Source organism: Thermobia domestica, chromosome 2, assembly GCF_964235325.1.
Source record: "Thermobia domestica chromosome 2, izTheDome1.hap1.1, whole genome shotgun sequence".
Classification (NCBI taxonomy): domain Eukaryota; kingdom Metazoa; phylum Arthropoda; class Insecta; order Zygentoma; family Lepismatidae; genus Thermobia; species Thermobia domestica.
The window spans coordinates 33,962,605-34,067,577 of NC_137455.1; the positions used below are offsets into that span (position 1 = coordinate 33,962,605).

The window sequence follows — 104,973 nt, forward strand, 5'->3', positions numbered from 1 at the left end:
AGAATACAACTTAAACAAAATGTCACGTTCTCTAAGAGGTACTTTAAGTTGAGCATAAATGTAAGTATCAGTGATTGTGCAGGATAATAATTTCACAGAGTAATACACATCAATATCAGAAGACGGTATCGCAAGTACCATTCGATGGGTAAACAAAGATTCTTCCAATAAACGTAACTGGGCTTCCAACACATCGTAGGGAACTAAAGTTGGGTCTAATTTTCCCAAGCGGCAACTTTGAACAGCTGTTTCATATTTTTGTAATTCTACCATCTTTAAAATATGCATAGCTAATTGATATATCTCGCCCAAAAGCGAAAAAAGTTGAAGTTGATTTCTATCAGAAAGGCTTTGCAATGATTTAGCTAAAATTTTGGATTGGTCAAGTAGCGTTTTCGAAAATACTTCCATCTTTTGAAAATTCTGGCCTAATTTTGATTGAAATTTTAAGAGTTCCGTAGAAGCATTATGAATATAAATAGAATTATGTAGTAATTGCTGACGAAGCTGTAAAACAGTTTCTTCCAATTTATCTTGTTTTTTCTGATAGGATGATAGTTGACCTTGCGTAGCTACACCACAACAATAGGAGAAAAGATTTCCTACAAACCCTAATAAAGCACGTTTAGAACGAGAACCTTCCTTATGCCTATACGGTTCGTTGATAGTCAACAAGTTATTTGCTAGGTGAGAATGTAGGGCATCCAAAGATGAGGCTAGACTACACGTCTGTATCGGGTAAGAGGAATTATCGGCACAATGTAAATCTTTAAACATAGATGAAGCAGGAATAGCCTGCGGAAATTCAAAACTTACATTAAAAAAAAGTGGGGCTGAGTGTTGATAAAGAACTTGCCCATGCAGTTCATTAAAATAGAATCCACTCGATATGGATACCTCTAAGTTTGATGAAACATATGCTACAAAGAAGCACAGGATCATCTGAAAGTATAATACAAAGAAACATACAAAATATAAAAACAAAAGAAAACTATTCCCTTAATATTACGATAATAATACAGTATAAATGCATAATTATTAAAAAAAATCTACAATGTTTTCTCTTAAATAAGCTAAATCCAAGTTCGTTAGTGAAATAAAATACACCTGTTTAAAAAAATACTTCGAAAAAATAAGTTTTTTTTTTCAATAAACTAACATATATATGTCTCAATTCTTTATTATTATTCCCTCTCTTCACATTAAATACGTAATTATTAAGTATCGAAGTCACACTAAATAGTATCAAACAACAAGCATCCAATATAAAATATAATAAAATATAAAATCATGTCATAATTCAGGTAAAATAAATAAATTAAGAATCCTAGGATTAGTCATGTCCATGAAAAATCAAAATTAGTAAAAGAAATCACAATAGGGATTTTTGAGCTCATAACTATGTAAATAATGTATTCTGAGTAAATAACAGTAGTTCAGGTAAATAAAGTATCAAAGATACAAAATCCATTTAATTGCAGATGGTGTTGGCAATTCACAAATTAGGCGTTAAGTCAAAATATGTCAAATTAGGGAATAAATAGTATCCAATGTAATACTATCAATATGTCAAATATTAGTTCATATGCGCATATGGAAAGGAAAAAAAAAATCCCAAATAATCAATTATGGATGGCCATTCCATAATTGAAGGGGAAACGTCTAACAGAGATTAGATGTAAATTATCTCAGCGAGAGAAAAAAAAACAGTCTAATCAAGGCTTTTTTTTTTTTAACGGAGATATTCCCGTTATATGTCTTATCTGGAATAAACTAAGCAGACTTATATTCAGTCATAGGAAAATAGATGGAAATATTGTCATAATAGAGATCTTTGTTGTCTTTGTCAAAAACGCAGAAAACAATTCGGTCAAAATCAGCTAAATTTTTCTCCAAAACATTTCGTACTGTTGACAAAGCAATCTTCATAGCTTCAGTTTTGTCAAAATGAAATGCGCCTGTTCCTAAACATGGGATACTCAAAGTTCTATAATTGTTTTCGATAGCTCGCTGACAACAGTTGACATAACATTGACGTAAAATACGCTTATTGTTATCTCTTGGCGCACATGTAAATAAAACAATATCTGCTGGCAAATTGAAACCAGGAGAAATTTTAACCTCACCAGGTTTCAAAGAACCCAGTTTTAAACAAACTTCTCGTAATTGTGGCCCGGCTGCAAAATGCAAAGCACCGTCCACTCCTGAAAGAGGTGTTAAAGTTTCATTTGCAGCATTAACGACTGCATCACACTTCAGTGTGGCAATATTTCCATGATAAATACTAATTTTATCGTTAATTTCCTCATTATAATTATACAACGGTTTTTTCACCGGAAATCTGTATTTCATTTGAGTAATAGTTGGTAACTTTAACACGTCGACCACAGCAAAACTTTCAGTAAATGGTTCAGATTCTATTGTTAATGCAGCATGATTAGATTCATTGGGTCGTTGATCTTCCGAGTCAGGAACACAATTACTAGCATGAAACACTTCTTCATCTTCTTCGTTCGGTGTGACATCTGGATAATAGGGCTTCAATCGTGTAATGGCTATCGATTCGATCTTTTCCCTGCCTTTCGAGGTTTTATATTTAACAAAATAAGAATTAGCGTTGTCCTTTCGAACAACTATTGCTGGACCAAAGAAAACTCCTGAAAATGCTCTGGCGTGGCCACGACGTCTAGTTGGATCATAAATCCACACACGTTGACCCTCATTATACGTCACTGTTGTATGATGTTTCTCATATGACTTTTGTGATGTCCGAAACCTGTCAAATAATTTATCCTGTGCTTTCTCTCTAATATCGTGAAGAGTTATTAAACGTTCCTCGTTGGAAATATGAAAACAAGGTCCATTTATAATCGCTTGATGTTCTAAGTATGGTTCAAATCCATGAAGAAGATAAAATGGACTGTAAGACGTGGATTGATTCACAGTCACATTTTGAGAAAAGGTCACAGCAGAAACATGCTCTACCCAACTTCCATGGTTCATGGGATCCACTTTCCTTTTTAACAACGCTTCCAAATTCCGGACCATAACTTCCGTAAGACCATTCGTTTGATGATAGTATGGATTTATAAAATTCATCCTTATGTCCAAAATATTGCATAATTCCTGAAATAGGGAACCAGTAAATGCCGTTGATCTGTCCAGTACAATTTCTTTACAAAGGCCAAATCGAAGTATTACGTGATTATAAAGAAAATCAGCTAAAGTTGCTGCTGTCTGGTCACCAATAGTAGCAGTAACAACATATCTTGTATTATGATCAACTGCAATTGCTAAATATTTGTGACGTAAAATATTAGCGTCTGAGTATGGCCCACTTACATCTAATCCCAGGCGATAGAAGGGGGCCACCGATGGCATCATCTGAAGAGTTCCTGGAGGCGATCCTGGGACTTTCTTGTGGCGTTGACATACTTCGCACTGGCGGCACCGGGCAGCAATAAATTTCTTCATATGAGGAAAATATACAGTTCTCAGTAACAACTGGTATGTCTTGGAAAAACCAGAATGTGACGATCCCAACGTTGAAGTGTGTGCGGAAAAAAATACTTTTTCACGAAGAGTAGCTGGAATAACAACAAGACACTGTGGGCCAGATGGGCCACGATGTTTACGATAAAGAATTCCATCTTTCATTTCATAACGCAACGCATGCCGTTCCGTGGTGTAATCCTGTAGATTTTGCCCTTCTAAAAACAAAATGATATCCTTGAAATATGGGTCCTTTCGCTGTTCTTCTTTCAATGTGTCATCAATTTCGATGTGGAAAACTCGCGGATCTTCAAGATTTTTCTGTTCGTCGTCGATGTCTCGAGGCGCTAACACATTTCTTGACAAACTGTCTACCAAAGTGTTCGACTTGCCAGGAATGTGTGAAATAGTATAGTTATACTGCTCTAATTCAGCGAGAATCCGTGCAAATTTAGCCACATTTTTCGTCTGACGAAGATACGTTAAGGCCTTACAGTCGGTTCGTAAATAAAAATGTCTACCTAATAAAAAGTAGCGAAAGCGTCGAAGAGTAAAGATCAATGCAGCTAATTCAAGTTCAAAAGGATGATATTTCTTTTCATGGGGACCCACAGCACGACTACAAAACGCAATAGGAACCAATGGAGCGTCTGTTTCGTCACTTTCAGGTTGTAGGATGCATCCAGAAAATCCATGGACACTGGCATCTGTATAAACAAATACGTCTCTATGCGGGTGAAATTGCATAAGAGTTGGAGCTGAACAAATGGCATCCTTAAGCCGCTCAAATGCCTGCTGCTGGACCGCAGTCCACTTAAATGGAACATCCTTTTTAAGCAGTTTTTGTAAATCTTCAGTTAAAGTTGAAAACTTGTCTATATAATTTCGCACAAAAGAACACAGTCCTAAAAAACTCTTCAGTTGTTTCTGAGTTCTCGGGCGCTTGTAATTTCGAATGGAATCCGTAATGCGATCAGAGATCGACACACCATGACAAGAAATAGTATGCCCAAGAAGTTCTAAAGAAAAGTGTCCTAACTTTGTTTTTTCTGGAGAAAGTTTTAGACCTCTACTTCTCAATCTCTCGAATAACTTTCGAGTGGTTTCAATAACTTCATCAATCGTATCCGATCCCCACACTATGTCATCAAGATAATAATACACGGAATATTTCTCCAAACCAGCAAGCGTTAACTTCATCAGATCGTTCAAAGCAGCTGGGGAAGTAATGCACCCTTGTGGTAACGAACAAAAACAATACTGCTGGTCACCAGGAATCGAAAATGCAGTATATAATTGACTCTTTTCAGTCAATTTCACTTGAAAAAAACCGCTCGAGAGGTCACTAATATTTATATACTTTTTTCCACTAGAACGTACCAAAATGTCTTGAATAGGTGGCACGGGAAAGACGGTGGGTACAATACAAGCGTTCAACTGCCTAAGATCAGCAATAAATCTATAAGATCCATTTTTCTTACGAACTAAAATGATTGGGCTGTTGTAAGGGCTACTACATTTTTTAATAACCTTTTGTTTAAGTAACTGCTGCACTTGTTCATTAACAGCTTCACGTAAATGATACGGAATAGTGTATTGACGGACGTTTATTGGCTGGTCAGTTTTTAGTTGAATTTCATGCTCATAGTCGCGGGCTTGAGAGAAATCGTCCGGGGACCAACTAAAAACATCTTTAAATTCCGTTATTAGATCATAAAAACGTTGTTTTTCACTATCTGACAGTTCAGGATTCACATTTACTCTAGTACAGTCAAACTGATCACTTTTAATTGGTTGAGGACCATTTTCAAGCGTAAGGTTAGTACACAAATGTTCTTCCCTATCTTCTACCGCATTACCTAAGATCTTATTGCGCCATAAAAGAAATCGCTTCTTGGTGGGGTTAGTTACCCAAATATGTGAATTAATACTATCCACATATGACTCTTGCACTAACAAATTGACAGTACTTGCTAAAAACTTGTTAGGTTGCAACCAATTTCTAGAACCCACTAAATCAAAACATTTGGTGACTGGAACACACGTTTTTGTACGGGGTGGCAACCAAACGGAAGACAAAACCTTAAAAACTGGTGTGATTAAAGTTGCAAATTCATGAGACACATAATTAACATGAGGAGAAGTTGGCAACGTTGATGGCGGAATTTTTCCGAACCTTGTAACTTCTAAAGTCAAATCATTCTGATCTAAATTAGCCTTGTGTGCAAGCAAAAAATCCTGTCCAAGAAGTGGAGGATGTGTATACGTAGGAACTACTCTAAATGGATGACAAAAAATATGCGATCCCAACCGGAATCGAACTAGAGCTATCTTATTAACTGACAAAGTGTTCCCCGTAACTCCTTTTAAAAATGAACGCGTGCCCATTAACTTAGCACCACGTGGAACCATGTGAGAGCCTATACACGAAATCTGAGAACCAGAATCAAGAAGAATAGGGCCCTCTTGTCCACTTATAATAGCGTTAATATGTGGTAGAGTTCGTTCTATGTATATAGGGACTTTAACACGCTTAAGAGTCAATGGCCCTTCATCATCAACCCTGTGTACTAGTTTAAATTGCTCCTACAATGCTGAGCAAAATGATTCTCTTTGCCACATTTGTGACAAATTACAGGACGTCTATTGGAATTCCGTGAATTGCCACTATTATTGTGATCACGAGACTCACTGTGTTGTGATCTCTGGCCATTCCCCCTACGAGAGGAAAAGTTACGTCTAAAGTTGTTATTATTATTATTACGTCTAAATGAGTTGCGCTGGTCAGTATTTTTTTTGACTCTCATCCACTTTTAGAGTAAGCTGATTTAGCTGTTTCTGAATTGCAGCTAACTGATCTTTGTACTCTTCTCTCGTCTGTGAAGCGGAAACAGGAGAGTTCAAAGTCCGAGTCGGAACTTGAGAAGGCTGAGTTTGCACTAAATGTGTTTGTTGCACAGCTGTAGTCTCCGGAGGATTTAACTGAATCGAAGAATTTGCTAGGAATGGATTTTTCTTCATGATTTTCTCTATTGCTTTACGTTCAAGCAACACACGAGCTTTTTCTTCCTCAAGTAAATCTTGAAGCAATGCTTCCACAGTATCGTATTTCTTCTTTATTGCTAACCGCATGTATTCAGGAATAAGTCCGTCTATAATGAGCTGAATTTGTTTCGAAACCGGAGCATCTTTGTCATTACGAAGTATAAGGTTTCTCTTAGCATATACGTACGAAACTACAGATTCAGTCTCATTCTGCTCACGTGCCCTCATTTCCTGTTCCGTTAACTGAGGTAACAAAGAATTCTTAAATGCATCAAGAAACCTTTGTTTAAATTGCGCGTATGTCATATCAGGGAAGTCTGACTGTTTCGAAAGTGTGTCAAACCAATAACCCGCAGGACCTTTCATCAAAGAACCTAAAATCCACTTCTTTTTCAAATCCGACCAGTTATTCACCTGGGCTAATATTTCAAAATGATCAACATATCTCTCTACATCATCGCCTATCCGCCCATAAAATGGTTCTGGCCTGAGAATATGTGACAAAACCCCTATGTTATCTGTCTGTCCACCTTCAGCCATGTCTGATTGAAAGAAACCGTCACTATTCTGAAAAACCGAAACAGAGGGATCTTCTATACTAGATAGCGAGTGGGAAAACCGTAAATTTTCTTTAAGCTTATCTAAACACTTTCTTGTAAAATGAACACGTCCAGGAGAAGAGGAAGCAATAGGTTCAAAAAATTCAGTTATATCTAATTCATCACTAATGTTATAGCCTTCTGCAAAATGACGCAACATAAAAATATACTAATTATAAGCACAAATTAAATATAGCATATTAAAATTACTTTACACCAAACCACCAGACCAATTTCTGCTAGAATTCAATTACGTAGAGCTGCAAGGTACTACAGAGAAAGAAAAAAAAAACACAGCATCAATTCCACCATGTTGCATCACCGTACATAGAGTAGGAATGCACTGAAGGCAACCTAATACAGTAAGAAAATTGTTGCCCAACAGATTGGGGATGTTGTCTCCACCACCAGCTTTTATGAAAAGCTGGAAACATGAATAATTAAATTGTATAATTCTTTTATGTAATGCAAAAGATACTAAATTTTGGATGTAGCTTTAACAGGGTTAATGTTGTAATAATAAATGAAATACACAAAATACATATTTCAAAAGATGCAGTAGAATTTGGGTAGGTAGACTAGAATGTTAGGTCTTGAAGAATTGCAGTGGTTTTAAATGTAAAGTTCCTTCAATATGTCAGCTAATTACAATACCTTCAAGTATCGAAGTGTCTCCATGACGTGTCGTTTAACGATGTTTACTCCGTCAAAATCTTACTCCCACTTCCTCGATAAACTCGGTGTTCGTGGTTTTATTCAAAGGCTGGTTTTACAAAACCCAACCCCTTTTTCTTCTTCTCTCCATAAAAGGCAACAAAACTTAAATGTTCGAGAACACCCACAGTCACGTTGTCTTGACGTAAAATAGAAAGTTCTAGAAGGTTTAGGACAAAAACCTCCAAAGTTCAGTACTACAAACATTACCCTCAATGAACCTCACAGGAGGTGACATCGTCCAACGTGAACTCACCAATATAGCTGATAACGTAGAAAATAAGTATTTCCACAATAAAATAATGTTTATGTTTGCGGATATAAATCACTTCACTCAGTAAAAAGAGCATTATCTGGCATGTTAGTCAATTTCAGAATATTGACTCAACAAAGTGACAAAACAAAATATAGCTGACATATGACTCGAAGTGAAATGTGAAAAGTAGCAAGTAAGGGGAAAAAAAGCAGGACAAGGAATAAGGTATAGACATGTGCAGGGTAAAGGACTTCTGCCATTGCATCTAGTTTAATGAACCAGAATAGTATTACAAATTGCTTCAAAGAAGCTTGAGGCTACATTTCAAATATTCTTGAAGAAAGAAAAAAAATAAATGTAAGTGACATCCACCAGAATCGAACGACGGACTTCCGGGACCATATCTCTCATCATGTAACACTATGCTAGTACCAGCAGGTCACTTCCCGCTCTCGGTTCAGAAAATTCTATGTATTACGGTTCCTTTCAACTAAAAATTGCTATAATTCTCAGAGGCGGGTCTAGAAGTTAAAAACCAAGGGGGAAGCCAGAACCCCTCCTATATCATCAGTTTACTATACATTTTCAAAAATATATAAATAAAGTTTAAATTATTTTTGTCATTCAAAAAACTCGGGGGGCCAAGGCTATATCCGCCATTGATAATTCTCTTTCCCTGCTTAGTTTTCCTGCCACAACACTTTCTATCACGTCCTTCAAAGTCTATTTTTCTTCAAACAACACTCAAACATCTTTTTCTACTGTAGTCGAAGTTGGTGAGTGTGGTTAAATTGTTGTTTAACTTTCCTTTTAGCATCAAGGCCATATGAGACGTTGACCTACAGCTTAACGTGGATTACGAGCCACATGAGCACTCACAGGTAGAGATGAAGTGGGTCAGTGGGTCGCGGGTGAAGTGGGTCATGATTTGTGAGTGGGTCGTTGGTCAACACGACGTGACTTACTGCAACCCACCACCAACCGTTACCCATTCTGACCCACCGACAAACTCTGCTCAGTACATCGTAGACAGCATTTGAACACTGGTGACTTTGCCTACGTTTTATTTTCAAGGCCTCTATTTTTCTTCTTTTTTCAATTGATTCTATAAACTTACCTGAGATGAATATATCTAAGAGAAAAAAGAATTTCAGGCACTTTTGGTTATTGATATTTGTAATTGTAATAATAGCATTAGGACTTATAATTGGCCTTCGAGATATGGCCTGTGCGTTTTTAGAGGAGCACTGTACTGGTAAAAAAAATATTTTTCAACAAGGAAATAATTATATTAGATAATTAAATTGAAATTCACCGTAAAATGTCCCATGACAAACACTTCACAATTTTATATCGTAAAGGTTAGATTCACCAGTATTGTAACAGAGCGGTGCTTAAGCGATTGACCGTAGAAATTCAAACTCCGGCTAGTGCTAATTTCACAGTCTTCTTTTATTGCAAGTGTAAACTCTCCAGTCAGTGCAGAGGAGAACGTGGATCATGGATCAGAGTTGATTAAGATAGATTTTGGTGGGTAGTGAATCTGAGTGGGTCAAGGTGGATGGTGGGTCGGAGTGGGTCACAATGGTTGGGAATGAGTCATTGTGGATGGTGTGTCAGAGTTTGTCATAGTGGGTCGTTGGTCAGAGTGTTTCACGTTGGATCGTAGGTCTCGGTGGACAGTGAGTCAGTTGGTCTTGGGTCAAGTTTCTCTTGACCCACATCATCTCTGCTCACAGGAGATGAAACCCGGATCTCACGCGACAAAAGAGTATAGTGAAATACAACAACTAAAAGAAATTAGAACATCTAGGAGTTTTCACTTTCCAAATAGGCAGACTAAGGATGTGCGGGAAAGGAAACCAATAGGTGGAAATTCAGAACCTGTGTATTCATAATCAGTGGCGTATTTACGATTTTCTTTCGGGGGGGGATTTGCTAACTTTCGGGGAGGGCTTTGCCTGAAAATGTGAAAATTCTGCAAGATATTTCATATACTTTACTATAGTAAGTAAGATTTCGGGGGGGGAGCTTAAGCCCGGAAGCCTAATACGCCACTGCCCATAATATAGGCTTTCCAAGGCGACAGCTTCTTTTTGACTTTACACTTGGTTAAGGTCATCTTCACTATCAACATGCTTTTTCACTTTTTCTTATAAACAGATATCTAACAGAGAGACAATCTGCCTTATGCAGAATCGTTTCGACGTATGATTAACGCCATTCTAAAGGCCTGACTACTGCAGGAAACATATGTTAGTCAAACTCTTTAGTATGATACTAATCACGCGTATGAACGACTCTGCATAAGGCCCAATATTTCTAGTCAAATTTTTGATCCAACATATCTTTCCTATTCTAGTGCTTTCTTGTTGAGTCCCTGATATCGATCCCCAGGCAAAGTAAGTTAGTGGTGTGCAACATCGTGTCCGTGGGTACTCTTGTCTCCTCCCACAATCCCATTCCACCAATTCTTCCATCATCATTCACTTGCTTTAATTATTGTCTCCCTGATCCTAAAGAGCATAATCGTGGGACGTTAAACTGAAAGATTTCATTCAATTTAATCTTACTTGTTGATTTCAATTCTACATAATTTCTATGGTGTCACTAATCACTCTATGTACTCCGATCTTTTTTGTTTTTAGCGTTACCACAAGAATTTATTTTTATTTTAAAGTAAATAATCAATAAAAATGTATTATGGAAATATATTATGTTAATAAAACTATACTTGTTTAACAGGGAAATTATTGATGTAGCATGAAAATTTGATCTTACACTTCATCCGTATTCTTTCTCCTATAAAAACAATCTAGTTCTATCATTTTGCTTCTGAAAATATAGATACTACATAGACATTCAATACTACATAGACGCAGTGGCTTGTAGTATTAGGTCCCCTCCTCCCTCAATGCTTGTACCCCTCCCAACAAAAATTTCTGTGTACAACACCTTTTTGGATCAAAAGATCCAATATTCATATTTCGATCAAAAATTTTATTGTACATCTTATATCTTTAGAACTACATGTATAATGTAGCCAAACCAAAACTCTCACTTAACTCAGTATGATGTTCTCATTCCGTAGAAAGTACGAAAACTCGATTTAGGGGCCATTCAATAATTTTGTTGTCCCTAATCCAAGATCCAATATATTTCATTCAATCAAACATTTTCTTGTACGCCTTATATCTGGAGAACTACATATAACGTTGCCAAACCAAAACTCTCACTTAACTCAGTATGATGTCCTTATCCCGTAGAAAATACAAAAACTCGATTTAGGGGCCGTTCAAAAGTTTTATGGCCCCTGAATCAAAAACTAATTATTGGCCAAGTTTGCAGTCTTTTGATCCATTTTTTGGATCATTCCAGAAATTTTTGTTTCTCTATATGACTGCACACACACATTTTCTTTTCTGTACCGACGTCATTTTGGTTTAAGCGATATATACTACCGCCACAAGGGCCTACTCACAAATGTACTATTGCTTTTGGAATATATTTTGTTAAGCAAAGACTAGATTTGTTGAAATGTAAATTTGTTGTTGTTGTTGTTGTTGAAGTGTAGAGTCTCCTTTTGCAGCATCGAAGCTATATGAGACGTGGAGCTACAGTTTTAATGTAGAATCCACATCACCGAAATGCGTTCAAATTTCAACACTGTCTTACCGAGAATCGAGCCCTGGACTCTGTGCAGCAAATGCGCACGATAGTCACTAGAACCAGTGGGAAGGGCTGTAAAAAAACTATTACAATCCGTGTACCTTATATTACAATATCTGTAAAAGAAATATTTTCTCAACAGCAGGGGCGGATCCAGGACGGATTTCTGGAGGAGCGGTGGGTTGTAATACTGCTACTTAGAGCTACTTTATTTATAGCCTGTGGGTTTTATTTATATATAAAATAAAAGTTTCCTCTTCTAGGGGGCGCTCGCCCCGATCGCTTCCCTGGATCCGCCACTGCACAGCAGAATCAGAATTCAGTTGGTATTGGTGAAATTCGAGATATTCCCTTCTATTATTCTGAACAGAGTTCCTAGAATGAGTTTTTAAAATCGTTTTTTTCGGTGACGCTTCTGATAAAAAAAATAAATAAAAAAACTACCACAATCTCTTTATGCTAACTTATTTGAATACCATGACGTGAAGGAGCAATAAATATTCAAAAGCAACACCAATTATATTTCTTCGTGTCGGATGGGGCGATCAATCAGAAGCTGTTTGAGTTACTAACAATCCACTAACACCTACACGTCGCACCGAAATGTGACCCCCTGTTTGGTTAGATTCTGGACTGTAACACCAGATGAGTCACACGTAACAACAACCGATGCTATTGTATTCTCCAGTCGGTTGTGTACATCTTCCTTCCTCCTTCTACAACAAGAAATCCCGGTTAGTGTATTTACCACGCAGTACTTGCATACGAATTATAATACTTCATCGTTAGAGAGCATTGAGTGAAGTGGGCATGTAGAAGATATTATCTTCCAGTTATCTCTTGATTCTTTTATAGGAGAAAAATTGAATCGTGAATCACGATAGCCCAAAATTCATTCTTAGCAGAGCACATGGCCTTTTTCGGAAAACGTGCTTTTTTTTATTTTGCTTTATTTTTTACACATAACTTATAATAGTATTGTCATATAATAATAAAAAAAAACTAAAAATCTCATTCTGTTATCCTATTGTGGATGCTACGTCTAGAGGTCTGCACGGGCTGGAATTTTTAGCCAGGGCCCGGCCCGGCCCGTGAATTTACAATGTGAGGCCCGACCCGAGTCCGAAATATGTTTTAGCATTTAAGCTCGAGCCCGGCCCGAGCTCGTGTGATAATCAAATGAGCCCGAAGTAAGCCCGAATTATGGAAACTTAATCATTAACGCAAAATTGTATTTTTATTTACAGCAATTAGAAGTTTCATTTTGCAGTTCTTGTACAGAAGAAAGAAATGGGAAAGGAAGGAAGTGGCCTGAAACCTGTGTGTTAGGTACCATCCCGACATTTCCTGATGGATGAGAATGAGGAAAATCTAGGAAAACGTCTCTCAGGAAGGTTGACGTGATAAAAGCTGTTTCACATTCTCTGCCGAGTGATGGGGTCCCGGGTTCAAACCCTGCGCCCGCCAAATGAACTTTGTGATGGACAAACACCGTGTGCGTGTGTTTAATCGGGGTTCTCCCGTTTCCTCCCACTTTCTTCATTCCATCATTTCATTCATTTCTCATCATCATCATCATCTCCTTTAGCCTAGCCGGCATAACCGTGGGACGTAAAAACTCAAAGATTTCGTTTCATTTCTTTGCCGAGTGTTAGGCCAAATGGAACCTGAATACAAGCATTTGAAAGTAACTTTATGAAGTATGTATTTTTTGTATATAAAAAAACGACCTCGTACCGACATTCTCATAAAATGGTCTTGGTACTCGAAAGGTTAAGAAAATATTTTTACAGTTAGAAATCAAGTCTCGAATCAAGTATATAGTGCGAAAATGAGCACCTACACATTTTCTGTTACGCATGGAGTTAAAAATAAAAAAGAAAAAAGAAACACCATATATTTTTCTCATTTCTATTAACCGGCCACTAGCGTCATTTCAGATTTTGCATCGGAAGGAAGTAAGGTTCCACAGATACAAGAATTTCACGTGTTTTTATTAGTAATTAGTATACAATAACCTAAAATGTATGTTATTACTTAAACTCAGGAGGGAGCAATTGCCCCTCCCTAAATGACCTGGATAAAGTATCCTCGCGGTCAAATGAAGCCCGGGCATTTAGCCATCACTGGCCGGGAAACTTATTCCTCCAAGATCCTTGACGGAAGCCTATTTTTTCTTTCTGACGTCTGTCCATCCAGAAAACCCTTTTCTCTAGTCTAAGAGACCTCTAGTCACCGAATTATGGCTCATCAAAAGTGGGATTAGAATTTAGTCAATTTATTGCAAAAAGAAAAAGAATTACTAATTATGCCATTTAGAACAAGAATTGAGAGAAATTGTGAAAGAAGCCCGCTAAACATTAAACGTTAACCTCTTAAATGATAACATTAGCAATTTCATGTTATATTAGGTAGCAGGTCGCTCCAAAGGAAGAAGGTTTTTCCAACTCAAATGTAATGAAATCTTTAAGTTTTACGTCCCACGATTATGCCGGTTAGGCTAAAGGAGACGGTGATGATGAGAAATGAATGAAATGGTGGAATGAAGAAAGTGGGAGGAAGCGGGAGTACCCCGAGAAAACCCACGAGCACGGTGTTTGTCCACCACAAAGTCCACACGATGCGAGCTGGGATCGAACCAAGGACCCCAAAGCACCGGATGTGAACGCTCTACCACTGAGCCACTGCGCCCCCCCTTTTCCAACTCATTTAGTTACATTTTTACATAATTAAAGGTAAAGATTTTTTTCTTTTTAATTTTCTTAGCTCATAAGCGTTCACGTACTTCGTACGTAAAACATATAAGATTAATTCCGTCTTCTCTACAGAAAGCTGCAGTATTCTTCATTAACCACTCAGGGGCGGATCCAGGGCGGACTTCTGGGGGGCAGTGGGTTGGAATACTGATACTTAGAGCTACTTTTAAGAGGTCCAAACTCTGGGATAGGTTTTATTTATATATATAAATAAGAAAGTTGCCTCTTCTGGGGGGGACAATTGCCCTTATCGCCTCCCCCGGATCCGCCACTATAACCACTATGACTCTTAATATCAGACACGGCTGCCACCAGTATTACAAAACTATTGCCTAGTTGGACAAATTGGACACATACATACTTCATTTAATTCAGAGACATGAAAGATAAAATTACCTCTGATATTCTGGCCAGATAATAGTCAGGTACTTAAAATTGCATTTTTTTTTTTTTATGATCTTCAACTGAAATAATTCCAGATAATCTCAAAGGAGGAGAGTCTTCGTACTCACTACCCAATTTTCTAAGCTACTTACTTACGAACTATTTTTTATATCACTATAGCAAATTGTGTAACAAAGAACTAAAAATAAAAAAAACTGGCTGATAATATATTAGATTTAAAAAAAATAGAATCTATCTTATGAATTCAAGGGCTCCCCCTTGGGCTTCCTAGAGTTAAGCAAATGCAGTGGCGTCTGACAATAAATACTTGCTAAAAGCAATGAAATATGTTTTGCTTTTTCTGCACTCGGATACATTTCTAATTTTGTGACGGTTCTGTGCGCTCAAGTTTAGAAATTGTGATTTTACTTGTACGAACAAGAATACATAAACATTTAATTAAACTTTATTTTTGTACAACTAAGCAGATAGATGCTGCTAGTTACTGCATAATTTCACCTTCCGTTGGATATCATAGTTAATGGGACGTCAATTTTCATACGCATTTCAAAAGCACATCTTAGGCCTAATCTAACTGACAGTACTTTCTAACTAGTAGAATGTTCTGAAGCCTAATTTTTTTATATTGTCCTCTGTTTCTAAAATCATTTTCAAAAGGTTTGATCTAAAATTTCCCATTTATTTTGCATTGTGTTTCTCTCTTTTATGTTCCAAAATTCTTTTCATGTACGCATGAAACTACAGTATTTCATGCTGTTAGTTCACAGAACACTCAAGAGATGACGTTTTTATCATTAGCCGCTACTTGTACGCCATCTATTGAGAAAAGTTGTAACGTTAATTAAAGTGGCAGAAATAATTCGATTTTCAATTCAATTCAATTCATTAAAGACAGAGTTACCTTATCTTTTGCCTTATCTTCCACTCGATCTACTACCTAGTTAGATAGTCAACAACAAATAAAAATTAAATAGAAAAGAAAAAGAAAAACAATACCAAGCATGGCAAGAACACTGAAAAGAGAATATATTTAAAATAAAATAAAACATTTGAAAATACAAAATAAATCACTTGAGAATGCTCAGGCACGTAGCCAGGATTTCGTGAAGGGGGGGGGGGTCCGTGGCATGAAATAGTGTGGTCATCACACCAGGGGCTAGATCATTCTAAACTATTTTACTGTAACATATATTGGTTTGTTTAGTCGGAAATTCTGAAGGTCCAAAAGCTCGATCAATCTAAACTACTTTACTAATAACAAGTATTGGTTAGTTAGGACAATAAAATGAGGATATGTTGTAAGTATTTTAATAACAAACAATGAAGAAATCTCGAGTAAAAAAATAAAAAAAAACGTATTGAAAAAGATTTTACAATATTTACGTCCTTCCTCTCTTTACTCAAATATAACAGGGGGCCGCGGTGGCTCAGTGGTAGAGCGTTCACCTCTGGTGCTTGGGGTCCCGGGTTCGATCCCAGCCCCCGCCAAGTGAACTTTGTGGTGGACAAACACCGTGTGCGTGGGTTTTCTCGGGGTTCTCCCGTTTCCTCCCACTTTCTTCATTCCACCATTTCATTCATTTCTCATAATCACCGTCTCCTTTAGCCTAACCGGCATAACCGTGGGACGTAAAACTCAAAGATTTCATTTCATTTTTCAAATATAACAATTTTCCTTTCATTATGACCTCCGCTATTATAAAGAGTACATACTCAATAATGTCTTGTAAAATATTTTACAATATCTGCGTTGAATCAACTGTTAACAACTTTTTTATTATTCCGTCAACTACTGTCGGTTCCAAATGACAGGTTAAAGGAGCAGTAGAAAATTGTTTTTTAAATAACATGTTTGATACTGCAAGGATGCGATGACGAAAAATTATGATTAAAAATGTCCACGCTGTTACTCAACGACACTATGCTTTCGGAAGCTAGAAATATCCGTGACTAGTAACAGGAATTCTGAGAATTCTGTAACTTTTCTAGAAATTTTAAATTCCCTGACTTTTCCAGGATATCCCGCTCACTAGCCACCATGTATTTCTAGCAATAGAAATATCTTCATAAGAAAGAGTAATCAAAAGCTTGCTGTAGCTTTTTATTTTTAACGCTGATTCTTCTTTTTCTCGTTTCTTTTTGTTTCATCCTTCCTTAATTTTTTCACTTCTATTTTCGAAGGAGGATCCGGACCCCCCCCCTTGGCTACGTGCCTGGAATGCTCCAAGAACATTACCAGAACGAACTTAAAAAGAATTGATTTTTCTTATTAACTTCTACAGGCTTTATACCAATTATTCTATGTACTTTATTATTATAGTCATTAAACAATGCTTGTAATATATCCAGGGGTGTAGCCAGCAGGTTTGTGTAGGAGGGGCCCGTCGTTTTTTAGGGGGGGCAGCTACAATGTACAAAGACAAAAAATGTGTCGCTGCCAGTGGCGTAGGGAAGGGGGGCCCGGAGGGGCCGCCCCCCCCCAAAGAGGTCCGACAATGTACTTTGGTACTTTGATGTTTGTAATTTTTTATATATTTTTATGTTTATATATTTTTTGTTTGTAATTTTTCTATATGTACCTATAACAGCACTTGGCCCCCCCCCAAACACACATCCTGGCTACGCTACTGGTCGCTGCCACTGTTTTTGAGGCATGAAAGAAAGGAAAATTTTGGTTTCTTTCTGAAAAACTAAAAACACTATTTTAGCTTCTTCTTCTTCTTCTTCTTCTTCTTCTTATTATTATTATTATTATTATTATTATTATTATTATTATTATAATTATTATTATTATTATCCATAAATTATATTCAAGATAGTTTTTATTACGCTTAGTCATGAACTTCTGCCCGGGACCAAACGCTCTACTTTTGTGTATAACTATAAAGGTAACCAAGAAAGTTCTGTCCCTTTTCGTGGAGGTCTGTGTTCAATTGGACCTCACACCGTGAGTTGAATGCGAGTGGAGATAGGCGAACGTCAGTTGTTGGTATGGCTATATCCAACATACTACCTGGTTGTGGCAATTCAGATACACCGTGAACTTGCGTAAAGACAGAGGGAATATGGGCCCCAACACATGTACAAAGAGGAACTGGGACTACAATTCAGTGTGTGGAGAAACCATTCGGCAGCACACTCATCAACTTGGGAAGCACTACAAGTTGGGTCGATGGGTCTCACATATTTTGACTCCGGGTCAGAAAGCAACGTGGCAGTCGCCTGTGTTTATTTACTGTTTCGGAGCCATTTCAGGACAGGGCGTTGACATGTGATAAAAAGTGTGACCTATACGAAGCTCCACGGCGCCGTCATCATTGGCTAGCATCCTATAAACCGATTTCAAAACAGCCGAAACCAGCACTGTACTAGAAGAAGGTCCTTCTGTGTGTTTGGTGCATCGTGCATCGGGAACTGCTACCAGCTGGTCAGAGTATCAATGCAACTGTGTAGTGTCAGCAGTTGAGCTGTACTCAACAAAAACTCAAAACTCAGGAGCCATCACTCCTGAATTACAAATGTGTCCTCGTTTACGGGACAACGTTAAGTCCCACGTGGCTAGGATGACTCAGGACACCATTCTCCGCCTTGGATGGGAAAAAATATTGCAACCACTATATTCCCCGGGAATTGCACCGTCCGATTATCACCTGTTCCATTCTTTGGACAATCACCTTAGAGGACGCCAGTTCAAATCCCTAGTAAAAGTCCAAAATGCACCTGATACCTTCTTCGTTTCACGGCCCACCAAGTTCTACCGCGATGGATTCCATGGCCTTCCAGAATGATTTCAGGAGATCGTCGATGCTGATGGGGACTATTTTTGATCTTCCAGGTTAGGCGACATATCGATGTTCGAAGGTGGTGGGTGAAAAAGCAACAAAACTTTTCTTGGTTACCTTTAGATTTAAATTTAAGACCTTGAATACAGAACGTATCTACACAAGATTGATTTCCTTTGAAATTCCACTTAATTTCTTTACGGTTTCCTGACAAAAATATTTATTTATTATTCGTGACTAAAAAAACATAATTATTTTATTACACTGAGTAGAAATAAAAGAGAGAGCAAATGAAATCCAAATTGAATAAAGACATTGTTTCTCAACAAATTTTCCATCCTCTATGTCTTTTAAAACACTTGTTAAAGCATATGAAAATAGTACCTTTGTTTTATGGCTGTATTTGTAGTACCTTGTTAAAACGTTTGTCTTCAAACAGTCAAATATAAATCGCAGTAAATTGTGTAACCTGCTGTCACAAAAATGTATTTTATTTTTCGATCGGTATAAGGAAGAGATACTATATTATTTTTCGATCGGTATGGAAAAACAATATTTCTCCATACTATTTTACCATAAATTATTAATTGTCAATAAACTTTGTTAGTTTTAAATAAATGAAGCGAGATAATTTTACTATGATGTTTTAAAAGCTGGTCATTTGGGGGGGCGAGGAATCCATTTGGGGGGCCTGGCCCCAATGGGCCCCCCCTTGGCTACACCCCTGAATGTATCTATTCATTTATAATTTCCTTGAGTTCTCAATTTTTTCCACATACTTTATTTAACGCTTTTAAATTATGATGGCACAGCACTTGTGCCATGGCGTCGACCTTCGAAATTTGCTTTATAAGTCTCTAGTAAAGCTTTTTAGACTTTTTTTTTTTTTTTTTTTTTGCATTCATTCAAATATGGAAGCATCATAAAACATATTTTATGGGCATTTTGCAGCCTCGCGTGCTCTGACTGGGGGCTGTGACGTCACAAACATGGACGATGGGTTCAAAAAGGGGTATATTTGAGAAGTTTTTTTTTTTTTTCAAAAAATCCCTGACACATTACTATTTACCCTAGAATCATGGTTTGTACCTCGTTGGTTTCGTTATGTGACACGCTTTCGAAATGTACCACTCAAATTTCCCTATCGTGTACCAGAAACGGGAAAATCTCGTCTAAAGTGGAAAAAGGGGATTTTTTAAAGAAAAATTTCCCTTTTCCCAATTTCTCTCTTCACGGGTACAAGATAGCAAAATTTGAGTGGTATTATTTGAAAGGCTGCCTTACGCTGAAGAAAATGAGGTACGACTCATGTTGCTAGAGTCAACAAATCGTGTGTCAAAAAATCTCGATTTCTTTGTTGTTTTTTTTTCATTTTTTACACATTTTTAGTCAATTACTTTAGCAAAGTATCTACAGTATTATCACTATTTCTTCTAAAGTCATGATACATACCTCGTTTTCTTGGGCATGAACCAGTCTTTCAAACGGAACCACTCGTATGTCTCTAGCATGTACCATAGTGGAGGGGCCAAAATCGGGGAAAAAGGGATTTTTGACAAAATTTCCCTTTTTCGCAAATTTTCTCCACTATGGTACATGCTAGGGACATGCGAGTGGTACCGTTTGAAAGACTGGTTTTGGCCAAATAAAACGGTGTATCAATCGTGTCTCTACGATAATTAGGGACGAGTCAGGAAATTTTTATATAAAAATGAGTTATCCATTGCTCACATAGGGGAAAGTTGATACTGTTTGCACATGGGGCAATATTTTTTCCTCTTATTTTTCAAGATATAACATTGAAAGTTCGTACAGTTGTTACACATAGTATGTAGTATGTTTGAGATTTTTTGGGGCTCTGTGGGTTGACATAGTGGCCGGCCAGATGGGCCCAAAATCGGGGAAAAAGGGATTTTTTGACAAAAATGTCCCTTTTTCGCGAATTTTCTCCATCATGGTACATGCTAGAGACATGCGAGTGGTACCGTTTGAAATACTGGTTCATGGCAAAGAAAACGAGGTACAATTCATGTTCCCACAATGAACAGTCTTGATGATGATGATGATAGTATAGAAATTTACTAAAAAGGTATTATCAAGCATCAAAACTATCGACTGTAAATCGGTTGTAGCATCAAAACTATTCATCCCATGGGAACTCTTTGCATCTCATTCTCTTCACCATAAAGCAAAATTTTTTAGTAGCATTCGCATGATCGTATCCTATACTAAAGGGGATATATTCGCGATAAAAAAAAGGGATTTTTAAAAAAGAAAATCCCTTTTTCCCACTTTGAGCGGAAATTTCCCGCATTTGGTACACTTTCTGGAAATTTTACGGACGCAGTTGGAAACGCTGCTTTACTAGAAACAAAACGGGGTATGAACCATGATCCAACCACAAATAGTCTTGACGCAATAGATGATTGAGTGAAAGTCTACAAAATACCTCGAAAAAGCCATAATTTAAAAGGGTTAAGAGTTCTGTTATAACGTTCTACGATATGTTTTACGAAGACACATGCTCAAAATGGTGGGCTTAAAATTGAAAAATTCGCTAAGTATCATCTCTCTATGACTTATAGCTCCCGAGATATGTCTTCTTAAATCTTCCAAAATCCAAACTTTTTTGGCCATGGAGTAATGATCATTTAGATAGAATATACACTGAAAAGCATTGATTTAGTTAGTTGTGCTGGTAAATCTGAAACAAAAAGTAATTTTTGAGTTGATTTTTGAACACGGCTATCGAGGATGACTTTTGAATATCTTCTGGAAGGTCATTTCATAATTCCACGGCTGTGACAGTGAACGAATCGTGACACAGTATCGTACTAATTTTATAACTGGGCAGAGAAAGTAAAGTAATGCAAAGAGAAAGTGTCTTTCTCCTTACTTTCGAGCGATGATATAAAAGAGAAGAAAGAATGGTAAAATCATCAAATTAAAGATTATGAAAGAATTTGCATGCTTCATGGTCCCTAAATGCTGAAAAAAATTATATTTTGTTGTTTGCTCGTATCCATTTAGTATATCATACACGTACACAAGTCTAGAGACAGTATCATTCAACGTAGACCGTCCGGGGTTATTACTTTGTTTTCGAAATCATATCCTACCCTAACAATAAAGACAGTTTACTGGATTACGATTTTTTTAAATGTGGTTTTTGTTTTCAAAAATGGTGGTAACGAATTCGTTTATATTTCACTAGCAGCGTTCACCCCGCTTCGCTGCGGTCACCCCGGAACGCAATAAACTTTGTTACTTAGATAATTTTTACTTTTTCGCTTTCAAGTGATATGATAAAAACCATAGAAGATTGCAGTAAATGTTAACATTATAGCGCCTGTCATTTATGTTAACCCGCCCCGCTTCGCTGCGGTCACCCCAACCCGCCCCGCTTCGCTGCGGTCATCCCGGAACGCAATAAACTTTGTTACTTAGATAATTTTTACTTTTTCGCTTTCAAGTGATTTATAGCGCCTGTCAGTTATGTTAACCCGCCGAGTCACAGGGTCATGCGGGTTGCATATAAATACGTTTATTTTTATACCTATGATGAACTAATAACAAAGGATTTGTACGTATGGACACCTGAATGGTCAATTATCTCAAGACACTGGTAATTGAAAATTAAAGTGATATGATAAAAACCATCTAGGGTCCACATCCTAACAACCCCCCAAAAATGAAAGAAATCGGTTCAGCCGTATTAGCGTGATGAGCGGACAAAGGATTTTTTTTACGTATTGACACCTGATTGGTCAATTATCTCAAGACACTGGTAATTGAAAATTAAAGTGATATGATAAAAACCATCTAGGGTCCAAATCCTAACAACCCCCCAAAAATGAAAGAAATCGGTTCAGCCGTATTAGCGTGATGAGCGGACAAAGGATTTTGTGCGTTCTCTTTTATATATATAGATAAATATTGATAATTCTAAGTATTAGTCAGTTTTCTAAAAATATTCAGAAGGTATACTACTTTCTTTCGGATGATATTTTTATAAACGACTCAGATGATTTTTCTCATATTTCATTAAGAACGTAATGTAGGTAATTTCTTCTGAAGAAAATTTATAGAAGTAATTTACCCTAGGACTGTGACGAATATAGGATGAAAATAAATGTTAGAAAGACAAAATCCATTGTGATTGGATCGAAGGGGTCGCTGTCAAATATAGAAGTAGGAAGGAAGAAAATAGGACAGGTGACTAGTTTTGGATACCTGGGTAGTATTATTAGTGATGACATGAAGTGTGAACATGAAATAAAAGCAAGAATAGGAATGGCGAAAGAAGCCTTCAGGAAGAAGGAATTAATACTTTATGGGACCTTGAATAAAGAGTTGAGAAAAAGACTCATAAAATACCTAATCACAAACATCGGTTTTACGCAAAAATGATGAAAAACGATTGAAAACTTTTGAAATGTGGGTGTGGAGAAGAATGGAGCGAATTGGCTAGGCCGAGCGGAAAACGAATGAGAGGGTGTTAGAAATGATAGGTAAGAAAATATTTTTTTTTTAGATATTATTAAGAAGAGGAAGAGAAGTTGCTTGGGACATTGGCTAAGAAAGAACTGTATCATGAGGACGTGGTAGAGGGTATGGTGGCGTGAAAAAGAGGGAGAAGGCGAAGGAGACTAGAATTAATGGACGGTATCAAAACAGACAAATTGGTCATGAAGACAAAAAGGTTATCGGAAGACTGTGGAGCATGAAGGCTTCTCAGTTGCAGCAAATGACCTTCCAATAATGGAAGAATACTTATGATTATCATTATGATTATATATATAATCATTTTTAAAACGATCCAGACAAAATTGGTTCATATTTTATTTAGCAATCCTATGGTATGGTATAAATCTTACTCATGTTAAAGGGAAAAAAACCAAAGAAAGTACTTTACCTTAGGGATAAGTTCTTTTGATTTTCGAAAACGATACATTCAATGTTCATCATATTTCATAAATAAATATTTCATTAACAACTATTGATGGTGATCAGAAAAATGGAAACACCTGAACGAAATTGCAACTTACCAGATTAATATGGTGTCGGGCCACCTTTCGCCTTCAGAACAGCCTTGATGCGACGTGGGATGGAGGCATAGAGGTCATGAATGGTAGCAAGTGGAATTTTACACCATTCCTCGTGCAGGACATCGGCTAGTTCTGTGAGAGAGGATGGAGGTGGAAATCGTCGCCGGAGTCGTGTTTCCAAGACGGACCACAGATGTTCAATTATGTTGAGATCTGGGGATTGGGCAGGGGAGGTGTTGAACTTCATCCCGCGTTGAACTGTTCCTCAAACCACGCTGCAACAACACCAGCTGTGTGAATAGGTGCATTATCATCCTGGAAGATGGCGTCATTGTCCGGGAACAACATCCGGACCATAGGATGCAAGTGGTCTCCTAAAATTGCGACATAATCGTTGGTAGTGATTCGTCCGTTAAGTGTGACCACAGGACCCAATGAAAACCATGATATGGCGGCCCACAGCATCACCGAGCCGCCACCATGTTTCACAGTTGAGCGGAGACACTGCAGATCATAAGCTTCTTTGGGCGTTCTCCACACATAAACACGGCCCGTGGTTGGGAATAGGGTGAAGGATGACTCATCCGACCATATCACACGTTTCCAGTCCTCAACGGTCCAAGTTGCATGGTCGCGGCACCACTTGCGACGTGCAAAAGCGTTATGGTACCTGATGAGCGATTTGGCCGGAGCAACACGACCCCGTAAGTTCATGTCATGTAATTCGCGGCGGACTGTGATTGTCGAAACAGGGTGGGGGAGGTGCTGATTGCATTTCTCCGTCATTTGCTCCGCAGTGGCACGAGGGTTCCGCGTGACAATGCGCTTTAATACCCGGCGTGACCTGTCACTCACGATTTTCTTTCGCCAACTGTTCCGCTTCCCCGATGTGGTTTTCCCGTGTGTTGTGTAGGCCGTCATCACCTTAGACACTGTCCACGCGACACACCTAACACAGTAGCCACTCCCGTCACACTCACTCCACATAACGGCGCACCAACAATTTGCCCTCTTTAAAAATCTGAGAGGTCTCCCATTTTACACTACCTCCGTCTGCTGCAGCCACTGGACACTGCTGTTCCACTGCGCCTGACGTAGTATGGAGACCGACCTAACACACCACCACCAGCGGTCCGGCGCTACGAGCGCCACGACGCCACTGCCAACCCATACATCTGACGTGTTGCCAACTACAGGTGTTTCCATTTTTCTGATCACCATCTGTATATACAATATGACAACTATACAGCAACTTTGAACTATAAATTCCTAAAGGAATAGTTTATTCTTGGGTCTGAATTTCTTCGGAGAACTTTTAAAAAATGATATAAGCGATTTTAGGTGTTTTCTTCGGGTAAGATGAAGTTTTTCGAAAACCTTGTTAGCAGTGGCGGGTCTAGAAGGTAAAAACTGGGGGTTGGGCATCCAGAACCCAGATTATGATAGCTATATCATGAGTTTACTAATAAACTTTCAAAAGTATATAAATAATAGCTGAAATTACTTTTGTCACTCAAAAAACTAGGGGGCCCAGTCTCCTCGGCTCCGGGCTACATCCGCCACTGCTTCTTAGAATTGTGTTCATATTAAATTTATAAATATTTTCGTAATATCTTCATCATGACGTGATTTAATATAAGGAATAGGGGCGAGAAAATTTAGAATGGTGCGAATCCGTACTTTTATTCATTTTAATTGTTACGGGCCGTGGTCGGTCAGTGGTAGAGCATTCACCTCAGGTAAATGGGATTCCTGGTTTGATCCCAGCTCGCGCCAAGTGGAATTTGTGGTGAACAAACAATGTGTGCATGGGTTTTTCGGAGTTCTCTCGTTTCCTTCCATTTTCTTTATTCCACTATTTCGTTCATTATCATAACTATTATCTCCCTTAGTTTCGGAGCATATTCGTGGAATTTCATTTTTTTTTTTTTTTTACCTCAGTTTGTTACCAATATTCGTATGATCTAATCACTCTGTGTTTATCGAGATAGAGCTAAAGATTCCAAAATAGATTTCTAGTGGAGCCAAAAAGAGACAAGTTGTAACATTGAAAACAATCGGGTAACTCGAAGCAGTAGTGTAGCCAGGATGTGTGTTTGGGGGGGGGGGAAGTGCTGTTATAGGTACATATAGAAACATTACAAACAAAAAATATATAAACATAAAAATATATAAAAAAAATTACAAACGTCAAAGTACCAAAGTACATTGTCGGACTTCTTTGGGGGGGGCCTCTGGGCCCCTCGTTCCCTACGCCACTGACTCGAAGGTACTGATTCCAAATCTAATGCCCATACATTGGCATTACTGGCATCGCAAGAACAGAAAAAGCGAATAACAAAGCTGCTTTCTGTTACGGAGAAGCTTAAATGAAACTCAAATATATTTAACAAGTCTTTTATTAAATCCCTATTAATAAGTGTTATAATAACTCAAAATAACATCATGTGCATGAAATAAGAGATATTGTGATCCCTTAAGTAGTAGAATTGAATTACTAATTTGTTCCCGCCTAATAATAGAGATATCAACTTTTGCACGACATTGCTGCCATCTAGCAGCATTATATGCAACTTTTACTACCTTTGTTCCAATAGCAGAAAATAGAATATACAGTAGATAGCTACAGGAAAAGTCGCCGAATTACCTATTAAGATGTTAACGGATTGATTCTATGAATTAAATGGACCGAGATAACCGTTCTAACTATCAATTGCAAAAAGCAGAATTCAAAAATTCGCTTTCGTTCAAGAGTTATTATATGGAGTTTGCTTTCGTTCAAGAGTTGTTATATGAAGCTCGCTTTCGTTCAAGAGGTATTATATGGAGTTCGCTTTCGTTCAAGAGTTACTATATGGAGATCGCTTTTGTTCAAGAGTTATCATATGGAGTTCGCTTTTGTTCCAAAGTTATTATATGGAGTTCGCTTTCGTTCAAAAGTTATTAGGTCTATATGGAGTTCGCTTTCGTTCAAGAGTTATTATATGAAGCTCGCTTTCGTTCAAGAGTTATTATATGGAGTTTGCTTTCGTTCAAAAATTATTATATGGATTTCGCTTTTCTTCAAGAGTTATTATATGGAGTTCGCTTTTGTTCAAGAGTTATTATACGTATGGAGTTCACTTTCGTTCAAGGATTATTATATGGAGTTCGCTTTCTTTAATACTCATTATATTAAACCCGCTTTGGTTCAAGAGTTATTATGGTGAGTTTGCTTTTCTTCAAGAGTTATTATATGGAGTTCGCTTTCGCTCAAGAGTTACTATATGGAGTTCGCTTTTGTTCAAGAGTTCGTTCAAAAGTTATTAGGTCTATATGGAGTTCGCTTTCGTTCAAGAGTTATTATATGAAGTTCGCTTTCGTTCAAGTGTTATTATATGGAGTTAGCTTTCATTCAAAAATTATTATATGGATTTCGCTTTTCTTCAAGAGTTATTATATGGAGTTCGCTTTTGTTCAAGAGTTGTTATACGTATGGAGTTCACTTTCGTTCAAGGATTATTATATGGAGTTCGCTTTCTTTAATACTCATTAGGGTAAGGGGGTACAATTTCGAACAGGTACAATTCTGAACACAGTAGACTTTTTCACCATTTTTCGAAATACAACAGTTTCCAACACTGAGTGAAGAATATGACGTTAACAGTGACTGCTGTGCTTGTTTGTTTCTGATAGAGTTGTGTGTTTAATTGTTTGTTGAGGCCGTACAGAAATTATTCTTCAAGCGAAGGTGTGTATATCAACCTTAGAAAATGTCGTACTATAAAATAGCTCATTGACGTTGCATTGTTGCTTTAAATTGCGAAATGTTGATTGTTAGTTTACTGTAGTATGTTGCACGGTCCATGATGGAAACAAGCATGGTACACAGGGGGGCGCCGCAAACTGAGATTACGAACTATGCCGAACACGTGTGACGTCATGTGGTAAGCACAGCCAAGCCAGTGATGCCAGTTTGCGGGAAATTTCCCGTAAAATGCGAAATTCTGAGCACTGGCGGGAATGCGGGAATTTTTCTTCAAAATAGGCTGGAAACGGGAAATGGAGACATTCTCAACTTTTTTAAATACTATAGACGAACAAATATTCCATCATATATTGTATCAAATATTTCATCAAAGTGGAATTTGAACATTTATGATACCAAGCTGTAATCAACTTTTGGTTGGTTACAAAATTTGACACAACTGCTCTAAATTAGAACTTGTTCTATTTCTATCCAACATTATATCAAATAAAACAAACGAAAATCGCTATGCGGTGGCACTAAAATTGAGTATGTGGACACGGAAAGCAATTGACATTATTTTGATGCATACTAGCAGTAATCTGTTTTGTATAACTATAAAATTAAAGAATATTAGTGCTAAGCACTACAGGCGACTTCCCAAAATTGGCGTAGATTGAGAATATTCCGTGACTTTTTTTTTTAAAAAAAAAGCAAACATTTTTTTTCCACTTTTCTTGATTTAAAAGATTTCTTAAGACGTTCTGGCATGTTATTACTTTGGCGCATGCTCAGATTATTGCGTACAGATTGACATGCCTGTATATGATGTGTATGGAACGATCATGTGCTATCTTGTTATATGTAGTTATTTCTTCACGAAATTAATTTAATGCCTTAAAAATTGTTTCTCAGGGTAGGAGTTGCATTCATGAGTGCAGATTCACTTTACGAGGACTTTCTTTAAGGGTCTTCACTTCAGCGAAATTAAACTACCGCTAATTTTAGTTTTTCTATAATATCTTCAAAACTAATAAAAATATTCGAAAAGCAGAAATGTTTATTGTTTTAAATCATTTATTTATGTTTAAATTATGATCTTTTTCATTGATTGATATCGTTTAGATAATTGGTGACAGTTTACAGGGACAGATATCTGCACCTTAAATTAAACTGCAATTCCTAAAAGAAGGAAGAAGACCCATAAAGAACGACATACTGTTCGTTACAAAAAAGTGTACACAGTATTTTTTAAAAAATTGTTTTTTACCTTATCATGCATAACTATAAATAATACCTTTTTATACTACGAGAATGAATTCCATTGTACATCATAGTCTGTCTAAAGCGGTATTTTTTAAAATTGTTTACTACTAGATGTAAACTATATCAATTTAGGTTAGCGGGAAATTTTGCATCACATCGGGAAATTTTGTGGCTTTGGACGGGAATTTTGCTGCAAGAAAATACTCGCGTCTGCTTACCCGGTGACGTCACACATCCAACGATTGGGCTGGCGCAACCTGTAGTGTATATACGAACCTTGATGGTACACCAGATGCCATCTACGAGCAGCATTTGTAACTGTTTAGTCGCAGATAAAGTATAGCGAAAGGTACAATTTCGAACACCAATAAGGTACAATTCTGAACACTAGGTTGAAGGTACATATCAGCCAGTTGTGCTACCATTCTCAGTGTGCCTTTCGTGTTTTGTCATTACAGATGCCACGACGGAAAACTGAAAAGAAGAAGCGTCTTTTGTGGGATCCTTCTAATATGGCAACAGCAGTGAAGAGCGTCTTATCGGGTGATATATCGTTAAGAGGGGCATCGGTATTGTATCACATTCCACTAGGCACCCTTCATGACCGTGTAGGCAAGGAAAAGGAAAGGCAGAATGGACTTACTCCACCGATAACAGGCAAAATTGGACATCCCACAGTACTATCGGAAGAAACAGAGAATAGGTGAATAGGTTAGTGTATTTCGAGAACAGAGGATTAGGACTTACACTCGTGCAAGTAAAACGTGCTGCTTTTGATGTGGATGTGGCCTGTGGAGTTCAGCACCCATGGAATCCAGATGGGAAGATAGCTGGCGATGACTGGTTCAAAGCCTTTATGAAAAGGCACCCAAACATAAGTTTGAGGAAACTAGAAGGACTATCGAGAGCTAGAGCTGCAGGTATGAATGAAAAAGTGAGGAACTACTTTAGAATTCTGAAAGGTGTAGTGAATGACTTTAATTTGTTTGATAAACCTCAATGCATATACAACATGGATGAGACAGGGATTCCCTTGAATAACAGACCCATGAAAATAGTAAGTCAAAAAGGAAAGCGTGAGATCGTGTCACTAACTAACGTTGAAAAAGGGAAAACGTGACAGTCGTTGCTTGTTGCAATGCTTCTGGCTCTTACATTCCACCGATGATCATTTTCAAAGGTGTCAGAATGCGCCCGGAATTCAATGATGGTTTGCCACCTTGCACAGTTGTGAATTTGAGCGAGTCTGGTTACATCAACGAAAGGCTTTTCCTTAGGTGGTTGGAACATTTTTGTACATACAAAACTGGTAAAGTTTTGCTTATACTGGACAACCATGGAAGCCACACCAATTTCAATGCTTTGAAATTCTGCCAGGAGAATGAGATCGAGCTCGTGGGTTTACCACCTCATAGTAGGCACGTTCTTCAACCTTTAGATAGAACTTTGTTCAAGTCTCTGAAGACACACTACCACAGGAAAGCAACAAACTGGCAACATCACCATCCCAACAAGGCTCTGTCGAAACTCAGATTTAATCCCCTCTTTTGCGAGGCTTGGAAAGAGGCAGCTTCTGTTGGGTCGGCCATAAAAGGTTTTGCGTGTACTGGAATCATGCCCTTTTCGGACGACACTGTTCCAAAGTCCAAATTTGCTCCTTCCCTCCTGTTCGTATCGTCTTCTGAAGAAAAAATCAGTCTAGGAATAACACTGAAACTAATGACATTTGTGCACCAGGAACATCGAAAATTAATGATTCAACTACATCACGAGATCAAGATAGACCCACTATTATCTCACCTACACCAATACCTCGGGTTCTCCTATGCCACAAGACGAACACAAACCTACAATTCTCTTACCTACACCAAAACCCTCCGATTCTAAAGGAAAATGCTTTGGTTCGTAGCATCCTCAAAACTCCTGAGAAGAAACCTACACGTAAAAGAAAACTCCTAACCTCGCTCCATCTTACAAGCAACGCTCACATTGTTGAAGTACAGGCTAAGAAATTCTGTGTTGTTAACCGGCCTACTCCAGGAAAGAAGCTTCAAGTTGCAAGACAGCCGCAAAGAAGCAGGGCATTAACTCCAACAAATGAGGACATATATGGCTTTTGCCAGTTGAGCTATTACAGTGAAGAGTCCGTCGTGAAAGGCGACTGGATACGATGCCAGTCTTGCCAAGTGTGGTATCATGAAGTGTATGTAGGTGTACAAGGTAAGAAACAATTTATTTGTGGAAAATGTGTGTGATCGAAATTGTACCTACCAGTGTTCGGAATTGTACCTGATGTGGTACAAATCTGAACGTTTCTGTGCTAACAATAAAATTATGTTTATGGACATTGTAACAGAGCTTTTTTCTTAATATTTCTGTAACGCAACACATAGATTACAAACTTTGTATTTACCAAAAATTGTCCCGTTATTACGTCTAGTTTGTCTGAAAATAAAAAAAGTTTCTAAAGTGTTCGAAATTGTACCCTCTTACCCTATATTAAACCCGCTTTGGTTCAAGAGTTATTATGGTGAGTTTGCTTTTCTTCAAGAGTTATTATATGGAGTTCGTTTTCGTTCAAGAGTTACTATATGGAGTTCGCTTTTGTTCAAGAGTTCGTTCAAAAGTTATTAGGTCTATATGGAGTTCGCTTTCGTTCAAGAGTTATTATATGAAGTTCGCTTTCGTTTAAGAGTGATATGAAACTTTGTTTCGTTCTAGAGTTACTATATGATGCTCGCTTTCGTTCAAGTGTTATTATATGGAGTTAGCTTTCATTCAAAAATTATTATATGGATTTCGCTTTTCTTCAAGAGTTATTATATGGAGTTCGCTTTTGTTCAAGAGTTATTATACGTATGGAGTTCACTTTCGTTCAAGGATTATTATATGGAGTTCGCTTTCTTTAATACTCATTATATTCAACCCGCTTTGGTTCCAGAGTTATTATGGTGAGTTTGCTTTTCTTCAAGAGTTATTATATGGAGTTCGCTTTCGTTCAAGAGTTACTATATGGAGTTCGCTTTTGTTCAAGAGTTCGTTCAAAAGTTATTAGGTCTATATGGAGCTCGCTTTCGTTCAAGAGTTATTATATGAAGTTCGCTTTCGTTTAAGAGTGATATAAAGCTTTGTTTCGTTCTAGAGTTACTATATGATGCTCGCTTTCGTTCAAGTGTTATTATATGGAGTTAGCTTTCATTCAAAAATTATTATATGGATTTCGCTTTTCTTCAAGAGTTATTATATGGAGTTCGCTTTTGTTCAAGAGTTATTATACGTATGGAGTTCACTTTCGTTCAAGGATTATTATATGGAGTTCGCTTTCTTTAATACTCATTATATTAAACCCGCTTTGGTTCAAGAGTTATTATGGTGAGTTTGCTTTTCTTCAAGAGTTATTATATGGAGTTCGCTTTCGTTCAAGAGTTACTATATGGAGTTCGCTTTTGTTCAAGAGTTCGTTCAAAAGTTATTAGGTCTATATGGAGTTCGTTTTCGTTCAAGAGTTATTATATGAAGCTCGCTTTCGTTCAAGTGTTATTATATGGAGTTAGCTTTCATTCAAAAATTATTACATGGATTTCGCTTTTCTTCAAGAGTTATTATATGGAGTTCGCTTTTGTTGAAGAGTTATTATACTTATGGAGTTCACTTTCGTTCAAGGATTATTATATGGAGTTCGCTTTCTTTAATACTCATTATATTAAACCCGCTTTGGTTCAAGAGTTATTATGGTGAGTTTGCTTTTCTTCAAGAGTTATTATATGGAGTTCGCTTTTGTTCAAGAGTTCGTTCAAAAGTTATTAGGTCTATATGGAGTTCGCTTTCGTTCAAGAGTTATTATATGAAGTTCGCTTTCGTTTAAGAGTGATATAAAGCTTTGTTTCGTTCTAGAGTTACTATATGATGCTCGCTTTCGTTCAAGTGTTATTATATGGAGTTAGCTTTCATTCAAAAATTATTATATGGATTTCGCTTTTCTTCAAGAGTTATTATATGGAGTTCGCTTTTCTTCAAGAGTTATTATACGTATGGAGTTCACTTTCGTTCAAGGATTATTATATGGAGTTCGCTTTCTTTAATACTCATTATATTAAACCCGCTTTGGTTCAAGAGTTATTATGGTGAGTTTCCTTTTCTTCAAGAGTTATTATATGGAGTTCGCTTTCGTTCAAGAGTTACTATATGGAGTTCGTTTTTGTTCAAGAGTTCGTTCAAAAGTTATTAGGTCTATATGGAGCTCGCTTTCGTTCAAGAGTTATTATATGAAGTTCGCTTTCGTTTAAGAGTGATATAAAGCTTTGTTTCGTTCTAGAGTTACTATATGATGCTCGCTTTCGTTCAAGTGTTATTATATGGAGTTAGCTTTCATTCAAAAATTATTATATGGATTTCGCTTTTCTTCAAGAGTTATTATATGGAGTTCGCTTTTGTTCAAGAGTTATTATACGTATGGAGTTCACTTTCGTTCAAGGATTATTATATGGAGTTCGCTTTCTTTAATACTCATTATATTAAACCCGCTTTGGTTCAAGAGTTATTATGGTGAGTTTGCTTTTCTTCAAGAGTTATTATATGGAGTTCGCTTTCGCTCAAGAGTTACTATATGGAGTTCGCTTTTGTTCAAGAGTTCGTTCAAAAGTTATTAGGTCTATATGGAGTTCGCTTTCGTTCAAGAGTTATTATATGAACCTCGCTTTCGTTCAAGTGTTATTATATGGAGTTACTTTCATTCAAAAATTATTATATGGATTTCGCTTTTCTTCAAGAGTTATTATATGGAGTTCGCTTTTGTTCAAGAGTTATTATACGTATGGAGTTCACTTTCGTTCAAGGATTATTATATGGAGTTCGCTTTCTTTAATACTCATTATATTAAACCCGCTTTGGTTCAAGAGTTATTATGGTGAGTTTGCTTTTCTTCAAGGGTTATTATATGGAGTTCGCTTTCGTTCAAGAGTTACTATATGGAGTTCGCTTTTGTTCAAGAGTTCGTTCAAAAGTTATTAGGTCTATATGGAGTTCGCTTTCGTTCAAGAGTTATTATATGAAGTTCGCTTTCGTTTAAGAGTGATATGAAGCTTTGTTTCGTTCTAGAGTAACTATATGATGCTCGCTTTCGTTCAAGTGTTATTATATGGAGTTAGCTTTCATTCAAAAATTATTATATGGATTTCGCTTTCATTCAAAAATTATTATATGGATTTCGCTTTTCTTCAAGAGTGATTATATGGAGTTTGCTTTTGTTCAAGAGTTATTATACGTATGGAGTTCACTTTCGTTCAAGAATTATTATATGGAGTTCGCTTTCTTTAATACTCATTATATTAAACCCGCTTTGGTTCAAGAGTTATTATGGTGAGTTTGCTTTTCTTCAAGAGTTATTATATGGAGTTCGCTTTCGTTCAAGAGTTACTATATGGAGTTCGCTTTTGTTCAAGAGTTCGTTCAAAAGTTATTAGGTCTATATGGAGTTCGCTTTCGTTCAAGAGTTATTATATGGAGTTAGCTTTCATTCAAAAATTATTATATGGATTTCGCTTTCATTCAAAAATTATTATATGGATTTCGCTTTTCTTCAAGAGTGATTATATGGAGTTTGCTTTTGTTCAAGAGTTATTATACGTATGGAGTTCACTTTCGTTCAAGGATTATTATATGGAGTTCGCTTTCTTTAATACTCATTATATTAAACCCGCTTTGGTTCAAGAGTTATTATGGTGAGTTTGCTTTTCTTCAAGAGTTATTATATGGAGTTCGCTTTCGTTCAAGAGTTACTATATGGAGTTCGCTTTTGTTCAAGAGTTCGTTCAAAAGTTATTAGGTCTATATGGAGTTCGCTTTCGTTCAAGAGTTATTATATGAAGTTCGCTTTCGTTTAAGAGTGATATGAAGCTTTGTTTCGTTCTAGAGTAACTATATGATGCTCGCTTTCGTTCAAGTGTTATTATATGGAGTTAGCTTTCATTCAAAAATTATTATATGGATTTCGCTTTCATTCAAAAATTATTATATGGATTTCGCTTTTCTTCAAGAGTGATTATATGGAGTTTGCTTTTGTTCAAGAGTTATTATACGTATGGAGTTCACTTTCGTTCAAGAATTATTATATGGAGTTCGCTTTCTTTAATACTCATTATATTAAACCCGCTTTGGTTCAAGAGTTATTATGGTGAGTTTGCTTTTCTTCAAGAGTTATTATATGGAGTTCGCTTTCGTTCAAGAGTTACTATATGGAGTTCGCTTTTGTTCAAGAGTTCGTTCAAAAGTTATTAGGTCTATATGGAGTTCGCTTTCGTTCAAGAGTTATTATATGGAGTTAGCTTTCATTCAAAAATTATTATATGGATTTCGCTTTCATTCAAAAATTATTATATGGATTTCGCTTTTCTTCAAGAGTGATTATATGGAGTTTGCTTTTGTTCAAGAGTTATTATACGTATGGAGTTCACTTTCGTTCAAGGATTATTATATGGAGTTCGCTTTCTTTAATACTCATTATATTAAACCCGCTTTGGTTCAAGAGTTATTATGGTGAGTTTGCTTTTCTTCAAGAGTTATTATATGGAGTTCGCTTTCGTTCAAGAGTTACTATATGGAGTTCGCTTTTGTTCAAGAGTTCGTTCAAAAGTTATTAGGTCTATATGGAGTTCGCTTTCGTTCAAGAGTTATTATATGAAGTTCGCTTTCGTTTAAGAGTGATATAAAGCTTTGTTTCGTTCTAGAGTAACTATATGATGCTCGCTTTCGTTCAAGTGTTATTATATGGAGTTAGCTTTCATTCAAAAATTATTATATGGATTTCGCTTTCATTCAAAAATTATTATATGGATTTCGCTTTTCTTCAAGAGTGATTATATGGAGTTTGCTTTTGTTCAAGAGTTATTATACGTATGGAGTTCACTTTCGTTCAAGGATTATTATATGGAGTTCGCTTTCTTTAATACTCATTATATTAAACCCGCTTTGGTTCAAGAGTTATTATGGTGAGTTTGCTTTTCTTCAAGAGTTATTACATGGAGTTCGCTTTCGTTCAAGAGTTACTATATGGAGTTCGCTTTCGTTCAAGAGTTACTATATGGAGTTCGCTTTTGTTCAAGAGTTCGTTCAAAAGTTATTTGGTCTATATGGAGTTCGCTTTCGTTCAAGAGTTATTATATGAAGCTCGCTTTCGTTCAAGAGTTATTATATGGAGTTTGCTTTCGTTCATAAATTATTATATGGAGTTCGCTTTTCTTCAAGAGTTATTATATGGAGTTCGCTTTTGTTCAAGGATTATTATATGGAGTTCGCTTTCTTTAATACTTATTATATTAAGCCCGCTTTGGTTCAAGAATTCGCTTTTCTTCAAGAGTTATTATATGGAGTTCGCTTTTGTTCAAGACTTTATAGAGTTCCTTTTCGTTCAAGAGTTACTATATGAAGTAACGGACGCACTAAAGTAACAATCTGATGCAGCTCTAGTAACGTATGCGAAGATTTTACAAAACGGTAAGTCTAGACGTGGAATTTACGTACATGGAAATAAAGAATCAATGTTGTTACAATATAGTTCATGTGTGTTCTTGTTTTGTTTTTATTTTGATTGCACGTGTAAGGAGTAAACAATGATGGGAAAGTTCTGAAGGATATATATTTTGTGTTATCTTTATCTTAATCCATTTATCACCTAATTTCCATTTTTCTTTCAAAAATAATCAGCAAGGTCGTGATATTAGTAAGTTATTTATTTATTTTTTATCATAGTTTCAATGCAACATTAGATTACTTTATTTTATATATAAATACGTATGTTTAAAACCAAGTTGGTCAAATTTGTAACAACCAGTTTTGTCAAGATGTTAACTCTGAGTGTCTTCTTATTGTTCTTTAGTTTGATCTGTTGCGAGAGAGTTTCCCCCAAAGAACCGATACGGAATGGTACGGACGCAGGACTATACAATAAGGAGCTGTTTGAAGGTGATATTTACCCACACCCACAGGTAAGTGGTATGCAGCTTAAATAGATAGTCGTGCTTTATAAGAATCTTGATTTATCTCTTTCTGTGCGTATCTGTGTGTGTCTGTCTGTCCGTCCGTCCATCCGATGGATAAAAAAATCTCCAATACACTGAGAAAAAAAATTGTAGGTGGCGTACTTAAAAAGATAGGTTGCATGCGTAATTCCTCTAGTTTTTGGACTTAACTTACAGCTGATGTATAACTGGAAACGCATGTATAATGCATGTAAGTGTTCCAAAAACGTCGCCAGAATCTTTTTAAGTACGCCACCTACATTTTTTTCTCAGTATATTGGAGATTTTTTTGAATAAGTGTTCCAAAACTGAATAAGTGTTCCATCTATACGTACTTTCCGTATGAAACAATGTAGGTGGTCAGGATCTCACATACAAATGGACGTATATAACACATAGCTGACGAAGATAACATAAGTATATACATGTGATATAGGAAAACTGTTAGATGTCAGACATCCTGCAACAGCATGATGTAACATCTAAGGGCAGTGCCTATGCAGCATACAAATAACGTATGCTAAGTACTGATTTCTATAGTAAGCAAGAGGATACCGTATATTTGTACAATATACCGCTGTCCGGAGAACGGATTTTTCTCTGTGTAACTTGTTAATGGATCATCATCAACTTTAACCAGGATGTTGAGAATCAAAACTTAGGAATCGAGTGGATTTATAGAAGTAATCCATCCAGCGGAAAAATGGTAGAGATCAACCGTTTCAGATTTTCATGTTAGATCACTATATATCAAAAACGGAGATAGATAGCGGGAAGCGGTTTCCTGCAATAGATTAAGTGACCCGAGAATATGTTCCATTCCCACCCTAATATCTCTACTAAAACCGGAAATGGAAGAAGCTGTATACAGGGTGTTTCAAAACAACACCGCCAACGTTTGGGAAGTGATTCCTGACACCAAGATAAGACAAAAAAGTATAGACCAACCTAGGTGCACAAATGCTTTCTTTCGGAGTTATAGGCTGAAAAAAACACGAAAAAATGACTTTTAAAGATCCATAGCTCCTACCGTAGTCAGATCAAGAATTCACTTAGGAACTAATATATGCCCTAGCCAAATATCCAAGTTTCAGAATCCTGAGGTACTTCCGCAACAATTTTTATAGAGTTAGTTGGCGAGTACTTCAAATTATATGTCCGTAGCCAAACTCCCTCTATAAAAATTGTTTCGTGAGTACTTTAGGGTTCTGAAACATGCATTTCTGGATAGTGCATATATTAGTTCCTAAGTGAAGTCTTGACCCAACTACGATACGTCCCATAGTATTGGAGCTACGTACACTCATGTCCAAAATTATTATCGCATGTCTATAAATATGTTGTTGTAGGAATATAATTTGATAACGAATTCACCCGGTATTTTTTACAATGTTAATATGTGTATAATGAGCAAAGACATGTATGTGATAAATTTCATGTCAAAAGAGCAATAAATAAGAACAATATAATGAAAATAAAACTTTCTTGTCCATTTAGCAGCATTTTGTTTTACTCATTCTAATTTTCGTATTTATAATTCTTTTCCAATGAAATTTACCCCAAATATACATTTCCTGATTATACACATAGTATCAGTATTAAAAATACCCTGCAAAATCATTATCAAATTATGTTATTACAAGAAGACAGTTATAGATATACGACAATCATTTTGGACATGAGTGTACCTTTTAAGTTCATTTTTTCATGATTTCGAAACTCCGAAACAACTCCGAACTCCGAAAGGAAGCATTTGTGCACCCACGTTGGTCTATAGTTTTTGTCTTATACCTGGTGTCAGGAAGATATCGTGAGAATGGTTTCTAGAAGCCACTTAGCGTTCTAAGAGTATGTACCACCTTCTCTCTTAAACCTCTACTCAAGCCGAAAGTGGCAGAAATCAACTACTTCCGATTTTAACGTTGATTACTATAGAGTGAAAATGGTAGCCGATAGCGAGTAGTGTTGCCACGAGACGAGACATTTCTCGTGTCTCGTCTCGTCTCGTAAACGAGACGAGACACGAGACGGGACAGAATCCTTTTAGACGAGACACGAGACGAGACAGACTACTTGTCCCGTCTCGAAAACGAGACGAGACACGAGACGAGACGGGACGTCTCGTGAAATGTCTCGTCTCGTCTCGTGTCTCGAAAATGAAAACGCTGGTTGGAATGGCCAAAATTGAAATTGCCAATGGTCATATAGATTGCAAAAGGAAAATCCCCTTTGTGAGAAAACATGTTGAAAAGCCTTCATAGAAAAGTGTTCTCTGTCTATTGAATGAAACAATCGTGGTACATGAGCTTCCAGGAATATCATCCTTAATGTCTTGTCCCCAATTCCCCTTGCTGTAAATTGAGGGATTCTCATTTTTTTTGTTTGTGGCTGGAATGATGATAAACAAAATCAAAGACAGGGAAGATTTTTACAAGGTCAAGAAACCGAACTACCACCACCATCTATTCAATTTGAAAACTGGGTAAGGTCTACACTCATTACATGCTGTAGTTGAAAGTTCTGGCTGAGATGGCGGAAGAGAACAGAACAGACTACACTTGTCTTAATTCTCTGGTGGCGGAATTCTTTTTGCTATATGAACCGAAAATGGCAATTGAAGTATGTCATCTTGCAACTAAAATTTTGTCTTCTCTCTCTCTCTCTCTCTCACACACACACACACACACATACACACACACACACACACACACATACACATAAAAACATACTTTTACCATTTTACCAATCGCTCGCTTATTATACAGCAGTCATGTTGAAAAATTCACCTCTTCGTTTGGAAGGCGGGCGAAGGACAAAGAAAGCAAAGATATTATCGACGAACCCTTCGAATTGTTTGCTTTCAGCAAATGTATGATACTAACAATAACACTTTAGGTGAAGAGGTTTTACAGGGGGATCTTCGTTTTGTTACGCGGAAATGTTTCATCTGACCAGAGTGTGAAATTGCCCTCTGCTTCAATGTTGAGAGGAGGGGAATACATCCCTTTCCTAGTGAATAATATTCATTAGGACCTGAAATATCTTCAGAAATTGTTTCTTACAGGCATATAAAACCTCTCGAACTTGATAAGTTTAAAGAACATTTGGTATAATATTCATGGAACTCCGTTGGAAGCAGGAAATATCATGAGAATGATCAAAATTCGAACATTGGAGAACATAATTAACAGAAAAAAATAGGATACTCAAACCATATTTTTAAACCTGCTATAAAATGTATATACTATATTTTTACTAATTCCTTACTCCCATGAAAGTTTCCTGGGGAGGATATTCTCTCCAATTTTTTCAGACTGAAATCCTTTTATCCCGTACGATTTCCCCCCTGACACAATACGAAAAAATAAATGTTAAAATCCATACACATGACCCTTCCAGGACTCAACCCGGGGCCTTCAAGCCACGGTCTATCGCCGCAGACCGCTCGGCTTGGTATGAAGATGTACGTTGTATGATTGCGAATAGATCACGACAATATAAGAAACTTTAATCCAAAATGGCCAACCAAAAATCTACTTTTTTTTAGCCACTAGTTAATCTGGGTGTACTGTTATGAGTTTGTTACACAAACGGGGCAACCACCATATAGTAGCACACACCCCGTGGTTATGGGAACAGATTTGAACCATGGAGGTGAAGACTGGCACCAAGCATTCTTTCGTACGATGTGTCGTTCAGCTCCCATTACTATGGCACTTTAAGTAGAGCTTACTGTGTAGTAACATATAAAATTTCCAATCAAATACCTTCCATTACTCAATAAAATTATTTGATTCCGAGCTTTTTTTAAAAAAAAAATAATAGCAACAAATCTAAACATGCTAAAATGGAAAGTAGTGTTTGGATTGGTGTAGGTTAACACTGTGAAACCTAAAGGCTGGAATATATGAAATCAAAATATACACACATATCTATATATCTTTCCATCTCTCTCTCTCTCTCTCATATATATACTATAAAGCAAGTGGGCTGATAGCATACGATAGTGTCGGGGGGGATGGTGACACCTTTACATCGAACTTTGCTTGTCGTGTAAACATTATTTGACATTAGTGTCTTCATCTTCGACGTACCTATGAGCAATTTGCTGTATATTCGTGTATTGAAACTGGTGAAACAAATTTCAATGTTAAAGAATGTAAAAAATAAATAAATAAATAAATAAAATAAAATAAAATAAAAAAATAAAAGCCAGGGTGGAGAAGCCTCAGACAACTAACAGCAGAGATATATTATCTTGTAAACTATTTGTCCTTGCCTTGTGAGCTTATTTGAATTTATTTTTAAAACCTTTAGGCAACTTTGGTCGAATGGATGATGATGGGAAAATTAGTGGAATGAAGAAAATGGTAGGATACTAGACAACTTCGAGAAAACACACACATTCGAAAAATGAAATGAAATGAAATCTTAGAGTTTTACGTCCCACGGATATGCCGGTTAGGCTAAAGGAGACAGTGATGATGAGTAATGAATGAAATGGTGGAACAAAGAAAGTGGGGGAAACGGGAGAACCCCGAGAAAACCCACGCACACGGTGTTTGTCCACCACAAAGTTCACTTGGCGGGGTCTGCGATCGAACCCGAGACCCCAAGCACCAGAGGTGAACGCTCTACCACTGAGCCACCGCGGTCCCTACACACATTCAAAGTTTGTCCACCACAAAGCTCATATGGCACTAACCGAGATCGAACCGAGTGCCACATACACCAGAGGTGAAGGCTTCACGGTGTAGCTACCGTGACATTTCTTGTCTTGTGTGTTCTGGGTAATACTTGTAACTTAGTTGTATCTTGATTAGCATGGTGCAGCCTGCTATATTTTACTTTCGTTCCCATGGTATGCTGCTATATTTTTTACGAGACAAGACGAGACAAAACGAGACGAGACGAGACGGGACGGGACAGAGCCTCTCGAGACGAGACACGAGACGGGACGAGCACATTTTTTCGAGACGAGACACGAGACGAGACATGCTTTGCACGAGACGAGACAGCCTGAAGTCTCGTCTCGTCTCGTCTCGTGGCAACACTAATAGCGAGAAACGGTTTTCTGCAATAATTAAGCGTCCCAAGAATATATTCCATCTTCACTCTAAAATGGTTTCTAAACCCATGCGGTTTCAATATTAATTGAGAAAAGACCACGCCATACAAACCAAATTTCTTCACGTTGTGTACACGTGTACTTGTTTAGTTAGTGTAAGACCATAATAAATGGTTCCAACTAGCGATCCGAAAGCCTCTTAGAGCCAGAGTGGCCAGGAATACTTGCTATCATGCGCACAGGAAAATGCTAGTCTATTAATATATTTCTAACAAGTATGAATGTGTCTTGTCAATAAATCTATAATTTATTTTCTCCCTCTCCGCCTCTCTCTCTTCTGCGAACATATGCGAGTAAATTTCAGTTGATTGTAAATCTTTATCTTTTGTGATCTATTGACATACGACGTGGTCCTATTCTGGCCTCCGCTATAGGAAATACGGATTGGATTCCTAAAAGTGCATGCCACGTTTCCACATTAGGATGAGATCGATTCTGCAAGGGATTATAAATCCCGAAGAAATAGATTAAGTATATTGTAATTGAGCGTTGATGCTTTTTTGGTGCCCGTGGTTTTGAGTTGGATTCTTGGTGGAAGTGCTGAAATGATTTATTTCAGCTGCTTCTGGGGCAGACCGAGCCTGAGAAGCGAGACCCACATCCGGGTTACCCGAACAAAAATACCTGTGACCCCTGTAACTAGTTACTTGTGACTCATCACATCACTAGCTTCAACCTGAGTTGAATTCAGGGATTATGTCAGGGCAGTGGCGTATTCACGATTTTGTTTCGGGAGGGGCTTTGTTAACTTTCTCTGTTTGAAAATGTGAAAATTCTGCAAGATATTTCATATACTTTACTATAGTAAGTAAGATTTCGGGGGGGCTTAAGCCCGGAAGCCCCCCTTTCAAAATACGCCACTGTGTCAGGGTAATTTCACGTAATGCCTTCCTGAGCAATCTGAAGAGTTAAACACCTGCAGTCGAGAGAACAAACCTCATATATTTCTCTTTCTGCCGTGTAACTATCAATCGACAGAGCAGATGGCATAGTTTGACAATTCCCACTTTTCTTATAGTATCTGCAATTGAGTGTAGTATGTGTGAATTGGGTTCAACCAAGATTTCATATCTTCAAAGGAAGTTGTAAGTCACACACACTCCTGTAAATAGAGTGTTTACGGTGTTTGTCGAGGTTGTTCCTTGTTAAATGGCCCAGTAGAAGCATGTAAAGGAGCATTCAAAAAACTGGTATGTAAGTACTTGCTGGTTATAAATAAAATCTTGAGCGTTTGCAAAAAACTGGTATGTAAGTACTTGCTGATAGAGTATAAGTAATATCGTGAGCGTTTCCATTCACATCCTGCATGAATACACGATTGTGTGCTTCTACATCTGTTGTATTATATGTGTAACAATTCGGACCCTTCACAATATGCTCAATGAGTCTCAGTGTTACCATACTTGGTACAATTGTACCAAATTCTGCCCTTTTTGTCATTCATCGACCCGTTGGTACTACGCTGGCATTTTCAGCCACTTTTGTGAAAAAGTTGGTACAATTCTACCCAATTCAGCATTATTTAACAAATACTTGCCACATTTTCATGTGTATGTGTATTATGTGTATGTGTACTGCACTAGTTAGAAATAATTAATAGCATTGTGATTTAAAACCATTAATAATATGTTGTGATGACTTTCAGGGAAGGTTCTAGGACTCTGGATCGGTTTTACATTTTTTACAAATGTCAGTTTACTTACCTTATATTCTCCGTACAGTCTATTATCCTCCTTCGGTCGTGAAATAAGCGAGAATAAGGTGCGATAATTTATATTTTAATTTAACGTACTGTTTACACACGAACTTGGAGATGATGGATTTGTTCCTCGTTTGTTTTAATTTTTTAAAAAAAAATATATAGTCATAATACCGTTTTGGTTTACTGGTCACTTTGAAAGAGAGGCGCGTTTGTTTTTCTTACAATATATACCTATGATGATAACTGTTTTGACTTTTAATTTGCGGCTTCTGTTTTACTTCCTACGTACGAGAAAAGTTTCATCTACTTCCACGGTTGTTCGGGGTCCCCCTATTTGGATGTTTTTTTTAAAAAAGTAACTTTTAAAGAGACCACTTTCTTGATTTGGACTCTTGGAAGAGGGAGGGGAGGCAGTGTTCTAGAACTTTGCCTATTTTAATTTTGTGTTATAGAGCCATGCATTACAATGGTACAAAATAATGAATTCAGCCCTTTTTGTTTCAATTTGGTACTATTTTTCAGCCCACTCCAGAGCTAGGACTGTGGCAGCACTGATGAGTCTGGAATCTTATTCTTCTCATCATTCAATGTTACAGGGTGTTGGTGTTAGCAGCGGCGCAAATCTGTCATCAACATTGAGGGGGACGGTTAAGACCGTTCCCATAAGCTTTTTTTTTTTTTTTTTTAAAGCGATACTCAAAATACTTTTGAAGTTGAAAAACAATGCTATGGAGGATCAAGGGAGCAGAGTTGTCTTCAACATTGGGAGGCGGGCAGATTTGAGGCTTATTCTTGGGGAACATCAATTTCACCTCACTTTCCTTTGTGGCAATCGGACACAAATCATCGCATTTCTCCCGAAAAAAAAAAAAAACATTTCAAATCGGATTATTGGGGAGGGACAGGCCCCTCACTTCCAAGATTGGAGCGGACATGTCTCCCTCATTCCCCCGGGATTTGCTCCAGTGGGTGTTACCTCTATCCTTCAGAGTCTCCTTCCAAGTTACACGTTGCTATGTCCACAGAACGTGGTGTCCACCAGCTATCAAACAAGTATTGAGCCCAAAATGCATAAAACTTTATTTTCCATGTACAAAAACACGTGAGGTTCTGAAAATTCATGTGTTCGATTAGATTGAATAAGGTCTCATCTGTCCTGAAGTAACGCAATGGTTTCATTAATCCTTCCGAATACCGAATCCTCTGTCATTTTTTTTCTTCAACTTACAGGCATACATTGCAATGCATGGCTTCAATTTAGATCCTAGTACACACACAAATTCACTCACTCTTGGCAACTTATAGTGATAAAAAGAGTCCGATTACGCTTCTGCAGGTGAAACAAGAAGTCATCAAGATTTATTAGCAACAGCAGCAACGTCACAGCTCGAGTTAGCAAAGTATCATTTGCAGCGAGTTATAGAGTTTAAGTGTTGGTTTTGGTTAGATAGGTGCATATCTCTCTCTCTTATTACCGTGTAGAGAAGTGGGAACCACTACCGCCGTCATTCCTTGGGAGCAAGTGTTGGCAACAGGTTTTGTGTTTGAAAAAGAAGGCTGAAGTAAGAAATCAGTGTAAAGAGCAGGTGGAATAGTTTGGAAACCTTTGTTCAACGTAGCTCTCAGAAATCGATTCTACAGGCGAGTAGTAATTCGATTCATTGGAGGTATTCCAATGCCTCGACCTACCCTGCACACATCACACACAAATGCTTGCAGCTTAGAGCTCACAATATACTGATATAAAAACGCGAAGCTAATGACGTTCCCTGTAAGAGTGCGTTTGCTACTGAAATGCTTCTCTTTTCGATGATAAAACTCTAAAGAAACAGTGATGTTTATAAAACTTCATGAGTTTACGAAACCGGAATTTTATCATTAATGGTTGCTGAGATACTTAATTTTCTTATTGGTAGGCCCTTATTCGATGCTCTTCATCATATCGAAAAGATATTTAAATGTTTCGCTCATTAAACCCTGCTCTTCAGATATCTTCGTGATCAGAAATAGCGCAAATTTTGTAGCGTATTTTCTGACATAGATTGCAAACGCAAATCAATTAATCCATAGGTTGCTACTCCTATAGATTAAAGATAAAAATCTTTCCTGCAGAACCACTTCCGAAAACTTCCGTATCGAAAGACTTTTTGTAGATAAGAAATACAGAATGAATTGGTCAATTCTTATTTAGTTTTCCCAGTTTAACTTAACGTTTAATTAAAACTCCTGCTGTTACATTTTCTTCGGTGTTTGGCGCCCCTTCCGTTTCTTTTCCCGGGCTTGTTGCATTTCAACTTCACTATCAGTACTAGACCTCGATAGTATAAAACAAAGCTAATAAATGTGTTTCTGCGTCATGAACAACTTTGCATAACTGAAAAAAGTATACATGTATACGCGTCAGAGACAAATTTATTGTAAAATGGTGTCCATGTTGCGATGATTATTTGATCAAATATTGTAGTCTTTTCTTCTACAATTTTGGAGTCAGAATCTTTTAAATGAGATAGAGTCTATCTGATATCATTTTTGCATTAAAAGCTGAATTCAACGTTAGCTACGATGGGATTGTTCCTTATAATATTGATAAGTTGGTACTTCTAGAGTATTCATAACCAATTGTATAGCTATACTATCAAATAGTTTTCTCCATTAGAATTTTCTATCAAAATAGTATTGCTTTGATTAATAAATTTATTGATACTTCATAAGTTTATTTTTGATAGTGGGACGCTGGTTCACTAATCGAAAGCTCAATTCTTGTGCGTGAGACATGTATAAGATTTGTGATGGCATTAACAGTAGTGTTCGTGAGTTTTCAGGAGATCCCTCAGTTTTTATTCTATTATTATCTTATTATGATGAACCTGCAGCTGCAGCTATGATACATCTCTTTTAGCATAACATAAACGATAATCGTAAACTAAAAGGCGTATTTTTATTTTCTTGTTATTAATATCTTAGTTACTGTAATATGCCAGTCATTTCACATTTTGAATTATTGTGAGTTAGTGTGTGTTATATAATGGGAGAAAACTTAGATTGATTGCAGGAATACAATAAGTTAACGGTTTTGATTCAAGAAAGGCAAGATAAATTCCGGAGTTAGTAACAGATAGAAAAACAGAAGGAATGGGGGATCCAGTGTGTTTGATGTCAGCTTTGGTCTCACGAAACAAATATAATATAGTCTATAAACAAGTAATATACAAATTAATTTCAGTAACTATTCCCCGAACTTAAACTTAACTCCCTGCCGTTCTTGACACGTTAACATGGACACCATTTTACAATAAATTTGTCTCTGACGCGTATACATGCATACTTTTTTTTAGTTATACAAAGTTGTTCATGGCGCAGAAACACGTTTATTAATTTTGTTTTATACTACCTAGATCTAGTATTGATTGCGAAGTTGAAATGCAACAAGCCCGGGAAAAGAAACGGAAGGGGTGCCAAACACCGAAGAAAATGTAACGGCAGGAGTTTTAATTAAAAGTTAGTTCAACCGGGAATACTAAATAAGAATTGACCAATTCATTCTGTATTTCTTATCTACAGAAAGTCTTTCGATGCGGAAGTTTTCGGAAGTGGTTCTGCAGGAAAAAGTTTTATCTTTAATCTGTAGGAGTAGCAACCTGTGGACTAATTCATTTGCGTTTGCAACCTATGTCAGAAAATACGCTACAAAATTTGCGCTATTTCTGCTCATGAAGATATCTGAAGAGCAGGGTTTCATGAGTGAAACATTCAAATATCTTTTCGATATGATGAAGAGCACATCAGAAGTATTCGTTTCTAGCAATAGAAAAGGTTTGTACAGCAATGCAGATCAAAATTTTTCAGACGTTTCCTGAATGCAGATGAGAGACACATTCGAGCACATTTTGTGAATTGAAGGATGTCCAGTAACACAAAAACCAAATTTCCAATACGTTTCCAGAGTGCAAATGAGACACATTCGAGCACATTTTGTGGATTGAAGGACGTCCAGTAACACAAAAACCAAATTTTCCACGCGTTTCCAGAACGCAGATGAGAGACACGTTTGAGCATATTTGAGAATTGGAAAACTTCCAGAATTGGAAATCTGTTATGCAGAGGACTACACACTCTTTAAGATTAGAAAATTAAAGGAACATTAGTGGGGTATGAATGGCTTAAGACACATTAGACACATTAAGATGTACATGAAGTGAAAAACAACCAGGAAATCAGATTGAACAAAAAGTGCATATTGGTTATACGTAAATGCTACTATGCTGTTTAGCAAGAATCCTGAATAACTCACTTTGAGAATTCAACTTATTGTAAATGTTTGCAGCGTAACTGAAGATCAGTAAAATGAGGTTGTCATTATGTTAGGTAGACCAATATTATTAATTTTAACTTCGTACTGTGCTTCAATGGTAATAGTTCGCATTGTGCTTCAATAAAATTTTCTGTCTCTAACGTTTTCAGGTATACTGCCATCTTCTTTCTTATATTAAAGCTGGTGAAGTACAATTATTACATAGTGATTGTGTTGTAATTAAGTTGGCAAAATTACTGTAAGCAAAGCATTAGATTAGTCTTCAGCTTTCCTTACAGACAAGAGCCCCGATTTCTCTGTAAATTTGGGGGAACCCATTCAGATGCAGAAGGTATATATATGAAGATTTTAAGACAAATTGCGCTCAAACTATGCCAAATATTGTATATTTACAAATACAATAAGGGGCCCACATGAGCTTTGGGGGCCCCGGGCCCCCTCGGCCTTCCAGGATCGGCGCCCTTGCTTACAGACTGACCCTTCATTTTGCTTTCTTCTGATTGAAGATTTCTACCACCTCTGGTTTAAGTAGAGAGATTAAAGTGAAGATGGAATCAGCGCCGTATCTTAGATTTTTTCTGCAAGGGGGGCAAGCATTAATATGCATATTTCGGCCCCCTAGAAAAAGTTTTTTTTTTAATTCTTGGGCCCCCTCTTTCTATATTTCTCTTACTCTTTATGGATCCCCGGAGTCTGTGGGCCCTCTCGCACCTGAAAGTCTGCGGGGCCGTCAGTCAAACCCCTGGGCCCGTTCCATACATGACAAATTAATTAAAAGGACAATATTGACAAATCTCGAAGCCATACAAATAAATATTATTTTTAGGGCCTCCAATAGTAGACATTTTTTACTGAAATGGGCCCACGACTCATTTTTGTTTTATTTACCTTTTGTTTATGTAATGTAGTGAACCTGTTTGATGCTTCATTTATACCACAAAAACCAAACATATTTTTTTGCTCTATGCAGATCAATATTGAAACCGGATTTCTATGAATTCTAGACTTAGTAGAGGGTTAAGGATGGAGAATAAACGTATCCTTAGGACGCGGAAACCGATTATCGCTATCTATTGCCGTTTTCACTGGATTGACTTTAACGTTAAAACCTCAATGATTGATTTCTACCACTTCTGCTGTATGGACCATCACCACTAACGAACTTGTTTCCTAACTGTAGATCTTCTGCATCCTGGCTAAAAATTTATCGTGATCGATCGAGTAGTTCTCTAGATTTTCTTATCTCCCGAACGGACGGATACATGGTTTTCTCCTGAAAGGACAGACGGATGGAGTAAATATCTAAAGGAGTTTTGGAATAACTTGACAGAATTAAGCATGGCTGAAAAATTTGGTTGTATTGATAACGCAACCAGTTGGACAAGTTCTTCACATACTTCCAGAATGACGAAATTTATTTCAAGAACTTGGCAAAACCAATATCGTAACTTATCTCGACTGAAGAATTTGGCTGTATTAATAACGTAACCAGTTGGACAAGATGTAAAATACTTTCAGAATGAGGAAATTTATTTCAAGAACTTGGCAGAATATATATCGTAACTTATCTTGACTGTAGAATTTGGCTGTATTGATAACGCAACCAGTTGGACAAGTTCTTCAAATATTTTCAGGATGAGGAAATTTATTTCGAGAACTTGGCAGAACCAATATCGTAACTTATCTTGACTGAAGTATTTGGCTGTATTGATAACGTAACCAGTTGAACAAGTTCTTCAAATACTTTCAGAATGAGGAAATTTATTTCAAGAACTGGCAGAATGGGTATCGTAACTTGACTGTAGAATTTGGCTGTATTGATAACGCAACCATTGAACAAGTTCTTCAAATACTGCCAGAATGAGGAAATTTATTATAAGAACTTGGCAGAATCGATATCATAACTTACCCTGGCTGAAGAATTTGGTTCTATTAATAACTTAACTTTTTTGTAATCGTTCGGAACTTGGCTTCTTTTACATACCAAGTATTTTGGATTGGGATATCAGAACTTTTTGTAGATTTAATTTGACTGGTTGCTGCGCACCATATAGCCTACTTCAGTATACTTTTGCACTTAAATAGTTTAAGTAAAGATTTTTTTTTAAAAAAAAGAATAAAACATCACATTTGAGTTAGCATTAAAACCTCTGTAATTTGATGCTATCACGTCTTTTTTTTTTTTTTTTTTGAAATTATTAAGCCATTTCTTCAAGATGAGGCAGGAAAATATATTTCACACGACTATATTTATGCATATTTTTAATATGCTAATTTTAAGAGTATTCACTTCACTTAAAAGTAAAAATCAGTTTTGTGGGTATTACTTTCACTCCTTTTTTTAAAAATTTAGGCTCTACTAAAAAGGTTCTGTGGAAGGTTGTTGGCTTTGTTTTTCCTCTAGCAGTGGTACTCGAAATGATTAAATTTTCTGGATATATATATAAAAAACTTTACCCCTTTAAACTAAATTTCAAATGTACGTGTGAGGAATTTTATACATTTATTGAGAATGAAAAAGGACTTCTTAAAGCTATTTCCTATAGTTGAAGTATTTAGTTTAAAGAATAAATTTCATTTTCCAAATCCAAAATTGTCACGTAAGGATTAATATACTTTTGTCAATCTGTTTCGATAATTTTAAAGAAGTGGCAGTTATTGGTAAATACAATAAAATGATTAATGCCGATTTCAGTTTCTCATTTATAGCACAATGTATCTATTAAGCTTATTAGTGAATGTACTAAGGATACGCAGGATACAGGTGCTAATGCACTTTCGTTCACGATAGTACATTTCCTTCCCATGGATAGGCCAGTACAAAGATACTTCACACTTAGACCTATATTTTGAGGGGTCGCCTGTTTTTTTATTTTTCAGAGTTCGCAACCCTAGTCGTAAACATACCAAACATTTATGTCAATCAGTCAGTGAGTTGATGAGAAATCATCCATAAAAAACTCAGTTTGTGGGGTTCATAATTCAACCTCCAATGGTCCCCCATACGTAAGTTTTGAACATGTTATTACTAGTATCTGTGTGTAATTTGGCATTGCTGGCATTAGTTACTCAGCAATGATATCTTGAAAGTGACCATTTTGATGTGTGTAGCCCTTCGTGTAAAGGTAGCTTTCAGCGTGGCTGGAACTTGGCTGAGTGAATAGTAACTGATATATTGTATTTTTGTATGACTAGAGGTAGTCTCGGACCCATGTAACTGGAGTTATCAACATTTTACAATATATTATTTTATAACAAAAAAAAACTGCGTCATCTTCGTTTCAACTTACTGTTGTGCTTTTAGGGAAAAAATGCCGTGCGAGACAAGAGTCTGCTTTGGACATACGGTGCTATCCCATATGCTGTTAGTCCTGAGATAGGTAAGTCTTTCAACAAATCCTATTTATAAAATACGCATATATCAATATTTAATAGTTAACAGTCATAATAGTCTAATAGTTGTCAGTAGCTCCAGTGCTTGACTGCTGCCTGACGCCAATAGATGTCAGTAGTATCCAAAGATTTTGCGGATTTTAAAACTATTATGATGATTTAGTTTCAACTTGAAAAGTGTGATCATTAATATTTGTGTAACGGGAAGTTAGGCTGTCTGCATGTTGTTAGAGAATAGGACAGCAAAGCCGAGGCTCAGAACGGGTAGGAAACAGTGAAAAATTTAACGAAACTTCGTACTATACACTCACCCTAACACGTACTAGACAAAAGGCTTCTGCAGGGAGACACGGTGGCTCAGTAGTAGAGTACTTCCCTCTCCTGCGTGAGGTCCTTGGTTTGATCCCCGTCCAAATAAGTTTGTGGTGGACAACATCTTGTCCGTGGGTTTTCTCGGAGTACACCCTTTCCACATTCTCATTCCACCAAGTATTCCTTCATCACTCATTTATCTTAATCATCCGTCTCCCTTAGCCTAACGGGAATAAACGTGGGACGATAAACTTAATGATTTCAAAGATTACAAAGGCCTCTGTAACACTGTGATTGAGACACATAGTCAATGCACTCAGGCCTCTCCGCACCCTGTGCCTCAGATTGGTTGTTAACCTCATCAGGATCCTGCCGTCTATAGTCGGACAATTTGTCCATGCCGACCAGATGCCGCGGTCAGATTGCTGGCGCCGGACACCGGCGTCTTTCCGCGCGATTTTCGACCGCGACGAGTAGTTGCCTTGCCGAGCAGTCGGCAAACAGCCGGAAATGAGCATTAAATGCGCCGGCGCCGCTGTCGAAAAGTGTCAAGCATAAGGAATCGGCAGAGGGTCGGAAAGAGGCCTTTCCGATTGTTTTGCCGACTCTGACGGTCGGCAACAGTCGGCAAAGAGTCGGCAATTGGCATTTTATTTTACGATTTTCGACCGCTTGCCGCCTCGGCAGAAGGTCGGCAACTTTGAACAAGTAGATCGTCGTGCCGCCGCGGACGGGTGCCGGCTGCCTCCAGCGGCCCGACGGCGGCAATCCCTCTTTCCGACCGCGACTTCCTGATGGGGTATGTCCCCTGCTCAACACATGGATAACTTTAATTGGTAGACAAAGGAAAAATAAAAGTATACGTAATAAGTTTAGCTCTTAATTTAGAACGATTTTAACCTATTATTCACAACGAGCCGAATTTAGATGGAACAATTAGGAATCCAGATACACCTTGCGAGGCCAATTTACACTGCAATTTGAGCGAGTGGCTCAGTGGTAGAGTGCTCACTTTTAGTATGAGAGGTCTCTGGTTCGATCCCAGTTTGCGCCAAGTAGGATTCGTGGTAGAATATCATGTGCATGGGTTTTCTCGGGGTTCTCACATTTCCTTCCACTTTCCTTATTCCACCATTTCATTCATTTCTCATCATCACTGTCTCCTTTAGCGTAACCGGCATAAAAGTAGGGACGTAACATTTAACTATTTCATTTTTCACTTACCCATTTGTTCCGAACTTACTGAAAACCGCATACGCAATGGCAGGTTTGTTACTAAATACCATCACAATGGCCTACGTTGTTACTAAAGACTGCACATGCAAATTCCATTTTTTACGAAGTTTCCTTAAACTTCACTCACAATAGCCTATTTGTTAAGAAGTTACTGGAAACTGCCCTCGCAATGATCTATTTCTTCCAAAGTTATTGAAAACTGTACTCTCAGTAGCCTATTGATTTGAGTCTTCGAAGCATCAATCAAAATGTCCCATTTGTCCGAGAAGTTAACAGGCTCGAAACCAGCCACAGAGGTTGGGGGAGCCATGAATATGTTAGGGGGGAGGCAAGTCATTAAAAATTATCTTACAAATATCTAAATTGTGTTTTTTGTATTAATAATAGCATTTTGTATTGAGGTCTGGGGCCACGAAAAGTTATGGGGGCCATGTACCTAGCCCCCTCTGGTTGCAGGCCTAGAAGTTAGTAATAACTGTACTTACAACGGGCCATTTGTCCTCAACCTATTATTAAAAGAACACATAGTAAAGGTAACTATATTGTTGGTAGCAGTGTGCGAATTAGATAATCTATATTGGGGGGGATAAAATTAGGCCCACAAGACATAACGTCTGAAGGTGCAAATTTCAAAATGAGACAATAATGCCTTACCCATATATATATATATATATATATATATATATATATATATATATATATATATATATATATATATATATATATATGTGGGGGGGGGTGACATCTGTAACAAATAAGAGATTTATTAATTTAATAAATTTACCAACAATAACTATGCACGTATATATTGTCTGACACACACACACACACCACCAAACCTTTCTGAACGTGTTTGAATGTTATACTCATTCTTGTCCCTGTAGCTCTCTAAGGTTTAAATAGTTAATAATTCGGCCCGAGCGATAGCCATGATCACAAGCATATGTTAATTTTTCCACTCATTTTGAAATCTTTCACTTTGCGTAATTACATACAGGTAGCAAGAAAAAAACAAAAACTTCATACTTATGAAAACCTCTAAAATTATCAGTTAAAGCGGACATACTTTTTTTTTAAAAAAAAAAAAAAAAAAAAAAGAAAGAAAATCTAGATAGCCTATCAAACAAGAAATGGATTGTTACTGGTCCCGATTTCTGACATCAAGGTCAAATCGAAAGCCAAATATTTAAAATCTCTCAATTCAAATTTCGAGCTTATGCTTCTACTCCCCGCTAAAGCTGCGCTTTTCACGACTTTTTTCCCTCCAAATATCGATTTCGTGATGAGGCTCAGGAAGTCAACACTTACAATTACTTTACTGTTAAGTTGCAGATGAGTTGATTCACTATGGACTACTTTATTCAAATAAAGTAAAACATTACATTGAAGTTTTTCAGACAACATTATTAGCGTGGACAGCAAACTGTACAGCGAAAAGTAAAATGGAAAAATGAAGGGTTAACTTTAAAAAAACCCGCTCCAGTTGAAATGCTTATACAGACACGGAGAACCAGTCTTATTATCAAATGCTGAAACAAATCTTCAATTATGCCCTTATTCACCTAGAAATCACCTCCACTAACATGTCTGCTCACTAGGAGCGTATCCCCAGCGTCTACGTTAACATATACTTGCGAGAGAATACCTATATCTTAAATTTTGAGTACAGTTTTAAAAGTTCATTTAGGTAAACTGTAAAAGGCAGTGATTACTATGCTAATAATCACAAATTAAATGCAACTTTTTAGTTGCATACACACAAACTACTAGGGAATGAAGACCATCTGCTAACAAAGAGTACATTGGAAAATGAAATAACATGTTATAACAAAAATTAAAATAAGATGATAATCGATACAAATGTAGGGGATGAATATGACATGTCCGAACTTCGTCAAGTATGGTGGAAGAAGCTATTTGTTTACTTCTTCTTGGCCAAGGGTAGGAAGGGTACGTACTGAAGGGTACGAAGATACAGTTGCAAGTAACAACCGTAGTCATAATAATATAGTTCAACTAAACAACGTTGAAAATAGTAGTTAAGTAGAAATGACCAAATCTGAATAGTTTACATCGATCATTCCGAAGAAATTTGGAGTTATGCTGAGCATAGTTTGGGGGGAAAACAAGCATCCCGGTGGGGATACTTCAGCTGACTTCTTTGGGAGGGAACAAAATTTGATTGAGGGGGAAAATCCCCCTCATCCCCCCCGGTAATTCGCACACTGGTTGGTAGTCGAACACACAATTCACATTTGCTTTGTATCAATTAACTCTTATTTTTACCTTTTATTTAGCTAATTTTCTCTAACTGTTCTACATCCTTGATAAAAAGAATATTTCTAGCAATGGAATTTTACTGTGTTATTTAACTGTTAATTTCTCAGGTTGCCCAAAGTCCTATTTGTGTAAATTATTGATGGAAGCTATGGATCATTATCATCAGAAAACTTGCATCAGATTCCAGGAAAGGACGCAGGAGACGAATTATGTGAATATTTTCCTCAACTCTGACAGGTAAATTGAATTTCTTTTCTGTTTAATTTATTTATTTATTTATTTATTTATTTATTTATTTATTTATTTATTTATTATTCGTTTGTCAACAATATTTTTGAAATAGGGGTCGAAATGTAAATACAGCTTCAAATATAAATAAGTAGATTCGACAAGAAATTAGAAGTAGATAAAACAATTTTTATACAGGGTGTAAATGAAAGAATGTTGTGTTTTTAACGCTGTGTAATATCTCTGAACTTTGTTTTACAATAATGAGTCAACATCAGTGGCGGCGGTTGGACGTTAAAAGTGAGGGGGCAAGACATGATCTGAATATGTGTATATAAATGTTAGTTTTCCTGGTTGTTTCTAACATTTTGTTTGACGAAAGGTTGTATAACTAATAGGATACTATATTTTCAGTTAAAATACCGTATATCGTATATAATAGTTTATTAAGTAAATTGAGAACAACAACGCAAGTAGATACTAGCCCTTTGTACTCTTAAACAATTAAAGTGTAAGAAGAGATTTGATTCCTTGCTCATGAACATCTTAAAATTCTGTCTGGAAAATTGTGTGATCAGATTATTTAATAAATTTGCAAAACAAATAAATAGAAAGGATAATATTAATCATAGTAATGAATAATGATGCTTGTTTTGCAAAAGTTATATTGAAACTGAGGATTAATGAAAAACTTAATATTTAATTCCACACATGATATTAAATGTATGTTATTACTCTTAGAAAATGAAAGACAGTAAATACTACAAGCATATGCTACGACATTTAAAGAAATATTTGCTTTTGCAACTTCTTGAAATATGTTCGTTGCCATTAGGTGCAGATTTCACTTTCTTGGAACACATCAAAACACAACAATACTTACAATCCACACTTCAGTTATACAAAATAAACTTAAAACCTAGAATTATGTTCAATTTACTAAATTTTATTGTATATACACTCGTACATCCTTAAACACAACACTTCACTCGTATATTACACTACAAAACAATGGAAAAGGTAGAAGTTGTTTCTTATCACGCTCTTTTTAATCGATATTCCTTACTTTAGAAAGAAGAAAAGACATTTTAGGAACTGTCAATTTTTGTGCAATTAAAGAATAACTTGTGAAATAGGCCCTACTTTTTTGCATAATGTTCTTTCGATTAGCTTCAAAGCGGCTCACTAACATATCGAGCCCTTGTAAGAAGAAATGAAAGTATGCTGAAATTGTGCTCCAATAGGTTATTTTTTGGGGTTATTTTCTGTGGCGATTAAAACGCAATTACTGTAGCTTTCTTTACTCCACGGGAAGACAACCAATACGTATTCACGCAACAGCAAATATTATATGGCAGCATTTTTTCCTATTAATCAGTAACACATACAAAATCGTTACATTCCCAAATGAAACTCTGGTTACTTAAAAAAAGTGCGGGGGCAACTGCCCCCTTTGCCCCCCTAATCGCCGCCCATGGTCAACACATTTACGTTTTTCCCCTTAAAATGTTAAATATGAGTAGCTTTTTTTTCAAGCTGTACATACCCAAACAATAGGCAAGTTCTCACACACTTTAATAACAGTGTCGGATTGGCCACGTTGAGGGCCCTTGGCGCGGGTCCTTGAAGGCCCCCATATATACTTAAATACGTTAGTTGCAAAACACGATAAGTGACAAAATGATATTTTCTGTATTGAATAAATATGTAGTACTGTACAAAACAGATCGAAAAAAAGTTACAAAAGTTACAATAGTAATACTGAGGGAATCAAACGTAATCGTGAAGTTACTTCAGTTACTTTGACAGCTTTTTACACAGTTCTTCACTTGACAAGGCAATCAAATCAATTACTTTTTCTTTGTCTACATTTTGAAATAAACCTTTTTCTATAAACATAAAACGTAAAGGATACTAATGGTTTTGACTTATCGTTGATGTTAGTCTAGTTTTAACACTTTTCAATTTAGAAAATGCCCTTTCACATGTGAAAAGCGCAAGGGGCCGTTAAAGACTAGAGGGGGCCGGGGGCGTACTGATATGAGCAAGGGGGGGCCGAGAAGACTTCTTTTGGAAATACAAACTTAGGCTTCCGCAACGTTTTTGGCAGGAAGACTAAAGAAAGCGTTTGCGATCGCGAAAATTCGACCAAGGTCTCTAGGTTCTGCGCCTCGTGATCCCTGCGGGGCCCCTCGGTCCGCAGGCCCTTGGCGATCGCCAAGTAGCCAACGTGGCCAGTCCGGCACTGTTTAATAATCATGTCTGGAGTAAGGGAAACGACGGCTATTTTAATCCTGCGCCATAAATCGGGTAAATCAGTAGACATGGGAGGCACATATACAAAACTCTTTATAGAACTTCAATGGAAAAAAATCACATAGGCGAGATCGGGTGACCTTGGAGGCCACGCCAAGCCAGCCAATCCCATCAATGGTGACCAATCCAGAAGTTGAGGATAACGTTATTCAACCATTCCCGATACAGAGTTATGCTAGTGAGAGGCGCACCATCTTGTTGTCAAATAACGTTTTCTTGTTCATCTTGCAGTTGAGAGTTATTATTATTATTATTATTATTATTATTATTATTATTATTATTATTATTATTATTATTATTATTATTATTATTATTATTACTCAAGAATGACTCCCTGACACGTTCAACATTCTCTTCAGGTTCAGACACTCTTGGTCGTTCCGTACTCTTTTTCTAACACAGATATCCACTATTTGAAACTTATCAGTGGCGTACGCAAGGGGACTCGGGGTTTGAAACCCCCACCCTTGAGCAAAATGATATACAAAAATGAACATTTATCATATTTACCCTTTAATTGGCAAGCTATCATTAAATTATTTAGTTTGCTTTTATGATTGAACCATGTCTTCTTGATCATAATTTCGTAATTTTTAAAATATTTTTGTACTTTGGTTACAAAATACAGGATGTTTATTTCAAAGCAACATTGCCATAAAATGGGTCTTATGTGTAGCTACTGAGCAACATTCCTCTATTATGGTCAAATATCATAAGAATACTCTCAATAATTAGCAGCAGTTTTGTTGAAATATCCGGACCTTTTTTTTTTTTTTTTTTAATGAGCTATTGCCAGATTCGAAACGCGTGTTCGGATATATCTTATTCTTAGAAAGCTTGTAGTTGTATTATGAATACTTTATCAAATAGCAACAATAACATTGGATATGAGTCCGAAGATACTTAAAGGCGAAAAGAAGTAAGTCACTGTTTTCTGTCTCTCCTGAAAATTTAATAAAAATGACTTACTCCCCTCTGCCTTTAAGGTCCGGATATTTTCCTACAGAGCAAGAAACCACAAATAAAAATATGAAAAAAGAGCTTTCGCGGAACGTAAGAGAAAGAGCTTCTACAATACAAAATTTGACTGTCCCGTGTTGACGAAGATTAGAAATATCTAAACAAGCGACCTGCAAATCATGTATATGAATAATTGAATGAAAGCAATAATGCCAATTAAATGATCACTGAAGTTATAATTCGTGCGGATAACGCAATAGAATGCGATGTTGCGTGAGTGCAACAGTGACAAATAAAGGGTTAAGATATAATATATGCAAACACCTGAAATTATAGAACTTGGGAGTTTAAACTCCCCTTGAAAAACTTCTGCGCACGCCTCTGGAACTGAATGTTATTGTCACTTGGGTAATCACAGTTAAGCGCACGTTGAAACGGTTTCTCTAGAAACCGGTTACCAGTTTTTATAAAGACTTGTTTTGCGCATCATTATTCTATACAACCAACTGGTACGCTCAGTTCAGTTAAGGGAGATGTCCGTGTTTTGACTGTTTACGAGAAATTTGCCAACCCACGCTTTACTATTGCTTGCAGAAGTATAATTTTTGGTCGATAGATGTGTGTAGAAGTTCAGCATCTCTGTATTAATTTTTTCTCCTCTATCTTGCCTTTCACGCATATGACATGGGCTCAAATTTTTAGCACAGCTCTAAAAGTGTTTGTACCTTTTTCTTCGAAAACTACTGAAGGGATTCGTTTAATTTTTATACCACGCACCCTACAATAGCTGGCAATGTTACCGAACTAGGATTATTTTTCTAGATTACATACAAAGCCAACAATTATGTTTTTTTTTAAAAAAAAAAAATTCGAATAATTTTAATGATGTGATTTCTTTATCTTCACCAAAGAGTAACTGAGACAAATAAAGGAACTCTGTTATAATTCTAATTCAGTAAATAGAGGTACACGTAAGTAAGATTTGTGCAAAATTTGATTACTTTATCAATCATAGTTTGTGAGAAAATGGTACATGTATATGCAAAAATGCAATTTTGAGAAATTAAAAGTTTAAAATTTACAATGGATTTTCAGCAATAAGACGAATCACAACATTAAGAAAGGATCATAACCATATTCTTCGTCTTCGGCTGGTGTTTTCTTCACCTTTCCTACATTTTCTTGTCTTTATTCTTGATTCCTTGATAAGCTTCAGAACTCCCAACTCAGATTTTGCTATACGTTTTCTGTCCATGTCTCGCAGTAGTTTCGAGCTGTATTCATCGCTTGAAATTCCCATCTTTTCCAGAACACCGTTTTCTTGATTCACGTACGCTACTAAAACACAAAACAGCATCATATACTGCAATTTGTTCGATTTTAGAACTCGCAAATGTAGTTTTTTGACATCAGTGCATTGCAACTTTTATTGCGGTTCTGTGTTTTCCTATGCAAACATTTTTGCAAAATGCGGGATGCGCAAGAGCTCTGTAGATAGGTGTGATAGCATCCATTACTGAAGAGGCAACGAGTGCTTATTTTCATAATGTTCTCCAATTGCTTGAGATCTGTTATACTACTCCAGGAAAACACTCCTTTGGGAGAGAGCATATTCGTTGGTTTCTCGTCAGTTGAATATTTAAGAAAATAAGTTGCCCACACTGCATTCTCCATCTTCTGAAGGTTACCAATGTTTTCCCTGATTGCCTTCCCATAGTAGAATATACCTGTAAGCTATCACCTTCTTTGGAATTCAGTCTACATTTACCTACTATTGGCTGAGTTTCCTAACACAGACTAATAAGGAAAATAAAGAACTGTGAACGCACAAATAACAGTAAGCAAAATGGAAGTGTGTATTCTTTTTGGAACAACAAAGCAAAAATATATTTACTACATCATTACAGAAGAATGGGATGATCAAACAACCTGGAAATATTTAAGCCTGAAAATACAACGGAAGTACACAATAATTTTCAGTTCTCGAAGGAAACCTGATGTCGTAGGAACATGAAACTTTTGACAATGAAACTTCAAAGACCGTAGATTCTGAAAATGACACTTTTCAAAAATCGAAAATTTTGACCCCAAACACGGACATCCCCCCTTAATTACAATGGTCAGGCCTCAGTGGTGACAAGTAATTTAATTATGTGTAACCAGTGAGACACAATTTACAACAAACGACTGGAAGGCAAATAACAGAGGCTCTTAGGCCCCCTCATTTAACAGTGTGTGAGCGTACATTTGTAATCTCATTCATTAGAATAAAGGCACTTTTACCTAAGCTATTTTAAGTTGGAATGTTTATATAGTACTCTTATATGAAATCAGTTAAGTTTTGATAAACATGGATCTCTATATATTTCTATATGTCTAGAATTATATAGACTATATTTCTGAAATTCGAATGCGCATATTACGAACTATTATCTTTCTCACTAGCGGTGCGTGTTGGTCTTCCGTGGGGCGTACCAACGAATCCCCTCAACACCTGTCTCTAGGATATCTTTGCTGGTATAAAGGCATCGTCATCCATGAACTGGGTCATGCAATTGGCTTCTACCACGAGATGAACCGTCCTGACCGAGATGACTACATCAGAATTCTCTGGAGAAATATTCTGCCGGTAAGTCACGTAACTTTAATTTATAAAGATAAGCTTGAATGTTCATTTTCCATTTAAAGAACATATGCTTACTTCGATCTTAACAACATCTCTTAAATCACTGAGTTCTTAAAGAAACAGAAGATTTTTACTGAGAAAGCTACTGCTAGTACTTAAATTTACTCAGATTCATGGATCGTAATCATTTCGTTTATAGTGAAATCAAGTTGTTGAATGACATAATGATCGCATGTAGCATGTCTTTAGAATGAGGCATGCTTTCTGGTGACACTAAATAAGGAAGATCTATAAATTAGGGAGAAGAATGGGATTTTTTTTTAAAAAAAATGTGATAATCACGTTATCAATGATGTGTTACCAGAATTTTTGGTAGGTATACGCTCGGTACCTTTCAAAAATATACTACATATGCCCTCATCGACACTAAAGTATGTACCCATCAACAGTGTGCGAATTGAAAAGTTTTCCCAGGGGGGGATGAATTTCACCCATATGCGCACCGTCCTTTCTCTCTCTCTCTCTCTCTCTCTCTCTCACACACACACACACACACACACACGCACACATATATATATATATATATATATATATATATATATATATATATATATATATATATATACTAACAAGTACAAAACAGTTGAGATGTGAGATGTTTCATAAATTTTCATTCACGCAAAGTAAGAATTGTTCCCTTTTTCTATCTTCATGTCCATTTAAAAATACTCCAGAGTGGGAAAAAGTTATCCCTGCCAGGGATAAAATTTTTCTTCTCCAGAGGGGGAAAGATTTTTGTCAGGGGGGGAAATCCCTGGCATCCCCCCCGCCAATTCGCACCCTGCCCATCAATAATAAACTGGAACCAATGCTGAAGTATGCCCTCAACAATATTAAGGTATGAACTTATCAATAATAAACTGGAATCAATACTGAAGTATGACCTCATCAATAAAAGGTATGAACTCATCAAAATTAAACTTGAATCAATACTGAAGCATGCCCTCAACAATTCTGAAGTATGAACTTATCAATAATAAATTGGAACCAATACTGAAGTATGCCCTCAACAATACTGAAGTATGAACTTATCAATAATAAACTGGAATCAATACTGAAGCATGCCCTCAACAATACTGAAGTATGAAATTATCAATAATAAACTGCAACCAATACTGAAGCATGCCCTCAACAATACTGAAGTATGAACTTATCAATAATAAACTGCAACCAATACTGAAGCATGCCCTCATCAATACGGAAGTATGAACTTATCAATAATAAATTGGAACCAATACTGAAGTATGCCCTCAACAATACTGAAGTATGAACTTATCAATAATAAACTGCAACCAATACTGAAGCATGCCCTCATCAATACGGAAGTATGAACTTATCAATAATAAATTGGAACCAATACTGAAGTATGCCCTCCACAATACTTTTATATATTTTTGTTTGAACCGTAAATTTGCTAGGCGCCAGACGCGATTGTGACTTGGTGCCCTGTACTTTTAGACCCCTGCATATAACTACTTGCAATCTTAACTGAGAAAAATATACACACTACTGAACAAGACTGTACTTATTTAATATAAAAACACATTTACACGTGACGTTTTGATCTTCTAGCCAAGATCCTCATCAGACGTACACTGAGTGATACAAAAAAAAAATAATAATAACTACTTAAGTATACTGTATATACACCATTAGTATCCCTATCTGCTCTCTCATTGGCCCGTTCAAACAGCCAATCAGAAGCATGGAAATCTATCTGAACTGACCAATGGGAAAACATAAAATTCTACCAGAAAGAAAGGACATATTAATGGTGTATATATACTTGAGTAGTTTTTTGTATCACTCAGTGTATGGTACGTCTGATCTGTAATACACTGATGTACGTCTGATGAGGATCTTGGCTAGAAGATCGAAATGTCACGTGTAAATGTGTTGTTATATTAAATAAGTGCAGTCTTGTTCAGCAGTGTGTTTATTTTTCTGATTTGATTTGCAAGACGTATGACTATGATTGTGTGTCAATCTTAACTGTTGTCACCAAAAAGAGAAGGAATATGACGCAAGTAAGATTGTCAGATTTATTTGTGGCTCGTGCTCTGTGTGAGGAATTCAGTGAATTTTGGGGTGCGGTTTTGTTGATTGGTAGCAAGAAGAAGAAAAAAGTAAAAGCATCCCTGAAAACGGATCAATTGCATTGACATTGTTACAATTGAGTCGCTTTCTATTGTTTGTATCGTTTGTTTGTTTGTTTCCTTCCTCGAACCGCATTATTTCTATTAGTATAACAACTACTAGTGGCAACGTCGTGCTGTGCGTTGTCGCGTTGAACGTCGCTTTCCTTTTTAACCGACTTTTAAAAAAAGGAAGTTCTTGGTTTGACCTGCATATATATATGTATGTTTACAATTATATGGATAATTATTGGTCATATTTCGATGCGATTTTCTCTAATCGTATAAACTATTTCGAAGAAAGTTTCTTACGTATAAAATATTTGAAAATTTTTAACAATTGTTTTTAAAAGTTAAATAATTCTTGCAATATCTGCAATTCCTGCAATAAGGATTTTAAAAATATCCTTAAATATGCGACAACCAGATACTCAGCAAAGTAAGATGGGTTGTGAATAACCAAGGGGTTAAGAACATTTTGTAGCCAGCTTTCTTCAAATGATTTAACATTAATAATGAATGTTTACACGCGTGTAAAGTTAGACCAACCACCAACACTAAAACGACCAGAACATATCTCAGAATAATGGGCTATTTATGGGCTAATTAGTTGCTCTAATCCCGATTTTTGGGCTCCTACTGTTTAGCGGAAAATCGGATTCAAAGTGGGCGAGTCTAGCTTGATATCATGCTAGAACCCCCCATTCGGTTACAATTGTCCGATCGAAAAAATTCAAACACCAGAATAATGGGCTAGTTATGAGCTAATTAGTTCCTTTAATCCCAATTTTTGGGCTTCTATAGTTTAGCAGTTAATCGGAATCAAAATGTGCGAGTCTAGCTTGACATCAAGCTAGAAACTCCAATACGGTTACAATGGTCCGATCGAAAAATTGGAATGCCAGAATTATGGGCTAATTAGTTGCTCTAATTCCAATTTTTGGGCTCCTACTATTTAGCGGGAAATCGGAATCAAAATGGGCGAGTCTAGCTTGACATCAAGCTAGAACCCAACCCATTCAGTTACGGTTACAATGGTCCGACCGAAAAAATTCAAATGCCAGAATTATGGGCTATTTATGGGCTAATTAGTTGCTCTAATCCCAATTTTTGGGCTTCTACCGTTTAGCGGGAAATCGGAAACGAAATGGGCGAGTCTAGCTTGACATTAAGCTAGAACCCGATATGCGGTAACAATGTTCCGATAAAAAAAAATCAACCGTTTAGCACGATATCTTCATCAAATTGTGGGATTTAGCTTAGCTTCTAGCTATAAACCTAGGGCTATAATACTCCGACCAAATAATTAAAATGCCGGAATTATGGGGTTTATTTGTGTGCTAATTAGTAGCTCTAATGTCGATTTTGGTTCTTCTATCGTTAGCAAGAAATCTCATGGAAGATTGGTATTGATTTCTAGATAACGTGCGATGATAATTTCAAAGTTGCAGTGAGAAAGCGTCGATGTCTATTAACTGAAAATTGATTTATTTGCATTCTCCGCGAATGCAAATATATATCTCTACTAGTAAATCCATGAATTCTCTTTTCACGTGTTTATGTTTATTATGTTTGGAAGTAACTTAAGTAGTGTATGTATAAAATTTATATAGTGAAATATATTTTTTAAATATTTTTTTGTTTGTAAGAAATGCCTCTTCGCCATTGCTGGGGACCGCAGTGGCACAACGGTAGAATGTTTACCTCTTGAGCGTGTGATCCGTAGTTCGATTCAGATCGTGCTAAGTGGTCTTTGTGGTTGACAAATACCGTGTGCTTGGGTTTTATCGTGATTCTCTCATTTCCTCACACTTTATTCATTAGACCATTTCATTCATTTCTTATTATCACCGTCTCCCTTAGTCTCGGTTAATAATCGTGGGTCGTTAAAGTAGATGTTTCATTTCCTCCCCGTACCCGTACCTATATATATATTACATACTATATATATTACATTTGTTGAGGCTTTACTTTTCCAAGAAATATACAGGTAATCTCACCTATGATAAAGATATTGCATAAACCGCAACTCTATTTGGAGTAGTTCTCGATAAGTAGGGTAAAGATTGTGCTCCATAAGCACGTTGGAAAATTTTTTATTAAAACTGGAAAAGTAAAGTGAACATTGCCTTTTTCTGTAGGCATGGTGCAGAAAAACACAAGGCCATCTGAAAGATATTATTTCTGTTCAATCTGTTCATAACAATATTATTATTTGTTCATTGTTACGCATAGTTTGTTATATTACGAGGCTCCTATTTTTTTGTGTTGAGTGATTTATAAGCTAAGGCAGACGGTGATAATAAGAAATGAATGAAATGGTGGAATGAATAAAGTGGGTGGAAATGGGAGAAATCCGATAAAACCCAAGTACACGGTGCTTGTCAATCACAAAGACAATTTGGCGCGATCTGGGACCGAACTAGGGATCACACGCGCAAGAGGTAAACATTCTACCGTTGTGCCACTGCGGCCCCCAGTAACGGCGAAGAGGCATTTCCTATAAACAAAAAAATATTTAAAAATAATATGATATTTCACTGTATAAATTCTATATATACGAGTACACTACTTACTTCCAAACATAATGAACATAAACACGTGTAAAAAGACTTCATGGATTTACTAGTAGAGATATAGATTTACATTTGCGGAGAGTGCAAATAAATCAATTTTCAGTTAATAAACTTTGATGTCTTCTCATTGCAACTTTGAAATTGTCATCCCACCTTATCTAAAAATCAATACCGATCTTGCATGAGAATTCTTGCGAACAATAGAAGAACAAAACTCTACATTAGAGCAACAATTTACCACACAAATAACCCATAATTCCAACGTTTGAATTCTTTTGATCGGAGTATTATAGTCCTAGGTTTATAGCTAGGAGTTAAGACAAATTTGATAAAGAATTCCTGCTAAACGGTAGGAGCCCCAAACTAGAAATTAGAGCATCAATTAGCCGATAAATTAGCCCATATTTCTGACGTTTGATTTTCTTCGATTCGAGATTTCTAACCGTAAGGAGTGTTCTAGCTTGATATCAAGCTAGAGTTGCCCACTTTGATTCCGATTTTCCGCTAAAAGGTAGGAGCCCAAAAATCAGGATTAGAGCAACCAATTAGTCCACAAATAGCCCATAATTCAGGCGTTTGAATTTTTAGAATCGGACCATTGTAACCGTATGTTCTTTTAGATTGATGACAAGCTAGACTCGCCCATTTTGATTCCGATTTCCCGCTGAACGGTAGAGACCCAAAAATTGGGATTAAAGTAACTAATTACCCCATAATTCTGGCGTTTGATTTTTTCCAATCCGACCACTGTAATCGTAACCGTATGGGGGATTCTAGGTTGATGTTAAGGTAGACTGACACATTTTAATTACGATTTCCCGCTAAACGTTAGGATCCCAAAAACTGGAATTACAGCGACTGATTAGCCCATAAATAGCCCATAATTCTAGCGGTTGAATTTTTTCGATCGGACCGTTGTAACCGTAACCGTATGCGGGGTTCTAGTTTGATGTCAAGTTAGACTCGGCCAGTTTGACTCCAATTTTCCGCTAAACATTAGGAGCCCAAAATTGGGATTAAAGCAACTAATTAGCCCATAATTCTGGTGTTTGATTTTTTTCGATCGGACCATTGTGACCGAATGGGGGTTTCTAGCTTGTTGTCAAGCTAGACTCGCTCATTATGATTCCGATTTCCCGCTAAACAGAAGGAACCCCAAAATTGGAATTACAATTCTAATTAGCCCATAAATAGCTCATAATTCTGGCGTTTGAATTTTTTCGATCGGACCATTGTAACCGTATGGAAGGTTCTAGCTTGATGTGAAGGTATACTTGCACATTTTGATTTTGATTTCCCGCTAAACAGTAGGAGCCCAAAAATTGGGATTAGAGCAGCTAATTAGCCCATAAATAGCTCATAATTCTGGCGTTTGAATTTTTCCGATAGGACCGTTGTAACCATAACCATATGGGTGGTTCTTACTTGATGTCAAGCTTGACTCGCCCATTTTGATTCCGATTTCCCGCTAAACAGTAGGGGCACAAAAATTGTTATTACAGCAACTAATTAGCCCGTAAATAGCCCATAATTCTGGCGTTTGAATTTTTTCGATCGGACCATTTTAACCGAATGGGGTGTTCTAGCTTGATATCAAACTTGACTCGCCCATTTTGTATCCGATTTCCCGCTAAACATTAGGAGCCCAAAAATTGGGATTAGAACAACTAATTAGCCCATAAGTAGCCCATTATTCTGAGATATGTTCTGGTCGTTTTAGTGTTCGTGGTTGGTCAAACTTGACACGCGTAATGTTTAGGTATTGGTACTGTCATGACTGTTTACATACTTGCTTGACTTTTGCCTGAATATAATCCACTTTTTAGTAAATGGTCGCTCACTGCGAGGAGCATCTTGAACATCAAAAATGCAAAAAAAAAAAAAAAAAAACGACTTTAAAAAACGTTCTAAAAACAGAAAATAAAATGTTCTTAAAAATATGAAGAGGCATCAAAACAGCACTAAAAATCATAAAATAATAATAATAATAATAAACCGCTTGAAGCAGAAAGTAATTTATCATTATTTATTTTTAAAAATTTGAAGTCATGCCAAATTAAACATATTAATGCATTATAAAATTACCTTTGAAATAAGTTTATATCAGCCATTTTATTTGTTCGGCTTGGCATGACTTCAAATAAAAATAATAATACTAATAAACAAGGGCGACCATCAGTGGGGGCAAGGTGGGGCGCTTTCTCCCCCTAAGAGAAAATTATACTTGGGAATATTGAAAGCCCAATAAAATTTTTACATTAGTTACAGCAAAATTTGTAACTATATTTGAAATTTCGCTTATACTTGTCCCCCCTTGAAAACCACAACATGGGCGCCCTTGCTAATAAATTATTTTCTGCTTTTAAGTGGTTTATTATTATTTTCTGTTTTTTAAAGTTCTTTTTTGAATTCGGCTCAGTTTTCTACTACTCTCGAAAAGTCAGATGGAGTTTGGGTATCTGGTGATGTCAAACCATAGTATGTTAAACCGGCAATTATTCATTATCATCAAATGTACTACTATGAGCAAAATAAATGACGCGTCTCTTTATTTTGAAGTTTTTTGAAAATATCTCCGTTTTCTTTATATGTTCGAAATTTCGGAAGGTTTCCCCAGCAGGACAGGTTAATAACAAACCCGTTTTTAATATTTGTGTTAGATATTAGCTTAAAATAAAGAAATTAGAAGCAAAAAACATTAAATCGACAGAAATCTCGAGAATTACCAACTCTGCTAAAGTGGGAAATTTTCAAGAACGCGAGGGAATTCTGCAGTTCAACACGAAGCAGCGACATCTATGTCATTGAGACAAGCGTGAATTAGATCTACAAACGAAAATTTTAACGAAATATTTCTAGTATGTCTTATTATATGCATTATCAGCGAACTCCAAATATATGAATCTATGCTAAGTATTAACGTATAGATAGTGCAAATAGTGGAAATTACCTATGGAAAAAGACGAATTGTTAGCCCAATCGTAATGAAAAATCATCTTTACTGTAGAACAGGTTCAGCTTACGTAACAAAGCAAATAGCTCAGTTAGATAAAACAACGAGTTTGTATACCGAAGGTAGACGGTTCGAATCCCGTATTTATTTTTTATTTGGGAAAGAATCAAAATGTAACATATGTGTAAAACTCATGACGATACCAAAAAAAAAAAAAAAGTTTGGATATTTTGATAACAGATTTCCCTATTAAATGTTTAATTTTCTCTATAAATATTTGTCTTAAATTGAAATTGTTTTGAATTTACTACATAAGGAAATTTGCCCGAAGGAGGAGAACTCAAGTAATTGATATTCTATGTAAAAGCAACCTATTGTAGAATGATGATGGTTCTTACCTTCAGCACATAATCTTAACGTTAGAGAGTCAGAGAGAAAAATCCTGTTTTTCCTCCCCTATGACCACTCATCTTAAAGCTCTATCTATAATGATTCGTGTCACATAATTTCGGCTCTCCAAAGACATTCATATTTATTATTATTATTATTATTATTATTATTATTATTATTATTATTATTATTATTATTATTATTATTATTATTATTATTATTATTATTATTATTATTATTATTCCTGAATATGAGCCAGAGCCCACTCTGAAAAATTGCATCTGGCGTTCTGAGTGAAAGTTCTATGGGATTATTAGAAAAATATATTCCCGTTTCCACGCTAATGGTAGAATTTCTTAAACAGTTATTGAATTACGTTCGAAAGGTAGGCGTAAATAGCGCCCCCGCAACAATGTGGCGTGGGGACCGCACAAGCTGCAAGGCCAAAAAATATACAGAAAGTACGCCGGGGCGGAGCAGGCCAAATTTTCACACGGGCAAAGTGACTTTTTGGCGCCCTTCCCCTAGTAGTAGCCTATATTTTACATTTTATCATAGTGTTTTTAATAGTTTAAACCAGGAGCGTCATTTCAGATTTTGCTTTGGGGGGGGGGAAAGACCTCTTGATATAAGTAAAATTTCGCGTTTTTCACTGATTTACTACTATTCTAATGATAAAATCTATATACATCTCAAACTCAGGGGGGGCAAATGCCCCTCCCTGCCCTCCCTAAATGACGCCCCTGTTTTAAGCCAATTTTCAAAAAGAAATCCATTACCTAGGAAAACTTCACAAAGAATATGGCCCGCTATAAACAATACCAACTCCACCCCCTCTGGTCTAGTGGCTAGCACGCCTGCCCTCTGTGGTACCGGGTCCAATTCCCGGTGGATTACTGTTGAACGATAAAAGTGGTTCGGATTCCACTATAATTAGTATCCACATCTCCCTTGCCCATTAAGGCATAACCGTGGAACGCTAAACTCAAACAAACAAACAAACAAACAATACTTAATTCCCGGCACTCTTTATTCTACATGCCATCTCTCAATTTTTCGATACAGCCCCCTTAGTACTATGAAACTCTCTTCTTCCATAGTGAAATGTAAAAAGATCATATAATTGCCACTACTTTACAAGAATATAAACCAAAAACGTCAGTAGGAAGCACATTGTAAAATTTACTTTTTGAGGCTCGTTTTGGTGCCCCTCTTTCTCTGGCACCCCGGGCAGTCGCCCGGCCCTTAGTCCGCCCTTGAAAGTACGGACGCATAACTAAGGACTGCGGAGGAGAGGTTAACCTTCATGTTATGCCACTGGTTTGACGTGTTTGAAATGTTCAGTAAGTGATCGGTTAGTGAAATAATTTCGACGGTTACTGATGTTTAAAGTTTAGCTAAGACAAAGCTACCTAACCAAATACATTTGATATCGCGATGTCACAATTTGATTTTTCCTCACATAAAAAAGATAAAAACAATAGTAATAAAAACCCTCACTCGTACTGGGCTCCTAACTAACTAACAACCTAATTCGTACAGACTAGTTGCTCTGACCAACTGAGTTTCGATTTCTTACGTGAGAGAAGTCTGTTATATTAAGAGGCATGCTTTTCATTATCAAAACTGTTCGAAGTAATACGAACATGGCTTAAGAACAGAGACGGAACTGAATTACCACTCGATTGACCTTGAGGGAAAATCACCAAAGCGTAGCTATAAACGTAAGTTCCAGCATGCATTTCTCTGGAGTTGTGTTCAGTATTCCTATCTGCCAGTCATGCTTGTTCGTAGGAGTAATATGTTACAAACCTAACCTTTCGATAGAGCACAATGACAGAGAATCAGAGGAAAGAAACTCTTGCCATTGTGAACGTGGGATACCACACTGTGCAATAAAACTGACGCGTCTCCTTGAAGTGATATTTCATCGAAAATAACTCGTTTTCCTTTATATAGTCTATCCGAAGTTTTTGAGGGTTTCAAAATGAGGAAATGTTACTGACAAACAAGAACGCATTTATGGGTGGGTCTAGGGGGTCCGGACCCCCTCTGAAACCCCAACTTTTCTGTAAATTTAGCCTAATTTTGGGGATTATCTTTTAAAATTTTATTATAATTTATCCTAATATTGAAGTCGGACCCCTCCCGAAATAAATTACTGCATACGTGTCTCTGACAATTTTCAATATATTCGTTAAATAATAAAGTAAAATAACTAAATTAGGAGCAAAAAGCTTTAACACGGGCTAACTTTTGTCTACTGCCAATATTGCTAGAAGGGATATTAATAGCAAAAACTGCTAGTCAATGCTAAACCTTGGAACGTCATCCCGAACAACAAGTCTATTATTGAGAACTACATATGAAACATGTTATTAAAACTTATCCAGCTTTTATCTGGCATGAAATTATTATATACACCAAAATTCACTCTCCTAAAATGTGTATCTAAACAATGTACGAAGCAATGAAAAATTTTTATCGAAATATTTGGGCAGGAAACTCTAACAGCCAGCCATTTTATTTAAATCGTAATAAACCCTGTAACCGTACGTTAACGTGAGGACAAAGCTTGGTCCATTGGTAAATTGTTTGAAGAATAAAAACTCAATGTTCGTAGGTTCGAATCTATCCAGTCACCACAACATTTTATTCTTATGTGTAACGATGAAATAAGAAAAAAATGTATAACCGTTAAGACAAAACTTCAACCAAGTCTGAAGAGAACAATACTAAAATAGTAACACAATGACGTCAACCAAAAATTATTTCATGCAGCGTTTGGACGAAATTACAGCTGTTAACAATTGCAGAAATAAAAACAGGCTGATAGCTGTAATGCAATCTAGACTTCTGAATGCATTTACTTCCTGAAAACTTCCGTCTCGTCATTGGTATGCCGTTAATCATTGTAAAACCTTTCAATTGGAAGTGAAATGACACAAACTAAAACAGTTTTAAATCAATAAATAATGTCTATGTGTAAAAGTAGGTGTCTTTTATCTGTAGTTCTGAGTTCCTTTTACTTTGAAGTGACAAATGAGAGAAGAAAGTATGGTGTTCGAAAAAAAAAATCAAATTTGAGATTTCAACGAATTTATACGTATTATAGCCCCTAACACCGAAAAAGTTATTTTTCGATACATGTCTATCTGTTCGTCCGTCCGTTCGCTACACTTTTCTGTGCACTCGCCTAGAGGCCATACCGTTCAACTTATCTGCACCAAATTTTAGTTTAAGATTTTCATAGTATTTCCTATAGTTTTTTTTATTTCCCTCCTACTCCCAAAACAAGGGTAGTTTCCTGTACGATGAAAATAGAAAAAAGATATTTTCTCATAACTGGCTCTAACGATCTTGTTTTCTTTCTTTTTTTATAAATCAATATTTAATTAGCAACCCTATTTTGTGGTATAAGGCATTTATCTGAGAAAAATCTACAAGGGGTAGTTTATACTAAGGGGGTGAGTTTTTTCTCAGTGATTTTCTCAAAATGGACTCAAATGTTTTCGTTCATATTTCATAAATAAAGATTTCATTAATAACTTATCAATATGGCATAACTCGTTTGTCCTAAAAAAATGCGAGGGATAGTTTATTCTTGGTGGAGTGTTGTCTGGGCGATTTTCTCAAAAACGACTCAAAAGAGTTTATTCATATTTCAGAAATAAATATTTCGTTAATAACCGAACAATATGGCAAAACTCGTTTGTCCTGAAAAAATATGCGAGGGGTAGTTTACTCTTGGGGGTGTTTTTCCTCCACGGTTTTCTCAAAAATGAGTCAAGCAATTTTGTTCGTACTCAGAAATAAATATTTCATTAAAAACCTAGTAATATGGAATAACTCGCTTACCCTGAAAGAATCCTCAAGAGATAGTTTATTCGGGGAGTTATTTTTCCCTCACGATTTTCTCAAAAATTACTCGGACAATTTTATTGATGATTCATAAATAAGTATTTCATTAATAACCCTATATTTTAGTATAAGTCATTTCTATGAAAAACAATTACAACGGATAGTTTATTTTTGGGGTCAAGGTTATTTCCCCGACAATTTTCTCGAACGACAGGCGATTTTGTTCAAATTTCGCAAATAAATATTTCATTAATAACCAAAAGTATATCTTAACTCATTGTTCGAAACAATTCACAAGAGGTAGGTTACTCCTGACGTGTTCTTTTTGAACGACTTTCCCAAAGTGACTCATTTGATTTTTTTCATATTTCATAAACAATGATTGCATTAATTGGTCTATTATATGTCTAATGAAAATGTGCTCAAAGTGTGAGTTAGTTTTGTAGTGTGGATTTTCTTCAATCGAAGTTTTTTATTCGATAATCTGACATTCGATGTATTTGAATAATACGATAATTTTATTCGTATTATCCAAATACACACTTCAGTAACAACTGCGGCCTAACACAGTTAAGAAATTGAATTGAAAAAGTTTAGTGCGGTGGCCCTGTAATTGAATATTTTTTGAGAAACTCCCTAGCTTTTTGTGGTAAACTTAGGCTTTTCTTTTTCGAGCGACAAAAGAGAGAAGAAAATATAGTGATTATGAAAATAATATTAAATTCAGATTTCAACGGATTTACATGTTTCATGGCGTCTACATACCGAAAATGTGACTTTTCGACACCCGTCCTTCCGGTCCGTCCGTTCGGCACACTTTTATATGCACTCGCCTAGAGGCCATACCGTTCAACTTATCTACACCAAATTTTAAACGTAGGGTTTACTTAGTATTCTTACAGGAGCTTTTCCATTTTTTCCTACCACCTAAAATAAGTGTGGTTTACAAACAGCCGAAAATCGAAAAACGCTATTTTCTCAAAAATGGTTTTAACAATTTTGTTTATTTTTCATTAATCAATATTTAATTAACAACCCTATATTGCAGTATCAGATATTTCTCTTAGAAAAATTTACAAGGGGTAGTTTATTCTTGGAGGTGACTTTTTCTCGACGATTTTCTCAGAAAAGACCCTGGCGAAGTTTGTACACACTTCATAAATAAATATTTGACCTTACAACATGGTATAAGTCAATTGACCTGAAAAATATATGAGTAGTAGTTTATTCTTGGACTTGAATTTATTCTCAGTGAGTTTCTCAAACACGACCAGTTGGCAACCCTGTATCTCGACAACGAAGCTGAATTCGAAAACTGCAAGAGGACCATTTGTCTCCTTTTGATGTCACGAATCACCTCCCGAAGTTTGTGGACATCTTTCAGGTTCACCCTTAATGAAGCTTCTTTTCGAAAAGTTAACTATTAACTTAAGGCATTGTTTATCTTTTTTTAAATCACAAATGTTGTTATTAATTTTAAGGCAGAGAACTACTTCTGAGAGAATAGATCTTGAAAGATAATATTAAAACTTAGACTTTTGTTTTCGAGACATTCCAGACAAGACGAGACATTTTACAAGCTATCTCGTATCCAAAACATTTGCCTCGTATTATCTTGGATGTCACAAAGCGCGTCTTGTCTCTTTCTCGAGACATGTCTTATCTCGTGCGCATTCGTTAACACTTGGAAAGGATTATCTTTCTACTCAAAGCATTGTTTTTATAATGGTTTCATATTTATGATAATTGCTGTCCACATAAATTACAGTCCTTTCAGTTGAATTAATTTTTATTATTATTATTATTGAAATTGCAATATCTAGTTTAACGTTGGTCGATTATGCATCTACGCTAAGGGAGAATGATGATGAATGAAATGGTGAAATGAAGAAAGTGGGAGGAAAATGGAAAATCTCAAGAAAACACATACCCATGCACACGGTATTTGTCCACCTCAAATTTCACTTGGCGCGAAGTGGAATCGAGCCACGGACCCCATGCACCAAAGGTGAATGCTCTATTATTATTATTATTATTATTATTATTATTATTAATAATAATAATAATAATAATAATAATAATAATAATAATAATAATAATAATAATAATAATAATTGTAGCGAGCTCAACGGGTTTCAACCGTTCGACTTAACCAACGTTTGGGTGCCTATTCGTTCGTCGGCTCCATGAGAACTTCTCATAAAAGACATTTCATTTTAATGAAACTAGTAAGTGCCTTCTTTTAGCTCTGCGAAGTAACTATTGCTTGGAATATGAATCTGCAAAACATACGAGGTAAAATTAACCAAATGGTGCAAGTTTCCACTTATATATACAAAACAATTTTGCAATATCAACTACGTGAATCTTGTCCCATAAAGAAGCCGAAACCCTTACACCGAAGAGCCCTCCGAGATTTGATCATTGTCCACACGGACTGAAATTGTCATTTGAAGCCAAGACTTTAATATGAAGCCAATAATTTCTTTAAAATAGACGGAAAATTCGGAAGTTATAAGCATTTTCATATTTTTGCCTTTTCTTATAAGGGAGCCGTAGCCCCCTATACTGAAGAGCCCCCCCCCCCGGAGATTTGATCATTGTCCACTCGGACTGAATTTGTCATTTCAAACCAACACTTTAATACGAAGCAAAATATTTCTTTAAAATAGACGAAAAATTCGAAAGTTATAAACATGTTAATAATTTTGCCTTTTCTCATAAGGGGGCCGTATTAGCCTACACTGTAGAGCCCCACGAGATTTGATGATTGACCACTTGGACTGAAATTCTCATTTGAAACCATAACTTTTAATATGAATCCAAAAATTAAACTTTTACATCAATTTAAACTGACTGGGTTCCGGTTCCCCCCACTATTGTTTAGTTTAGTTAAGTGGTAATTTGTGACAGCTTCACATCATCAAAAGAATGTTTCACTTCAACTCCCCTCCCCCAGGAGTTCGTGCTGGATCCACCACTGGAATCAATAGACACTCTTCCTATTCTTTTTGTCACCCTTGATTGTGTAGGGGCTCCCTCGTACAAATAAAGAAGCGGTAATATTACAATCAAGGGGCGCTATATATTAGGTATTTTTTTAGTTACCTACCCCTAACCGCACAGGGCCATCTTTCGTAGAATAAAAAATATTACGTGATATTCCAATCATGAAAGGGGAGAGGATGCTGTAAATATATTTCTTATTCATTTTGTCTATCCTGCTTATCAAAAATTACTTTCTGTTGGAAGGGTACTGAAATGAGAGGGGCAAAATAAAAAGTCGTACCCCCTCCTACATGGTTGCTCAAATAAGTACTAAAGAAATCATTTTAAACTAAGATATTTAAGATTTAAACTAGGAAACTAAGATATCCTTACATTATGTAAGGATGGCATATTCAGGATTATTATTACTATTATTATTATTATTATTATTATTTGAATGTTTTTGGAGCACCGAAATTTTGTGAGACGAACAGTGATATGTAGAGGTTTAAGATGGGTGGTCATAGAGGAGGAAAAAACAGGATTTTTCTCTGTCTGACTCTCTAACGTAAAGATTATGTGTTGAAGGTAAGAAGCATCATCATTCTACAATAGGTTGCTTTTACGTAGAATATCAATTACTTGAGTTCTCCTCCTTCGGTCTACTTACCTTATGTAGTAAATTCAAAACAATTTCAATTCAATACAAATACATTGTAAAACTTTTCCGTAATTAAACATCTAGGGAAAATTAAACATTTAATAGGGACATCTGTTATCAAAATATCCAAACACGTAGATAGAAGAGTATCTAGTGAGAAATATTGTGAAACTTTATAAAATTCTCCAAATTAGAATTAACATTTACTGGGAAACATTCGTTATGCGCCAGCGAGCATATGGTGAGCAGTGAGCACAGGGGAAAGAATTACGAAACTGTTTGCAAACAAAATTAGGGACGCTAATGCAAGTGCGACAACGGCATTTTTTTCTTTTTTTGGTATCGTCATGAGTTTTACACATACGTTACAATTTAATTCTTTCCCACATAAAAAAAATAAATAAAATAACCGTAGTGTAGAGATAAAAATGACAACGGCACTTCCGTGGGATTGAACCCGCTACCTTCAGCATACAGACTCATTGCTTTAACTAACTGAGCTATTTGTTTTTTTACGTGAACTGAGCCTGTTCCGGTAAAGACGATATTTCATTACGATCGTCATACCAATTCGTCTTTTTCCATAGATAATTTCCACTATTTGCTCTATCTTTATGTTAATACTTAGCATATATTCATATATTTGGAGTTTGCAGATAATGCATATAATAAGACATACTAGAAATATTCGTTAAAAGTTTAGTTTGTAGATTTAATCCACATTTCTCTCAATGACATAGATGTCGCTGCTTCGTGTTGAAATGCAGAATTCCCTCGTGTTCTTGAAAATTTCCCACTTTAGCAGAGTTGGTAATTCTCAAGATTTCTGTCGATTTAATGTTTTTTGCTTCTAATTTCTTTATTTTAAGCTAATATCTAACACAAATATTAAAAACGGGTTTGTTATTAACCTGTCCTGCTGGGGAAACCTTCCGAAATTTCGAACATATAAAGAAAACGGAGATATTTTCAAAAAACTTCAAAATAAAGAGACGCGTCATTTATTTTGCTCATGGTAGTACAGTAAGTGTTCACCAGCGTTTAATTTAACCTATGTTACTGTTGCTTCACATACGAGTATTTGCTGCAATGTTAAAACTGTGTTTTGTTTCGTTGTGCCGCTTTCTATAAAAACAAGCCTTTGCTAATCTCATATTTCTCGCAATTTTTGTTCGATTTCTTTCGGCATCGCCGGAGAAACATAACTTAAAAGAGCATAGGCGTAGCTTTGCTGCGTATAGCTCTCTCTATCTGTCGCTGAAGTATACATGATCGCCTGTTTATTTCAAGAGTGACATAACTCAAAATTCCTAACTTTTGCGAAGAAAGCGTTAGAAAGTTTTGAAACGCACTGAAAACAACTTAGCGCAAGAACGACACAAGTACATTTTTTTCTTTTACCAGAGATAGACATCAAGATTAGCTTTCATTTTCTGTCTATGAGTCAGTAAGGGGGATTTTTGAGCTATGTCACTCGAAATAAACAGGCGATATGACAATCTTGGATGGCGTATTGATTTATGTTCTTCCATGTTGTTACCAAAAGTGTGTGTGTGTCACGGTTGGAAGTATATGTATCACTATTCCGAGAAGAAGAATAACAAGAGATACATTTTTTTTTATTTATAGTTTATTTTTAATACATAATTAATAAATAAATCTGTAGCTCGGATGTAAAAGGACCAATGTTGCTTTCTAGTGAAAATATGTTTTTCAATTTTAACGTTTCTAAATAATTGTGGAAGAAGAGTATATGTCAATATTAAATAGTATATATTCCAAACTGTTCCATACTGACATTTGTCCTTCTTACACAAGAAAATATCCATTTAGAGATGTCGAAAATTGATAGATCGCCAAAAGGTGCCATTGGCCCTAAGTTTAGATCCAAGTCACCTGTCCCTCTTTACACGTCACCCATTCCCACTTCTACCCATCATTCCCCATGGCAGTGGGTGATGAATTTGAACTTAAATGGCAATGTGAGTGTCATTATTCATCTCAGCGATCCCGCGAAAACTGTTCATTGAACACTACTATCCGTCTTATCAATTATTATTATTATTATTATTATTATTATTATTATTATTAGTAGTAGTAGTAGTAGTAGTAGTAGTAGTAGTAGTAGTAGTAGTAGTAGTAGTAGTAGTAGTAGTAGTAGTAGTAGTAGGTCTATTGACCCCTCACCTTTTGTTGAAAATGGAATTAAACACTTGAGTTAGATCAGAGTCTACAGAGATACAGAAGTTGTCTAGCAATGTTAGATATTTTATAAGATGAATTTTTGGGCTCATAATGGAACATAAAATCAGTTATATATATATATATATATATAAAGTTATTTTTGTACACCGACATGTCAAAAGATAATCATATGATTGCGAAATAAAATACTAGCCACTTTTTCCTCCGCGGCGGAATTAGCTTAGCTAATTTCAACTAACGTTTTCAACGTGCGGTGATCGTAGATTCGATCAGCTCAAATTTGCATTTCGAATACCATTAACCAAAGAAATGAATTATGTTCCTTTTATATTGCAGGGATATCAATTTGCTTTCACGAAATATTCTTATTCAGAAGTGGACACACTAGATGAACCGTTTGACTACCATTCTGTTATGCTTTATGATGAATATGCATTTTCTAAGGTAAATGTTAACTTTATTTATTTATTTATTTATTTATTTATGTATTTATTTATTAGTTTTATGTATTACTTTATAAGTAATAAAGGCTAACTAGTGTCGTATTGATACAGGCAATGATGAAAATTTTCCGATTCATAAAAACATACCCCATTTACTCCTACATCGTTGTTAGCCGTAAAATTTATTGGTCATAAGTATTGTCTGAAAAAAGTTTCATGAAGTGAGAATCTAACGATTCTTCATTTCTGGAAAAATGTTTCAAAAACTTCAATGTGTTTTTCCTTCAGATTTCACCTTTCATATCTTAAAATCGTATTTCGTCAGTTTAATATGCGTAAGATGAAGTTTCTCATAGCTTTGAATACAATAAAATCAATGCATTCTTCTTATTTTCTGTTACAAAAATAATCATCATAAGGAACTGGAAATGCTATGTTGTATGTAATTATTTTATTACATAGGCAAGCCTACATGTGAAGAAATAGTGGAATTTTCTGTTTTTAAAATAATTGATAAATTCACAAACGTTTCTTTTCGCTTTCTTGCTACATTTGAAACAACGGGGTGGAATATTTGTACTCTACGAACTTGATCTATGTTCCACGTACTTTATACACAGAGAGAGAGAGAGAGAGAAAGAGAGAGAGAGAAAGAGAGAGAGAGAAAGAGAGAGAGAGAAAGAGAGAGAGAGAGAGAGAGAGAGAGAAATACTATGTAAATTTTTACTTGCCGACACGAAATAGAAAATTTTCCGGTTCCCGAAAGCTAATTGGAAAATTATAATTTGTTGCTGTCTGACTTTCCTTTACAAGAAGTCAATTTTATAGCTTAATGTGCTGTTGAGTATAATGGAAAATTTTCCACCTAACATCACTACACGTAATATTCAAAATTATCCGGCTTATCAAAAGTTTTTCCACTTGTTTCTACATCGTAATGAAAATTTTCCGATCTATGAAAATTCCTTTCACTTGTTTCTACAGAGCAATAAAACTTTCCGATTCACAAAAAGTTGTTTTACTTTTTGCTTCAAAATGATGAAAATTTTCCGAGTCATAAAAAGTTTTTCAATTTTTAAATACACGACAGAAAATTTTTCGATTCATGAAAAATTGTTTCACTTGTTCCTACATAGTACTGGAAATTGTCTGAGGCAAGAAAATTATCAGATTCTTTAAACGGTCCTTCACTTTTTAACATTCGTATACATGAATTCAACCAATTTTGTGATTAATGAGAAATTGTTATATGATTACTTATATTTGTTTAGAACGGAAAGTTTTCCGAAAAAACGGAAAATTTTGCGAAATAGAAAATTTTGTGCCTCACATCACTAGTTACACGTCAGTTAACATGAAGTAAAAAATGGAGTGTTCAGTGCACAAAAGATTCAAGTCCATTTTTTTTAGGGGGGGGGGGCATTTGGACATATTTAAGATCTCTACGTAAAGCTGTTCTCAGTGATTAAAAGAGTGATGTCCAAACATTGTAAATAAATCTCTTATAATGTGAATAAACAGTATTCACTTTTCCATGTATTTAAACGGAGCGTACGAATTTTGTCTTGAGGTCGCGGTGCCTCAGTAGTAAAGAGTTCAACTCTGGTGCTTGGGGTCCCTGGTTCGATCCCAGCTCGCGCCAAGTAAACTTTGTGGTGGACCGACACCGTGTGCGTGGATCTTCCCACTTTATTTAATCCACCAAGACAAGAAGTAACTCCCATATGTGTGGTAGTGCCACTTATTCACAATATACGTACAACATTTAGTACAAAAAACAATAAATATTAATAAGCAAATGTAAAGACCTGGCCAGCAAAATCAAGAAGACATGAAAATACCAGAAAGTTATAATAAGACCAATCATTATCTTAGCTACAGCTATTGTCCCTGAAAACACTGAAACACACTTGGAACAGACGAACAATTTCTATCAAGCCTACAAAAATTAGTAATTCTGGAGGGTCTAGGTCAAAACTCCCACAATCAAGAAATGTCAAAACGCCCACACAAGCAGTCATACATAACTCCCACACAAACGGACAAATCTCCCAAATGCACGAACGGTCATAACTTCACAGCCAAAACCCCCACACTCAAGGAATGTCAAAACTCCCACAGAATCGGTCATACCTCCCACACAAATGGACAAAATACCCACACACAGCAACGGTCACAATCCCCATACAAATGGACAAAACTCCTACACGCAGAAATTGTCACAACCACCACATAAATGGACAAAACTCCTACACAATCGGACAAATCTCCCACACTTTGAAATGATCCTCCACGCTTTGTAAGTTTCAGACGCTAAAAATAATAAAAAGATGTACAAGGGAGTTTTGACCGTTCATGCATTTGGGAGATTTGTCCATTTGTGTGGGAATTAAGACCGATTGTGTGGGCGTTTTGACATTTCGTGGGTGTGGGAGTTTTGTCCATTTGTGTGGCGGTTGTGACAATTTCTGCGTGTGGGAGTTTTGTCCATTTGTGTGGCAGATTTGTCCATTTATGTGGGGATTATGACTGTTGCTATGTGTGGGAATTTTGTCCATTTGTGTGGGAGTTATGACCGTTTACCTGTGTGGGAGTTTTGGCTGTGGGAGTTATGACCGTTCGTGCATTTGGGAGATTTGTCCATTTGTGTGGGAGTTATGACCGATTGTGTGAGCGTTTTGACATTTTCTGAGTGTGCGAGTTTTGGATGTGGGAGTTTTGACCTGCTCCCATTCTGGACACTTGTCATGTGGTCAGGAAGTTCTTTGGAGAAGTATTCTTACAAATCTGCACTCACTAGTGATAACCATCACGTTATTAAGTTACAGTAAAACCGGTTTAAACTTTAATAATAATAATAATAATAATAATAATAATAATAATAATAATAATAATAATAATAATAATAATAATAATAATAATAATAAAAAGGACATATTAGTTTGAAGTGAATCAAAGGAACTAATTTTCTCTTGTACACGAGTAACTATCTTATATGTTTAATTCCTGAAACGGATTTTCTTTTCCAGGATGGCATATCCCCAACAATATTAGCAACTAGACCTAATGTGATCATAGGCCCAATATGGATGAAACAAGGACTGAGTCAGAGCGACATACGGCGAGTGCATAAGCTGTATCAATGTGACGGTTAGTAATTGTCATTTCATTTACAAAAGTCATTGATGATTTTAGTAGTTTTTTTTTTTAATTTTATTGGTTACTGTGGGCGACTTTAGTATTTCACTTTCCTTCTACGACCATGGTCGAATGATTTTACTATTTTATTTTTCCTCCTTCTTACCATACATAAGTTTAGTAATTTACCTTATTTCTACGTAAAATGGGCTACTTTACGAATTTATTTTATTCCTGAATACTCTGGACAATTTCAGTAGCCCATCTACCGGTATCTCTTGTAGCCTATACCATGGAAATTGTTTCCTTCGTTTGTACCTCAGACACTTATTTTCCTCCTATATGCCATGGACAAGTTAGGTAGTTCATTTCGGCGAATGTGTAGTAGAAGTTGTTCAGCATTTCTTCTAAAATAAATGTTACAATTTTGGTAATTTCTGTTCACATTAGGTTAGTTTAGGTTAGGTTACTTTATGTTAGATTAGGCTATATTAGTGTAGGAGTCCAGCATAATTCTCCCCAAAAAAATGATAAAATTTCGCTTCTTTCTATTAATATTGGGTTAATTTAGGTTAGCTTAGGTTAGATTTAGTTACGTTATGTTAGGTCTAAGTACTTGCATCATGCATTTCTTTTGTAAATTTTGTATTTTTTACGTGCTTCTAGATACTTTCTGCTAAACATTCCCCTTCATTTCCCCTACATACCACGGATAACTTCGGTAGCTTCTGTTACATCTAATTGTCATACACTACTTCACTACAATTTTCTTCCTATAATGAATAGAAGTAGCTCGTAGCGGAAATCATTCTATTAAAAGGGGACGCGGTGGCTCAGTGGTAGAGCATTCACCTCCGGTGGTTGGGGTATCTGGTTCGATCCCAGCTCGCGCCGTGTGAACTTTGTGGTGGACAAACACCGTGCTCGTGGGTTTTCTCGGGGTTTTCCCGTTTCCTACTCTTTCTTCATTCCACCATTTCATTCGTTTCTTATCATCACCATCAGTCCTGTAACTTAGATTTTTCTGGGGGGAAGCGTTAATACGCGTATTTGGCACCCCTGTTTCCATCTTTCTCTTTTTTTATGGGTTCCCCAGAGCCTGTGGACTCTCCCGCACGGCAAGACGTGCGGTGCCGTTAGTTACGTTTCTGGGTCCGTTCCATACATGACAAATTAATTAAGGGGCCAATATTGACAAATTTCAAAGCCATACGAATAAATATTATTTCTAGGGCCCCTAATAGTAGAATTTTTTTTTTTTTTTTTTTTTACTGAAATGGGCCTACGACTCATTTTTGTTTTATTTACCTTTTGTGTGCTAATGTAATGAACCTGTTTAATGCTTCCTTTATAATTTCGTGTTCGTATCGTATATGGAGTAACAAAAGTTTGTCTTAAAATGTGCCTCCCTTCGAATGGCGGAGAGCTTCTCTGGGGGGAAATTGAGCCCCTTCCCCCCCCCCCCACAAATTACGGCACTGATCACCGTCTCCTTTAGTCTAACCGGCATAAGCGTGGGAAGTATAACTTAATGTTTTCATTTCATTTTCATTCTATTAAATTTTATTCGGGAAAATCAGTGTGGTTTTAAGATTAGAGTCACAGCACTTTGGCTAAGTCGACGATTACACTATTATTACCCCGAAGTTGAGAAGTTGTATTAAATTATATTGTACTAAATATTCATAAGTTACGGCACAAGTCGCAACCAAAAAAGGTGCGGGCATAAGCTCGAATTCGCCTGCACCAAATGATAGATTGCTCCAAAGTAAACAAATTGAAGATAATAAATATGCTGATGCCAAGTATGTCCACTCTATAAAATTGAATACAAAAGAAAATGAAGCTAAAATATCAGGTGTAAGAAATAAAATATTGCACAAAATGGGAGTTCGAAATCTTCTTCTTCCTTCTCACCTTAACAATAGGTTGATGGACAACATTGAAATTTTAAAACTTTTCTTTCCCTTGGGAGAGTTGTTTTATACTTTGATAGGATATCTTCTTCGTAACTGCATCTAGATATTCTATCCTTGGTCTTCCTCTTCCTGGTTTTCCTTCTGCTTTCCCCTCGATCAACATGGTGACCCAATCGGAGGGAGTTCGAAATAGGTCATCCAATCCAGACGCCAAGGGAAGTCACACTAGTAAAAATTAATTTTTTTTATCATTTGCAACTTATGAAATAATGGTTACCAAATGATGTGTTAATTTGTTGTATACAACAGTTAGTACATTAAGGAAGTTTCATCTTTTAGTTTCAACCGAAAAAAAAAAACTTTTAAGTTTTACCCATGTAACGTCGCTCACAAGCCTTCCCTAATTATAAACGAATAGTTTATTTATCTCCTGTATACCAAGAATATTGTTCCCTTCCTGTGTACAGAGATACTCAAGTAGTTTACTTTCCTCTTACGTAGCATGGACGACTTTCTGACTACCATGGATATTTTTTTCTCTATTATAAACTATTTCCTTCTGCGTACCTTGGCCAACTTCGATGGAGAATTTTCCTGCATACCATGGTCAACTTTAGTACTTTTATTTCTTCCTACGTACCATGGCCAATTTCAATAGATAATTTTCCTCCTGAATACCATGGCCACATTTAGTACTTTTCTTTCTTCCTGCGTACAATGGCAACTTCAGTAGATAATTTTCCTCCTGTCAACTTCAATAGGTAATTTTCCTCCTGTATATCATGGCCAACTTTAGTACTTTTCTTTCTTTCTACGTACCATGGTCAACTTCAATAGATATTTTTTCTCCTGCATACCATGGCCAACTTCAGTACTTTTCTATCTTCCTACGTACGACGGAGCACTTCTTTATTTTCTTCCTGACCATCATGGATATCCATAACAATTTATTTTTCTCCTATATACTGTAGACTCTTTTAGTAGCTTATATCCCACTAGGGATATGTCACGCACGACAGTGAGTTATTTAAATGGCCGGAAAGTACAAAAATTGTTTACTTTATGAGTATTCTGTTAGTGACGGAGTTAATTTTAAATACCTGACGATCAAGAATAGAGATTCTCCACTTTAAAAGTACTGTGAATATCCTAGACATTATGGCAGAAACTTAGTTAAATGGATTTGGTCAAAAAATGAGGATTCTTTGCTTTTAAAGTAATGTGGGTATTTTTGCTATCACATACAAATTTTCAAATAGCTAACAGTTCAAAATGGAGAGTCTCCACTTTAAAAATACTATGAATAAACTAACGCTATCGCCTTTTAATGCGGCGATCCATCACTAAGATATAATAAACTTAAACTCTTGTAGCCTAGTAAGTAACGTAATGCTTTTTTATTTATCTTTTTTTTTTCTTTCTTAGGAAATAATGCAAAATCTGGTTTCCCGTATGATATACAATGTGACTTTAATTACGATTCCTGTGGCTTCTTGAATCCAAATGAAGCTTCGTCTTGGCGATGGATGAAAGTTTCAGGAGCAGGTTAGTACGAAGCACACACATTGAAAGAAAATGAAACTAAATATTGTGCATAGAGTTGTAGTCAATTTTCCCCTATTTATCCCTTTATGAAAGCCATACAAACGAGAATGATAAGTGATTTTTATAGTTATAAAGTGTAATGTAAAATTTCTTCGAAAAATAACAAATAAGACTTTATAGAATATTGCAGAAACAATAATAGAAAATTTAATCAGATAGTATTGATGGAACGATTACGAAAGTAATTAATAAATTGATGGAATAATTACAGAAATAATAAATACCCTTTTGAATAATTGTCGAAGTAATTAATAATTGTTAGAATAATTATGCAAACAATAAATACCACCACTTGACTTAACAACCCATTTTGTCGGCCTAAGCCTGCTCCAGCGCCATCTGCTAGTGACCAGCTGAACTACGTACAGACTAACAGCAAGCACGTGATCAGTACGCTGTGACGCCCTGCCCCAAACAGGGTATCAGGAGCTTTTTAGAACTAGTGGCCATGACTCCCCAGTTTGCCTCACGACGTTTGGTGGACGCTGAAAATTGGAATGCACCGGCCGGGAATCGAATCCGGAACCACGCAGATATGAATCCAACGTTCTACCCACTGGACTACGGTGTCCCTTAAACAATAAATAAGTTACACCTTTAATTATAACTTTAAATAATTATGGCAATAATGAATAATTGTTATTGTTAAAATATTTCATCAAATAATAATTGTTCAAATACTTAATTAAATAAATATTTATTGAAACATTTAAAGAAAAGATAAATAATACGATAAGTGTGGAAGGAACGAATAATTGTTAAAAGAATTATGTAAATAGTAAAATATAATTTCATTAATTAATTAAATTGTAAATAATTGTGAAAACATTTAGTCAAATAATAAATAATTGCTCGAATAATTATTAAAATAATACTTGAAATTTGTTATGGAAGTAATTTATAATTGTTAGAATAGTTTTGCGAACAATAAATAAGTTTGAATAATTATGAAACAATAACAATTTACATAATTATGGAAATAATAGCTAGAATAATTATACAACTAATAAATAATTGTTACAATATTTAATATAATAATAAATAATCATTCAAATATTTAATTAAATAACGAATAATTATTGGAGTATTTAAAAATAATTAATAATAACATTAATTATGCAAATAGTAAATAATTGTTATAATAAATATGCAAATAGTAAATAATAGTTTGAATAATTGTGAAAGTAATACATAACTGTTAGAATAATAATGCAAATGATATTTAATTGATACAATAATTATGTAAATAATACTTTATTATTGGAATATTTAAACAAATGATAATTGTTAGAATAATTATGGAGACGACAAATATTTTTGGAATAATTATTTAAATAAAAATGATTTTTTGAAGCAATTATCAAATACTGAAAAAAAACAGTCGAATAATTATTAAAATAACAAATAGTTGTTTTAATAGTTATTAAAGTAATAAATAATTGTTAAAATATTTGTGGACATATTATAATTGGAATAATTATGCCAATGGTACATAATTGTTATTGTAATTACACAACTAATAAATAATTGTTACAATATTTAATCACATAATAATTAGTTGGCCAAAATATTTAATTAAGTAATGAATGAATGCTGGAATGTTTAAACAATCGATAAATAATAATTAAAATAGTTGTTACATTACCTATGCAAATAATAAATAATAGTTGTAATAACTATTCAAATAATAAGTATTTATTAGAATAAATTATTCAAGTAATAAATAATTGTTTAACTGTTGGAAAAACTAATAAAATAAAAAGTAAAATTATTCAAATAACGAGCAATTGTTTGAGTAATTCTTTGTGAAAGGAATATTTTAAATGATAGAAAAATTATGAACAAAAGTAACAGAAACTATATACATTGCCATATTTGTTCCATCTCAAAGGCCCTGGTTCTAAAAAAATTATATATATATATATATATATATATATATATATATATATATATATATATATATATATATATAGGGTAAGAACCAAGAATTTGAGACCCCAAAATTTAAGATGCTAATACTGGTTAATTAAAGTATAAATAAATACTGTTGTTACTTTAATACATTCTGTGGAGTGTCTAATTTATGATACAAACTATTGGAATATATAAAAATATAATTTTAAAAAATATATTTAAAAATGTGACCAAAGTTGTTACACTGCCATTTTTATGAGGGGTACCTAATAAGAGACCCCTGCTTTTTGTGTACTCTTAAAAGAGTTCTTTTATTAATTTACCATTTAACACTGTCTTTAAGCCAAATCCTGTGATATCACAAAAATATAAAACGTTACACTTTCAATCTAGCTCACTTGCTTCAATTTTAGAATATACGCACTGTAAAATTTTACACTTTTTGTGCGCATAAGCTGCAACGATTTTTTATCTCTTCTTTTAATGTGCAAATGTGTACCAAATAAGTAAGAAATGTCTCCAAAATGATAGCACAATGCCAACGAAATTACTGGCTCTATGCACAGGACTAAGACATTTCTCGTTGGTAAAAATTTACTAGGACGATTTTGGGATATCATTTGCATCAAAAGAAAGGAGAAATAACTTCCACCATTGGTGTCTAATTAGAAATATGTAGGCCCTATCTGCATTTAGTTAAGATTTATGAACAACTAGAAACAATTTTTGAAAATGTATGGATCCTACAAAATATGAATATTCTTTCAACAATTCAAGTTTTATCCCCCTTTTTTTTTATACACAAATACCACCGCACATTGCTCGTATTTTGGTACATAAAACATAAGGTAAAGATAAATTACGTTTTAATGTACAACGTAACTGTCACAATAAGTAACCAACGATGAACAGCAAAGTTAAATATTATACAGAGAATATTTTGTGAATACAGAAATGTCGATACAAATGAGCTCCTAATATAAGACCTAATATTCTCATATACTGAACCTGTTAAAGGGTCTCATAATAAGGCATTCGACCGAGAAACAAATGATTAACGCCATCTCAAATATGTGGAAGAAAACCGGTAACTTATTATGTTGCAATACACATATTCATTGGTATAAAGGAAAGTAAAGATGGAATGAATATCAACTTTCCTTCTCCATTTCCAGCGCCTGAGATGTGCACGTTAAAAAAAAAAAAAAAAAACTTTGTAGGGACACAATTTCTTCCAGCCTCCACTATACTAACAACTTTCCACATAACGAGCTCACGTGACTTGTGGCGGGCTATTTCCTTTTGTTTTAGCTCGCTTCCAGTAGAGTACAGCTTTTGCTTCACAAGATAGGTAGGGATCTCAATTTAGGTGCCTATCCTCATATTAGGTGTTCTTACCCTCTATATGTATAACATGTTTCTCAAATGAAGAATATGGATAAGATCTGTTTTTTTTTTTACTTACCCATTGCATATGCAGTATAATCATTTAAATAGTATACAGGTTATATACATTCTATATATTTCTCTCTCTCGCTATATATATATATATATATATATATATATATATATATATATATATATATATATATATATATATTGAGAGAGAGAGAGAGAAAGAGAGAAAGAGAAAGAGAGAAATATATAGAATGTATATAACCTGTATACTATTTAAATGATTATACTTCATATGCAATGGGTAAGTAAAAACAGATCTTATCCATATTCTTCATTTGAGAAACATGTTCAGGAGTAAAGATTATGTTCATTTCATGGAGGTATTAGCCAAAGTATATTACTCATTAATAAAATAAATAGAAGTGTCGTTTTATAGATTTCCCTAGACATATCATATATATTTTTTTATCACAGAGGAAGGAGTTTTAAATACTAATTGTTAAATCACTACACTGTATCCCTCACTTTTAATCAAGAATCCTTTATTACTTTCAGAGGGTTACTTACAAATTGGATATGAAACTGGTCTAAACCATCACAATTACTTAAAATCAGTGAATTTCCACGCAAGTGAAAATAATACTGTAACAGAAGAAGCTAGTGGTTGTATTACTTTTAATTATTACGTTTCAGCTGATATTGCTCCTACATTTAAGGTAAGTCGAATAACAACACAGTAAAAGGAAGATTACTTCCTTAATATTTAATTTCGTTACAAATATTGTAAACAATAGCTGCGCTACCAGCGCCATTTTGAAATCAATTTACGATAGGAAAGCTTATTTCTTTATGAATGAACATTTTAATATTAGGATTTATTTCCTTAAACGGGATGTTTCGGTCAATTAGTCCCTTTTTCATTTTATGTGAGCAAACGAAATATGATGGAGAGCTGTTAGTGATGGCGTTGTGTACATTGGAGTTCAAAGTTTGTTTTGACATCTGGCAACACTTGAAACCCGTGCACTGTTGCCAACTCGCCAGTGTGAAATGTCGCTAGTTTAGTACTCTAAAGTCGCTAGAAGTCCCTAAGCGCCTCCTGCCAAATCGCTAGAAAAGTCGCTATACAATTTTACAAAGGAATTAAAATAATTTAAATATTTTTACAATGGAAGACTCGAGTATTTTTTCTTTTAAAATATGGCCATATGCGCTTTGAAGAATACAAAATTAATAAATATAGCATTGGAAGTTTGCTAATACTTAAAATTTTGGATCACTTTTCCCCATTCCCTCTTATTGACTACGATTATCTTTTGGGGGGGTTGGGGAACTCATGTTGCTTTCGTATTGGAACACTTCACCGAACTCACCCCACGAAATTTCTGTATAATTTATATTAAGAACAACCGCAGTTCAATTAATATATAAATCACACGCACTACACTGAACCAGAAAAGCACAATGTTCTCCAATGTCACTGTCACTGTACGCACTGTGCAATGCAAGAGGTTACCAGCTATTACGCAACTAGTTAGATACGGGAAATTCCCGGATTTCCGAACCGCAGTGAAGAAGGGCATAATATTCATAGCAGCGATGAATCCAACGAAGTAGGTCGCTCATAGCAGTAGTGCAACCAAGTGTGTAAAAGTAATTATTAGTATCACGAACTGCAAAATTTTGGATACTTTAATATAAATTTAGAACAAAATATCTGAATTCCTAAATGTCGCTAGATTTGTCGCTAGGCGCTAAATAAAAATTGTTGTCGTTAGAGACTTCGAAAAGTCGTTAGTTCTAACGACAAAGTCGCTAAATTGGCAACACTGAACCCGTGCGCACTTCAAAATGACGCCGCCCTTAACGACGGAACATAAATCGCGTATTGTACAGAGGCACTTTGAAACGAAATAGCCCACTACAGTGTAGAGAATATTCAGGAAGGAGTATAAATGTTCATTGCTCCGGATAAAACTGCAGTCAAAAGGTTTGCGAAGCAATTCCGTGCCACGGGAAACGTGACAGGAATGAAAAAAGCGGGAGCAAGACTTGTGTTCGCACACCTGGAAACATTGAGAACATTGGTCGCAGTGTTGTGGACTTGCCAACGAAGAAATTGTTGAGACTTTTGTCTATGGAAAGTAATGTATGGTTCACCAGCACCTGGCGTATTCTCCGGCAAAATCTGCAGGTGTTCCTCTACAAAATTCATGGATTCCAGGGGCTAATGAACCTTCCATTCCAATTTCCACGATCGAGTGGTGTCAAATCGATTTCCGGTGCTCTTTGATTACGAATTTTGCCCTGCTACGTTTTCAAAGTTGTTTCGTAATATTATCCCAGGCCAGAAATATATACAGGGTGTTTCAAAACAACATCGACAACGTTTGGGAGGTGATTCGTGAGACCAAGATAAGACAAAAAGTAGAGACCAACCTGGGTGCACAAGTGTTTCCTTTCGGAGTTATAGCCCCTTCAACACAGGGACACACAATCCTGTGGGTTGATTAATATCGATGTAGAAATTACCAGTATTACATTTATGCTTCGAAACGGCGTGCAGTGATTGTGTAAGTTTAATTCAACGATTTGCAGTTGTTTTGGTTTGTGATAGGTCATTTTTGGTGTGTACAAGAAGAAAGAAAAGTAGTATTCTGAACAAAGTCATGACTGTCGCCGTGTGGAAAGGGATAGGCTGCCGAAAAAAAAACTTTAAAAGTCCATAGCTCCAAAACTATAGGACCTATTGTAGTCGAGTCAAGACTTTACTTAGGAAATGTGCGTTATCCAAAAACACATGTTTCAGAATCCAAAGATACTCTCACAACAATTTTTATAGAGGAAGTTTGGCTACGGGCATATAATTTAAAGTATTCACCAACTACCTCCTTGTTGTAGATGTACCACAGGTTTCTGAAACATGGATATTTGGATAGGGCACATATTACTTTCTAAGAGAAGTCTTGGCTCAACTACGGTGCGTCCCATAATTTTGGAGCTATGGACATTTAAAGTTCTTTTCTTTAATCTTTTCGACAGCCTATAACTCCGAAAGGAAGCATTTGTGCACCCAGGCTGGTCTGTACTTTTTTTGTCTTATCTTGGTCTCACGAGTCACCTCCCAAACGTTGTCGGTGTTATTTTGAAACACCCTGTATATTCGTTTTGCTACGAGCTCGGTTTTACATTGAAATGGTGAGCGAAAAGTTGTGTTCTGTTTAAATAATAATAATAATAATAATAATAATAATAATAATAATAATAATAATAATAATAATAATAATAATAGATCTGAGTAGCATTTTGGTAATTTGAATACAATATGAGGAAAAGAACTATTTGTGTAAATGAAGCTTCACTTTACGACTGTTCTTGGTTGAGTTACAGATTCAGCACTTAATAAATGCTTTGTATGGATACATTGAAAACTAGCTACCAGCACAAGATATTAGTACTTTCAAATATATATATATATATATATATATATATATATATATATATATATATATATATATATATATATATATATATATATATATATATATATATATATATATATATATATATATATATATATATATATATATATATATATATATATATATATATATATATATATATATATATATATATATATATATATATATATATATTACAACAAAAATTTACTTCTTTGCAGGTATACCAAGCAAATTTAGACAAAGTGACCGACTTAACGTTTAATCATCATTCCATGTCCGAGTTATGGGAATATGATGGCACACATTCAGAACAATGGATGCTGGTTGGAATACCCATAAATGTTAATCGACCATTCAAGGTAATTATTTATAATTTACATTTGAAAATAATATAGTTTCTATCAGGGGTTCATTTGGGCTGCAAGAGATTAAAATGTATGGGCATATAGGAAAATAATCAAACGTATAATAATATGTAATAATATGTTAATGAAAACTATGAAATTATACTGAAGCTATATCGCAGCAGACCCTACCAATATTCAAACTTTTATTCACCCGTTTCTGTAAGAGAAAATTAATTTGAAGAACAAACAGAAACTTTGCAGACGAGGGCTTCCAGTCATAGAATTATTTTTCTTCTCTCTCTCTCTCTTTATTTTTTTTATTTTATTTATTTTATTTTATTTTATTTATTTATTTATTTATTTATTTATTTATTTATTTATTTATTTTGTAGTTTCCAGTTGGACAGGAAATTAAGCTAAACAGCTAAAGAAGTGTCACCAATCTATGTGACAAATGCAATCTTGATCGTAAGCATTGTCGTTTCCGTTGCATTCTTCTAGAACATTTCAAATTCCAATCTAGGAAAGAAAAGCTCTGAATAGTCATTCCTAATTCAGACCTTAGACGGGCTTCAACAAGTTTATGCATTCTTTGTGAATAATAATAATTATAATTTTAAAAAATCTGAGTACAGTAAAAATAAATTAATTAAAAAGCGTCACGTAAAAAACAAAAGAGATACTGTTCACAAACTTGATGACAGTATTACAACAGTAGCGTTGATTTCTGTATAACTTTCGGAGGGAAGTGGGTTAGGATATTTTGTGTGTTTTCTTGTCATACCCAGCAAAGATCCAAACTAATATGTTCAGGTTCAGAGGGGCTGAGTGAGAGTCACCTTGGCCTCTCATCACTGGCGTCTCTGGAATGTAAAATTTGGTGAGGACATCAAAGAAAGTGATTTAAATGGTACTCCCTACCCCAACCTTTTTATTATCTTCGATTCCATTTGTTACCTTTCTGTTTACCTTAACGGACCCCCTAAAGTATATAAAGAACTCTGTTATAATCCTTTCATAGCCTTAATATTATATTCCAAATAAATATAATGTACTGTATGGGGGGGGAAACGTGGACATTACGTAAAGGTGACGAAAATCGACTGGAAGCCTTCGAAATGTGGGTGTGGAGAAGAATGGAAAGAATTAGTTGGGTCGAGCGGAAAACGAATGAGAGAGTGTTAGAAATGATGGGTGAGAAAAGAACACTTTTATATATTATTAGGAAGAGGAAGAAGAACTGGTTGGGACATTGCCTAAGAAGAGATTGTATCATGAGGGACGTCCTAGAGGGTATGGTGGCGGGAAAGAGAGGGAGGGGGCGAAGGAGATTACAATATATGGATGATATTAAAACAGAAAGATCATACGCGAAGACGAAGAAGTTAGCGGAGGACCGTGGAGCATGGAAGCTTCTCAGCTGCGGCAAGTGACCTGCCAATAAAGGCAGAATACCTATGATGATGATAAGTTATTCTGTCGTTAGTAAATGAATTAAATTAGAATAAAATATTGAATATTTTGTTCTTCAAAATACTGAGGGGACGCGTCCCCTTTGTCTCCCCCCCCCCCGCCAGTGACGCCCATGCCTCTCATGATCGAATTCAAGGTGGAAAAATGAGTACTGGAAAACTATCAGCTGCAGTATTGGCCGACCGCATGTAAAAATGCAACGAAATATTTAACGTCCCGTGATTATGTAATTAGGCTAAAGAAGACTGCTTATTGTGAAATAAGACATGGAATGATAATGTGGGAGGAAACGGGAGAACCGTAAGAAAACCTATGCCATGGAAATGATGATGAGCATGTTACTATCGCGTACAAGTAGAAATGGTCACTCAGTGGTGGAGCACTTACTTCTGGTGCATGGGGTCCTGGGTCGATCTACGGTTTTCTCGGGTTACTCCCGTTTCGTCCCACATTCTCATTCCATCGATTCTTCCATTATCATTCACTTGCCTTAATCATTCATCTCCCTTAGCCTAAAGGGCTTAACCGTGGAACGTTAAACTGAAAGATTAAACCCTTTAGGGATTTCCACTTTTTGAGGTAAATTTTAGACTTTCATTCAAACAGCTACCGCTTCCTTATTATTTATCGTAGGATCATGGTCCATATCTCGTTTTTTTTTTTTTTTTTTTTTAAGAATAGAGCATCCATTCCAACGGTACTACTCGCTTGTCCGTATTATACACCGGAAACTGTAGAATCGAAAAAAACGGGAGTTTTTTCGAAAAAAAATTCAAAATTTTTGAGTAGGGCTACATAGTTATGTACACAATGCGTGTGCAAAATTTCAATTTTGTATCTTGAAAACAAAGAGTGGAAAAGAATTTTCAAAGTCTAAAGGTGATCCATTTTTTAAATATATTTATACATATACACAGGGACGGCGATTAGCGGGAGCAAACGGGGGCAGTTACCCCCCAACTTTTTTGAAGTGACCCCTTAATGTATAGTTTCATTTGAAAATGTAAAGTTTTTGTATGTATTACTGGTTCATAGAGAAAAAAAAATGGTGGCATATAACATTTCCCGTTGCGTGAGTACGTATTGGTTATTTGTCTTCCCGTAGAGTTAAGAAATCTACATGAATTGCGTTTTAAATGCCACGTAAACTGGCCCCAAAATTAACGTATTGGAGTCCAATAATTCCAGGATACTTTCATTTCTTCTTACAAGGGTTCGATGTGTTAGTCAGCAGTTTTGAAACTAATTGAGAGAACATTTCGCATAAAAAGAAAATTCTTTCACAAGTTATTCTTTAATTGCACAAAAATCGACAGTTCCTAAAATGTCATTATTTGTTACTATGATTAATGTAATGAATCATAGTAATGAATTCTTCTATTTATTTGTTTTGCAAATTTGTTATTAAGTAATCTGATCACATAATTTTACAGACAGAATTTTAAGATGTTTATGAGCAAGGAACCAAATTTCTTATTACACCTTCGTTGTCTGAACTGGTAAATTCGGGAAAAACTGGAGTTTTTTTTTTTTAAATCACCCTCTCGGAACATTTCGCCCCTCTGGACCGCCTGAGTTCTCGTAGGGATCTGAAAATGTCTTGAAAAATACGTTATGTGCACAATGCGTGTGCAAAGTTTCAATCTGATACCTTGAAAACAAAGTGCAGAAAAAAAAAATTGAAAATCTGAAGTTGACCCATATATATATATATATATATGTTCTAAAAATTTGGCCTAGGATCATGATTCAAACGTCATTTTCTTCAGTATTACGCGTCTTTTCCAACGGTACCACTCACACGTCCGTATCATACACCTGAACCCCGAAATTCTGGAAAAGCCGGCATTTTTTCTGAAAAATCACCCCTTCGGAACATTTGCGCCCTTCGGGCCCGGGCCCGGCTTCACGTAGAGATCTCAAAAAATTTAGAAATACTCAAAGGTGCACACAATCCGTATGCAAAATTTCAATCCGATATCTTGAAAATTAAGGGTGGGAAAAACTTTTAAAATCTGCCTTAAGAAAAAAGAAGAGGTTACGCCCCTTCGCCCCCACTTGGCGCCGCCAAGTTGACCATCCGGTTTCAAAATGCATTTGAGGTGTTCTTTGGTCCATGCTTGACTTGACCAATAAAAAAAAAAAAAAAAAAAAAACGGGTTCATGAGCTACGTGTTATATGAGCTTAATAAGCGTTTAAATACAACACTATTCCATGGTACATATTCGTACCAAAAATTCCCAAAGGGTTAATTTTATTTTTCACTATCGCGTGCTAATATTACTTTAGTATTTGTCGATGCTGAATGATGTTTTGCCGTTCGTGACCTGTTCCCCAATCGGAAATACCACTGTACGCCACTGCTACAAATGTGTAATAATCAACTAAACAAGTAATTATTAACTGTCTCTCTTAAAACTGCCATATTGCAAAACTTTCCAGTGGGGCAGCGATTAATGTTTTTTTTCTGATCTTGAAGCCGGACTGAAAAAAAAAGTCCACAGCTAAAATGTAGAGACTCCAAGCCATGCCCATTAGTTCATCCTTCTGCAGTGGAAAACTACATCAAAACATCAACTCCTCGCCTTTCTTGCTAAAATGTTAAATTCCTTCTCCCTTACAAAAATTAGTAATTCAGTGCTTTTGTGCAATATTGAAACACAAACTCAAAACACTGAATAAAAGGCAGCGACAAAGTACAACTCGACTAACAGTAAGTAATCAAAATACAGAGTATTTGTTTTTCGTTGTTTTTGCATTTATTCTTTTATTCATGAGATAGTTGACTTCTGTTTTCTGAGGTGAAGATTTTATTGACTGTTTTCCACAACATTTTTTAAAAATTGTAGTTTCTTCTAATGGAAATAACTAAGCCTTTTGGCTTCCACACAATTATTTGAAAGTAGATTTGAGAAGTTTCTTATTGTTTATAAAAATGTATAATTTTGAGTGAATGTATACATTTAAAACTATCGCCAATCCCTCTTAAATTATAAAACTTAAAAACTATTCAGAACTCCTCGCTATTTCTAACAGTATCCTGGATTGTTTTGTGACGGTGAATTTCTCCCCGGTGTCGATCAAACGGAAAGGATATTGTTTGTATAGAGATAAAAGAACAAGAGTAGATAGTTACACTGCAAACCAATAATATTTAATAGAAACAAACCCAGTAAACTTATAACCATTTTCCAATAATGTGGAAGTGTGACACGTCTCGCAGCTGTGGAAGTGTGACACGTCTCGCAGCTAAGTTGAATCTTTACATACAAGCACTCAATAATAAATGGGCCATGTTACTTTTGAAAGTGGTCGTCGAGGTGCCTTGGGCCCATCTACTCCCATTACACCACAACGATTCCATAGATATCCTTTATGGTCCACAGAAGATTTGGCGGTTTTACACTGTTTGCTTCAGCTGATCTCACTCATCCTCGATAGGGTCCATACATGGAGATACCACGTACTATGTATTAGACGAATCAAGCTATAGGAAGTCATTGGTAAACACAAAGAGTAGGTATGGTTGTTGTCGTGTAGGAGAAACTCCGTAGCCAACGTATTAATGAAGTTTCCAATTGGGGTGATGGTGTCGCGATAAGGTATGCTCGACAGGTTTTATGTACGAGGTGCACACCAAAAGTACGTGCCGTTTCGTTCTCATTTTCGAGAACAAGGAAATATAGGAAATGACCTGTGTATATTTCTCAACAAACTCTCCCTTTTTATTGATAGAGAGTTGCCATCGCTCCGTCCATTTCCTGTAGCATGTGGCACAGTCACCTTTGGGGGTGTTTCAGATATTAGAAAATAGTACTTCTCAGGAATGATTTATTGGCAAAATGGCGTCCACGAAGAAAATCCTTGAGGTTTGGGAACAACCAGAAATCACTCGGGGCTAAATCTGGTGAGTTGGATGAGTATGGTAAGAGTTCATACCGTGTTCAGCCAAAACTGAGGTCAAATTAGCACGTGTGGCGATGCATTGTCCATGTGGAGGATAAAATTGAGACTTGTCATTTGTGGTCGTTTCTCAGTCAATTCTGGCAAAACTTCTATACCCAAAAGTATAATAAAAGTACTTCTCCGTAATTGTATGACCTTTCGAAACAGGGTGAGAGAATATCAGTCACTGGGAATCCCAGAAAATAGCGTACAGCACTTTCTCATTAGATGCCATTTGAGGAAATATTTTGGGAGGAATGAATCTGTGTGTTTGCACTGCATCAACTCCCTTTTTGTTTCTGGGTTGAATAATAAAATCTATGATTCATCTATTGTCACAACACTTTCCAAGAAATCGCGTCCCTGTTCCTCTTCTAAAACGTGTCAAATTTGCAATACTTTGTCGAATTCTTGCCTCTTTTTGATCGTCATTAAGCATTCGTGGAATTCAGAGAGAAGAAACTTTCCTTAGATCCAGTTCGTTTGGAATTATTCGTTCTACTTTTCCCATTGTTAGCTCTAGTGTATCACAAATCTCCTGCACAGTGACACGCCTATCTTCCATAATGAAATTTCCAATATGGATAATGTTAGCATCAGTTGATGCTGTTTTTGGACGTCCAAACCTCTGCTCATCTTTTATCCTCGTTCTCCCTGCTTTGAACTCACGTACCCACGTCCTAACATGACTTGGAGGTAGTCACTCGTAAGGTGTCAGTAGTACAGGTGTTATTCCTGCAGAAGAAACAACGTCGCGATCAGATTCCTCGACATATATGGTGATTAAAACTACCATCTATTGGACAGATCGACTTTGAGGTCAGGGACGGCACTAAGGGTGGGCGGGGGTGGGCGACCGCCCACCCGATGAATGGCCTTGCCCACCCATCCGCCCACCCCAACAGAAGTAGAATAATAAAGGTGACATCCTGTACTTCAAAAGCAATAGGTATTACTATTGATTGTAATGTAATAGGTTCTAGGACCCCGTTTAACTCTGCAATGAACAATGATTTTATTTACAAACATAATTCCAGATACAGCTGAACGCCAATTTACATTGGAATAAGCATTCTTTACCCTAAGTGAACATTTCCTCTCATTTGAGAAAATGGAACCACTTGCACGTCATTATGGATGTGATGTCCATAGTGTAGAGGTGGAAATGAAACTTCTCCCGAAAGTTTTGAAACGTTATGAGGAGGAAAAGCAATGCAAAATTACCTTGTTTCTCAGTTTACTGAAGTGATGGATCGTTTAAAATTGCTTTTCATGAAATTCACAAATTAGCCGTAATTGCTGTCTCCATTTCTGTTATCTAGTTCACCATATGAACGTTCTTTTTCGTGTCTTAGACGGGTTAAAACATATCTAAGAAATCGAATGGCAAACTGTAGCCTAAGCGATCTTTGTTTCCTTTCAGTAGAAAGAAAACTTGTAATGACTATTGCTGTAGAGAATGTGGTAAAATTATTCGACGTTGGACATAACAATCAATGCAATGTACTCCATTAAAGTGCAGGTATAAAAGTTTATTGTGAGCTTGTTCGTACCGTGTGATCAACCCTTCATAGTTTAAAATGCATTGTTGTTTCTGTGGATCATGATGAAGTTTTGTTAATTGCTATTTACTTCTTTATCCAATTTATAATTGTTTTATTTTTTTTTCTTCAACGAATTTCAGTTTCAAAGATTTCTGTGTAATTGTATGATCAAACAATTATGCTGTCGAATTTCCCTATTCTTTTAGTAACATAGATCTTTGCTGTTGCATATAGAGATCACGTCAAAAAATCTAATGGGCACAAATTAAGGATATACGAGAGAAAATATAAATGATTTATATTTTTTGTCTCTTGCTTTTTTATAAAAAAATGCTTCAAAGATAAAAATGTTTGCAATAGACTATTTTATTCTTGTTTTACTTTACCTACTTATTGCGTATTTAATGTTATTAACGAAAGGTAGAGTATTATCTCTTAGTCTGTGTTGTTTGAACCTTCTTTATTTCTATGCATTCATGTGCATTCTTGGAGGGAGAGAAGGTAAAGCTGTCTTGAACTTCATCGGCTACACAGTACACACCGTTATTATTGTTTAAAAAACTGGAAGTAGAGGTAGTGTATCTGCCACGCGGAATTCGGTAGGTCGAGCATGTAGCCACGAACTCCCGCAGCCCATCCTAAGTCCTGCCTTTCTTCAGTCCCACCAAGTGAATGCTGGAATTGTACCTTCTATAAGGCCAAGACAGCTGTTTTTCACATCCTTGTCCCTCCCCTATTTCGGTCTGAGCCTTAGCTATCTAAAGAGTTTAAAGGTTGAAACTTATTTATTGCCCAAAAAAATGTCTACATTGCCCAGTTCTTATTTTCATTGTCCGCCCACCCAGCAACTAGGTCCGCCCTTTTTCGCCCACCCCATCAAACTTTTCTGGCGCCGTCCCTGTTTGAGGTAGTCATTGGTAAGGCGTTTATGGCGCATTCGTTAGTTGTTTCCCTGTGAGAGGAACCCCATTGTCAACATGTTGAAAATTTCACAACTGGAATTATGATAGTATCACAATAACTAGTGTCATTATGTGCCATTCATTTGCGGTATGTGACGGCCATAAATGAATGGGAATGACACAGGGAATGACAGAAAGAACTTCAAAATGATTAAAGTATTCAAAATGACATTTACACAACAGTATAGTAAGCAAACATTGTACCCATAGACATGCTCAATAACATATGTAATGCAGTGTTGCCAACTGAGCACAAAATAAAGTTTTGTTAAATGGCACGGAATACAAATTAAACATGTAGAAAATATAATTATGAGTAGAACCATACCTGTGAAGTCATGATGTACAGTGTTGCCAACGTTTTAAGATAGGCCTATATGAATTCCTATATGAATCTCGGATGTAGAAGAGAACATACAGTACACGATTCAAACTAGTTTAAATCAAAATATGAGACCACAAAGAAGAATATAATCACTGAAGTACGAAAGTAAGGGACAAAGCACAGAGTCGAAGCAGGTTTGCCCAAGTGGAAAATCAGAATAATATCACACAGAACACACAAAATTGAAGTGATGCATGCGCTTGAATTGACAATTGATTAGCAGGCTCTTTTCTGATGCACATAATATTGTATCACCTCACACGTTATTGGTTTTGTTATAATTTGTGTTCCATGCATTTAACAAAACTTCATTTTGTGCTCAATTGGCAACACTGCATTACATATGATGTTATTGAGCATGTCTGTAGGCACAATGTTTGCTTACTATACTGTTGTGTAAATGTCATGTTGAATACTTTAATCATTTTGAAGTTCTTTCTGTGTCAGTGTATCTTTAGCATTGCTATCTTCACATGATTCTAGATTCTTTCTTCTGTATCTACTGTGTTTTTGGGTGTCGGCCCGTAAAACTTTGGATTTCTCACTTTTCTTCACTCCTCTATCGATTGCACATTGTTTGATTAAGCAACACTACTATCAATATAAGATGTTCCCTTGTGAGATTAAAAAAAATAAAAAAAAAAAAAAAAATTCGTCATAGATATTTTGATATACTGTTGTAGCCATCAATGTGTCACATCTGGGCAATACGGTCGTGTGCGACTACTGGATATGATTTTTTGATGACTTGAAAAATAGATTTTAAAAAAAGCAAAATATCTGATTTATCTAAAACTATGATTCATCCATGTTCTGGAAGCTCAATTACTCTCATCAGTGTATTGGGTTTGAAAATGCATACTAAAGAGTGAAAGCGCATCAGTTAGGCTTACTTCTTCAGAGGTGTCGATTACATTCGGCCATTCAATCTGTAACTTAATTCACTCTATTTCCAACATGCTTTATTATTATTATTATTATTATTATTATTATTATTATTATTATTATTTTGTAATTTATTTCAGGTAATATTTTATTCGAGATTTCAACCAGGAACACAAGAAGGCTCGATAACAATTGACAATTTTGGAGTAAGTTACAGCAAGTGCAATATCGACGTTCCAACATCGCCTGACCTTCGCAATGCAACAGTGCCTGGAATTCGGAATGCAACATACTTATTTAATTAATCGACCTCAATATCATGGGATTTCCTGCTCTGACCTCTGGCCGTCCCACTTGGTTCTTTATAGTTTTAATTCTAGGTGTGAAGGTGCTATATGTGATCTGAATATTTATATTCAGATATTAAGAATGTATCCCTTTAACACAGCACTAGAGTTGAAATAAAGAACAAGTATGTTTCATTTGTTTTTATTTATTTATTTATATATTTTTATGTGCCTGATTCATTCTACCCAGTACTTCATATATTTACATGGCTTAGTTATAAAATAAAATAAATAAAAACTAGATTGTTTTCTTCTATGGGATCTTAATGTTCAGCCTAAATTTGATGTAGGCTACTTTTCCTTTCTTTTTGTTTGTTTCTCAAGACTTTTTTTTTTTTTTTTAAAGCTCGGAACTTGTTTCGGAAGAATCAGAGATTTTTCAATTGTATGAAATTCTAACAGTAGTTTCAATTTCGTTCCTAATATTAACCATAAAATTAGAATACTTCATTTTATTAGTTCATTTCAAAACCAATGTTTACATACCTAGGTATATATACCAGTAGCATATATTGGTATTCCCATCCTAATCAGGCAGGCCCGAAACCAGACAGAAAGATTTGGGGGGGGGGGGCATGAATATGTTAGGGAGAGCCAAGTCATTAAAAATTTTCTAACAAATATCTAAATTGTGTTTTTTTTTTTTTTGTATTAATAATAGCATTTTGTATTGAGGTCTGGAGGGGCCATGTAAAGTTTAGGGGGGGCAGGCACCCTAGCCCCCCTCTGGTTGCGGGCCTGATCCTAACTTCCTATTCCAGTAGTTCTAATATTCAATTGAATCTAATCATTTTCAAGAAATCTGTTGGTATATCCCGTTTCATATACATCAAATCTGACTACCGTCGGTTCTTAAGAAAACTCATTCATAAGAGTGAGCCACGAGAAATGGAACACATGAAAGTTGGAACAATGCCAAACTGAAGCACATGGTGGTGCTAGTTGCCATACCGTCTACATCACAGAGGTCTGCTATTTACTTTGCCATGAGTCGTTGGCCAGTGCACGTGCATGTTCAAGCGGTGGAAGCCTTTATTCGTTAGAAGAGTATAGTTGCTGTTCAGCTAGAGCGACCATACGTCCCGTTTTGACCGGGACAGTCCCGTTTTGGGAGCGTATCCCTGCTGTCCCGTCAGTATATGGAAAAAGGTGGTATTTGTCCCGTTTTATGCAAGTGAAAGAAATTAATAATAAACACAGTGGGCCTTATGCAGAGTCGTTCTGACGCGTGATTAGTGCCATACTAAAGAGTTCGACTAACATTTCCTGCAGTAGTCAGGTCTTTAGTATAACGCTAATCGTACGTCAAAACGACTCTGCATCGGGCTGAGTGCCTTTACTCCGTAATAATAACAAATAATAATTAAAAATAACAAGGAGGCAAGAATTCAACCGAAATTCCCTACTGCTCGAAAGGCAGCAGAGGTTTTATAGGCCTACCAGTTGTTTGTTGGTTGAACGAACTTCAACGTGACTTTCCTTTTTCATAAGTATCGAATTACTTGACCCAATGTAATATCAAGGATTCGAGCTAGGGCCAAGGGCGCCCATCAGGGGGGAAAAGGTGGGGCGCTCGCCTCCCCCCTAAGAGGAAATTGTACTTGGGAATATCGAAAACCCAATAGAATTTTTACATTAATTACAGCAAAATTTGAAACTACATTTGAAACGTTGCTTATACTTGCCCCCCCCCTTGGAAACCACATGGGCGCCCTTGGCTAGGACAAAGGACCAAATACAGGCAGCATTGTATCCTACTATATTATAAGTTAAATGCTGTTTATATTTTATACCTTATATATACTGTTTTATGTTATATTACAATATAAATGTGTTAGGTATTCTTAAGGTAAAAAGGAACTAATTTACGCAACGACCTGTTTCTCATTTCTCATTATTTTTAAGAAGTCGGAACCTGTCCTGTTTTCAGCTGAAAATTTTATGGTCACCCTATGTTCAGAGGAAGTTGCGACGTGGATAGGACCGGCATTTTAGTGAGCCAAACAAGGATGTTATAAAATAGGATGCTATGGTATTTTAATAGGATATTTTATAACATCCTTGGTGCCGAACATGAAAGTAATTACCAGTTAGGTGAAGCAATGCA

General features: G+C 36.0%; 1 protein-coding gene across 1 annotated transcript; it reads left to right on the forward strand.

The window, feature by feature from the left end:
• The first annotated feature begins 36,582 nt into the window (after positions 1-36,582).
• On the forward strand, positions 36,583-103,001 carry LOC145671391 (astacin-like metalloprotease toxin 1). The gene is made up of 10 exons (XM_081740499.1): positions 36,583-36,741; positions 51,221-51,296; positions 55,245-55,374; positions 61,087-61,270; positions 79,433-79,540; positions 82,569-82,689; positions 86,022-86,141; positions 90,069-90,229; positions 93,196-93,336; positions 102,660-103,001. The coding sequence occupies exons 1-10, from the start codon at positions 36,598-36,600 to the stop codon at positions 102,822-102,824; spliced, it is 1,350 nt and encodes a 449-aa protein (XP_081596625.1). The 5' UTR covers positions 36,583-36,597; the 3' UTR covers positions 102,825-103,001.
• The last annotated feature ends 1,972 nt before the right edge of the window (positions 103,002-104,973 follow it).

Bases quoted from the DNA above. Each gene is read 5' to 3' on its own strand.
- LOC145671391 (XM_081740499.1), top strand. From the start codon at position 36,598: ATGTTAACTCTGAGTGTCTTCTTATTGTTCTTTAGTTTGATCTGTTGC. The intron at 82,690-86,021 runs GTTAGTAATTGT...TTTCTTTCTTAG, and splicing joins TAAGCTGTATCAATGTGACG to GAAATAATGCAAAATCTGGT. The intron at 93,337-102,659 runs GTAATTATTTAT...AATTTATTTCAG, and splicing joins ATGTTAATCGACCATTCAAG to GTAATATTTTATTCGAGATT.